We start from the raw sequence: 118,971 nt of genomic DNA on the forward strand, positions 1-118,971 counted from the left end.
GGATGGAGATGTTTTCTGCTGAAGGTGGCACAGGGAAATCCACTTTGATGGGATAAAAATGGATATCCTCCGGGCTGAAGGAGGGCAATGAAGGGGAAAGGCCTGAGGAAAACGGGACCGGGTGTCAGTTCCTGATGGCACTGGACAGGTTTCCCAAAAATGAGAGGAATGAAGGGGAAAGGCCTGAGGAAAACGGGACCAGGTGTTTCCCAAAAATGCTGTGGCTGCCCCTGGATGTCCCCGGGGCAGACTGGAGCATCCTGGGACAGCGGGAGGCGTCCCTGGAAGGCAGGGCTGGAATGGGACGATCCTGAAGGTCCTCCACGCCCCAGCCATTCCCTGATTCCATGAAAACAAGGGAGGGGGTTTCACCTGCAGAGAGCTTTGCCCGCCCTGGGCTGGGGCCTCTTGCCCTGGCCCCTCTGGCAGGTCAGGCTTGATCCCCTCTGATCCCAAATCCAGGCCCAGCGCTGGGATTGGGCCCATCCTGAAGCATCTCCTGGGCCCTGGCAGAGCTCTGGGAGAAGGGGAAGGGGCAGAGACGCTGCTCCCACGCCCCTGCCCAGCTCCTGCTCTGGGCTGGGGGCCTGCACCGCCCAAACTGGGACAAAACCAGTACAGGAAGGATGAGCCCAGCTTTAAAGTGGTTTTTCACTGGGGTGGAGCAGGGTATCAGAGGAGGTGAGGGTTCCAGCACCAGCCAGCCTGGTTTGGCCGCATTTGCTATAAAAAGCAGAAATTTAATGAATATTTGTGCCCTGCCAGCCTTTCCCAGGCCGAGCACCCTCGCAGGAGCCGCCTGCCCCTTCCATGGAGATTCCTGGGGCACTCCTGGTTTCCAGCAGGATTTGATTGACTCAGTTTTGAGGCCAGGAGAGAGAGGGAGCTGCTTGCAGCAAATCCTGCCTGACTGGACCGGGAGCAAGCCCTGGGCAAGGCTCTGGTCCCAGGCTGGGCTTTGATTTGAGCTCAGCCTGGGCAGATTTCCTTCCCTTCCATCAAAGCCTCTGGATTCAAACTTCTGCCTTTTCCATTTCGGAATATTCTCCTGAGGGGGGTGGGATCCGACAGCTCTGCAGGACAGGATCCCATCCCTGACCCCAGACCGGTTTGGGCTGGAAGGGGCTTTGAAGTTCACCCCATTCCCACGCAGCTCCCCCTGGCAGCCCTGGCACGGGGGGGGCAGCCCTGGCCATGCCCTGGCAGCCCTGGCACGGGGGGCTCTGGGCTGCAGGAGCCGATTGCAGCTCGGCTCCCACCCCAAGCAATGCTCCGGGCTGGTTTTCCCCCATGCAGGGCCGGAAGGGCTGTAGGTGAGGGTGGAGGAGGTTTCCTGGATCAGCTGTGGCTGCCCCATGCCTGGCAGTGTCCAGGGCACGGCCAGCGCTGCCCCAGCCCCGCGGGGTCCCCGGTGCCGCAGTCGCTGCCCGGGCAGGGGACACGGGCGGGGCTGCGGCTGCTCCGCTGCCAGCCCGGGCTCTCCAGCCGGGATTATGTGTCTGGACAAGCCCTCGGCAGCTGCTTTCCAGCTCTTGCCGAACAAAGAGCACTTTCATGGCTCCGGGAAAGGAGCAGAGCGGGGTTTGTGGCCGAGCCAAGAGCTGAGGGGCTCAGGAGCCCTCTGGAGGGGGGCGTGGGCACTCAGGGGGGCACACACGGGGCTCTGTGCCCCTGGCACTGCCCTCCCCGCCTGCCCCAAGCATCCCCAAGCTTTCCTGGGCACTGCACCAGCCCCGCTCGTGCTGCTAAAGCCCAGCCCAGCCAGCCTGGGCCTGGGAAATTCGGGTTTTCCTGGTGGGCTCAGCTCTTCCCCCTCTCCCCCCTGCTCGTCCCCCTTTTCCCGGCTGGAACACCGCGGGGAGCTGGTCGGGAGTGCCTGAGTCAGAGCAGCCCTAATGGATGAGGCTGCAGCTCCTGGAGAGCACTTTGGATAATTGCAAGGCTGCGCCAGGATGCGCTGCCCTGGCAGCTCCTGAGCAGCTGACACAGGCTCTGGAGCCTCCCTGGCTCCTCTCCCGCTGCCTGCAGCAAACTCGGCGGCCTTGGGGGGACCGGGCAGCCTCGCCAGGTGCTTTCAGCTTAGCTGAGGGCTCAGGGCAGCTCTGGGTGCTGGCAGAGCTGAGGGAGCTTCCCTTGGCTTCCCTTTCTCTTCCACAGCCCAGCAAAGGAGTTTTGGAGGGGGAAGGATCAGGGAATCGTGGAATGGGTTGGGTTGGAAGGGCCCCTTAGAGCTCAGCCAGCCCCACGTCCCTGCTCTGAGATTTTCCCTGGATTTTTCCCTTCCTCTCTTGCCACTTTTTGTCAGGGTTCTAAAATTTGGATTCAGCACTTTGCAGGGGATCCAAGAGGCAGATCCAGGGAAAGGAGCAGGCTGCTCTCCATCCCTCCATGGATCCTTCCACCCATCCATCCATCCATGGATTCCTCCATCCATCCATGGATTCCTCCATCCATCTGTGGATCCATCCATGGACCCATTCCTCCCTCCATCCCTCTATGGATCCATCCATCCATTCATCCATGGATCCATCTTTCCATGGATCCATCCATCCATCCATGCATCTCCCATCTATCCATGGATCCCTCCTTCCCTCCCTCCTTCCCTCCCTCCATGCTCCTCATCCTCCATCTGGCAATTCCTTGGCTCTCTCTGAGGCTGTTCCATCTTTTCCCCCCAAACCCCGCTCGCTCCCAGGCCCAGCAGGTGCAGAGCACCCTCAGCTCCCCTTTTCCTGCTCCCCCTCTCCCTGCAGGGCCTGAGCTGAGCCAGGACTGAGGCAGGGAATGATTCCCGGGGGTTGTTGGTGTTTCAGCCTCTCTGGGACAGCATCCCCGGCGTTATCCCCGTTTCAAACCAGGGAAAAGCAGGAGGAGAGCGCTCAGTGGCACAGGCAGGGCAGGACCCCGGGAGGAGCGGGCAGGAAGAGGTTAAACCCCTCTGCCCGCTCCGCGTGTGTGCTCGGAATGACGAATGCGGAGCCGAGCTCGGGGCAGGTTCAGATCCCGGCGCTGCCTCCTCTCAGCGTGGCCCCGGCAGGATGAAGGATGAAATATTCCCTGGTCATCCCCTCTGTGTGACTCACAAACTGATCCCAGAGAGGAGAAATCTTTTCAAACCTCGCACTTTCAATGTCTTTTTTATTCTTCCCCCAACCCCCCCTTCTCTCTCTCTTTCTCTTTTTTTTTTTTTTTTTATTTTTCTTTTGCCCACGCAGCAGCTGCAGGAAGGGTTTGGGACAAAATTCCACACAAAAGCCTTCATCTCCTGGAGAGCCTGGGCCAATAAATCCTGCTTGGAGGATGAAATGGGGTCGGGGGAGTGTGAAACCACGATTTGGGAGGGCTGGGTCCCTCTGTGCCCAGCCCTGGGCATTCCAGCCCTGCTGGGAGAGGCTCCAGCAGCTTCCCAAGGGTTGCCAAGGGCCCTCGGAGGGACGGGGAAAACCTTGGCTCCTTCAATCCTCCAAAAAAAAAAAAAGAGGGAGAAAGGGAAAAGCTGGATCCCTGCATGCTCTGAATCTCAATCTTTCCTCTTTCAGGTCCTTCTGCTCCCCAGCACAATCTGTGTTTTCCATCGGGGAAAGCCCTGGGAGCTTTGGGAGCCTCTGTGGGATGGGGCAGTGCCAGCCCTGGGCAGCCAGGGGCCCCCTGGGATCCCCCAGAGCACGGGGAATGTCACTGGAGGGAGCTGGGACTGCCCTGCCTGTGGGATTCCCCAGATTCCTGTGGGTTAACATTCGTGGCAGAAGGAAATAAGTGGGATTTGCCAGGAGGAGCTGTGGATTCGCCCCCAGAATTGTCCAAGGAGCAACCTGGGATGGTGGAAGGTGTCCCTGGAATGCAGGGGGAGGGATGGGATCAACTCTGAGGTCCCTTCCCACCCAAACCATCCCAGGATTCCCCATTTCCCTCGGACAGGGCCGGGGTCTCAGCTCCTTGTGATAAATTTGAGCCGAATTTGATGTTCCAGAGATGGTGACATCCCCCAAATGTCCTTGGCATGGCGTGGCCAGCTGGGAAATCCAAACCCAAACAGCTGGGAACACACTGGGACAAGGCAGGGGATCCTGGAATTTAAAGCAGGAAAGGTTTTTGGTGTTTGACTCCAAATATTTTCCATCTCTGCATCCTGGGAATTCTGGGGTGGGATGGCAGGAGAGACTGGGGATGTCCAGTTCCAGCTGCACAAAATTCCCAATGCCCCTTCCACAGAAAATGGACTCAGAAATTCTCTGGAATTTAAAGCAGGAAAGGTTTTTGGTGTTTGATTCCAAATATTCTTCATCTCTGTGTCCACAGCTCCCACACTGAATCCAGTGGGTGGGATAGGAGGAGTGATGTCCAAATTCCTGGACAAAATTCCCGTACACTGAATGCAGGAATCCCTCTGGAATTCAAACCAGGAAAGGATTTGTTGTGATCCATTCCAACATTCCTCAGCCCCACCGATGCATCCACCCCAAATCCTGCTCCCCACCCCGAGGCTCTCCCCCATCCCCTGGACCTGCCAGAGCTGAATTTCCCCTCGCTGGCAGTGCAGAAATGCTGTGGCTGCACTTTCCCTGCCCAGCTAATCCCATTTGTCTCCTGGCTGCTCCCAAAACGCCTTTTAAGGATTCCCAGCAATGCAGCAGAGAAATCCATTTGCAGGCACGAGGCAGCCAGGAGGGGAATTTTGATTTCCCACTTATGAGAGGATGACAAGGTGAGGGAAGCGGGGGAAGATGGATGGCCCAGAGAAGCATTTTCACTCTCCCCAATTAATCCTGGGTGGCTGTAATCAATCAGGGGAGGGAGGATCAGGTGGGAACGCTTCCCTCTGCTGCTGCCTGGCCTGGGGGATGGATGGAGACGTTTTCTCCTGGATGCAGCGCAGGGAACCCACTCAGGCTGGGATTGCTGGGAGGGGAAAAATGGATACCAGGGGCCAGGGCTCTCTTTTCCCTGCAGGGAGAGCAGATTGAGGCCATCAATCCACATTAGGGAGGCTCCGTGGCCGCACAGAATTCCAGCAGGAGGAATTCCAGCAGCCCCCAGGCGTTTTTGAGGATGGGATTTGATCCTGGGGCATCATTTGCCCTCAGGCTCGCGCTGGGTTTTCCTTCTGCTCCTCTCCCTTTTTCCCTTTTGAATTTGGTTCCTTGTGGTTCACCGGGTGCTTTGGCCCCTGAGCTGGGGTTAAGTTAAACCCTGCTGGAGGCTCAGGGCTGCTAAACCCAGCCCTAAAACACCTGGTAGGGGTGTGGGGGGCTCTGATCCCAAGGATTTGGGGCTGAAAATCCCAGAAATCCCGGCCCTTGATCCCATTCCAGGCTGAATTCCTGCCACCCTGTCATTAGAGCTCAGAACCCGCCCTGGTTTGGGGTTTTCCCCCGGAGTCCAGGGAATTTGGGCACATTCAGCACAATTCCCTGCTTTTCCTGCCTGGGGACAAAGCCTGGATCCCAGTGGCTCCAGGAGATCAGCTGGGAATTTTTAACCCTGTTTTCACCCAGTTTTTAACCCAATTCAAGGCCGCCAATTTGGGGAGGAAAGCACTGAATTCTCTTTTTATTTTTTTCTCCAGGATGTGAATTTAAACCAGAAAAGGTTTTTGGTGTTCCACTCCAGATATTCTTCATCTCTGCATCCATCCCACATCCAATCCTGGGACAACCCAGAGAACTCTGGGATGAGAGCAGTGACTGGGGATGCCCAATTCCATCTGGACAAAACTCCCAGTGCCCTTTACACTGAACGCAGGAGTTCCTCTGGAATTTGGTGAGGAAAAAGCCAAATTCTCCTTTTTTTTTTTTTTTTTCCCTCCAGGATGTGACAGCTCCCTGTGAGTTCCTTGATTTTTTGGGGGAAAAGCCCAAATTTTCCTGTGAGTTCCTTGATTTTTTTGGGGGAAAAGCCCAAATTTTCCTGCGAGTTCCTTGATTTTTTTGGGGGGAAAAGCCCAAATTTTCCTGTGAGTTCCTTGATTTTTTTGGGGAAAGGCCCAAGTTTTCCTGTCCCCCAGCAGAGCAGAGGGACAGAGGGACCCCCTTGGGGACGAAGCTGCTGTGGGGTGAAACCCCCGAGCGTGGGGCTGCTCCCAGCCCTCAGCCCCGCTCTAATTAACAGATTTACTAATTTGGGACTCATTATCCCGGAGCATCCCAGGGGCTGCTTGTTCCAGCTGCTCCTGAGTGACATCCAGAGGGTTTCTAACAGCACACAAAAGGAATTTGACAGCGGCAGGAAAGCACCGGGAGGGATTAAACTTGAAAGAGAAATAAGGGGAAAAATCACATTAAATCATTTTAGAGCTTACAGCAGTGGGAGCAGGGATGGAAGCAAGGATGGGGACGCTGGAAATCAGGGATGGGGACGCTGCTGTCACCTCTGGGGCTGGGTTTTCCTCACCAGGGCCTTTATTTGCTTTGCAGGCAAATATTTGGCCCCGAACCCTGAGGGGTTCCTGCCCTGACATGTGGGCAGTGCCAGGCCCTCCCTTCCCTTCTTTTCCCTCCTCCCTTTAGCCCCCACTCCCTCCAAAAAAAAAACCTTGGAATTCCCACCCAAAATCACGCAGCGGTGTGAGGAAGCAAACCCTGCCCCATTCCTCGCAGTTTTTCCGAGATATTTTGATTTTCCGGGGCCGACTGAGCCACCTCCAAAGGCATTTCCAGAAGTTTTCCCGAGCCCCAGGTTCACAAGGAAGAGCTGGGACAAACCCCGGTGTTTTGAGTGCTTTTGGGAGCTGCTGTTTATTTGTTTTGGGCGCTGATTTGCCGAGGAATTCGCCTCGGTTTTCCCACAGAAACATCCCAGGTTTTTTTCTCCTGTTTCTCCTTTTATCAGCTTGAGGCTCAGCAATTCCCAGCGGGATCGTGCTGCTCCCTGCACACTGGCCCTAAAAAAGGTGATTTGATTCTTTTCCTGCCTTTGGGGAAATCCTTGTCCTTCTGAATCCCACGAAACCCCCACAAGCAGCTCGAGCTCCTCACACCTCACCTCCACCAAAAAACCCCTCAAGGCCAACTAATTCCATTCAAACCACACCAGATTGGGGCAAAAAACATCAAAAAAAAAACCTGTGAAATCCATTTTTCTCCTCACATCCCAGCTCTGGAAGCAGATGGAGGGGTGGGGCTAAAAGGAGACATCTCAAACCCAGAAAATTGTCAAAATTCAGCAGAAATAATTCCTCCCCTCTCCTCCCCTGCCAGGCTCTGGAGCAGGGAGTCCCAGCTGGTTCCTTCCACCTCGAGCTGAGCTTCTTTCTGGGATTTCCACTCCAGCAGTGCTCGAGGAATACAATAAAAATTAATTATTAAAACAGCAGGATAAAAAAAAAAAATATCGGCTGCCAGGGCACTGAAATATTTTTAGCTGATTGCTGGAGTTTAGAACAACCACAGAAGTGGAGCAATGGAGCTCCTCTGTCAGGAGCTGTGGGGCCTGGCCTCGGCCTTGAGGGATGGGGGTTTCCCAGTGCCCCTCAGCCAAAAAACATCCAGGGTTTTAGGGGAAGTTTTGGGGTGAGAAAATTGAGTTATGAGGATTTTCTTCAGGTCACTTCGTCCTGGAACTTTCTGGGGGAAGTTTTGAGTGGAAAGAGCTCTGGGATGCGAAGTCTGTGGGGCCTGGCCTTGGCCTTGAGGGACAGAGGTCTCCCCGTACCCCTCAGCCAAAATCCAGGAGTTTTGGGGAAGTTTTTGGTGAGAAAATAAGAATTTTCTTCAGGTTACTTCATCCTACACTTTTTGGGGGGTTTTACAGCGTAGGGAAGTCTGGTGGATTTGGAAATTATTTACTAAGAGGTTTCCTGCAGGCCTGAGCAGGCTCTGGGCCACTTTTTTGGTGAAAATGATCTCCCTGAAGCCCTTTTTGATAAGGATTTTATCCCTGAGGTGATAAAACCTGGCCTGCTTTGGATCAGGCAGCCTTCCCTTAGTGCTGACCTGGGAAATTCAGATTTTCAGAGGAGAAATGGAAGTTTTGAGTGGAAAGAGAACTGGGAGGAGCTGCGGGGTTACACTGTGGGAATGGGTTAGGACATAAAATGTCCAAGGTGCTTTCCCTGCAAATCCCACAGGATTTGGGACATTTCCAGGCAGATTTATGGGATCTCTGCTGCTCCATCCTCTTCAGGGACAAACTTTGGAACACTCAGCAAGATTCATTTATTTCTACATCTTAAACAAATGAGAGAAGGGGAGGAAAAGGAGCGTGGCACCCTGAGGGGCAAACAGCACAGAGCGCTCGGGATTTGGGGAATAAATTATTTGAGAATTTCGGGAAGGAGAGGAGCACACAGGGGAGGATGCTCTGTGGCTTGGAATTTGTTCATCACAGGAGGACAGGGGACGCCTCAAGTGTCACAGCCTCGTGGTTAAACTTCACCCTGGGACCAGGAGCTCGGCTGGGTCACACCAGGAGAATTTTTTAGGGCCATCAAGTGGAACAAGGAGAATTTTTAGGGCCATCAAGTGAAACGGTCTCGTAAAACGCCTCTGGGGGCCGGCTGATTTATGGAGGGCACAAACAACATCCCTCCCCCGGTGCCACTTAACTTTTTAACTTTTCATTTTCTATCTGCCCTAATTGCTGGGACATGTGGGGAAATCACCCTGCAGCCCCCGGGGAGCGGGGCCACGGGGCTTGGGACGGCCTGGGGTGGAGAAAGGGGTGCGATGAGTTGATTTTAAAGTTATTTTCCAGCCACTCCATGGTCCCACGGGTGGCTCTGTCACAGCTCATGTCCCCAGTGCGGGTCACCCCTGTGCCCAGGGATGGATCTGTGGGGTCCCAGCAAAGCAGGACCAGCCCTGCCTCAGTTTCCCTGTGGGGAAAACACGGGAGCATCTTTGGGGTGGAACTGGGGGTGACAGGGAGGGAAATGCCGGGGTGTCACCGCTCTTTGGCATCTCGGGGGTGCGGGATGGAGTGAGGGACACCCCGGAACAGGGCTGGAGGTGCCAGGGAGGGAAATGCCACCCCTTTTTGAGCACCGCAGGGTGCAGGATGGAGAGAGGACAGCCAAGAAAAGGGCTGGGGACAGCTGCCACTCACAGTGGGGGCGACAGGGAGGGACAAACCCCCACCTGGGGCATCTCGGGGGTGCGGGACGGAGCCAGGGACACCCCGGGCCAGGGCTGGGGACAGCTGCCCCTCACGGCGAGGGGGTGGCGGGGCCGGCTGCGGTCCCTACACCTTTAAAAGTCTCCTCACGTTGCGGCGCTGATTATCCATTAACCGCGGCTCCCTTTCCTGGGGGCGGCGTTCGCACCGAGCGCTGCCAGCAGGGCGGGCGGCCGCGCTGCCTTCCTCCCTTCCTTTCTCCCTTCCTCCCTCCTCTCTCCCCCCTAACCCCCGCTCCCTCCTTATCAGCAATTCAGATTGCATGCAAATCTGCGCGCTTTCTTCCCGGGCCACGGCAGCGAGCGCCGAGCGCCTTCCAGATCTCCTCCTCCTCCTCCTCCTCCTCCTGGGATTTTCCTCCTTCTCCCCTCCCCTCGCTGCCTCCCTTTCCCTCCCTCCCCTCTCTTTCTTTCCTCCTTTTCACCTCCCTGGAACAAAAGTGGCCCTTTCGGCTGCTGCGCCAGCGCTGCCTGCGAGCGGGGCCGCTTTGTCTGCCGGGCCCGGCGGCACCGCCACCGCCATGGGGCCGCGGCTGGCACCGACGCTGCTGGCGCTGCTGGCGCTGCTGGCACCGCTGGCACGGCCGGCCCGGGCCGGCTGCCCCGAGCGGGAGCTGGAGCGCCGCGAGGAGGAGGCCAACGTGGTGCTGACGGGCACGGTGGAGGAGATCATGAACGTGGACCCGGTGCACCACACCTACTCGTGCAAGGTAGAACTTTCGCCCCGCGTGCGGTTTGGGCTGGAATCGGGGCTTTTTTCTTTTTTAAGCTGTGAGAGGTTCCAGCTACCGTGTGGCCGGGGGGGTGGGGGGGATCTCCAGAGGTTGCTTTTTATGGGCATTTCCCTCTTTGGCTCTGGCGCGATGCGGAGCTGCCTCCCAACTTTCCGCGAGGTGCTGGGAGCCTCTCCTGTTGACTTTAGCAGCATCTCGAGTTTTCCTGCAGCCCGAGCTATTGTTTAACCACCAACCTGGCCTCGGGCTCTGGGGGTTTTTATCTCCCCCCGAAGCGGAGAGACGCTGGAGTCCCGAGCAACCTGAAATCCCATCCGCCCGCTTGACAGAAAACGTGCCGGATGCCTTAACCCTTGCCAGGGCAGGAATCTCGCTTGCAAGGACACGCTCCTCCCTTGCCTTTCCCTTTTCTCCTCACTCCCCTTTTCCTCCTGAAAACCCCGATTTTACGGGGCCGGGGGCGATGCTTTGGTGGAGGAGAAGAATTTGAACTTTCCCTTCGCAGAACTCTCCCTGCGGAGCTCTGGAGCATCCCCCGAGCATCCCCCAGCCCCTGCCCGCTGCCAGCGCCCCCCGACCCATCTGCAGCTCGCAGCCCCCCCGGCACCGTCTGTTTGCAGCGTGTCTGGCACATCCTGGGTGCTGCGCCGAGCATTAATGAGCTGTGCCCGCGCTGGGGCTCAGATGGATGTGGCCACCTGAGGCCGGAGCGAGGTGGCCACGGGAGGTGGCCCAGGGGCGCTGGTGGCGAGGCAGAAGTGCCAGGGTGAGAAATGAACCCATTTTTCTCCCCGCTGCAGACTCGCAGTGAGTCTGCCTGGCAGGAAAATCATCCTGCAGCAGCAGGGCAGGAGGCTGGGATGGGGAAAGCTGGGATAAGGAAAAGCTGGAATGGGAGAAGCTGGGATAAGGAAAAGCTGGGATGGGGGAAAAGCTGGGATGGGGGAGAAGGTGGGATGGGGGAGAAGCTGGGATAAGGAAAAGATGGGATAAGGAAAAGCTGGGATGGGGGAGAAGCTGGCATAAGGAAAAGGTGAGATGGGGAAAGCTGGGATAAGGAAAAGCTGGGATAAGGAAAAGCTGGGATGGGGGAGAAGCTGGGATAAGGAAAAGCTGGGATAAGGAAAAGCTGGGATGGGAGAAGCAGCTCTGCCTTTGCAAGGTGCAATCCAGCCCCAGCTGGAGCAGCCAGCAGTGGGATGGGCTGCCTGTGGTGCCGTTCTGGGAAGCACAATCTGAGTTCCTCACACTGGGAAGGGAATCTCTTCCCTGCCTCTCCCTGAGCAGGGTGAGGTTTGTGCTGCTTGCTCTGGAGTTTGGGATTTTGCTCCTGCCCGTTCCTGCTCTCCAAAGAGCACAGAAGGGCCAGGACAGGTTCCTGAGAGATCATTCCAGCCTTGGAGTCGTGTGAAAGTGAAAGCAGGAAAGCTTTCACCCCATCCCATCCCATCCCATCCCATCCCATCCCATCCCATCCCATCCCGTTGTGGCAGTGCTGTGACATTCGGGAATTTTCACAGGACAGCAACTCCCTGTCCCTTTCCCTGCCCATCAGCCCTTCCTGTGCCATTTTTAGTGGCATTCCGTGGTGTCTTTGCAGGGAAAAGCAGCTTTGGAATGGGATTTGGGGTGTCCCGAGGAGCTGGGAGCAGATGAATCTCCTGTCACTGCAGTGACTCGGGATGTGCAGCTTTGCAGCAGCTCTTGGCTCATTGCCCTCCTCGCATCTTCCCAAGTCTTGGAATGGGAACTGTGTGCATTTGCCATGCCTGCAGTTTGTTTTGGTTTGTTTTTGTTTTGTTTTTAACCTAAATTCCAGCAGCAGCAGCTCGGGATTAAACCTGACCCCTGGCTCCTGCTGTCCTTGCACTGCCCTCGGGGCAGCTGGGAGAAATCCAGGATCTTGTGCTGAGGAAATTCCTGCCCCAATTCCTCCTGTCCTGCCCTCGGAGCCCCCTCCGTTATCTCCTGTCAGCCTCTTCCTTATCTGCAGAGGAAAGGCAGAGTGTGGGGAGCTCCCACACCCAAAAATCCCAGTTTGGCTGGAGCTGGGTGGTCCTGAGGCAGCAGCGCGTGGGGATCCGTGAATTCCGTGCTTGGGGCATTGTTCTTCCCAAACCCTCCCAGCTGAGCGCTTCGATAGAGGCAGATAAGCACCAGATAAGCAGCGGGAGGAGAAATGTGAAGTTGATGTTAGACAAACACCCCGGAATAGCTGCCAGCCGTGCCTGGGCTGCCAGGGGAGCTGGGGGCAGGAGGAACGGGCTGACAGAATTCCCAAGAAGTGGCTGCCGTGCCCTTTTCCCGAGGGATTTGGCACTCCTGAGTGCTGTTTCTGAGTCCTGCCCAAAGCTGCTGCTGCTGCTGGCATTGTCCCTTCCTGCCCCCTGAAGCGCCTTTTTCTGGGCTGTCCCCATGGTTAGCGAGGCAGCTGCTATTTATAGGGTAAATCCAGGTTCTGTGGGGGCCCTAGGAAGTGTGGAAGAGGATGTGGATCCTGTTCGGGACAATGGAGCACAGATTTTGGGGGGGTTTTGTGGGAATTGCTGGGTCCTGGGGAAGGGGCAGGGAAAAGGCACAGGGAGGGACAAAAAAGGGGAGGGGGAAGGATTGGAAGCAGAGCTGAGAGTGACTTTTATCTCCCAAAATTCCCAAAGATTCGTGGAAGCAGAGCTGATCCTGGCTTTTATCTCCCAAAATTCCCAAAATTTCGTGGAAGCAAAGCTGATCCTGGCTTTTCTCTCCCAAACTCCCCAAAATTTCGTGGAAGCAGAGCTGATCCTGGCTCTAATCTCCCAAGAATTCGTGGAAGCAGAGCTGGTTCTGGCTTTTATCTCCCAAAATTCCCACAGTTTCCTGCTGACCCGTTTTGGTGCTTCCCCTCCCGGGTGACAGCTCCTCCAGAGGGGACTTTGCTCCAACTTCCCACCTGGCTTTACACAACCAGTCCCGGCATTTCCCGGCCTTTTCCTTCAGGAATGTTCTGTACAGGTGGTCCCCTTCCTTCCTATGGCCTGCACCCCCCTGGCATGCTGGAAACCCCTTTTATCTTTGGGGTTTTAACTTTTCCCCCTGCCTTTAAAACACACCCGTGCCTGGATAAAGTTGTGCCTCCGCGGAGCTTTAAAACCCCCTTGAAACTCGGCGTTTTCTGCTCTCTCCGGAGGAACAGAGCTCTCCAGGGCAGTGTCCTCCTCCCAGCAGGTCCCGGCCCCATTTTTTCTCCCTCCCTTCCTTTTCTCGGCGGTGCTCGCTGCCGCCGGTGAGTCAGCGGTGACAAAGTCTTGATTGCGGCGCCTGATGAAGGGGATGCCCCGCAGGTGACGGCCGGGCTGCGGAGCCGCGCTCGCCCATTCATTAGGGCGGGGAGGAGGCCGCCGGACTCTGATGTTTCTGTGCCCTGCCTCGGAGCGCCCCAGCCACGCCAATTACCGCCAGTCCCCATCTGCTGCGGAGCTGCAGGAGAATTCGGCTTTTTCCCCACCCAAAAAAAAACCCAACAAAACCCCAAACCCCGAGCTGTGAAAATGCCCCGCACGCCGGAGCCGGCCCCGGGCTGTGTTTTCTGCTGCTGGAGGAGGGGTGGTTTTGTTGGTTTTTTTTCTTTCCCTATTTTTCCTGCTTTGTCTGGCTGTGTCTTTGCCCTGGTTTGCCGCTCACCTGCCCCGGGGCTGCAGGAGGTGCGGCTGGGGAAGGTGTCTGGGCTTGACTGCGGGCAGGGAGGCAGAGGAGCGGCTGGGGAGGCAGCGGGGCTGGCTGGGAGCGGGGCTGTGCCCTGAGCACCTTCCCCAGGCTCACCTGGGCTGGCTGGGAGCGGGGCTGTGCCCTGAGCACCTTCCCCAAGCGGGGCTGTGCCCTGAACACCTTCCCCAGGGCTGGCTGGGAGCGGGGCTGTGCCCTGCACACCCTCCCCAGGCTCACCTGGGCTGGCTGGGAGCGGGGCTGTGCCCTGCACACCTTCCCCAGGGCTGGCTGGGAGCGGGGCTGTGCCCTCCTGCCCTGCACACCCTCCCCAGGCTCACCTGGGCTGGCCCCTGGGGCTGGGAGTGCTGGGGGTGCCGCGGTTTCTGTGGGGTCAGGGCAGGGAGGCTCCTCGGGCTCTTATCGGGCTCTTATCGGGCTCGTATCGCTGCGAAAATCCCACCTGGGCATCCCTGGGGGCAACTGGGGAAATTCCAGTGTCCCAGCAGCCTCTGGGGGAAGGAAATGTCCTGGTCTCCATCCCAAACCTCTCCATCCTGAACCCAAACCTCTCCATCCTGAACCCAAACCTCTCCATCCTGAACCTCTCTCAATCCTAAACCTCTCCACCCTGAACCCAAACCTCTCCATCCGAAATCTAAACCTCTCCATCCGAAATCTAAACCTCTCCATCCTGAACATAAACCTCTCCATCCTGGACCCAAACCTCTCCAACCTAGATATCTTCATCCTGAACCCCTCCATCCCAAACCCCTCCTGGCCCGTTCCTTCAGGTGTTCCCTCAGGTGCTGTCCCTGCTCCCAGCCAGCAGAAACCAGAGCTGTCCCTTTCAGGCCCCGCTCAGTCCCAAATGTCCATGGAAATGCAGGCCCTGCTCCTTCCTCGCTCCAGGGGAGGATGAGGAGGAGGATGAGTGCGAGTGGGGTTTGCTTGAGTTAAACCTCAGCAAATTTCAGGGAGATTTCTGCCCTCTCCGGTGGGATTTGGGGTTTAAGCACTCCGTTCACCCTGCTGGGAGCCGGGCTTGTGCTGGAGGACCACAGAGGAGAGAAAATCCCATGGAGACCTCGGGGCAGCAAAACTTTGCCCCGTCCCTGTTCCTCCCCATCAGCTTGGATCTGGGATGTGCAGGGAGGGACACATCCCACCTAGGAATTTTTCCATTATCATTTATTTTTTATGAAAAGGCATTTTTGTAAAAATACATTTTTATAATAATTCTAGTTTTTATAATAATTCTAGTTTTTATGATAATTCTAGTTTTTATAATAATTCTAGTTTTTATGATAATTCTATTTTTATAATTCTGTTTTTATAATTCTATTTTTATCATTCTATATTTATCATTCTATTTTTAAATTATATTTTTATACTTCTATTTTAAAATTCTATATTTAAAATTTTAAAATATATTTAAATATATTTAATTAAAATATACTTAAAATATATTTTAAAATAGATGGAAAATTCTATATTTATAATTCTAGTTTTAAATCCTATTTTTAAATTATATTTTTAAATCCTATTTTTAAATTATACTTTTATAATCCTATTTTTAAATTATACTTTTATAATTCTATTTTTAAATTATACTTTTATAATCCTATTTTTAAATTCTACTTTTATAATCCTATTTTTAAATTCTACTTTTATAACCCTATTTTTACCATTCTGTATTTTCTCTGTAAATGCTGTAGCTTTGGGGTGGCTCAGCCCCGGGTGCCCCAGCTCTGCTGCTGGAGCATGGGGCAGAGTGGAGCCGTGGCTGAGCTCTCCACGCCCGGGAGCAGCCGGGGCATGTGCGGCCCCAGAGGAGCTGTCCCAGCCCTGCCTGCACCTGGGCTGCTCCCGCGGCTCAGGTATGCAGCAGGGCAGGGAGGGTGCAGTTGTTGGGATGATAATTGGGGTAATTTATTGCTTTTCTTGGGCGGCTGCGCTGCCTCAGAGCTCAGACCCCCCAAGCCTGAGGTCCTGCTCCCAATGTTTCACCAGCAGGAGAAAGTGTGAGGAGAGCAGGGGGAGATGAACTCCTCAGCTCCGTTCTTCGCCTTGGTTTGTGCCTGCAGGGCACAGGCAGCGCTGAATCTGTGCTGAATTTATTCCCTTTTCCTGCTTGGCAGGTGGGGCTGAGCAGGCGGCTCCGTGGCCACAGGGAATGTGGGAATGACCCCGTTCCCGTCCTTCCAGCCTGCCAGGGACACGCTGGGGGAGCTTGGCTCAGGCTCAGTGTGAGCTTTGAAGCCTTTTCCATCAGGGCTGAAATTCTGGAGCTCAGGCTAAAAAAACCAACCAAACAAACAAAAAAACCCACCCAAACAAACAAACAAAAAAACCAAACCAAAACTCCCCCCCCCCCAAAAAAAAGAACCCAAAAAAACCCAACCATAAACCCCCCCCAAAAAAAACCCCAAAACAAAACAAAAAAAAATTAAATTTGCGAGGTTGATCAGGGATCACAGGATTTGTGTTTCAGCCCCTGGTTTGAACTCTGTGAGCTCAGCGAGGAATTTGGCACTGGGGAGAAATCTCTGGGTCTGAACAGCCCCTCGGGTCTGGGGGGGACACCTGGAGCACAGGCAGAAAACTGGGAACGGTTCCTTGCCACCAGGAGCCCGGGAGGGGAAAGGGGAGCCCAGAGAGGGGAAAGAACGGCTCAGGAAGGGAAAAGAGGAGTCCAGGAAGGGCAAGAAGAGACCAGGGAGGGGAAAGAGGAGTCCAGGGAGAGGAAATGGGAGCCCAGAAGAGGAAAGAGGAGTCCAGGGAGGAAAACAGGAACCCAAGAAGGGGAAAGAGGATCCCAGGGAGGGGAAAGAACAGCTCAGGAAGGGAAAATGAGAGTCCAGAGAGGGAAAAGAGGAGCCCAGGGAGGAAAAGAGGAACCCAGGAAGAGGAAAGAGGAGCCCAGGGAGGGGAAAGAGGAGCCCAGAGAGGGGAAATAGGATCCCAGGTTGGGGAAATAATGGCTCAGGAAGGGAAAATGAGAGTCCAGAGAGGGAAAAGAGGAGCCCAGGGAGGAAAAGAGGAACCCAGGAAGAGGAAGGAGGAGCCCAGAGAGCACAACAGGCTGCCCCAACCCACAGCAACGCGGTGACCTCTCCCCTCTCCCATCCCCGTGGCAGGTGCGGGTCTGGCGCTACCTGAAGGGCAAGGACATCGTCACCCACGAGATCCTGCTGGACGGGGGCAACAAGGTGGTGATCGGGGGCTTCGGGGACCCCCTGATCTGCGACAACCAGGTGGCCACGGGGGACACGCGCATCTTCTTCGTCAACCCCGCGCCGCAGGCGCTGTGGCCGGCGCACCGCAACGAGCTCATGCTCAACTCCAGCCTGATGCGCATCACCCTGCGCAACCTGGAGGAGGTGGAGCACTGCGTGGAAGGTGAGGGCCTAGTGGGGTTTTGTGAGGTTTTTTTGGGTGTTTTTTTGGGGTTTTTTTGTGGAGTTTTTGTGGGAGGTTTGTGGGGTTCCCAGCCCCTGAACGGGCAGTTCAGCTCCAGCCTGATGCGCATCACCCTGCGCAACCTGGAGGAGGTGGAGCACTGTGTGGAAGGTGAGGCTGTTCTGGGGGGGTTTTTTGGGTTTTTTTAGGGGTTTTTGTGGGGTTCCCAGCCCCTGGATGGGCAGGGGTGGTGGTTGAGGGGCGTTGTCCTGGTTTTGGGTGGTGGCACTGATTTTGGGGTCGGTGGATGATGGGCAGGTGATTATTTAGGATCCCTGCCCTGCCCTATCCCTGTCCCCCCCAAGCCCCACGGTCCCTTCCCTCCCTCCCTGTGGCAGAAATGTGAAACGTCCCCGGGCTGGTGGCAGGAGCTGAGAGGCTCCATTTGTTGAGCAAATTCCTGTGGAATTTTAATCTGGAGTGGGAGGCTGGGACATCCTGCAGCACTTCCTGCAGGCTCAGCTCCCGAGGCTGCCAGGCCATTCCCCCTGCCCAGGAGCCCTGCACTGCCCAGTTTCTCTCTGTCCAGCATCCCTGGACTGGTCACTCTCTGCCCAGTAGCCCTGACCAGTTTCTCTCTGCCCAGTTCTGGACTGGTCACTCTCTGCCCAGTAGCCCTGACCAGTCTCTGCCCAGTTTCTCTCTGCCCAGTAGCCCTGGCCTGACCAGTTTCTTTCTGTCCAGCATCCCTGGACTGGTCACTCTCTGCCCAGTAGCCCTGACCAGTTTTTGCCCAGTAGCTCTGGCCTGACCAGTTTCTCTCTGCCCAGTAGCCCTGGACTGCCCAGTCCGTGCCCAGTTCCCCCTGCCCAGTCCGTGCCCAGTCCCTGCCCAGTCTGTGCCCAGTTCCCCCTGCCCGAGCCGTGTTCCCATGCCCTGTCCTGGCACGGATGCTGCCCTGCCCGCCTGGAATTCCAGCAATGCATCCCTGGGATCCAGGGCAGCCTCCCCTTGGGGCCCTGCCAACAGCTCCGGGCACTTCCCAGGAATCTGGGCAGTGCCAGGCTTGGGAGAAACTCCAGGGAATTTGGGCAATTTCCAGGGGTGTAAGTGGAATTTGGGCTTTCCGGGGGAGCCCCACTGGTGCCTCCGTTCCAGGGACTTCGGGGAATTTCAAGGGATGCAGGAGGAATTTTGGGGAGGTGCCACTGCTGCCTGCTCCAGGGAATTTGGGCACTTTCCAGGGGTGTGAGAGGATCATTATCATTGGTGCCTCAGTCCTGGGGAATTTGGGGGGTTTCCAGGGGAATACTGGGGACCCCCACTGGTGCCTTTTGCAGGGAATTTGGGCAATTTCCAGAATTGTGAGGGGGATATTGAGGAGCCCCATTGGTGCCTCTTCCATGGAATTTAGGGAACGTCCAGGGATGTGAGTGGGATACTGGGGAGGCACCACTGGTGCCTCAATTCCAGGGAATTTGGGCATTTTCAGGGGATGCATGAGGAATTTTGGGGAGGTGCCACTACTGCCTGCTCCAGGGAATTTGGGCAATTTCCAGGGGTGTGAGAGGATTAATAGGATTATCACTGGTTCCTCGATTCCAGGGAATTTGGGCAATGCCAGAGCTCGCCGAGGGGTGTGAAGGGAAATCAGGGAGGCACTGCTGGTGCCTCTTCCAGGAAATTTGGGCAATTTCCAGAATTGTGAGGGGGATATTGAGGAGCCCCATTGGTGCTTCTTCCATGGAATTTGGGGAACTTCCAGGGGTGTAAGTGGGATACTGGGGGGCACCACTGGTGCCTCAATTCCAGGGAATTTGGGCAATTTCCAGGGAAGTTAGGGGAATATCAGGAAGGCACCATGGGTACCTCATTTCCAGGGAATTTGGGCAATTTCAAGGGATGCAAAAGGAATTTTTGGGAGGTGCCACTGCTGCCTGCTCCAGGGAATTTGGGCACTTTCCAGGGATGTTGGGGCAATATCAGGAAGGCACCATGGGTACCTCAATTCCAGGGAATTTGGGCACTTTCCAGGGATGTTGGGGCAATATCAGGAAGGCACCGTGGTGCCTCAATTCCAGGGAATTTGGGCAATGCCAGAGCTCACCAAGGGATGCACAGGGAACGCTGGGGAGGCACCTGCCTTGCCCAGAGCAGCTTTTTCAGGATGGTTTTTCCCACCATCCTGGGTTTGGGGCTCTCCTGCTTTGCTGGGAGAGGAAAGCAGCTGTGCTGTGGTTTTTCCACGCTGCTGGGGCAGCCGTGCCCTCCATGGCCAGGGAATTCTTTCCCACCCCATCTCCCGGATGTGTCCCGTGGCGAGGTTTGTTTGGTGTTTTTATCTCCCGTGGCCCAGCTTTGTTCTGGAGCCGCTCAGTGGAACATCAAAGGCTGGATTTTCCCACCCACTCACTCAGGAAAACACTGGGGGCTGGGCTGGGTTTGGGGCCAGGGCTGGTTTTTGGGGTCCAGGGCTGGATTTTGTGGGTCCAGGGCTGGTTTTTGGGGTCCAGATACACTTTTTTGGTGCAGGGCTATTTTTTAGTCCAGAGCTGCTTTAATCCCAATCCTGCTGCCTTCTTTTTCCTGCCTTGGGCAGACAGGCCCAGGTTCCTGCTCTGCTTGCCCAGGATTTGCTCAGGGGAGGGAGAAGGAGCTGGAATTTCCCTGCTGCTGCAGTGGCATGGATCTCTTTTGGGGATGCAGCACCAGGAACCTGTCAGGATTCCATGTCCAAATCCCTTTGGACACAAGAGGATTCTCCCACTTGGGAGTGATGGATAAAAACTGCTGGGAGGTTTGGGAGGGGTTTGCTCCGCTCCACACTGAGCATCCCTGCCAAATTCCCTTTAAACCCTGCATCCCAAAGCCTCTCCTGCCTGCAGCTGGCCCTTCCATGCTGCTGTGGCTCGTGGAAGCCCCAGTTCCCAGGCACTGAAATCCCAGCTGGAACTGGTTTTCCATTGCTCCCAGCCCTGCTCAGACCCTGCACTTTTCCAGCCTTTTCCAGCCTTTTCTGGGAGTGCTTGGCTCCCTGGGGCTGCCAGGCTGCCCCAGCCACGTCCCTGCTCCGGGTTTGGGGTTTCAGGCTCTGGCATGGGGAGGCTGTGGATGGTGGGGACATTCCCAGCCCAGATCCTCCTTTTCCATGGACGTTTGGTCCTTCAGGCTGGCATTTTCCACCCTGGGGAAAAGAGGAGTGGAGGAAACCTTTAGGAGGGTGAGTGACATTCCTGCTGCTGCATTATCCCTCCTCATCCTCCTCCTCCTCCTCCTCCTCAGGAGCATCCCATGGGGAGCGCTGGGCCCTGGTGTTTCCACGGCCTGTGCTGAGTGCTGACAGCCTTGCTCCATCCCCAGGGGAGGATTTTGGCCATTCCAGCCCCTGCAGGCGTGGGAACCCTTCGGAGGAGCTCTGGAATCCATCCCAGAGCAGGCCGAGGGTGGAAGGAAGGAGCAGAGGGGGCTGGAGCTGCTGCTCTGGGCACCCTGGGGACCCTCTGGCCACCACATCTGTCCTGTTGATAAGAGAAGGGCCCAGCTCCAAATCCAGAGTCCTGCGTTCCCCACGCACACAGCCCGGGCCTTGTGCTCCTTTTTCCAGAAGGGAATTTTTTAACATGAGAGCTCAGAAGCCTGACCCCATGGTCTGCAGGACGGACACGTCCCAGCTGTCTGTCTGTCTGTCTGTCTGTCCAGAGGGCTCCCAGCGGGTGGCCCTGTCAGGAAAAGGCTGGAATGTGGCCCAGGGAGCTGTGACCCGGGAATGGCCTGGGGGAGCTCAGGGTGCTGCAATCCAGGCTGAGGGTGGTGTGGCCAGAGAGGGGGGGAAACCACATCTCAGCCCTGGAATGGGTGGAGAATGGACAAAAAATGGATGAAAAATGGATGAAAAATGGAAAATTGGCTCTGCTGGGTGGCTCCAGCTGCGCCATAACAAGGTCAGGCCTCAGTTCCTCAGGGAACTCCTCATTCCCCTCCAGTGGGGAAATTCAGGCTGGATGTTGGGGAAAAGTGTTTTACAGAAAGGTGATGAAGTGTTTTACAGAAAGGGGATAAAGTTCTGGAATGGCTGCCCAGGGAGGTGCTGGAGTCCCCATCCCTGGGGGTGTTTAACAAAGCCTGGATGTGGCTCTGGGTGCCAGGGTTCAGTTGAGACTTGGACTCCATGGTCTTGAAGGGCTCTTCCAGCCTGGAAATCTGTGGATTCTGTGAATTCATTCTGAGAATTCTGTGATTCTGTGAGTTCTGTGAATTCTGGGATTCTGTGGATTCTGTAGATTCTGTGAATTTGTGAATTCTGTGATTCTGTGGATTCTGTGATTCTGTGAGTTCTGTGGATTTTGTGGATTCTGTGAGTTCTGTGATTCTGTGAGTTCTGTGGATTCTGTGAGTTCTATGGATTCTGTGATTCTGTGATTCTGTGGATTCTGTGAATTCCCGGATTCTGTGATTCTGTGGACTCTGTGAGTTCTGTGGATTCTGTGATTCTGTGGATTCTGTGAGTTCTATGGATTCTGTGAATTTGTGGACTCTGTGAATTCTGTGACTCTGTGAGTTCTGTGAGTTCTGTGGATTCTGTGAATTCTCTGATTCTGTGAATTTGTGGATTCTGTGAATTCTGTGGACTCTGTGGCTCCGTGAGTCCCCGCTGGCCCTGCTGCGTGTCCCCGCGCTGGGGATGTGCCCCGGGATGCTCAGGTGGCTCTGCTGGCTCTGGGCTCCCCGTCCCTCCCTCCCTGGCACGGGGACATTCCTGGGCCCTGACTTCAAAGGCTGTTGGTGGATAACAGAGCCCGGCAGCCCCGGCAACCCTGGCAGGGGCCCTGGCAGCAGCTGCTCCGCTGGGCCTGGCCCTGCTGCCCCCGGGCAGGGACAGGAGCCCTTCCCTGCCCCTCGGGGCTGCAGCTGCTGGGGCGATCCCTGCTCTGGGGGCTCAGCCTTGGGGGAAATGTGGGAATTCTGGGGGGAATTGCAGGGGTTTTTTGGGTGAATCTCTGTGAGGAATTGCAGCTTTTTGGGGTGAATCTCTGGGGGGAAATGTGGGAATTTTGGGGTGAATCTCTGGGGGAAAATGTGGGAATTTTGGGGTGAATCTCTGGGGGGAAATGCAGGTTTTTTGGGGCGAATCTCTCAGGAAAATTGCAGGATTTTTGGCATGAATCTCTGGGGTTAAAATGCAGGATTTTTGGGGTGAATTTTTAGGGGAAAATGCAGGGGTTTTTTGGGTGAATCTTTACCCTGGGGGGCTGCAGATGTATTGGGTGAGCCCTTGATCTACGACACTGCAGATTTTTGGGGTGAATCTCTGGGGGTGCAGCTTTTTGGGGGGGGAATTTCTGCAGGGCGGGCTGGAGCTTTTTGGGGGAAATCTCTTCCCTGAGGTTCTGCACCTTTTTAGGGGGGGATCTCTGCTCTAGAGGGAGGAGGGGCTGCAGCATTTTTGGGGTGAGGGTCCAGCTCCTGTCCATGCCCGGGCAGGAGCAGGGCTGGGCCCTTTTCCTGAGCAGGATTTTCCCCTGGATCTGATCAAACTGTTTTTCCCTGTGTTTTCTTTTTTTCCATGTGCTGCCCCGTCCCTGGTGGATTGTGGATTATTCATTAGGTAAGAACATCATTCCTCTTCTCTTTGGGATGGAAAGTGGGGCAGGAAAAGCCACACAGGGGTGGTTTGTGTGGCTGCTGAGGTTCTGTGGTGGGAGGATTCCTTGGATTTGCCTTTTCCCTGGATCTCCCTCGGGCAGGAGGCACGGAGGGGACAGGATAAAACCCCTCTCTCCTCATTACAGGAGTGTGGGTATGAAAATCTCGGGGATGCCGAGGGTGGAGTGCCCTGGTGCTGGAAAGGGAGGTGTGAACTCCCTGTAATTCCCTCCAGGAAAACAAACCCCACGTGGCCCTGGGATTTATGGAGCCTGCTCCAAATCCTCGGGGTCACTTGGTCAAGTGGGGTAAATTGGGAGGGCTCTGCCCGAGGGTGTGACCGTTAATTAACTCCAGCTTCCCTGCGAAACCCGAGCCCGGCCAGCAGCCCCCGGAGGGCTGGAAGGGGCTGGGAAGCAGCTGGGAAGCAGAGGGTGCTCCCAGAAAAGGGTTTGATGGCCTTGGTGGCATTTTAAGAGCACTGAAAGCAGCTCTGGCCTTTATTTTTTACTGGGTTTTTTTTAATGTATGATGGTTTCCTCAGGTCATTCCTCAGGTCATTCCTCAGTTATTCCTCAGATTATTCTTTAGGTTATTCCTCAATTTATTCCTTAGATTATTTCTCAGTTGTTCCTGAGATTATTCCTCAGGTTATTCCTCAGGTTATTCTTTAGGGTATTCCTCAGGTCATTCCTTAGGTTATTCCTCAGGGTGATCCTCAGTTATTCCTTAGATTATTCCTTAAATTATTCTTCAGTTATTCCTGAGTTTATTCCTTTGATTATTCCTGAGGTTATTCCTGAGGTTATTCCTCAGTTATTCCTCAGGGTCAGGGAAGATGGGATGCAGAACAGGAATAGCTGGGAATGAGGGATTTTGGGAATCCCAGCCCACAATTCCTGTGAGGAAGAGAGTGAGGGGCTGCAGTCCTGGATCACAGCAGGATCCCACCATGCTGGGAATGCAGGGAAATGCTGGATCCATCCTCCTGGGAATGCAGGATCCCATCATCCTGGGAATTCTGGAAAATGCAGGATCCATCATCCTGGGAATGCAGGCTCCGCAGTGGGCAGGGGGAGGCAGAGCTGCAGGATTGCTGCTGGCATCAGGAGGGGCTGGGGTGGGCAGGCTGAGGCGGGGGATGCAGGATGCTGTTTTGGGGTCTCCATGAACCAATTCCAAGGGAATTTGCTCCGGAGGTGAATCCTGGGAAGGGAGGCAGCTGCCCTACACGGGACTCTGGCAGTGGCGATTCTCCAAAGGGGAAGGGAATGAATTTTAATGGAATCTTGAAAGAGTTTAAATTTTCATGTTCCCGTCAATTATTCAGCGCGGCGGAAAAGCGACTTTAAAGCAGCAAAGGAACAGGAGAGGCCAGTGGGACTCCTGGGGGGAGCTGGCATTTGGGGACACTGCAGGGAAATGGGGACACTCAAAGGCTCTGCTGCTGGGGAGGAGGGAGGTTGGGATGCATTGCCTGGGGCAGGGGTAAGGGGCTGGGGCTGTGCTGGGAATGTGGGCGCAGAATTCCCGCCGGGAGCTGCTCCTGCCCGGTTTTGGCATCACCAGATCTGTGCCAGCAGCAGGAGGGACTGGGGGTGTCCGTGCTGGAATGGTGGGGACAGGGATGAATCCTGGCCTGGGACATCATTCCCAGTTCCTGACCTGGGAAGGGTTTTTAGGGATCCTGGAGCCCAAGGGCTGGGAATGTGGGCTGGGAACGTGGGCCCACAGAATTCCCTGGGAATTCTGAATTCCCTGACCCAGGAGGGATCTGGGGGTGTCCGTGCTGGAATGGTGGAGCAGGGATCCATCCTGGATCCATTCCCAGTTCCTGACCTGCGAAGGGAAGGGTTTTTAGGGATCCTGGAGCCCTCCCGTGCCCGTGGCACAGCCTTTCCTCAGGCTGGCTCGTGTCCCCATCCTGTCCCTGTGTCCCCATCCTGTCCCTGTGTCCCCATCTGTGTTCAGGGCTGTCCCTGTGTCCCCATCCTGTCCCCATGTCCCCATCTGTGTGCAGGGCTGTGCCTGTGTCCCCATCCTGTCCCCATGTCCCCATCCTGTCCCTGTGTCCCCATCTGTGTGCAGGGCTGTCCCTGTGTCCCCATCGTGTCCCCATCTGTGTGCAGGGCTGTCCCTGTGTCCCCATCGTGTCCCTGTGTCCCCATCTGTGTGCAGGGCTGTCCCTGTGTCCCCATCGTGTCCCCATCTGTGTGCAGGGCTGTCCCCAGCAGGCTGCTGTGGCCTTGCCTCCCTGCGTGGGTGCCCCAGCCCTGCTCGGGGGGCTCGGCAGCACAAGCAGGGCTTTGATTGCTCTGCTGGGAGCTGCCAGCCCTGGCTGCCTGCCCAGAAACCAGCGCCAGGCTCCAACACAGGCGCCCTTTGTGCTGCCAGCGCCGGGGGCTGCGCTGGGGACAGGGACAGGGACACCCCCGGAGGAGCCCCACAGCCCTGCTGGCCCCCCTTGTGCTGCTTCCACCAAAACCAGGGGGCTGCAGCTCCTCCTTTGAGCCACCATTGCTCTGTCCCCACCCGGGGCTGGTGGCAGGCATGGTGTCCCCAGCAAAGGGGACAACAGGTGAGGACATGGGGACACAGGGACAGCCACAGCCCCACACACAGGTGGGGACACAGGGACACAGGGACAGGCACAGCCCCACACACAGATGGGGACAGGATGGGGACACAGACACAGGCACAGCCCCACACACAGATGGGGACACTTCTGGTGGGATTTGGGATGCAGGGAGCTGCTTCCTGGGATTTTCTGTCTGTGCTCAGACCCCTCAGCAGGGCTGGGCATGGACCCAGAGCTGGGGACTGCAGGGTGGCTCTGCTCCCTGAGGGAGGAGGGATCAAATCCAGCACTGGTGGGGCGAGGTGTGGAGAGATCCGTGCTGTAAATTGGGGATTCTGTGGTGGTTTCATGGGGAGCAGTGGGAATTCAGCCCGAGAACAAGGAGGTGATTTAGGGAGCAGGTGGAGAATCACACCTGGCCTGGGAACCTCGTGCAGCACAGGGCAGGATTGGCCCTGGGTGCCACGGGGCCTTGGGAAGAGCTTGGATCCCATCCAGGCCCCAGGAAACTCCGAATCCTGTCTTGCTTTGGGTCCCCCTGCTCTGAGCCCGGTCCCTGCCAGGACCTGCCTGCTCTGAGTGCTTGGATGCAGCCCTGTGACCCCAGGAGAAACCCTGGAACCCAGGCATGGGCCAGGGATGCCTGGAGCTGCTGCCACGTCCCTGGAGTGCCCTGGGCTGTGGGGAAGGAGCTCCTGAGGAAAGAGCTCATGGGAAGGAGCTCCTGGAGTGTCCCAGACTTTGGGAAGGAGCTCCTGCCGTGTCCCGTGCCTGTTTTCCCCCTCTGGAAGCCAGGAGGGTGCCAGGGCCTGAGCTCTGAGCCCATTTCACGGCTCATTTGGCCCTGCTGAGGCAGGAAAGTGGGATTTAGGCGGAGTTTTTCCAGCCTAATCTGCCGGGGTGGTTTCAGATCCCTCAGCCTGCTGCCAGCCCCGGCTGAATAAACTTCCCCTGCCTTCCACCCCAAACGTTTGTGCAGCACAGGCTCTGCCTTGAGGGGTTGTTTTTTCCCCTTGTCCCGCTCCTTCCGAGTGTTTTTGGTGGTGATGGCAGAGAGGGGAAACCTCAAATCCTCCCGAAGCAATTACTGCTAATGAGACACTTCCTACACATCTGGTTTCAATCCTGGCAGCCTTTCGGGGACTTGCAGAGCTGGGGAAGGGAGGAAGGTGGGGCAGTGCCGGCCTCTTCCTCTCCCCCTGTCCTGATGTGGCTCTGGGGATGTTCCTGAGCTCCCATTCTGGTTCTGGGGATGTTCCTGAGCTCCCATCCTGGTTCTGGGGATGTTCCTGAGCTCCCATCCTGGTTCTGGGGATGTTCCTGAGCTCCCATCCCGGCTCTGGGGCTGCTCCTGAGCTCCCATCCTGGTTCTGGGGCTGCTCCTGAGCTCCCATCCCATCGCCCAGTCCCAAAATCTCCTCTCCCAATCCCAAAATCCCAGCTCTGCAGAGAGGCAGGGTCGGTGTTTGGTGCTGATGTGCTGTAACGTGCCTAATTAGTGCCTAATTAACAAAAGCGTGCCCTCAGACTTCAGAAAATTCCTCAATCCCTTGCCAGGCTCGAGGGAAAGGGAGGAACCCTCAGAGGGATTGCGAGATGAAGCTGCTGGAGCTGTTTGTGCCTGTCCTGGTTTTTTGGCAGCCCCTTGTGCTGGCTCCGGGCACTGCCAGGTGCCCAATGCCATTCCCTGGAGGCAGCAGCTGCTTCCCCTCCTGGGCATCATTCGGAGTAGGGAGATTTCCAAGTCCAGGAGGAGGAGGAGGAGGATGGCTACCAGGAAGAAGCAGATTGAGAGGAGGAGTCGAGCAGATCCCAGGGGTTGGATCTGCACTCGTATGGGGATGGTTTTTCTGAGTCAGGGGTTATTTGGGCGAGTCAAGACTTTAGTGAAGTCAGGAGGATGCTTAGGGTTAGCCATAGGATTAGTATGAATAAGATTGCATTTATTACTCTTCTCTGGAGTTAAAGCAGATTCTAAGGATTGGAAGTCGATTGTAATGAATGTACGGGAAGAGTTAGAGCCTCATCAGTAGATGGAAATGTAGAGGAATAATCATCAACACCTATGAAGTGTCAGTATCAGGCGGCTGCTCCAAATCCAGAGCGGTGGCTGGAGGTGTCCTGACCTTCCCAGCCCCTTGTGCTGGCTCTGGGCACTGCCAGCTGCCCAATCCCATGAGAGTCACCGTGAGAGTCACCATGAGAGTCACCATGAGAGTCACCGTGACAGTAACCATGAGAGTCACCATGAGAGTCACCGTGACAGTCACCGTGAGAGTCACCATGACAGTCACCATGACAGTCACCATGAGAGTCACCATGACAGTCACCGTGCCCTGCCCGAGGCTGGGCTGAGGCCGCTTCCAGAGCCTCCTCTCCAGGCTGGCATCTCCGTGCAGGCTTTCCCAGAGCAGCTTTGCCCGGCTGAGCTTTGCCCCCGGCAGTGACTCAGGAGCAGCCCCAGGCTGGCTCGGCCAGGCCACACGTGGCTTCCCAGCAGTGCCACTGAGTCAAAGGCACGTCCTGGGTGCCTCGGGAGGGAAGGGACGGGCGGGGAAGGGCTTTGTGCCCCATCCATGGCCCAGCACGCTCGTGCCCCGCTCCCCAGGGCTGCTCCCTGTGCCCAGGGAAGCTGTGACGGTGCTCACAGGGGTTCTTGGGGTGGGGAACAGACGAGGATCTGACTCCATGGTTCACAAGGCTGATTTATTATTTTATGATATATATTACATTAAAACTATACCAAAAGAATAGAAGAAAGGGTTTCACCAGAAGGCTGGCTAAGAATAGAATAGCAAAGAATGATAACAAAGTTTTATGGCTCAGCTCTCTGTCCGAGCCAGCTGGGCTGTGATTGGCCATTAATGAGAAACATCCACATGAGCCCAATCCCAGCTGCACCTGTTGCATCCCACAGCAGCAGATAACCATTGTTTGCATTTTGTTCCTGAGGCCTCTCAGCTTCTCAGGAGGGAAAATCCTAAGGAAAGGATTTTCCATAAAAGATGTCTGCGACAGGAAACTTCCCCCTGGCCTTGGCACAGGGCCTCCCGCCCTCCTTTCAGGTTTGGATTTATTTAACCTGGGCCAAAACAAACTTCTCTGCCTCTCTCCTCGGTGTTCACAGCTGCCCCACGGAGCTGCAGCTCCAGCAGGGGGAAAATCGAAACTCCAGGGGAATTTTGCAGGGGTTGAAAGGAGAGGCAGGCTGGGCTCAATGGCACTCTTGTTCTGGAAATCAGAGGGGGATGTGGGAGCCCTGCTGGGCTGGGGGGGCTCTGGATGGGAGTTGTGTGGGAAGGGGCTGGGATGTCTGTCTGGAGCTCTGGGTGGATGTGGCCGAGCACAGGAATTGTCTGGAGTCATCTTGGGGTCAAGTGTCCAGTCTGGCTTGTGGTCAAGTGTCCAGTGTGGCTGTGGGGTCTCCCAGGGGACAGGGGCCGTGGGGAGGGCAGGAATTGTGTGGGAAGGGGCTGGGATGTCTGTCTGGAGCTGTGGGTGGCTGTGGCTGAGCCCAGGAATGGTCTGGTGGCCCCAGGAGTGACCCTTGGCTCGTGGTCAAGTGTCCAGCATGGCCGAGGGGCACCCAAGGCCCTTTTAACCCTTGTGGGGCCGCGTTCCCTGCCCTGAGGCAGCCCCAGCAGCTCTCCTGACCCTTTTCCCCATTTCCCCCTCTCTCCGGGTGCTCTCCCACCCTGAGGGCAGGTTTGGGGTTTGTCCCTCCCGTCCCCTCCCGGTGCTCAGAGCTGCAGTTCCCATTCCCTGGGGAAGCTCTGGGGGCTCCTGGCCAGGCAGCTCCGTCTCCCCCCTGCCCTGACTCCCCTGGATCCCGGGGAGGACATTCCCAGCTGCTCACACCGGGAGGTGGCACTGACGCTTTGTCACCAGCACCGAGCCCTGGGGCCACCGCAGCCCAGGGGGACGGGGCTGGGGGAGTTTGGGAATGCCCAGGAGTGGGGCTGTGTGGCCCTGGCACTGCTCCTCCCTGCTGGCCTTGGGCCCGTGTCCCGTGTCACCTGTCCCGTGTCATTGTCCCGTGTCACCTGTCCCGTGTCATTGTCCCGTGTCACCTGTCCCGTGTCACCTGTCCCCTGTCACCTGTCCCGGGCACATCCGGGCTGCCCTCAGGGGTGTGGTGGCGTGCCAGGGGACACCAGGGAGTGCCAGGGGTGGTGGCAGCAGCTCCTGTGCCAGGCACAGCTCCTGGCGCGTGGCCCTGATGTGGCACCGGGCACTGTGCCACTGTCCCCGAGGTGACAGAGCTGACACCCCCCAGCAAACAGGAATGTCCCCAAAACCCCCAGCAGCCAGCCCTGCTGTCCTCTCCCTGTCCCCCTGGTGTCCCCTGGGGACAGTTCCTCCTTGTCAGGGTTAATGTCCCCAAAACCCCCAGCAGCCAGCCCTGCTGTCCCCTCCCTGTCCCCCTGGTGTCCCCTGAGATGCCACCACAGCTCCCATGAGCTGTGGGACATTTCCCTGCTGTCCCCTCCTTGTCCCCCTGGGGACAGTTCCTCCCTAGCAGGTGGCAGAGGGGGCTTGGGGAGGAGGAAAGCTTGGGGGCTGCTCCTGTTTTTCCTGCTTCTAACCTGATTTCTTCTCTCCTTTTTCTCCTCCTCTGCTTTCTAAAGAACATAGGAAGCTTCTGGCCGGTAAGTGGTGGGGCTGTCACACCAAAAAAACCCAAAAAACCCCAAAATTGCCATTTTCTCCATCCACCATCAGCCTGGCTGGCTTAGTCCCTGTCATCCTCATCCCTTGGGATGTGCTGGAGCAATGGGAGCTCCTCACCTCGTCTCCATCTTCCTCTCCATCCTCGTGCTCGCCTCATCTTCCTCTCCATCCTCAGCCTCTCACCTCCACCAGCGGCCTGGGAGGGCGGGCAGGGCTCTCTGGGCTGGCACTGGGGCAAACTGGGAGCACTGGGCTGCTCAGGGTGGGGGGGTTGGGGCATTGCTCAGATTCAGGGAATTCCTGGCTGAGCTGGGGAGCTCCAGGTGTGCAGGAATTCCTTGGGAAATTTTAGGGAAAAGGAAAGAGAAGCAGGGATGTGTTTAAGCTGGAGGAGGGGGGGTTTAGATTCGATAGAATGAATAGAATAAATTTAACAGTGAGGGTGGTAAACGCTGGCACTGGTGCCCAGAGGAGCTGGCACAACCCTGGAAGTGCCCAGGGCCAGGCTGGACAAGGTTTGGCTGCCAAAGGAGCTGAGAAGGTTTTGAAACAGGGGTGCCCCAGGTTTGGGGCTGGAACTGCTCCTCTTCCTACTTCTGTGCTCACCCCAGAACTTTGGGATCATTTTCTGGAGTGGGGTGGGACAAAGCTGTGCCAGCTCTGCCCTCGGGTGCCAAAGGAGCTGAGGAGAAGGGATTGAACCAGGACTGCCCCAAATTTGGGGCTAGAGCTGCTCCTCTTCCCTTCTCTGCTCACCCCAGGACTTTCGGGATCACTGCCAGCCCAAAGCAGATTTTGGGGTGGTGTGGGTGGGACGAGGCTGTGCCAGCTCAGCTGCCCCTCGTTGCCAGGGGAGCTGAGGGGATGGAAGCAGCCCCAGCTGCGGGGGGAGCTGGATAAAGCCGCGTTTCCTCCCTGATCCCGGCGGGAGCGATCCCGAGGGCTGGGAACGAGCCCCGCTGCCCGGGGGGGACACGGGGACACCGAGCCCGGGGCGGCTGCGGGAGGAGCCCAGGGACGGTTCCCGAGCCCACAGCATCCTCTGCTGGCTGCTGCTCCCCGCGGATCCCGGGTGCTTCCCGAGGCGTTCCTGTGCCAGGGCTGCGGCTGGGGCCGGGGCTGGCTGCTCCTGCCTCTCCCCGAGCCGCTGGAAAAGGGGCTGGGGTGCTGGCAGTGCCCTGGCTGTGCTCCGTGCAGCCCTCGAACCCCTCCGGGTGCGACGGGCAACTGAGGGAAGGGTCCCGTGCGTCCCCTGTGCGTCCCCTGTGTGTCCCCTCCTCTGCGCGGGTCTCTGGAGCTGCTCCGGGCTATGCCCCGCTCCTTCTGGAGCTCCTGGAGGCGGGACGGGCTCGGGCAGGGCAGGAGAGGCTGGGTAGGGGCAGGAGAGGCTCGGTCAGGGCAGGAGAGGCTGGGTAAGGGCAGGAGAGGCTCGGTAAGGTCAGGACAGGCTCGCTAAGGGCAGCAGGACAGGCTCGGTAAAGCCAGGACAGGCTCGGTAAAGTCAGGACAGGCTCGGTAAAGTCAGGACAGGCTCGGTAAAGTCAGGACAGGCTCGCTAAGGGCAGCAGGAGAGGCTCGGTAAGGTCAGGACAGGCTCGGTAAAGTCAGGACAGGCTCGGTAAAGTCAGGACAGGCTCGCTAAGGGCAGCAGGAGAGGCTCGGTAAGGTCAGGACAGGCTCGGTAAAGTCAGGACAGTCTCGCTAAGGGCAGCAGGTGGCGGTGCGGGCCCGCTCAGGAGCGCAGTTTCCCCTCCGGGCGGTGCCGGGCTCCGCTCTCCGAGCATCGCGGCGGGACAGGGGACAGGGGACGGCAGCATCGGGAGGTGTCCCCGGCACCGCCCTGCTCTGTCCTGGCTGCTGTTGGGCACAGGGGACACGCTCGGGGCATTGTCCCCATCCCTGCCCTGCCCCTCCCCTGGCCGCTGTCCCCAGCGCCTCTCCCGCTGTCCCTGCCGAGGCTGTGACATCCCAGATTTGCTGCCTTGCTCAGGAAAAGCCTCTGGAGCTGCGGTTCCAGCCGGGAACGGGGTCCCGGCTCTGTGTGAGCTCGGCTTGGGGAGGGCTGGGGTGAGGGGATGCTCCGAGCCCCTGGAACAGCAGGAATTGCAGGAATTGTGTGCCTTTGGCTCGAGGTGCTTCCCCAGGTTCCCTCTGGGATGGCGTTTTGTCCTTCCAGGCCCTCCGAGCTCTGTGTGTGAACTCCGTGCGATTTCTCTGGGTTTAGGGGCGAGGCAGCCCCGATGCTGGGGGGGTTCGTGGGGTCCCACTGGGGACGGGGCTGTGACAGCACAGGGAGAGCAGGGAGGGCTCTGCTGGGCTGGGAGAGGAGCACCTGGATCCGTTCGGGAGCTTCTTCCTCCCTTTTCCAGGGATTTTCCATCCCTGAGCCCACCCGTGTGGCGCAGTCTTGGATTTGCTTGGACAAAGTTCTTCAGTGGGGGAAAAAAATTCCCTTTTTCAGAAGGGGCAGCGTTTATCCAGCACTCCAGGAGGGGCAGCGTTTATTTGGAATGTTCCATGGGGAAAATCCCGTTTTTCAGACGAGGCAGCGTTTATTGGGAATGTGTTTTGGGAATGTTTCATGGGGAAAATTCCCTTTTTCTGGAGTGGCAGCGCTTACCCAGCGCTCTGGGAGCGGTGGCGTTTATTGGGAGCGCGTTTTGGGAATGTTTCCTGGGAATGGTGTGAATTACCGGCCCCACCCCTCCCCGCACACGCCAGCCCCGTCTCCCGCCCCCGCTCGCTCCTCTCCCGCCGAGAGCCTCTAAAAGCTCTTTATTCCTCTAAAAGCTCTTTATTCCTCTAAAAGCTCTTTATTCCTTTAAAAGCTCTTTATTCCTTTAAAAGCTCTTTATTTCCAGGCGCTGCTCAGCGGGGAGTCAAGCTGGGTCCTGCCAAGTGTTAAATGAAATAATTAAAATCCCCGCTTTCCCCCCTCCTCGCCCAGCTCCTCTCTCCGGTAATTAGCCGGGGGAAAATGCGGGAGGCGATGGGGAAAGGGAGAAGGAGCGAGCGCCTTTCGCAGGCTCCCTCCTCCTCCTCCTCCTCCTCCTCCTCCTCCTCCTCCTGCTGGCCTCGGGGAGGAAGCGCTGAGCGCTCGGCAGGCTCTGGGTGCTGTCAGATAAATCCCAATTAGCTCCCTGCCAAACAGGATTAGCGGGAAGGCAGCCAGGTGGGGAATCAGCCTGGCAACAGCAGGAGCTGCGCCTCGGAGGGCGTGACTGACAGCTGTCAATCATCTCCCCGAGCAGCAGATCGGGTTTTTTGGGAGCTGGGAGAAACGGGAAGGAATTTAAGCTCAAGCTCAGGCTGCTGCTCCCATAGAGCAGCATATATATTCTATATATATATTCTATATATATTCTCTATATAATAGAATATATATATTCTATTTTATATAGAACATATATATAATATATAATAGTATATTATATATTATATAGATATATACTATATATTAGAGATAATATATATATTGTAGATATATATTAGAGATAATATATATATTGTAGATATATAATAATATTATATATCTATAATGTTCTATATATTATATGATATAGAAAAGATAATATTCTTTATATTTTATTATATATATTCTATATATAATAGAATATATAGAATATATACTCCTGGCAGGTCAGGAGCCAAAGGTGACTTTTAGATCCTTTTTCTTTTTTGCTTTTATGGCCTTTTTTTTTTTTTTTTTTTGCTTCTATGCCTATTTTGGCTTTTATGGCCATTTTGGCCTTTTTTTGTTGTTGTTTGTTTGGGGTTTTTTGTTTTTGTTTTTTTTTTTGTTTCGTTTTGTTTTTGTTTTGCCTTTTTGCTCCTTTTATTTTTTGCTTTTCTGGCCTTTTTTGCTTGGCCATCTCTTGCTGGGTTCTCCTTCCTGGCCCCTCATTCCCAAAGTGTCCCTGGCTGGCCAAGGGAGCAGGTGGCACCTGGGGTGTCCCTGCTGTCACTGTCACCAGAGGGGTGGCAGCTCGGGGACAAGGACACCGATGGACCCCACTGGGGTCACAGCAGGGCAGAGGGACCCTGGGAGTGTCAGATCCCATCCCAGATTCCTGGTGTTGGGGTTTCCCGGCAGGATCAGGAGCCAGCGTGGCCGTGCTGGGGCTGGGGACACAAAAGCTGCCCCTGAAAGCGGCCCCGCGGTGGCTGCAGGGGACAGGGAGGGCCGGGGCTGATTTGCATGTGAAAACAGCACGGGGAGGAGGCAGAGCTCGATCCCCTCCGGGAATTGTTCACAGCCAAGCCTGGGCCCTACCCTGGATTGCTGGGCTGGCTCTGGAACCTGCCCTGGGGAGGGGACAGGGATGGGCACAGAGTGGGCAGGAATTGGGCACCTGTGGCACAGGAAGGGTGGAGGGGCTGGGATGGGAAGGATGGAAGGGGAAAACATGGGAAGGATGCAGGAACAGGAGAAGGATGCAGGAGCTGGGATGGGAAGGGCTGGGGAGCGGGGACAGGAATGATGGAGGAACTGGGATGGGAAGGATGCAGGAACAGGAGAAGGATGCAGGAGAAGGCACTGAAGGATGCAGGAGCAGCAGAAGGATGCAGGGAGCACGGCAGGTTTCAAGAGGAGCGATCTCCTGGATGTGACTTCGGGTTTTTCCCCCTTTTTTCTGTGATTTTTTTTTCTTGGATTTGCACCTCGGGACGCTCGCAGCCCTCGGAGAGGAGCAGGGGGGGTTTGTGGGGTGGCTGGGGGGCAATTTGTGCCCATCCCACCGGGAGCTGCTGTGGGATGGGCACAGCCCTGCCCTGCTCGGGGACCACCCAGTGTCCCCCAGGTGTCCCCGTGGGAGGATTCTCTCATCTCTGTGTCCCTGGGGCTGCAGGTGCATTGCCAAGGTGAGGGAGGGATTCTTGCAAGGGCTGGGAGCAGAACCTGCCCCTGGCAAAGGTTTTTGTCCCGAGCTGTTGCTTTTCGAGGAATGGGGAGCAGGAATGCAGTGGGAGCAGAGCCCTGTTTTTGGGGGATAACCCAGCCCCTGGTGTGGCACAGCCCAGGTTCTCTCTCGCCTTCCTCTTTTCCTCTCGAGGGGCTCTCCTGCAGCCCCCAGAGCTGCCCAGCTCCTCCCTGGTGGCTGGGCAATGACCCAGCGTGTCCTGGTGCCCTCAAAGTGCCATTCCAGCCCGGGGAATTTGTGTTTTGCCGGGAATGCCCCCCTGGCAGGGCAGGGCGAGCTCCCGGGTTTGTGTTTGGGGCGGCAGCGATCCCTGCCCGGGGCTGTGGCAGCGCTCCCAGCCCATTGTTGGACCTTCACCTTCCTCTGGCGTCCACCCAGCCCTGCTGGTGGCACCTTCCCATCCCTGCGGGAAGCAGGAACAGCCGGGAATAGCAGTTCCATCCCTGCTCCTTTTTCCCGGCTGGTTTGGGGGAGTCGGTGCCGATAACGTCCCAAAAATCAATAACCGGGTTTTCCCTGCTGTTCCTTCGGGCTGGTTTCGGGGAGTCGGTGCCGGTAACACCCTAAAGCCAATGGCCGGGTTTTCCCTGCCGTCCCCGGGGCTCTCTCGGGGGCGATGCCGGCAGAGGTGCGAGCAGCCGGAGGGGCCGGGCCCCCTCCCACCCCTCCGTGCTCATCCGGGGGGTCCTGGGGAGGGTCCCCCGCCCTTCCCTGCGCTGCCCACGCCGTGCCCGGGTGGGGAGCGGCTCCTGCGCGACCCCCGCCGCCCCCGCTCTTTGTCTGCGCCGCGCCCCTGCGCCCCCGCTCCCCTTTGTTGGCTCGCCGGGCCCCCCCTCGCCGGGGTCGGGCCGAGGGGAGGGCGGAGGGAGGGAAGGGAAGGGAGGGGAGGGGAGGGATGCGGGGCGGGGGGAGCTCCGGGCTCGCTCCGCGCTGCCGCTCCCTTGTCTGATCCTGCGCGGCCCCATCCCCGCGCGGGGGGCGCACGGAGACCACCGGGATTAGGGATCCACCTCCCTCCCATCCATCCTCCCTCCCATCCCTCCCTCCCTCGCAGCCGCTCCATGCCGCCGAGCCGCGCTCCGGCCGGGAGGCACCGGCATGTCCGAGCGGCGTCAGGCGGGCACTGAGCCGGGCAGCCGGGCCGAGCCGAGCCGAGCCGGGCCCCCGCGCGCCGGGCCGAGCCGCGGGCGGCTCCCGGAGAGCCGGGCTGGCCTGGGCAGGGAGCGGGGATGGAGCCGAGAGGAGCGCCTGCCTTGGGCTGAGCCGCAGCCCTGAATGCTCGGGCTGCTCCCGGAATCCTCGGGCTGATCCCGGAATCCTTGGGCTGATCCCGAATCTTGGCTGCTCCTGGAATCCTCGGGCTGATCCCGGAGTCCTTGGGCTGCTCCCGGAGTCCTTGGGCTGCTCCTGGAATTTTGAGTCTCTCCTGGAACCCTTGGGCTGATCCCGAATCTTGGCTGCTCCCAGAATCCTTGGACTGATCCTGGAATTCTGAGGTTCTCCCGGAATCCTTGGGCTGCTCCTGGAGTCCTTGGGCTGCTCTCAGAATCTTGGCCGATCCTGGAAATTTGGCTGCTCCCGGAATTTTGGGTTTCTCCCAGAATTTTGGGTTTCTCCCGGAATCTTGGCCGCTCCTGGCTGTGAGGACCTGCAGAGGGTCAGAGGCCGCCGGACGTGTCCTGGAGGAGCCGCTGGACAGCGAGGGAGCCCCGTGAGCCTGGGGTGAGACTGGCGTGGATCTGAGAGGATCCCAGAGATTGCCCTGGAGGATCTGAGAGGTGATCCTGGAGGAGCTGAGAGGTTATCGTGGAGGATCTCAGCAGTTATCCTTGAGGATCCTAGAAGATATCCCAGAGGATCTCAGGGTTTATCCCAGAAGATACCCCAGAGGATCTCAGGGTTTATCCTGGAGGATCTGAAAGATCATCCCGGAGGATCTCAGGGGTTATCCTGGAGGATCTCAGCCATTATCCCAGGGAACAGCAATATTGCCAAGCCTGGGAGCGTTCCTGTGCTGGCACTGTCCCTGTCCCAGCTCTGCTCCTGCTGTGACATTCCCACCATTCCCACCCCGGCGTGTCATTGTCCTGGTGGGCTCAGCCACGGATTTGAAGCCCTCTGCACCAGGATTTTGGTTTGCTTTCTGGGCATTTTGTTTTGCTTTCCGGTCGTTTTGGTTTGCTCTCTGCGAGCACCCGTGGATTGACACCTCGGGGGCTGCCTGAGTGTCCCTGTGCCTCCGGAGCTGTCCCCAAGCTGTCCCCAGGGCCGCGCCTCTGCCATGGCACCGCCGGGCACGGAGTCCTGAGGGTGCCCCCATCCTGCTGCCAGCCGAGATGGGAACCTCTGGGAAAACCTAAACTGCCAAACCCAGCCGGGGACAGAGGACAGGGATCCCTGAGAGCCTGGTGGTGCCTCCTGGGGTGTGAGAGCCCAGCATGACAGCGTGCCAGCACCCCATGGCGCCGGGAGCCCTGGAGCGGGACCGGCTGTACCAGCACAAGGTGTCCCTGGTGGTGAGGTATTTCATGATCCCCTGCAACATCTGCCTCATCCTGCTGGCCACCTCCACGCTGGGATTCGCCGTGCTGCTCTTCCTCAACAACTGTAGGTGTCCCTGAGGGGGCAGGATGGATCCCAGGGCCACCAGATGGGCTCCTCCCGGATGCCTTGGGGACAATCCCGGGATTGGGGCTGCCCTGGGGACCATTCTAGGATTGGGGCTGCCCTGGGGACAGTCACGGGATTGGGGCTCCCTGTCCCACTTTTGCCTGGCAGGGAAGAGGGAGCAGAGCTGTGAGGGCGGCTCTGCGTGGGCCAGGACAGCTCCCACCTGCTGCTGCTGCTGCTGCTGCTCCTGGCAGGCTCCATCCCAAATCCGGGTGGGGATCTGGGCATGGGGGATCTGGGAAGGGCTGGTGATGATCCAGGGGATGTGGGAATTTGGGAAGGGCTGGTGCAGGTGAGGATCAGGGGGATCTGAGGATTGAGAAAGGTTGATGCAGGTGACTGGGGGGATGTGAGGCTTTGGGAAGGGCTGCTGGGGGTGATGATTGGGGGAATGTGAGGATTTGGGAAGGGCAGATGATGATCAGGAGGATGTGAGGATTTGGGAAGGCAGATGATGACTGGGGGGATGTGAGGATTTGGGAAGGGCAGGTGCAGGTGAGGATCAGGGGGACCTGAGGATTTGGGAAGGGCTGGAGATGATTGGGAGACGTGAGGATCTGGAAGGGCTGGTGCAAATGATGGTATGGGGGATGTGAGGATTTGGGAGAGGCAGGTGATGACTGGGGGGATGTGAGGATTTGGGAGGTGCTGGTGATGATCTGAGGGATGTGGGAATTTGGGAAGGGCAGGAGATGATCTGGGGGATGTCAGGAATTTGTAAAGGCTGCTGATGATTGGGGGATGTGAGATTTCCCCTGAGCTCTGGCTGTGAATGTGATCCCTGGTGCAGCTGAGTCCATCCCACCCTGGCTGTGGATCCAGGTGTCTGTGCCAGGCTCCTGCTCCCCCTCCTGAGGCCTGGCAGAGCCCCCAGCCCCATTTTGGGGTGTGCAGCTCCTCCGGTGCTCAGGGATGAACCCAGGGGTGTCCCCCAGGAGCCTGGAGCTTGCTGTGCTGGGGTCATCTCTGCCACGGCCCAGCCCCAGCCCCAACCCTGGGTTCTGGGTGTTCCAGAGGGGTTCTGGAGCTGAGGGAGCTCAGCTCAGCTCCCCCATGCTCCATCAGGGTCCCCAAACAGGGGCTGGCAGGGGACCCTTGCTTGGGGACCTTGCAGTTCTGCTGCCCCTTCCTCCCACTTTTTGGGGGCTGATTGGGGGAATCTGAGGATTTGGGAAGGGCTGGTGCAGGTGATGATTTGGGGGATGTGAGGATCTGGAAGGGCTGGAGATGACTGGGAGATGTGAGGATCTGGGAAGGGCTGGAGATGACTGGGAGATGTGAGGATCTGGAAGGGCTGGAGATGACTGGGAGATGTGAGGATCTGGAAGGGCTGGTGCAAGTGATGACTGTGGGATGTGAGGATTTGGAAGGAGCAAGAGATGGTGCAGGGGGCTGCAGCATTCCTGCTCTGGGCTGGGTGTGAGGCCAGCTGTGTGTGGGGTGATCCACAGCAGGATTGGCCCCAGGAGATGGGGCAGGACAGGCTGGGGCAGGTCCAGCCCTGCCAGGCACCGGGGGCTGCTCCCAGAGGCGCTTGCCCAGTACCTGGGGCTGGCCCAAAGTGGCTTTGGGTGATCCTGGGACCTCCTGGGAGCCACACCTGCTCCAGGAGGGATGAAACACCATCCCAAGGAACCCATGACAGCTCCATCAGCACCTGGGACTATCCCAAACTCAGTTTGGGTAATCCTGGCTCCCCTTCCTGCCAGCTTCCAGGAGCTCCTGGGGGCCAGATCTCCTCACGGAGGGATGAACAGCATCCCAAAAAGGGCTGGGGCAGGATTGTGACAGCTCCTGGTTTTTGTTTCCTTGCAGACAAACCCAACAGTTACTTCACGCAGACGCCGCCGCCACCGCGGGATGGTGAGTGCAGAGTGTGCCCAAATCCCTGGGGCTGGGTGCAGAGTGTGCCCAAATCCCTGGGGCTGGGTGCAGAGTGTGCCCAAATCCCTGGGGCTGGGTGCAGAGTGTGCCCAAATCCCTGGGGCTGGGTGCAGAGTGTCCCTAAATCCCTGGGGCTGGGTGCAGAGTGTGCCCAAATCCCTGGGGCTGGGTGCAGAGTGTGCCCAAATCCCTGGGGCTGGGTGCAGAGTGTGCCCAAATCCCTGGGGCTGGGTGCAGAGTGTGCCCAAAGCCCTGGGGCTGGGTGCAGAGTGTGCCCAAATCCCTGGGGCTGGGTGCAGAGTGTGCCCAAACCCTTGGGGCTGGGTGCAGAGTGTGCCCAAAGCCCTGGGGCTGGGTGCAGAGTGTGCCCAAATCCCTGGGGCAGTGCTGGGGGTGCAGGATTTGGGTGAGGAGGGAGGAAAAGGGCTCCCTTTTCCAGGGATTTTCTGGGGATTCAGGATTTGGGTGAGGAGGGAAAGCAGGAGCCCCTCAGTGCTCCTATTTTCCAGGGATTTTTTTGGGATGCAGGATTTGGGTGAGGAAGGAAGGCAGTGCCCCTCAGTGCTCCCCTTTCCAGGGATTTTCATGGGATTGTGCTCCCCTTTTCCTGGGGATGCAGGATTTGGGTGAGGAAGGAGGGCAGTGCCCCTCAGGGCTCCCTTTTCCAGGGATTTTCATGGGATTGTGCTCCCATTTTCCTGGGGATCCATGATTTGGGTGAGGAAGGAGGGCAGTGCCCCTCAGGGCTCCCTTTTCCCAGATATTTTCCTGGCTGGAAGCAGGGAAGGGCTGCAAAAGGTGAATTTCTGCAGCCTTGCATTTTCTCCCACCTTTCCTCTGGTTTCGCAGAGAACTTTGGGTTTGGTTTTTTGTTATTTTTTTTTTCTTTGTGAGGTTCTTATCAGCTTCAGGAGCTGCTGGATGCAGGGCAGGCAAGCCCAGGCTGAGATAAAACCATCACAGGAGCTTTGTTCCCTTTTTAAAGCCAGGCTTAAACCCTCTGCCTTTGCTGGCAGCTCTTCCACCACCTCCACGTGCACAGATAAGAGCCCAGCAAACAGAAAACAGCAGCCAATTAATAACCTGCTTGTTGCCTTTTTTTTTTATTTAATTTATTTTTTTATTTTTTTCCCTCATTTTTGCCTCCCCTGCTGGGGGTGGGGGAGACAAGGATGTGAGATAAAATGTGATTAATCTATAATTGGCCCGGGGAAAGGCATCTCGAGCGAAAAATAAACCCCCACGTGGGTGGAACTCCTTGCTCAGGGCTCCAAAACATGAACAGCCCAGCCCAGGCAGATGCCAGACTTCCCAAAGATCCCCCAGGAGATGGGCAAGGGCCTGTTCTGGGGGCTGCCAGGGTGCAGGAGGGGTTTGGGGGACACGGGGAGGGGATGGGTTTGTGCTGCTTGTGTTCCTGGGCTGGCTCTGGGACAGGGTTTGGGCTGGGAAAATGCTGGGATTTGGATGAGGTTTGCTCAGGAGCTGGGGGAGGAAGGGCTGGATCAACCTGGAGGGTTGGGGAGGTCCCTTCCCCTCCCAAAGCTGGGCAGGGTCACTGTCCGGCCTAACAAAGCCGGGGCTCAGGTTTGGGGTGCAGAAAGGGCTGGGCAGGGTCACTGTCCGGCCTAACAAAGCCGGGGATCAGGTTTGGGGTGCAGAAAGGGCTGGGCAGGGTCACTGTCCGGCCTAACAAAGCTGGGGCTCAGGTCTGGGGTGCAGAAAGGGCTGGGCAGGGTCACTGTCCGGCCTAACAAAGCCAGGGATCAGGTCTGGGGTGCAGAAAGGGCTGGGCAGGGTCACTGTCCGGCCTAACAAAGCCGGGGATCAGGTTTGGGGTGAAGAAAGGGGCTCCTCTTCACTCCCCACCCCGGGTGATGCAATAAATATTTGAATACTGATGAGGGGGGCTGAATATTTGAATATTGGTAGGGCGGGGCTGAATATTTGAATATTGGTAGGGCGGGGCTGAATATTTGAATGTTGATGAGCGGGGCTGGGCTGGGGGACAGGAGCACCGGCCCAGCCACTCTCCATGGCGACGGGCACCTCGCTCAGCCCGAATTAATTAATGCCCACCCCAAATTAATTAATGCCCAGCCCGAGTTAATTAATTAATGCCCACCCCAAATTAATTAATGCTCAGCCCTGCCGTTCCCACTGCCCCTTTTGGGCACAATTTTTTTTTTATCCAATATAAGCTTTTTTTGAGCACAGTAAATGTAACAGATGAAACAGGTTAAAACAACATATTTCACCTATGTGAGCAAACTGCAAACTAAATAATTTAAACCACTCATTCAAATCATTGGGAATAATGCCATTCTCCATTTAAATAGGAAATTGATTTTTGCTTTAAGTTCAGAATTAACTGTGTGTCTCAGGCCATGGCCATGGCCAAGCCAGCCCCAGCTCCATTCCCTCTCCCCATCCCCTTCCCTCAGGATGAATCCCACAATTCCCATCCCCTGGAATTTTTACACCTCATCTGCATTTTTTAAAAAAACCCCAAAGAGAGGGTTTTTTTTAAGAGCTCTGGGAAGTGCAGGAGAGACTCAGACTCTTCAGAAAAATGATGAATCCCTTTAGATACCGCTGGGAGAGGAGGAGAATTCTTTTCCTTTTGATTTCCCGGGATTTATGGGATTTATCTTGTGCTGGGGCAGGAGAGGGGGAGAGTCCTTTTCCTTTTGATTTCCTGGGATTTATCTCTGGGTTTGCAGCTCCAGAATCTCCAGGCAGTCAAAGGCAGACGCCTGGGAATTGAAGTGTAAATGAGGAGTTTGATTTTCCTTTTAGGATTCCTCTTTTCCCTTTTATGTAGGTCAGGCTCTGGTTCTGACGTGTGGGGGGCACTGGGAGGGGGCACTGGGGCAGGGAACACCTCAGGGAACAGATGGGGCTGTCCCAGGGAAGGGGAGAATCGGATTTTAGGGAAAGGTTTGGGGGCTGCCTGTGTGTGTGTGTGTCCCTGTGCCCCCTGGCATGTCCCTGTGCCCCTCATGTGTCCCCGTGCCCATTGGGATGTCTCCGTGCCCATTGGGGTGTCTCCGTGCCCATTGGGGTGTCCCCATGCCCATTGGGGTGTCTCCATGCCCATTTGGTGTCTCCATGCCCGTAGGGTGCCGGGGGATGCTGTGTGGGTTTGGTGACCCCCACGTGTGTGTCCCTGTGCCCGCAGGGTGCCAGGGGATGCTCTGTGGGTTTGGTGGGTTTGGTGACCCCCATGGGATGTCCCTGTGCCCGCAGGGTGCCGGGGGATGCTGTGTGGGTTTGGTGGGTTTGGTGACCCCCATGGGATGTCCCTGTGCCCGCAGGGTGCCGGGGGATGCTCTGTGGGTTTGGTGACCCCCGTGTGTGTGTCCCTGTGCCCGCAGGGTGCCGGGGGATGCTGTGTGGCTTCGGGGCCGTGTGCGAGCGCAGCCCCTCGGAGCCGGGCCAGGCCTCGTGCGTGTGCAAGAAGGGTCCCTGTGCCCCCGTGGTGGCCCCGGTGTGCGGCTCCGACCACTCCACCTACAGCAACGAGTGCGAGCTGGACAGGGCCCAGTGCAACCAGCAGAGGAGGATCAAAGTGGTCAGCAAGGGACCCTGCGGTGAGTGAGGGACCCTGGCTGGCCCCAGGGTGGGCAGGGACACCTTGGGCTGTGGCTGGAGGGGTGGGGACAGGGCTGGCGACACTGGGGGATCATCAGAGCTGCCTTGGGGCTCAGGAGAGTGTGGTAAGGAGGAGAAATGGTGGAGAAGTGATGGAGAAATGGTGGGAAAGTGATGGAGAAATGGTGGGAAAATTACGAAGAAATGATGGCCACAGGCTCGGCCAGGGACACCAAAGGCTGGGAAGGGAAGCTGAGGAATCACCAGCTCTGCTTTGGAGGTCAGCAAACTGTGAGGAGGGAAATTATGGAAAATTGTCTCCATTGCTGCTGAATCGGGGCATTTAGAGGGACAATTTGGGGGATCTTGGGATACATTTGGGTTATTCCACGAGAGAAGCGGGACATCCCGTGCCGCGCTCTCACCTGCTCCGTGCCCTCACCCCCGTCCCCTGCCGTGTCCCCAGGCTCCAAGGACCCCTGTGCCGAGGTCACCTGCAGCTTTGGCAGCACGTGTGTCCCCTCCCCTGACGGCCAGGGCGCCCGGTGCGTGTGTCCCTCGTCGTGCAGCGGCGTCGCCGAGAGCCCCGTGTGCGGCAGCGACGGCCGCGACTACCGCAGCCAGTGCCACCTCAACAAGCACGCCTGTGACAAGCAGGAGAACGTCTTCAAGAAGTTCGATGGCCCCTGTGGTGAGGAGGGCTTCAAACGTCCCGGGGAGGAGTGGTTTAAAAAATGTGCCCAGCTGGAGTGGGGGTGCGGGGGGAAGGAGAGGCGGGAGAGTGGAGGAGGAAAGGGTTGGTGGGTCAGGGGGTGGGAAAGGGTGGTTTGGGCAGGGAAAGGGCAGAAAAAGGGTGGTTTGGGTAGAAAAGAGGGTGGTTTGGGCAGGAGAAGGGGTGGTTTGGGCAGGGAAAGGGCAGAAAAGGGGTCTTTTGGGTAAGAATTGGGTGGTTTGGGTAGGAAAAAGGTCACTGTGGGCAGTGAAAGGTCACTCTGGGCAGTAGACGGTCACTCTGGGCAGTAGACGGTCACTCTGGACAGTGAAAGGTCACTCTGGACAGTTGAAGGTCACTTTGGTGACAGCTGCTGAGCCAAGAACCAGGCAGTGCCTCCTTCCCCCGGGTGTTTGTGCTCCAACCCTGCTGAGCCAGAGAGCGACTCCAGCACCGGGGTCAGCTCCTCCTGCTGCTGCCCTGGCCCTGCTTGGGGCAGGGAAATGCTGCTGCTGCTGCTGCCCGGCTTCCCAAAGAGATCCTGGAGCCAAAACATCCTGGAATTGGAGAATCCCAAACAGCTCCTGGAATTAAAGCATCCCAAAAGCAGCTCAGGATGGGGAAAAAGGCAGAGTTTATCCCAGTGCTGTTCCCTTTGGAAATGGGCTCCGTAAGGACTGAGTTCTTAGGAGCACAAAGGAAGATCTGGGGGCTCTTGGGGAAGGAGCAGAGCCTGGGACGCCCCAGTTTGGGCAGGGAGTGACAGTGCCAGAGGGCAGGGAGTGACTCCATGGAGCACAAAGGAAGATTTGGGGACTCTTGGGGAAGGAACAGAGCCTGGGAAGCCATGGTTTGGGCAGGGAGTGATTCCCTGGAGCACAAAGGAAGATCTGGGGGCTCTTGGGGCAGTGCAGGGATGGAGCAGAGCCTGGGAAGCCCCGATCTGGGCAGGGTTTGGGCAGGGAGTGACTCCTTGGGGCAGAAAGGAAGATTGGGGGCCCCAAAGGGATGGAGCAGAGCCTGGGAAGCCCCGGTTCGGGCGGGGAGTGACGATGGCAGAGGGCAGGGAGCGAGCCGTGCCTCCCACCCGTGCCAGACCCGTGCCAGGCCGTGCCGAGCGAGCCGGGCCGCGTGTGCCGGGTGAATCCGCGGACGCGGCGGGCGGAGCTGCTGCCCCGGCCCGAGGGCTGTCCCCCGGGCAGGGACCCCGTGTGCGGCGACGACGGCGTCACCTACGAGAGCGAGTGCGCCATGGCCCGCTCGGGGGCCATCCGCGGCATGGACATCCAGAAGGTGCGCTCGGGGCAGTGCCAGCCTCAGGGTGAGTGCCCGCCCTCCATCCTCATCCTCATCCTCCTCTCTCGCAGCATCCCCTGGCTGCCCAAAGAGGCTGCCTCAAACAGAGCCTAGAGGCTCTATTCTGTTTAAAATAGTAGTAGTTCTTTGTTTAATGTATTAATATGTTCTTTTAATAAAGTATCTAATATATAAATAGATAAACATAATTAATATAGCATAATACATTATATATTTTATTAATATATTAATGCTCTATATAATGCATTATATATTTTATTAATATATATATTAAATGTATTACTTTTACAATATATTTTATATAATATGTAATATATTTTATATAATATATAGTACATAATATAAATCAAATATATAAAGTAATAATACTATATATAAATAGATAAAGTAATTATATAAAATAACTATATTATAATATATAAAATATAGAAATATAAAAATATATATTAAATACAATATAATATATTAATCATATTATATAGCACATTATATAGGTTCACATAATAAATACATATACAATACATTATATAATAATATATAATAAGTATAATTTATTATAATACTCTATATATTAACATAAAACTTGAGGCATCAGTCCAGTACCTGAAAAACATAAAACTTAAAGCCTGAGGCATCAGTACAGAACCTGAAAAATATTTGAAAAAATACTAAAAAAAATACTAAAAAAAAATACTAAAGCATCAGTACAGAACCTGAAAAAAAAAGTTTTTTAAAAGTATAGAACCTGAAAAATAATAAAAAAGAATGCTAAAGCATCAATACAGAACCTGAAAAATATTAAGAAAAATACTAAAGCATCAGTAGACAACCTGAAAAATATATCTAAAAAAAATCAGTAGAGAACCTGGAGAATATTAAGAAACCCGCACTAACCCTGCCTGGCGTGTCCCACAGACCAGTGCCCGGAGCCGTGCCGGCTGGGCGCCGTGTGCCTGAACCGGCGCGGGGCCGCGCGCTGCTCCTGCGAGCGCATCGCCTGCGACGGCGCCTTCCGGCCCCTGTGCGCCCGCGACGGCCGCACCTACGGCAGCGACTGCCAGCGCCGGCGCGCCGAGTGCCTGCAGCAGCAGCACATCCCCACCCGCCACGGCGGGCCCTGCGGTGAGCGCCGCCGCGGGGCCTGCGACCAGGCCTGCACCACGGGGCCACGGGAGGCTGGGGGGCCCAGGCTGTTCTGTAGGGATGGTGGGCCCCAAGGTGCCCGACGGGGATGGTGGGCCCCAGGCTGTCCCACGGGGGTGGTGTCCTCTAGGGATGGTGGGCCCCAAATTGTCCTGTAGGGGTGGTGGGCCCCAGGTTGGCCTGTAGGGATGGTGGGCCCCAAGTTGTCCCACGGGGGTGGTGTCCTGTAGGGATGGTGGGCCCTAAATTGTCCAGTAGGGGTTGTGTCATGTAGGGATGGTGGGCCCCAAGTTTTCCCGTGGGGATGCTGTCCTGTGGAGTTGGTGGTCCCCAAGCTGTCCCACAGGGATGGTGTCATGTGGGGGTGGTGGGCCCCGAGTTGTCCTGTAGGGATGGTGGTACCCAACTTGTCCGGTAGGGTTGGTGTCATGTAGGGGTGGTGGTCCCCAAGTTGTCCTGTAGGGGTGATGGTCCCCAAGATGTCCTGTAAGGATGGTGGTCCCCAAGTTGTCCCACAGGGAAGGGATGGTGGTCACCAAATTGTCCTGGATGGGGATGCTGTCCTATGGAGATGCTGGTCCCTGCCATCCCACAGGGATGCTGGTCCCGCCCTGTCCCACAGGAATTCTGGTCCCCAAATTGTCCCATGGGGATGCTGTTCCCTCCTGTCTCATAGGGATGTTGGTCCCCAGATTGTCCTGCAGCGATGCTGTCCCATGGGGATGCTGCTCCCCCTGTCCTGTGGGAATGCTGATCCCCCACCTCCCCGGGCCCTCTCCAGGCAGGATGGCTGAGGGCTGCATGGGTGCCCCCTGAGCAAGCCCTGGGCCCAGCCTGGCACGTCCCTGTCCCGTGTTTCTGTCCTTGCAGCAGCCCCGCTGTGTGCACGTCTCCTGTCTCTGTCTGCTGTGTGGCACAGGGGACACCCATCTGTGTTTGAGCCACGTCTCTGTGACCTCCTGCTGGTTTCTGTCCCTCCCCACCACGTCCCCCTCGACCCATGCCATCCATTGCTCCTCCCAGGGTAGTGCCAGTCTCCAAATCCATCCATGCTCTCCCTTCCATGCCTGCCTGCTTCTCTCCACCGGGAACTCTTCCCTCTGTGCCCTCTCTGCCGCTCTCACCGTGTCTTTGTCTCGTCTCTAGGAGAAGCTCCCCCATGGACCTTTCTCAGGAGGATGGGATGGGATGGGGCTTTGGATCCTTAGGAGTGTCCAGGTGTGAGGTTCTCCCCCTGGGAAGTGCAGGAGGTTAAAGCAGCCCCTGCACTCATTTGGATGAGTTACAAGTTGCTCATTTTGGCTCAGTTTGGGTTTTTCCCACCTCTGGAACTGCGTCCTGTTCTTTTAAGCTGATGTTTGATCAGGTATCAGCTGGGCTGAGCCTCCTGAAGTGCCTGGCAATCAGGATCCCACGCTGGGGATGTGTTTTGTTGGCTCTGTGCTCCTGCTGGAGGATTTCGAGGCTGCCAGACCCAGCTGCTGGAAAAGAATTTGTCAGGTTCCCAAAATCCCACTCAGAATAATCACAGCTGTTATTTTTAAGCCTCCATTTCCCCGTGTTCCTGGTGGGGGAATGAATGGCTGGGAGTCAATCCCCCAGGTTTTCCCTGTGGGAAGGGCTGTGATCCCATCAGGGGGGATTTTTTGCAGCCCTGGCTCTCCTCAAACCCTCCCCTGTGCCTCCTTGAGAGGCTGAAAATTCCCAAATTTCTGGGATGAGCAGGGAATTCACGCTGCTCTGAGCATCAGCCACGCATCATTTCCACCGTGTTCTGTGGAAAAAGGCCAGGAGCAGCAGGGTGAGGTCCTGGTGCACCTGCCATCCCTCCCTCCACCTCCCTCTCCTTGATTTCAGCTCCCCTCCCTCCTGCCCAGCGCACATCTGCTTCCAGGAGCTGCATCCTGGTGGGACACGAGCAAAAACTGGGGGAATGAATCAAAACCAGGGCTGTGTCTGCCAAAAGTGGGGTTGCAGAGTGCCTGTGACAGCTCCAGGCAGCCCTGGAGCCCATCCCCAGGAGGTGTGAGCAGATTTTTTTTAGCCCTGTCAGCTCTGGAAAGGAAAAGGAAAAGCTCTGAGCTCAGAGCTGGGGAGCTCATCTGTGCCTGGGAGCTGTGGGAATGCAGAGCTGGGCAAGGGATTGGCAGTATTTTAACCCCTCACAAACCCTGAGCTCTGCCGCCTTTTCCAGCAGCCAGGCCAGGGAGGCAAAGCCAAACAAAACCATCCAAGCCGTTAAAAGGGAAGAAAGTGATCGGAAGAACAATTGGAAAATACATCACACAGGAATTTCTATTTTGTAGTAGCTGTTACAAGCTTGCTTGTTTGCTTGCTTTCAGCTCAGGTCTTCATTCAAAAACAAGTTTTGCAATTTTAATTGGTAAAATAATAATTCTTGATAAGCATTCATCGTCAAATTTCTTGGTTTGAGTCATTCTGGATGCTGCAGCTCAGAAAGAAGGGATGGGATGAGGCTGACATGGCCAGGAGTGCAGGAAAGAAGGAAGGAAGGTGTCTGTAGTTGCATCTGTCTTTTCCTCTCTCTGCTGTCCTCTCTTTCTCTCTCTCTCTCTTTCCTCTTTTGTCTGTGTCTTGTGTTTTACAGTGTTGCCTGTGTGGAGGAAGGAATTCTGTCCTGGCACCACCCTCCTGCTCCCTGCCCGGACACCTCTGCTGGGAGCTCGCCCCTGCTCCGTGGCCCCCTCTCACTGCTCCCACCTGGCTCTAGCTGGGCCTGAGAGCCCCCAGGATGGAGAGCTTGCCCTGAGAGCCCCAGGATGGAGAGCTTGCCCTGGCCTTTGTCCCATCCCTGGCCCCAAACCCTGCTGGAGTGGAAATTGCTCTTGCCCGGTGCCCGCTGTGCCCTCCAGGCAAAGGAGAGAGGGAGCAGAGGTGGGTGCTGGGAGCCCCCCACTCCTCAGCCAGCCCCTCCCCAGGGCTGCTGCATCACCCTGGACTGCTCCTGGTTGATTTTCCCTCTCCTTCTGCTCCCAAATGACCCCCATGGCTTCCCCAGATCCTCCTGCCTGGAGTTCTGCCTGCCCCGTGCTGCCCCAGCCGTGCTGCCCCAGCCGTGCTGCCCCAGCCGTGCTGCCCCAGCCGTGCTCTGTGTCCTGCTTGTCCCCTGTCCCAGGGCTCCCAGCTCCCTCTGCCAGGCTCGCAGGAGCTGGTTCTGCTCACAGTTGGCTTCTCCTGGGAATGTTCCCCTGTGGAATTGGTGTCTCTGTGTGCAGGGGACATGGTATGGGGGCAAAAAAGAAACAAACGTGGGGACAGCAGCCCAGGGAGCAATTCCTGGTGCCTGGGGAGAGCTCAGAGCTGCAGGGAAGTTGGGGACGGAGGTGGAGTCGTGTCCTTGTGCCTGAATTTGGGGACAGAGCTGTGTCCTTGTGCCTGAATTTGGGGACAGAGCTGTGTCCTCGTGCCTGAATTTGGGGACAGAGCTGTGTCCTTGTTCCTTGTGCCTGAATTTGGGGACAGAGCTGTGTCCTTGTTCCTTGTGCCTGAATTTGGGGACAGAGCTGTGTCCTTGTGCCTGAATTTGGGGACAGAGCTGTGTCCTTGTGCCTGAGCTGTCCCCTGTCCCTGTTCCTTTGCAGACCCTGGCACTAGGTAGGCAGATCCTGCTCCAGGCCCTTCCTGGCTGCCTGGCACAGGTGCCACAGAGGTGCCACCACGGTGCTGCTGGCAGGGGAGATGCCCAGGGCCCCTGCAGAGGGACCTTGCCCAGCTCTGCCTCGCTGCCAGGGCTGTGCTGTGTCTGCTGTCGCTCCATCTCCTCCAGGCTGCATTGTCTGTCCCCACCTGTGTCCTTGTCCTGTGTCCTTGTCACTGTCCAGCCCAGGTGAAACCCGTGGTGTCCTTTCCTTGTCCCAGAGGGTCACTGGGCAGTGCTGGCTCTGTCCCCAGCAGCACAGCCCCTCCTTCCTCGCTCCTGGGTGTTGTCCCTGCCAGCAGGGAGTGGGACACGGCCTCTGCTCTCACTTTGTCACTCCTGGGCATCCCCAGGGGAGGTGGCACTGCTGGGCTGGGGCTGTGCATCCAGGGGGAATCTGGGCTGAGGGAGGGACACGGGATGTGCCCATCCTGCCCCACAGCAGCTCCCTGGCAAGAGGAGGGAAGAGGATGGGGTGGGCAATGAGCAGGAACCAGGTGTGTCCTCCCCAGGCAGCTCCTCCTGGGGAGCCCCGGGAGCTTTGCAGGGAGCAGTGGATCCCAGGGAAGGGAGAAGTGTGGATCCCAGGGAAGGGAGCTGATTTTCAGGCAGCAGTGGATCCCAGCAGTGAGCCCTCCCCGTGGGAGCTCTCTGGAAGGTTCTGCCAGTGCTTTCTGGCCAGGGGACGAGGTGGCCACCCTGTCCCTGTCCCCGTGCCCATCCCTCACCTCTGCCAGGCCCGGGCACTGTGCTGAGCCGGGCATGGCAGGGTGGCAGGAGGGCACAGAGCCCAGCAGCTCTGAACCCACCATGGCTCGGGGCGGGCGGGTGCCCCCCATGGGACACTGTCACATCCTGCCCCGTGCCAGCCGTGCCATCCCTGTCCCCTGCAGACCTGGGTGCTCCCAGCCCCTGCCTGAGCGTGGAGTGCTCCTTCGGGGCCACGTGCGTGGTGAAGAACCAGGAGGCCGTGTGCGAGTGCCAGCAGCAGTGCCAGGGCCGCTACGACCCCGTGTGCGGCACCGACCAGCGCAGCTACGGCAGCCCCTGCGAGCTGCAGGCCATGGCCTGCCTGCTGCAGAGGGACATCGGCGTCAAGCACAAGGGGCCCTGCGGTGAGACACGGCTGGGGCTGGGCTGGGCTGGGTGTGTCACCAAAGGGACACCAGGGACATTGGGCCTGTGGTGAGACACGGCTGGGGCTGGGCTTGGGGGTGGGTGTGTCACCAAAGGGACACCAGGGACATTGGGCCTGTGGTGAGACACGGCTGGGGCTGGGCTGGGCTGGGTGTGTCACCAAAGGGACACCAGGGACACAGGGCCTGTGGTGAGACACGGCTGGGGCTGGGTATCAGGGCTGGGTGTGTCACCAAAGGGACACCAGGGACATTGGGCCTGTGGTGAGACACGGCTGGGGCTGGGCTTGGGGGTGGCTGTGTCCCCAAAAGGAACATCAGCATCCGTCACAGGGGACCCTGTGGTGAGATTTGGGCTGGGATTGTGGTGACGGTGGTGGTGGTGGTGGTGGCTGTGTCCTCTGAAGGGACATTGAAGTGAAGGACAAGGGGCCGTGATGTGAGATTTGAGCTGGGATTGTGGTGGTGGTGGTGGCTGTGTCCTCAAAGGGACATCAGCACCAAGGACAAGGAGCCCTGTGGTGAGATTTGGGCTGGGATTGTTGTTTTGTTGTTGTTGTTGTTGTTGTTGGCCTGTGTCGTCAAAAGGAACACCAGGGTGAAGGACAAAGGATGTGATGAGACTTGGGCAGGGGGATTATTTTGTGGTTGTTAAAAGAAAAATCTCCAGACCGGGATAAAACCCTCCAGGCCGGGATGAAAACGTCCAGGCTGAGACGAAAACCTTCTGGTGGGGATAAAAACCTCCAGGCCAGAATAAAAACCTCCAGGCCGGGATGAAAACCTCCTGGTCGGGATAAAAACCTCCAGGCCAGGATAAAAAACACCAGTCCAGGATAAAAACCAGAATAAAAGCCACCAGGCCAGAATAAAACCCACCAAGCCAGGAAAAAAACCAGAATAAAAACCTCCAGAGCAGAATAAAAGCCTCCAGGCCAACAGCAGGAACTGAGCAGGGGGTTGGTGCCTCCTCCTCCCCCATGCCAAGGCAGCAGCTGCTGTGTGCAGGAGAAAAGCAGGAAAAGCACCTTGGAGCCAAATTCCTGGTGAAATGACTGGCAGGGAGGGAGGGAGGTGTTGGGAGGGGAGGATGAATCAGTGAATACCCAGGAGTCAGGGGATGTGCTTGCTGCTGTCTCCTGCAAGCAGGGAGAGCTGCTTGGAGAGGGTTTTTTTTTTTTTTTAATATACAAAATCAAGGTTTTTCTGTGCCCCCAGAAAAAATCTAATGTGAACCTTAATATGAAGCTCAGAAATACACACATGAAAGCAGCACGGAATCTGAAAATTAGAAAAGCTGAAACCTGAGGCATCAGTGCAGAATCTGAAAAATAGAAAAGCCAAAAGCTGAGGCTTTCATTTCCCTGCTTTAGAAGCTCGACAAGGCCTTTACCTTGTCAAGTCTCTATTCTAAAAATTTCCTAATAATAGGAAAAAAATAGTTACATTATATAAATATTAATATAAAATATAAATATATAAAATATCATATTTCCTAATAGTACCTAATAATAGGCATTTAGTAAAAGATTGTGGGGAGGTTGCCAGAGAATCTGTGCCTGCCTCATCCCTGGGAGCATCTGGGTTGGAGAGCAGAAGGTGTCCCTCAAAAATGAGCTTTAACTCCAACCCAGACAATTTATATATAGATATATAAAAATATAATAATATTGCCTAATTAATATTATACAAATATATATAATACTACCTAATTATAGGTATTTTATAACAGATAGTGGGGAGGTTGCCAGAGAATCCGTGCCTGCCTCATCCCTGGGAGCATCCGGGTTGAAGAGCAGAAGCCGTCCCTCAAAAATGGGCTTTAACTCCAACCCAGACAATTTATACACAAATATATAAAAATATAAGTATTTCCTAATACTACCTAATAATAGGTATTTAGTAAAAGATTTTGGGGAGGTTGCCAGAGAATCCGTGCCTGCCTCATCCCTGGGAGCATCCAAGTTGCATCGCGCTCAAAATGAGCTTTACCTGCAGCCCAGAGCACCCCTCAGCGGTGCAGCCCAGCCTCCAGAGCTGCTCTAACTCTGATTTTTGCCCTGCCGTGCCCAGAGCCCTGCGGGAAGTGCCAGTTTGGTGCCATCTGTGAGGCAGAGACGGGGCGCTGCGTGTGCCCCACCGAGTGCGTGCCCTCGGCGCAGCCCGTCTGCGGCACCGACGGCAACACCTACGGCAGCGAGTGCGAGCTGCACGTCAGGGCCTGCACCCAGCAGAAGGACATCCTGGTGGCTGCCCAGGGCCACTGCAGTGAGTGTCACCGTGTCCCCCTCTTTGTCCCCCTCTTTGTCCCCCTCTTTGTCCCCCTCTTTGTCCCCTGTGTCGCCAGCGCTCAGCCCCGCTGCTCCATCGCGTGGATTTGGTCGCTCTCACGCCCTGCCTGGGTGATTTTCCCTTTTACCTGGAGGATAATTTGATATTTCCAGGCTCCCCAGCAGCTTTGGTTTGGTTTCCCCCCTCCTCGCTGGAAGTGCCCCCTGTGTTATTTGTCTGAGCCAAGCAGAGAAATTGGATTAATGTCCATGGGGCCAGGGTAGGAATTAGGATAAAAATGTGTTAACAGCCAGCAGCAGAAGTGAGAGCAGGGCTGTGTCTGATCCCCTCCCTCCCCTCCATCCCCTGGGGTCAATTCCTCTTTGTTCCTCCTTTCCTCCCCACTCCCCAGCCCGTGGAGCTGTCTGGGCTAATTTCTTAATGAATTAAAAGCCCTGCTCAGCTCCTTCATTATTACAAAAGCTGTGGTGATGATTTCAGCCTCATACAAACCTGTCCAGCTGGGCTGAGATTCCCCAACAGTTTGGGGGAGGATGGCTGAGGGTGGCAGCTGCCTCCCAGAATAGATGATGAAATGGGATTTATTTCCCTCCAGAAAGAGCTGCTGGGTATCCAGAATACTCAGAGTGGGCATCCAGTTTGCACAGATTAAATAAGGAGTAACAAATTAAATGAATAACGAATTAATAGCGATAAGGGTCCCAGCTCAGTGACAGCACCCTGGCGGCTGCGGGCGCCGCTCGGGGGGCTGAGCGTGTCCCTCCCTGTGTCCCAGAGTCGTGTGGCAGCTCCGTGTGCTCCTTTGGCAGCCGCTGCGTGGCCGGGCAGTGCCTGTGCCCGCGCTGCCAGCGCCAGCCCCCGGCCCCCGTCTGCGGCACCGACGGCGTCACCTACGGCAGCCCCTGCCAGCTGCAGGAGGCCTCGTGCCAGCTGCAGAAGAGCATCGAGGTGGCCAGGATGGGACCTTGTGAGGACGGTAGGCTGGCCCTGGTTCTGCAGGGGCTGGGGGAAAGGGAAGGAGGAGGGAGGGAGCTTCATTTGCTGTGCACTGTGAGACCCTAAACCCCCTCGGAGCAGCAGGTCCTGTGCCAGCCGTGCTTCCTTTGTGCCCTGTGAGACCCCAGACACCCCAAAACGGCAGGTCCTGTGCCAGCCATGCTTCCCTCTGTGCCCCACAGGACCCCACTGTGCTCTGGGAGACCCCAGGCACCCAAATCAGCAGATCCTGTGCCAGCCATGCTTCCCTCACTGTCCCTCTGTGCCCTGTGAGACCCCAAAAACCACCCAAACAGCAGATCCTGTGCCAGCTGTGCTTCCTCTGTGCCCTGTGAGACCCCAAAACCCCCCCAAAATAGCAGATCCTGTGCCAGCCATGTTTCCCTCACTGCCCAAAGGACCCCCAGCACCCCCAGTCCTGCGCCAGCCCCCTTCCAGTTCCAGCCCCCATTCTGCTATCCCAGTTTTTTATTCTAGCCAAATTCTAGCCAAAGTACAGGGAGGATTTTTTTCCCCATATCCCACCTAAATTTCCTGGTTTTCCATTGGAACCTATTCCCCCTTGTCCTGTCTCTGCATCCAATGTAAATTTTCCCTCTCCAGTGCCATCCCTGGCCCCTGGCAGGGCTTTGGTCCTGGATGATTTTTAAGCTCCCTTCCAACCCCTCCCATCCCATGGCTCTGTTGCCTCAGCAGAGCTCCAGGGAAGGTTTTGGGGTTGGCTTGGTGAGCCTAAAAATAAAGAACCTGCAGAGTTTTCCCACTCAGGGGAAGCTGTGGGCTCCTGCTGGCACAGGGAGGGAGCTGAGGTTGCCTGGCACACGTGGGGGAGGACGTCAGAGCAGGGCAGAGCTGAGGCAGAAGGCAGAGCAGGGTGTTTGATCACAGCCCTGCTCGGGGGATTTCAGGTTGCTGTCCCTCCTCAGGCAGAGCCTGAATAATTCTGTGTGTAATGCCAAAGCCCAGCCTTTGATCACACCAGAGAAAGGGCCAGGTTCCCCTTCCCCCATCCCTTCTCCCCTTCCAGCAGCCTTTGAAATCAGCCACAGCTCTGCTGCTGCTGCTGCAGCTCATCCTGCAGAGCCCCAGGGGCTTCAGTCCTCTAAATCCCAGCCCCAAATCCCAGCCCCAAATCCCAGCCCTTCCCCAGCTCCACGTCACCCTAACCCTAACCCCCTTCCCTCTCTCTGTGTGCCCAGAGTGCGGCTCAGGGGGCTTGGGGGATGGCAGTGAGTGTGAGCAGGAGCCAAGCTCAGGGGTTGAACCCTTCCCTCTCTGTGTGCCCAGAGTGTGGCTCAGGAGGCTCAGGCTCAGGGGATGGCAGCGAGTGTGAGCAGGAGCCAAGCTCAGGGACTGAACCCTTTCCTCTCTCTGTGTGCCCAGAGTGTAGCTCAGGAGGCTCAGGCTCGGGGGATGGCAGTGAGTGTGAGCAGGAGCCAAGCTCAGGGGTTGAACCCTTTCCTCTCTCTGTGTGCCCAGAGTGTGGCTCAGGAGGCTCGGGCTCGGGGGATGGCAGTGAGTGTGAGCAGGAGCCAAGCTCAGGGATTGAACCCTTTCCTTTCCTCTCTCTGTGTGCCCAGAGTGTGGCTCAGGGGATGGCAGTGAGTGTGAGCAGGAGCCAAGCTCAGGGGTTGAACCCTTTCCTTTCCTCTCTCTGTGTGCCCAGAGTGTGGCTCAGGAGGCTCAGGCTCGGGGGATGGCAGTGAGTGTGAGCAGGAGCGCTGCCGCCACTTCGGGGGCTGGTGGGATGAGGATGCCGAGGACGAGCCCTGTGTCTGTGACTTCACCTGCGTGGCCGTGCCCCGCAGCCCGGTGAGCCCTGCCCTCCTTCTGTCCTCTCCTGGCTGGCACAGCCCTGCCAGGGGCTGCCCTGAGCCGTGCCCTGGCCCTGCTGCTGGCAGGTGTGCGGCTCTGACGGCGTCACCTACGGCAACGAGTGCGAGCTGAAGAAGACGCGGTGTGAGAAGCGCCAGGAGCTCTTGGTCACCAGCCAGGGAGCCTGCCGGGGTGAGTGCCCTGGGGAGGCCATCCCCCCTCTGGGTGTGTCCCTGGGTGTGTCCCCTAAATGAAGCCACGCCCTCCCTGCTGGGTGTGTCCCTCATTGTGTCACTGGGTGTGTCCCCAGCTATGTCCCCTAAAGGAAGCCACGCCCTCCCTGCTGGGTGTGTCCCTCATTGTGTCACTGGGTGTGTCCCCTAAATGAAGCCACGCCCTCCCTGCTGGGTGTGTCACTGGGTGTGTCCCCGGGTGTGTCCCCTGCAGGCAGCCACCCCTCCCTGCTGGCTCTGTCCCCAGCTGTGCCCCTGCTGTCCTTTCCCTGCCCATAAGCAGGAATTCCACCCCCTGTCCCCGTGCTCTGCTGTCCCCTGGGCCTCCCCTCCAGTTCCCAGCATCTCCAGGAGGAATTATGGGAATGCTGCGGGATCCCGGGTGCCGAGGTGACCCCTGTGTCCCTGTGTCCCCTGCAGCCCTGGCCACCACCCCGCCACCCCTGCTGGTCGTGCACTGCAGCCAGAGCGTCTACGGCTGCTGCCCCGACAACGTCACCCTGGCGCTGGGCGTGGGAGCTGCTGGATGTCCCAGTGAGTGCCACCCCCGGGGACCCTCACAGGGGCTGGGCAGGATCTGGGGTGCTGGCCCCAGGAGATGAAGCTGGACACCCCCCAGATGCAGGATGGTGGGATATTCAAGGTGGAAAAGCTCTCCTGAGCTGCAGCACCACCGTGGTCACAAAATCCCGTCCCCAAGTGTCACACGCCGCCCCTGAGCCTCATGCTCAGGGTTTTGAGCATTTCCAGGGTTGGTGATTCCATTGCTTCCCTGGGCAGCCCATTCCAAACCCTAACCACTCTTCCAGTGAACAAATCTTCCCAAGTATCCACCCTGAGCCTCCCCTTTTCCTCTGGTCCTGTCCCTTGTCCCTGGGAGAAGGGACTTGACCCCTCCTGCCCCACAGCCTTCCACTGATGATCCTCCAGAATCCCTGAGCCACCTCCCAGGCCTCAATCCCTTGGGAATGCTGGAGGGGACACTTTGGGTGTCCCCAGAGGTGCCTCCAGGGCCTTGGTGCCTTCAACCCATTACTGGGCTCAGGCATTTCCACCTGCCAGAGTGACAGAAATATTCCACGGAGGGAAAGGTGTCACCTGAGACCTTGCAGAGGCCCAGTGACAGCTGGGTGACCCCCTGTGCAGGAAGCTGAGCTGGCCAGGGGCTCATTAATATTTATTCACTAATTATCCAAGCCAGCAGGAGCATTTTGAAAGGCTCTCAACAGCTGAGGCTGTGGCTGCCTGATGGGGGAAACATCAGCCCGTGGAGACACAACTCCAGGGTGGGGTAATGCTGAGCAGGGAGAGCTGGATAATGGGGGAAAAAACAGCTGGATAATGGGAAAAAATCAGCTGGATAATGGGGGAAAAAATCAGCTGAAAAATGGGGAAAAAGCAGCTTGGATAATGGGGGGAAAAACAGCTGGATAATGGAGGGAAAAAACAGCTGGATAATGGAGGGAAAAGCAGCTGGATAATGGGGGGAAAGCAGCTGGATAATGGGGGAAAAAGCAGCTGGATAATGGAGGGAAAAAGCAGCTGGATAATGGAGGGAAAAACAGCTGAAAAATGGGGAAAAGCAGCTGGATAATGGGAGCGGCTGCAGGAGCTGTGGGGGTGTTGTCCAGGGGGATGCTCCAGGGGACAGGAGCATTTCCATTGCTCTGGCAGTGATGATCTTTGGGTTTTCTGGTGGAAATCCTGTTCCCCCATCCATGAAATCCATGGACACAGCTCCCCCGGACTGATGATTCCAATGGAAATCCAATGTCACCAGTCTGTGTCCCACCCGTGTCCCACCCATGTCCCACCGTGTCCCACCCGTGTCCCTCACCACTCAAGGAGCAGTTTGAGCCCCCTGGGCCGGGTTTATCCATGGACTTTCCCTTTCCCTGCTCCTGGGGTGTCCTCGCCCCCTCCCCACTGCTCCCCAGGTGTCCCTTTGTGCCCCTCTCTGTCCCTTTCTGTCACCTCCCCGCTGGGACAAGGACAGCGCCTGCCTGTCTATCTTTGGCTGCCTCCCCTCCATCAAGCTGCTCGTTAATGAATTAATAATCACCCTCTAATAGCTTCCTTCCCCTTTGATGTTAATGAGAGATGAGCTCTTGATGGCATCGAGCTCTTGATGGCATCGAGCTCCTGGTGACAGCCCGGGGGCCGATGGAGGAGAGCAGGGGTGGCACAGGGTGGTGACACGGGTGTCCCCTGTGTCCCTGCCCTCAGGCACGTGCCAGTGCAACCCCTACGGCTCCTACGGTGGCTCCTGTGACCCGGGCACGGGGCAGTGCTCCTGCAAGCCCGGCGTGGGCGGCCTCAAGTGCGACCGCTGCGAGCCCGGCTTCTGGAACTTCCGCGGCATCGTCACCGACGGCCGCAGCGGCTGCACCCGTGAGTGACGGGGACAGGGACAATGAGGGACACTGCTGAGGGACGGGGGTGTCACCCGTGAGTGACGGGGACAGGGACAGTGAGGGACACTGCTGAGGGACAGGGGTGTCACCCGTGAGTGACGGGGACAGGGACACTGCTGAGGGACGGGGGTGTCACCTGTGAGTGACGGGGACAGGGACACTGCTGAGGGACAGGGGTGTCACCCGTGAGTGACGGGGACGGGGACAGTGAGGGGACACTGCCCAAGGGTGGGACAGGGGTGGGACACTTCCCTGAGGGACAGGGATGGCACATCACCACCCCCCTTCCCACATGGCTGTCAGGCCCCCCTTCCCCCTTTCCCACCCTATAACTGCATTTTCCCCTTTCCCACCCCATAACTGTGTTCATTCCCCTTTCCCACCCCATAACTGTGTTCTTTCCCCCATTCCCCACCCCATAACTGCTGTCCCCCGTCCCCACGCCGTGCCCTGTCCCCGTTGCAGCGTGCCACTGTGACCCCGTGGGCTCGGTGCGGGATGACTGCGAGCAGATGTCGGGGCTGTGCTCCTGCAGGACGGGCATCACGGGCATGAAGTGCACCCAGTGCCCCGACGGCAGCAGCCTGGGCACCACGGGCTGCCACAAGGGTGAGGGGCCCTGGCTCCTGATGGTTTGGGGTTTGGGTCCTGCTTATTTGGGGTTTGGGTCCTGCAGTACTGGGGGTTTTGGGTCCTGCTTATTTGGGGTTTGGAGTCTTGTTTATTTGGGGTCCTGTTTATTTGGGGGTTTGGGTGCTCTGTATTTGGCATTTGGGGTCCTGGTTGTTTGGGGTCCTGTTTATGTGGGGTTTGGGTCCTGTCTATTTGGGGTTTGGCTCCTATCTATTTGAGATTTTGGCACCTGTCTATTTGGGGTTTTGGCACCTGTCTGTTTGGGGTTTTGGCTCCTGCCTAACTGGGATGTTTTCCCGGATCCCTCTCTCCCTGCCCAGACCCCTCAGCCCCCAGGTCGTGCAAGGAGCTGAGCTGTGACTTCGGGGCCTCGTGCGTGGAGCTGAACGGCTTCGCCCACTGCGAGTGCCCGTCCCCGCTGTGCCCCGAGGCCAACACCACCAAGGTTTGGGGACACCCCTCTGGGGGGCTTTGGGGTGGGACACAAAATCCTGCAGGAGCTGTTCCCTGCTGGGCAAGGGGGACACACGGGTCACAGATGTCCCCTGGCACTCCTGAGCCGCCCTGGGTCACTCTGTGCCCCAAAGGAGCCCCCCAAAAACGCTGCCATCATTCCCAGTGACCCATTAGTGTCACTGGGAGATGCAGTGCACCCAGAGGTGCAGCTCCGGTGTCCCCTGTGTCCCCAGGTGTGTGGCTCTGATGGTGTCACCTACGGGGACCAGTGCCAGCTGCGGACCATCGCCTGCAGGCAGGGCCAGCACATCACGGTCAAGCATGTGGGGCAGTGCCATGGTGAGTGTCCCCAGGGCAGTGTCAGCCCCATGTCCTCAGGCTGGCCCTGCCACCCCACAGGACATCCCCTGGCACAGCATCTGCCCTTCCCTTTGTCCCCCCCTCCCAGTGCCACCCCCTCACCTCCGTGTCTGTGTCCCTGCAGAGTCCATCACCCACACGAGCCCCCCGGTGCCCCCCACGCCGCTGCCCACGGTGCCCCCGGAGCTGCCCGCGCCCCCTGGGGCCACCCCGCGGTCCCCCCTGCCCACCGGGGCGGCCACCAGCCCGTCCCTGCCGCCAGCCAGGCCCACGGAGCGGGGCCACCCCACCACCAGGCGTGTGACAACGGCCAGGCCGGCCACCACCACGGCCTGGGTCACCCACGGCGCGCACAAGGCCACCATCCGCCCGCTGGCCACTGTCCCCGTGGTGGCGGCCACCAGCCAGCCCGGCTACAGCGAGTCCGGCAGCGCCGAGGGCAGCGGGGACCAGGACATGGGCGCCAGCGGGGACCAGGAGGCCAGCGGGGCAGGATCTGCTGGTGAGTGCCACCCCCGGGGCTCTGGGGGGGCTCTGAGTGTCCCCAGGGCAGTGCCATGCTCAGTGTCCCTTGGGCAGTGCCCCTGAGTGTCCCCTGGGCAGTGCCATGCTCAGTGTCCCCAGGGCAGTGCCATGCTCAGTGTCCCTTGGGCAGTGCCCCTGGGTGTCCCCAGGGCAGTGCCACTGAGTGTCCCCTGGGCAATGCCACTGAGTGTCCCCAGGCCACTGGGGGCTGTCCCCTGGTGTCCTCAGCCCCGCCCTGGGTGTCACCACGAGCAGGGCGGGTGCCATGCAGAGGTGTCACTGCTGGGTGTCCCCCGTCTGTCCCCCAGGCGAGGAGGAGCCTGACGAGGGCCAGGTGCCACCCACGCCTGCCATCGAGAGGGCCACGTGCTACAACAGCGCCCTGGGCTGCTGCTCCGACGGCAAAACCGCAGCCGCCGACAGCGAGGGCACCAACTGCCCCGGTGAGACTGGAATGGGGGACTGGGGTCCCTTGGGGTCCCTTGGGGTCAGGAGTTTGGGATCCCTCAGGGTGGGAGGACACAGAACTGCCCAGCTGGATTTGGGACTTGGAGGAAGGGTTGGAATCACTTTGGGGTCAGGAGTTTGGGATCTCTCAAGGAGGATGACACACAGAGCTCTCTAGGTGGATTTGGGGCTGGTTTGGGATCCCTTTGGGGTCAGGAATTGGGATCTCTCAAGGGGAGTGACACACGGAACTGCCCAGGTGGATTTGGGGCTGGTTTGGGATCCCTTTGGGGTCAGGAATTGGGATCTCTCAAGGAGAGTGACACACGGAACTGCCCAGGTGGATTTGGGGCTGGAGGAAGAATTGGGATCACTTCCTGGGGGTGTTTGCTGTCCCCTGATCCCGCTGGGATTTCTCCTCCTCCCCGCAATCTGAGGAAGCACAGCCCCACCTCTGCTCTGTCAGAATATCTTCGTTATCCTGAAAATTATTCCTCAGGGGCCATGTCCCAGATTTTTCCTCACTCAAGTCCTTCCTTGTTCCTTGGGGTTTCTAGTGGGACATCCCCTTTGCCTCTAGGAAAAAAAACCAGCACTTTCCCTTTTAACCCGTAAAGGACAGCCCAGTGTGAAGGGAAAGGGAAGGGAAAAGGAGAGGGGAAAGGGAAAAGCAGAAGGGAAAAGAGAAAGGGAGAGGGAAAGGGGAAGAAAAAGGGAAAAGGAAGAGGGAGAGGGAAAATGGAAAGGGAGAGAGAAGGGGAAAAGGGAAAGGGAAAAAAAAAGGGAAAATGGAAAGGAAGAGGAACCTCCTGTGTGGTTCCCACAGCGGGATCTCTCCATCCTCTGCAGCCCCAGGGCAGGATCCAGCCCTGGCGCTCCTGCTGCAGCTCCAGGCTGGTTTGGCAGGGCTGTGGTTGCCCTGTGTCCCCCTGGCCCCCAGCCCCGGGCAGTGCCCTGTGGGTGCCCATGGGTGCCCCTGGGCCCTGGCGTGTCCCCTGTCCTCTAACGTGTCTCTCTTGTCACCCAGCGGTGCAGGGGGGCTGCTCTCCGCGCCGGAGCTCGCAGGAACCCGTCTGGTAAAAGCTGCCATCTCCAGCCTGGTCCTTGCCATCTGCTCCAGCACTAATCCTCCATGGCTGTGCCCGTCCCATCCCCACTAACCCAGCACTGGCACTACCCCCACACTGCCATCCCCCCTGCCAGGGACCGCGGCGCTCCCTCGCCGCCCCTGCCCAGCTCAAGGGCTTTGTCTTGTGTTCCCTCCTCCCGCAGCCACCAAAGTGTTCCAAGGAGTGCTGATCCTGGAGGAGGTGGAGGGCCAGGAGCTGTTCTACACCCCAGAGATGGCCGACCCCAAATCCGAGCTCTTCGGGGAGACGGCGCGGAGCATCGAGAGCGCGGTGAGCTCCGTGCCCCTGGTGGGGGCACAGCTGGCACCGAGGGGACCCTGCAGGTGCCCTGAGGGGCTGCCCCAGAACAGAGTTACACAGTGGAGCAGGGGTTTGTTAAAAGGATCTCCTCAATGGATACACCTTGGGCCTACGCTCAAGATGAACCCAGAATGGTCACAAAATGGACGATGGTTCCCTGTCCCAATGGATTTCTGGATCCCATTCTTCCCTTGGCCCTAAAGGGCAGCTGGAACTGTCACAGAACATCCCTGTCCCACTTTATTTATGGATCCTGTTCTTGCCTTGGCCCTAGAGAACAGCTGGAATTGTTTATGGATCCCATTTTTTCTTGGCCCTAAAGCACAGCTGGAACTGTCACAGAACATCCCTGTCCCATTTTATTTGTGGATCCTGTTCTTGCCTTGGTCCTAAAGAGCAGCTGGAATTGTCACAGCCCATCCCTGTCCCACTTTATTTGTGGATCCTGTTCTTGCCTTGGTCCTAAAGCACAGCTGGAACTGTCACAGAACATCCCTGTCCCATTTTATTTGTGGATCCTGTTCTTCCCCTGGCCCTGAAGAGCAGCTGGAATTGTCCCCTGTCCCCTCCCTGTCACCGGGCTGCCTTGCAAAGGCTGGGAAGCGAATCCAATCCTGGATCTTTCCCTGGCAGGATCCCCGTGCCAGGATCTTCCCGTTAACCCTTTCCTTCCCCAGCTGGACGAGCTGTTCCGGGGTTCTGATGTCAGGAAGGATTTCAGGAGCATCCGAGTGCGGGACCTGGGCCAGAGCAGCGCCGTCAGGGTCATCGTGGAGGCTCACTTTGACCCAGGTGGGGCCATTCCCAGAGGGAATTATGGCTGGGGAGGAGAAGGGAAGAACCATCCTAAAATTCACTGGGGTTGGGTCTTTTATCCTGCAAAATTTCTGTGTGAGCGGAGATGGGAGGAGCTGCACACTAAGGAAGCTGGAAGGGTTTTCCTTGGGAAGGAGGAATTATTTTCTGTGGGAATTGAGGGATTATTTTCCTTGGAAAAGGAAGATTATTTCCATGGGAAAGGAGGGTTATTTTCCTTGGGAATGGAGGGATTATTTTCCTTGGAAAGGAAGATTATTTTTCTTGGAAAGGTAGATTATTTTCTTTGGAAAGGAAGAATATTTTCGTTAAGAAAGGAGAGTCATTTTCCTTGGTAAAGGTGGTTTATTTTTCTTGAGAATAGAGGCTTATTTTCCTTGGAAAGGAGGATTATTTTCCTTGGGAATGGAGGTTTCTTTTCCTTGGGAAAGGAGGGTTATTTTCTTTGGGACAGCGTATTATTTTCCTTGGGAAAGGAGAGTTAGTTTCTTTGGGAAAGGATTCTTTTCCTTGGGAAGGAGAATTATTTTCCTTGGAAAGAAGGATTATTTCCTGGGAAAGGAGGATTATTTCCTTGGGAAAGGAGGGGTTTGGGGAGGTCGTGGGAAGGAAATTCCTGTTGGAATGCTCACTGTTGCTCCCCTCCTTTGCCCTCCTGGCTGGGCTCAGCCACGTCCTACACGGCCACTGATGTCCAGGGGGCCCTGCTGAAGCAGCTCCGAGCTGCCAAGAGAAAAACCATCCTGGTGAAGAGGCCCCAGCAGGAGCACATCAAATTCATGGACTTTGGTGAGTCCCCCTCGCTGGCTTTGGGGTTTCAGAATGCCAGGGGGGCTCTGCTGGTCTTGCCAACCCCTCAAAAGCTTCCCTGGGTGGGTCCCAGAATGTTTGGGGTTGGGAGGGACCTTAGAGGGGTCTGGACATGGGCAGGGATCTTCCAGAGGGTGCTTGGACACTTCCAGACCCACACCTGACCCTAAAACTAACCCATACCTGGCCCTAAAACTAACCCACACCTGAACCCACACCTGACCCTAAACCTAACCCATACCTGACACTAACCCTAATGCTAACTTTAACCCAAATCCATACCTGACCCTAACCCACATTGACCCTAAAACTAACCCATACCTGACCCTAAACCTGACCCACACTTGTCCCTAAAACTAACCCATACCTGACCCCAACCTTATCCCACATCTGACCCTAAAACCAACCCCCCCATCTGCCCCCAATGCCCCCAGCTGACCCCAATGGCCCCAGCTGACCCCATCCCTGCTGTGTTCCAGACTGGATCCCCCGGCTCTTCACCACCACCGTCACCACCACCACGGCCACCACCATGGCCCCTGGCACCACGCGCAGGGCGCCCGCGGCCACCGCGGCCCTGGGGCAGCACGGCGAGCCCGGGGGCAGCACCCACAGCCCTGGCAGCACCCACAGCCCCGGGGGCAGCACCCACAGCCCTGGCACCACCCGCAGCCCTGGCAGCAGCAGGAGGATGAAGCCCACCCAGCTGCCCCCTGGCACGGCCCTGGCACGGCCCTGCGAGTCCCAGCCCTGCCTGCACGGTGGCACCTGCCAGGACGACGGGCACCACTTCACCTGCAGCTGCCCCGCGGGCACAGGAGGGGCTCTCTGTGAGAAATGTAGGTGCTGATGTGAGAAATCACAAATCTGGGGGCTTAAAAGTCGCTTCCCGTCCTTTGATGTGGGTAGGATGCCACCCACCCTGTGCCAGGTTGTGCCAGGCTGGATTGGGGCATTTCCAGAGATGGGGAAACAGCTAAAAACCCACTCACCTGGAGCTCTGCAAGCTGTGGGTGTCCAGCTCTGCTGGTTTAATGGGATTTGACCTCCCAAATCCCATGGAAGACATCAGTGGCTGTCCAGCCCTGTTGGTTTTATGGGATTTGATCTCACAAATCCCTTGGAAAATGACAGTGGGTGTCCAGCCCTGCTGGTTTAATGGGATTTGGAGTCCCAGATCTCCTCAAGGGAGGCACAAACAAGTTGCTCTTTTCATAAACCCAAGCTCAATAAAAGTTGCCTTTTCACCCCCTTTCCCCCCCCCCCTTTCTTTCTTCTTCCTTCCTTTCTTCTTCCTTTCTTTCCCCACTCTCTTCTCCCCTCTTCCCCCCCTCTGCCTCATTTCTCCCCCTTTCTTCCCCCTTTCCCCTCGTGTTCTCCCCCCATTCTTTCCCCCTATTCTTTGCCCCCTTTTTTCCCCCCTTTTCCTCCCCCCCATTTTTCCCCCTTTTTCCTCCATTCCCCCCCCATTCCCCCTCCTTTTTCCCACTCATTTCCCCCCCCCCTTCCCCCTGTTCTCCCCCCCTTTTTCCCCCTCTCTTCCCCCTGTTCTCTCCCCGTTCTCTCCACCTTTCTTCCCCTGTTCTCCCCCCCTTTTTCCCCCTCTCTTCCCCCTGTTCTCTCCCCGTTCTCTCCCCCTTTCTTCCCCTGTTCTCCTCCCCTTTCCCCCTCATTTCTGCCCCCGTTTCTGCCCCCATTTCCCGCTGTTTCCCCCAGCCCCGGGCGGGTCCGTGCCCAGTTTCGGGGGCTCCTCGGTGCTGGCGTTCCGGACCATGCGCGCCTACCACACGGTCAGGATCTCCCTGGAGTTCCGCGCGCTGGAGCCCCAGGGGCTGCTCCTCTACAACGCCCAGCGCCACGGCAAGGACTTCATCTCGCTGGCGCTGCTCGGGGGCTTCGTGGAGCTCAGGTCAGGCTGCGAGGGGGTTGTGTCCCCAAGGGGCAATGGTGTCCCAGCAGGGAGAGCTGGCATCCCAGCGGGGGAGATTTCTGTCCTGAAAGGCCGCAAAAGTGGACAAAAATCGGGATTTTTTGGGGGGAGAGGGATGTGGCTGGAATCAGGTGTGGCTGAGCTCAGGTGAGCTCTAGGACAGGGAGTTTTCATCCTAAAAGTGGACAAAAATTGGGATTTCTTTATTTTTTGGGGGGATGTGGTTGGAATACTGAGGGAGCACGAGCTCAGGTGAGTCTCTGGACCCAGGAGGGGCAATTTGTATCCCAAGAAGGGGAATTTGCATCCTAAAAGGCCTCAAAAGTGGACAAAAATCAGATTTTTTTGGGGGGAGGGATGTGGCTGGAATCAGGTGTGGCTGAGCTCAGGTGAGCCCTAGGACAGGGAATTTGCATCCTAAAAGGCCTCAAAGTGGACAAAAATCAGGATTTTTTGGGGTGTGTGTGGCTGGAATACTGAGGGAGCTCATTCCTTCTTTTCAGTGAAGTGAACTAACTTTGAGTGAGTTCAAAAAGCTCTGAAGTGTGGGAGGTTGGGTTTTTTGGCAGGTTGGTTTTTTGGCAGGTTTGGGGTTTTTTTGGCAGGTTTGGGGGTTTTTTGAGACATCTTTTTTTGGTAGGGTTTTTTTTAACTGGGATGAGAAATGTGGAGGGGGGGGGGAAAAGGGAAGGGAGGAAAGAGCCAGAGTGGCTTTTCTTGTATTCCAGAATCCAACGGATACGGGTTTGGAGTGAGGGAGGGGGAGGGCAGGGAGGGAGGGAGGGGAAGGAGGGATGGAAAGATGGGGAGAGAAGGGGGCAAAGATGAAGGAAGGGGAGAGAGAGGGAGGGGGAGAGGAGAGAGGGGGAGAAGGAGACAAGAAGAGAAGGAGGGAGGGAAGAAGAGAAAGAGGGAGAGGAAGGAGGCAAGGAGGAGAGAAGGGAAGAGGGAGGGAGAGAAGGAGGGAGGGAAGAAGGGGGTCCCCAAGTGCTCCCAGTGCCAGTCACGCCTGGCACAGCCCAGCTGGCACCTTGGAGAACACCAAGGCCGTGTTTTGTCAGGTTTGACACGGGCTCTGGCACGGGCACGGTCACCAGCCGCGTGCCGGTGGAGCCGGGGCGCTGGCACCGGCTGCTGGTGACGCGGAACCGGCGCATGGGGACGCTGGCCGTGGACGGGGAGCCCCCGGTGAGCGGGCACAGCCCCCCGGGCACCGACGGGCTCAACCTGGACACCGAGCTCTTCATCGGCGGAGTGCCCCACGAGCACATGGCGCTGTGAGTGGGGCACGGGGACAGGGAGGTGACACTGGGATGATGGGTGGCACTAGGAATGGGGCACGGGGACAGGGAGGTGGCACTGGGATGGTGGGTGGCACTGGGAGTGGGGCACGGGGACAGGGAGGTGGCACTGGGATGATGGGTGGCACTGGGAATGGGGCACGGGGACAGGGAGGTGGCACTGGGCTGGTGGGTGGCACTGGGAATGGGGCACGGGGACCGGGAGCTGGCACAGGGCCTGCAAGGGTGGCACGTCTACTATGAGGGTGACACTGGGCCTAGGAGTGTGACACTGCCCCATGAGGGGGGCACTGGCCCTGTGAGGGTGGCACTCTTGTGTGGCACTGCCCCTGGGAGGGTGGCACTGCCCCTTGAGTGTGGTACTGTGAGGGTGGCGCTGCCCTCATGATTGGGGCCCTGCCACTCCCTTGGTGACAAACCCTGTGCCCCTGTCCCCTTAGGGTGGCTGAGCACAGGGGGGCCCTGCCACTCCCTTGGTGACAAACCCTGTGCCCCTGTCCCCTCAGGGTGGCGGAGCGCACGGGGGCCCTGCCACTCCCTTGGTGACAAACCCTGGCACTGTGTCCCCTCAGGGTGGCTGAGCACAGGGGGGCCCTGCCACTCCCTTGGTGACAAACCCTGTGCCCCTGTCCCCTCAGGGTGGCAGAGCGCACGGGGGCCCTGCCACTCCCTTGGTGACAAACCCTGGCACTGTGTCCCCTCAGGGTGGCGGAGCGCACGGGTGCCACGAGCGGCCTGCGGGGCTGCGTGCGGGCCCTGGCCATCAACAACCGCGGGCACGAGCTGCACCAGGGCTCCAACGACGTCCTGTACGCCACGGCCGTGGGCCAGTGTGGCACCGACCCCTGCCAGCCCAGCCCCTGCCACCACGGCGGCACCTGCCACGCCAGGGAGGCCGACATGTTCCACTGCCAGTGCCCCGAGGCCTACACGGGTACGGCGCGGGCACCCAGCGGGTTTTTGGGGTATGGGGTGGGAACTGTGGGGTCTGAGGGGCTTTTTGGGGTATGGGACGGGCACCGAGGGGGTTTGAGAGGGTTTTTGGGGTGTGGGGTGTGCACTGAGGTGTCTGAGGGGGTTTTGTGGTATGGGGTGGGCACCAAGGGGGTCTGAGGGGGTTTTTGGGGTATGGGGTGTGCATTGTGGGGTGCTGAGGGGGGTTTTGGGGTATAGGGATGGGCATTGTGAGGTTTTCGTCCCTCTGGGGGGTTCTGAGGGGGTTTTTGGGGTATGGGATGGGCATTGCAGGGTTCTGAGGGGGTTTTTGAGGTACGGAGATGAGGATTGTGGGGTTTTCACCATTTCTGGGGGGTTCTGTGGGAGTTTTTGGGGTCATTGTGCCAGTGCCTCGATGCCTACACGCCCATGGGGGACGTTGAGTACATGGGGGACCCTGGGGCCATGTGTCAGGAGGTTGGTGACAATGTCCCGTCCCGCAGGCCCCACGTGTGCCTTCGAGAGGAACCCGTGCGAGCCCTCTCCGTGCCACGCCTCTGCCACCTGCCTGGTGCTGCCCGCCGGGGGGGCCCTGTGCGCCTGCCCCGTGGGCCGTGAGGGGGACCTGTGCGAGCGAGGTGGGGCAGCAGGGGTGTCCCCAGCCCGCCGTGACCTTGGGACGCCTGCCACGCCCCGTGTCCCTCACGCTGCCCGCTTTGTGCCCAGTGACAGAGCAGGACCAGTCCGTGCCCTTCCTGCCCGAGTTCAACGGCTTCTCCTACCTGGAGCTCAACGGGCTGCAGAGCTTTGTGCCCGACCTGCAGTGAGTGCAGGGACACGGAGGGACAAACCCCACCCACAGCACCCTGGGCACCCCACAGCTGGCAGGGCTGCCATGGCTGCCACACCCATGGCCTCGGGGTTATCCTGAGCAGCTGGATGGGAGGGAATCCATAATCCACAATCTGTATCCCACAGTCCATAACCCACAATCCATAACCCATAATCAATAATCCATAAAAATCCACAACCCACAATCCATAACCCACAATCCAAAATCCATAATCAATTATCCATAATCCATAACCCACAGTCCACAACCCATAATCCATAACCAACAACCCATAATCCATAACCAATAACCCCTAATCCCTAACCCACAATCCCTAACCCACAATCAATAATCAATAACCCCACCCCTGCTCTCCCAGGGACAAGATGTCCATGGAGGTGGTGTTCCTGGCCAAGAAGCCCAGCGGGATGATCTTCTACAATGGCCAGAAGACCGATGGCAAAGGGGACTTTGTGTCCCTGGCACTGCACGAGGGCCACCTGGAGTACAGATACGACCTGGGCAAAGGGCCAGCCCTGCTCAGGTGAGGGCACTGGGGGCACTGCCCAGGTGAGGGTGCTGGGGGCACTGCCCAGGTGAGGGTGCTGAGGGCATTGGGGGCACTCTGCCCTGCTCAACCTGAGACATCAGCACAGAATCTTAAAAATAGAAAAGCCAAAACTTAAAGCATCACCTGCTCAGGGCACCTTTCCAGGCTGATTTTGTAGGTTCTGAGGGCAGAGTTTATAACATTACCAGCAAATAATGACAATTTTCAAAGTTTCAGCAGCAAAAGCCTCACTTTGATGTTACAACCTGTTTTTATCCAGTTTTCCAAGTTACTGTGTTTAATTTCTAATTTCAGTTATTGTGTTTTTTCTAATTTCAACTTGCTTGCTGCTCAGTTCATTGCTTAGGAGGTGCTTGTGTGTGTACATGCTGAGACTCTTTACACAGAGAGATATATTTTTGATATTATCTTTACATTTTTTTATTTTTATACTTTTAATATGATTTTTATATGTTTTTAATATTTTCTTCACAGATTCTCACAGACTTTTTATTTGCCACAGCTGCAAGCCTGCTTTTCTTTACCAGAACAGATTGTTCTGCAAACTGATTTTCATTCCTGTGATTCTTTCTCATGGGAACTTCACATGTTCATTCAGCTGAGCAAGGCCTGATTTTAGAAGGTTTCTTAAGCTTTTTTTCCCCTTTTTTTCCCCCTCAGGAGCAAGGAGCCCGTGCCCCTGAACACGTGGGTCAGTGTCCTGCTGGAGAGGAGCGGCCGCAAGGGCGTCCTGAGGGTCAACAACGGCCACAGGGTGACAGGGGAGTCCCCGGTGAGTGGGGGGGACCCAGCCCTGCCCTGCTCTCCTGGGGAGGAGCTCCTGAGGCTCCCGGCCTTTAAACTGTGGGTTTGAGTGGAGTTTCTCAGGTTCCTGGGCTTTAAATTGTGGGTTTGAGTGGAATTTCTCAGGCTCCTGGGCTTTAAATCGTTGATTTGAGTGGAGCTTCTCAGGCTCCTGGGCTTTAGATTGTGACTCAGGTTCCTGGGCTTTAAATTGTGAATTTGAGGATGGAGAAGGGAAATTTCTCAGGTTCCTGGGCTTTAAATCATGAATTTGAAGGTGGAAGAGTGGAATTCTCAGGCTCCTGGGCTTTAAATAGTGGCTCAGGTTCCTGAGCTTTAAATTGTGGGTTTGAAGGTGGAGAAGTGGAATTTCTCAGGTTCTTGGGTCTTAAATTCTGGATTTGAGGGTGAAAGAGTGGAATTCTCAGGCTCCTGGGCTTTAAATCATGAATTTGAAGGTGAAAGAGTGGAATGAAGGTGGAAAAGTGGAATTTCTCAGGTTTCTGGGGTTTAAATTGTGGCTTTGAGGGTGGAGAAGCAGGCAGGGAAGGATCCCTGCATCCCCTGCAGCCCCTGTCCCCCCTGTCCCTGCCCAGGGTCTCAGCCAGGTTTCAGGGATACCTTGGATGAGCCCCCCACCTCTCCTGGACCCCTCTCCCTTATTCCAGGTCCTCACCTGTCCCCTGTTGGAACAGCCACATGAGGCACCCCTGGGTCAGTAATTAATGGTTAATTAAGAGCCCCCAGCAGTGAGAGGAGCTCAGGGAGCAGGAAAACCCCAGGCCCTGCTGCTGCATCCCTTGGTGCTTGCTCTGCTCTCCTCTCAGCTGGGAATTCTGCAGTTCCAGCCTCTCCCTGTCCCTCCCTGTGCTGTCCCTGCATTCCTGGGCTCCCTTCCCTGCATTCCTGGGGTCCCTTCCCTGCATTCCTGGGCTCCCTTCCCTGCATTTCCTGGGGGTCTCTCCCTTCCCTGCATTCCTGGGCTCCCTTCCCTCCCTCTCCAGGAGGAGGCAGGAAAAGCCCTGCTGGCTGCTGAGCTCACCCCCAAACCCCCAGAACCCGACCTGGCATTTTCCTGCCCTCACTCTCCTCTGTCCCAGCTCCTCTCTGAGCAGAGCAGAGCCCTGGGTGGCAGTGACCCTCCTGCCACCCCCAGAGCCACCCAGCCCTGGTGGCAGCGGGGCTGTGGCAGCCCTGCCCGTTGCAATGGCACCCACTGATGGCCCTTTTCTCTCTTTTTTTGTTTTTTTTTTTTCTTCTCTCTCCCTTTGATTTTCCTTTGTATTTCCCCTCCCCTGCTGTCTGGATCCCAGAAATCCCGTAAGGTACAGATAAGTATGACCCCCCCACGCCTCCATCTCATCTGCCATTGGCACCTCCCTCCTTCCTTTCCTTCCTATTTTTGTGTTTTTCATCTTCCCCATCTGGTTTAGGATCCCTGTAGTTTAGTCCTTCATTCCCAGCCAGTTGTCACCTTCTGGTTTTGGGACCATTTCAATTAATCAATCTGGTCATTTATTTTGTGTTAATCCCACAAAGCATTAGTTAGTGCTCCATGTCACCCCGTCCTTGCTGTGGCCCTGCCTCCATCCCAGAGATTTCCCAGGAATCCTGAGGCTGGTGACAGCAAGGAGGGAATTTCCTCCTCCAGAACCACCACGTGGGGTGCAGGAGAACCTCCTCAAGCCATGGGGTGCAGGAGAAAACCTGGACCTGCTCCTCAAACCTTGGGGCAGCCAGGCTGGATCCCTCTGGAACGGGCTGGGATTGAGCCTCAGCCTGCAGGGGCTCTCAGCAAGGCCTGGGGACCCCAATTTTGGGGGGCACACGAGAGCAGAGCCCCCCTCCAGGCCTGAGGGTGCGGGAAGAGCCTCTCCCCAAAAATTCAATCCAGGGGAAACCTTTCCCAGGTGCCTGCTGGGGGAGGGACCTGGCAGTCCTTGGCATGAGGAGGTTCCCTGGAGGCTCCATCCGTGGAATCATAAATAAAATATCATCAAATAAATTACCATAATATAAATTATCATCAGTCTCCCAAACGGAGAGAGCCACGAGGACCATCGAGGCCAGCTCCTGGCCCTGCGTGGGGCAGCAGGGACGAGCTGACACCTTGTCCTTGCTGCCCCTGTTCCCCCAGGTGCCTCACATGGTGCTGAACCTGAAGGAGCCCTTCTACGTGGGGGGAGCCCCCGACTTCTCCAGGCTGGCCCGAGCAGCTGCCATCTCCAGCGGCTTCGAGGGAGCTGTGCAGAGGGTGAGGTCCTGCTGGTCATTCCAGTGTCCAGCTGGGACAGCCCAGTGTCCTGCTGGTCATTCCAGAGTCCCACCTGTCCTGGGATGGACCTGGGAGCTTCCTGGTGATGGGAACGTGGCACCAGTGGGGAAGAGAAGGGGAGGTTGGGAACACTTGGATGGATTTCCATCATCTTAGGGATGGATTTCCATCATCTTAGGGATGGACTCCCACTTTATGGATAGATTCCCATCATCTTAGGGGTGGTTTCTCACCTCAGGGATGGGTTTGCATCTCCTCTTGTCCCCACTGCCTGGTGTCCCCTGGTGTCCCTGGCTCACCAGAGGTGGGTGGCCATGGACCCTCAGAAGATCCCAGCCTGGTTTGGGTTGGAGGAACCTTCAGGCTCCCCGTGTGCCATGGGCAGGGACGCCTTCCACCATCCCAGCCCATCCAGCCCTGCCTGGGACGCTGCCAGGGACGGGAATTCCCAGTTTTTGGATTTTTTGGCCCTGAGCAGCTCCTGGCTGACCCTTCCTGCCCCTCAGATCTCCGTGGGTGGCGTGCCCGTGCTGAAGGAGCAGAACATCCGCAGTGCCAGGGAGGTGTCCCCATTCCGGGGGCACCCCTGCACCCAGAAACCCAACCCGTGCCAGCATGGGGGCAGCTGCAGCCCCAGCCTGGGCAGCTACCAGTGCTCCTGCCACAGGGGCTTCTCGGGGGCACACTGCGAGAAGGGTGAGTGCCACCAGGGCTGGGGTGCCACCAGGGCTGGGGTGCCACAGGGACAGGAGGGTGCCACAGGCAAGGTGGAGGTGGCCATGGCAAAGTGGAGGTGGCACAGGAGGCTGGAGGGGGCCACAGGGGGCTGGGGATGGCCCACAAGGTTGGAGGTGGCCATGGGGAGCTGGAGATGCCACAGGAAATGTGGAGGTGGCACAGGGGGTTGGAGGTGGCCATGGGGAGCCTTTCCTGGCTGTTCCTTTCCCATCTCCCAGGAATTCCCTGGGTTTCCTGGCTGTTCCTTTCCCATCTCCCAGGAATTCCCTGGGTTTCCTGGCTGTTCCTTTCCCACCTCCCTGTCTCTCCACAGTGATCATCGAGAAGGCAGCCGGGGACACCGAGGCCGTGGCCTTCGATGGCCGCACGTACCTGGAGTACCACAACAGCATCACCAAGAGGTACCTGCCCCACCAGGGCTGATCTGGGGAGGAAAAGCTGGGATCCAGGAGCTCCAAACGGGGCTGGATGTTCCTGGCTCTCCCCTCTTGATTTCCCCCAGATTCCCAGCTCCAGGCCTGGCTGGGAATGGGCTGGGGGTGGATCCTGAGTGTCCCTCAGGGATGGGACACGTGGGACTGTCCCAACCCCGGGCTGGGGAGGACCCTGGGCTGGCCATGGATGTGCTGCTCCTTGGGAACTCCCTCTGGGAATGAGCAGAGCTGCCCCAGGCTGGGAATTCCTCCTTGTCCTTGGGAATTCCCTCTGGGAATGAGCAGAGCTCCCCCTGAGCTCCTCCAGGCTGGAATTTCCTCCTTCAGGAGACTCCTGGGTCCTTCTGCCTGTCCCATTCCCGGTGTCCCAGCCCTGCTGGGGGGGTGTCCGTGTGGAGCTGCTGTCTGTCCCTCCCTGGGTGTCTGTCTCTGTCTGTCTGTCTGTCCCTTCTCAATGTCACTGTTTCTCTGTTTCCAAGCCACCTGAGCAATGAGATCCCAGCGTAAGTACGGCCCTGCCACCCTCACCCCACGTCCCCATTGTCACCCCAAACCCCGGGGCAGCTCAGGGTAGGGCTGGGGGAGGAATTTTTAAGCATGGTTTTAATAAGGATGAGCACAGGGAAGGAGAATCCCTGTGGTTTCCTGCTGCAGCAGCAGCCTGAGGTGTTGGAGATGGACAACTGGGGGTGCTGATCCTTGATTTTTTCAGTGTGGATGTGGAACCCCTCAAAACATCTCCAGTGTGGATGAGGGGTCAGAAAAAGGGTCAGGGAAGGAGGATGGGGAGAAATCCCAATCCCTGCACAGCTGAGATTTGCTGTGGGTCTGTCCTGCGTGGAAGGGAAGCCCTAAAAGGAATCCTAAAATTCCCTGCTCCATGCAGAGCATTCCCTGCTGTGGGAAGGGGGGAATTTGGGGGATTTGGGGGGATCCCCGCCTATCCCATCCCATCCCATCCCATCCCACCTCATTGTGTGCCCTCAGGGCTCTGGGGGCTGAGCTGTGCCTGTGCATGGGGGCTGCAGAGCCACCACCTGCATGTCCAAACCATTGGGAAGGGCTGCAAAGGGATTTTTAGGAATTTCAGGATTATCCTGAGCATCCTCCTAAGCTGGGCAGTGCCCTCCAGCAATGTGAGCTCAGAACTGTCCCTGTGTCCCCTCCCGGAGCCACATCCCTGCTGCCTTGTGTCCCTGCAGAGGGAAAGTGGATTTTTCCTCCTCCAGGGAAGCTCTAAGGGAAGGGAAAGGAAGGGAAAGGAAAGGAAAGGAAAAAGGGAAAAGGGAAAAGGAAGGCAGGAAGGGTCTCCTCGCTGCCCCTCGCTTATGGCTCGCTCCCCTTTTCTCCCATCCGAGTCCCGAGGCGCTGGATTTCCCCTCGGAGCCCAGGTGAGTGCCCAGGTGTGCCTGTCCCCTGCTCTGCCTGTGCCTCAGCGTGTCCCTGTGTCCCTGTGTGTGTCCTCTGTGTCCCTGTCCTGCCTTTTATCCGTGAGGGATGAGCTCTGCACAGGGGGGGTGGCAAAGAGCCACCAGCCCCAGCCTGAGGGACCCTGCAGGGACAGCAAAGAGCCACCAAGGCTGAGGGACCCTGCAGGGACAGCAGGGCTGTGTCCCACCCCCTGCATGCAGCATCCCTCAGCAATAAAAAGCTCTCTGTGGTGTCTCTGTGTGTCCCACTCCAGCTGTGGCCAGGAGCCTCGTGCCTGTTCCAGAGGCAAGAATCAGGATTCCAACCTGGGGAAAATCCCATCTTTCCTTCCCTCCTCCTCCCTTGGGAAAAGGTTTTGTTGCCTCCATGCCCTTCCTGTGACCATCCCCACGGTGCCATGGCTGCTGTGCCACAGCTGGCAGGGATTGATCCTTGTGCTCCATGAGGATAAAAGCAAGGAATCTCCAAAGAATCTCCTTCCTGTGTATCCCAACCCCAGGAGTAGGATGGAGATTATCCCAAAATCTGGCTCCTCTAGGGCAGCAGATGGGGACAGACCCTTCTTGTGTATCCCAGGGTCGGGATGGAGGTTATCCCAGAATCTGCCACTTTTAGGGCAGCAGGTGGGCTCAGCCCCTTCCTGTGTATCCCAGGAATGGGATGGAGATTATCCCAAGATCTGGCACCTTTAGGGCAGCAGGTGGGGACAGGCAGGGGGTTCATCTCCCGGGGAGGAGGAGGAGGAGGAGGAGGAGCTGCCCATGGCCTTTCCCTGCAGTGAGAAGGCCCTGCAGTCCAACCACTTTGAGCTGAGCATCAAGACGGAGGCGACGCAGGGGCTGCTGCTGTGGAGCGGGAAGGGGCTGGAGCGCTCGGATTACATTGCCCTGGCCATCGTGGACGGCCGCGTGCAGCTCAGCTACGACCTGGGCTCCAAGGCCGTCACCCTGCGCTCCAGCGTGCCCGTCAACACCAACCAGTGGGTGCACATCAGGGCCTCCAGGTCAGCATGGCCACAGCATGAGCGGGGCCGGGACTGCGGGCAGGGTCTGCACTGGGATCGGGATCGGGATCGGGATCAGGATTGGGATTGGGATTGGGATCGGGATTGGGATTGGGATCAGGGTGGAAAAGCTGGGAATGAGGCAGGTGAGCCCCATGATCCCCAAGGAGCTCTCTTTGGATAAGAACTCTCAGAACTTTGGGTCTGGAAGCCAAAGATTAGAATTAAACTCAGGATTTGATCTGAGACCGTGGAAAAGGCTTCCAGACTTAGGTGCCAGAAGCGAGAATGTGGATTTAGAGTTTAAGGCAGAGACACGTTAAGTAAAGGAAAGTTTAGAGTTTTAGAGTTTAAGATACAGAAAAAATAAAGTAACTACAGCCCTACTGGTGGGGATATCCCAGGAATGGGGTGGAGATTATCCCAAAATCTGCCCCCCGGTGGTTCCCAGGGTCAGGATTTGCAGGGAGCAGCTCTGGGCTGGCTCTGGGGGCCATTGCTGAATCCCTGCTGTTGCTGAATCCCTGCTGTTGCCCCTCGGGAGCAGGGTGCAGAGGGAAGGCTCCCTGCAGGTTGGGAACGAGGCCCCCATCGCCGGCTCCTCGCCCCTCGGGGCCACCCAGCTGGACACGGACGGGGCGCTGTGGCTGGGTGAGTCTGGGGAGGGACAGGCCCGTGTCCCCTGGGGGCTGCAGCGGGGTGGGGACATTGGGGACATCCCTCCCTCCCTCCCTTCAGCCCTCTCAGGTGGCTGAAAAATGCCCTGTCCCCTATCCCCTGCCATTGCAGGGGGGCTGTCCCTGTCCCCTGCACTGTCCCCTGCCCCCTGTGCCATCCCCTGCTCTGTCCCCTGTCCCCAGCTCTGTCCCCCGTCCCCAGCTCTGTCCCCAGCTCTGTCCCCATCCCCAGCTCTGTCCCCAGCTCTGTCCCCAGCTCTGTCCCCAGCTCTGTCCCCAGCTCTGTCCCCCGTCCCCAGCTCTGTCCCCAGCTCTGTCCCCAGCTCTGTCCCCAGCTCTGTCCCCTGTCCCCAGCTCTGTCCCCAGCTCTGTCCCCGCCCCAGCTGAGCCCTGCTCTGTTCCAGGGGGCCTGGACAAGCTGAGCGTGCCCCAGCGCCTGCCCAAGGCGTTCAGCACGGGTTTCGTGGGCTGCATGCGGGACGTGCTCGTGGACCGGCGGGAGCTGCACCTGCTGGAGGATGCCCTGAACCAGCCCCGGATATTGCACTGCTCGGCCAAATGAGCCCAGGGACCTCCCTCCCGCCTCCCTCCTCCCTCCCTCCTGCCTATTGCTGTAATTATTTTCTATTTTTGTAAACTTATTGCTTTTTATATTTTTGGGGGGGACAGGGAGGGCAGGAAACCCTTTTTGCTTTCGGGCTCTCGGCCCGAGCAGCGGAACAAAGCTCGAGAAGTGACACCAGAACTCTCCCACTGCAGCGTCGATCTTCTTCATACTTGAAGCTTCTTTTGTTTTGGGGTCGTTTTCCCCCTTTTTTCCTGGTGTTTTTGGGGGGTTTGTTCCCAAAACAACCCTGTTTTCCTGTGGGGGAAACGCTGCTGGTGCTGGCGAGGCCTTCACGGATTTGCGGGGTGGGAATTCCCACCCTGCTCCGGGCTCTGGCTCTTCCAAACCTTCTCCTGGCCCCGTGTTCACCTGATTCCTGCTGCCCCCCGTTCCTCTCACTGTAATTTATGTGTGTAAGGATCTCAAGTGCTTTTCTCCTCCGAGCTCTGCTCAAATCAGGGATGCCACGCACTGGAAGGGAGAGAGCCAGGCCCAAGCTTCGCTCTGCGCTCGCCTCGGGACTCTTTGCTGGACTCAGAGGTGCTGGGGAGGCAAAAATGTGGATTTTTCCAGCGGTTCTCCTCCTCCTCTTCCTCTTGGACACGTGCAGGAGCAGCTGTGAAACCTCATTCCCACATTTTGTGTTCATCCAGACGCGTCCTGACCCCTCCCCGGCCACCGAGCCTTGGCCTCCCTCATGCTGGGGATCACTCGGAGCTCCAGTCCCAGAGCTGGGAATTCTCTCCCTCTCCCAAGAGGACCAGGAGATTCCCTGTCCCCTCCTCAGAGGTCTCCTGGATGTGTCCTCCACGCCCCACAGCCTTCTCCAGCCTCTGGCTCCCAGCCTGGGAATGCAGAGCTGCCACTGGAGCCTCTCCCACCAAGAAAATTGGGAATTTTTCACCTTGGACTTGGGAGTTTTTGGGTCTTCCACATCCTCTGGATGCTGCCAGCCCAGCAGGAACGGCTCCAACAGGAGCAGGAGCGGGGCTGGGGAGGATTTGGGGGGAATTTGAAGCATTTTCTTCCAGGACAGGAAAATTTTGGGGCCAGTTGTGAAGTTTCTGGGGTGTGGCTGCACCTCTGGCTGCAGCTCGGGGTCTCCTGGATGTGGAGAAGAACAGATGGATCCCAGCCCTGGAAGAAATCCCATCTTCCATGGGATTCCTTCTCCATGGAAGGATTTCCTGCCGCTTTGTGGCCTCTGTGTCCCTTCCCCACCCTCAGCTGGGATTTCTCTGTGGAAAAACAACTTTGGGGATTCATCTGCAGGACCCCACCAGGTGCTGGGTGGGAGTTCCTGCCCAAGGTGCCGGAATTTGGCTTTTTTTTCCCTAAATTTCTACCCCGCCTTGCAGGGCACCCTTTGAAATGGGAGTTTTGGCACCAACTTTTGAGCCAGGAAAGGTCAAATTTCTTCTCTCAGGGTGAGCTCTGAACAAAGGTGGAACCAAGAGGGAAAACCAATGGAAAAACCACTTGGATCTGCTTTGATTTAGTTTATTTGATTTTTAAAAAAATAAATATTCCCAACCTGTGACATTCCTGTGGAAAATGCAGGGTTAAACATTCCATGGGGGGCTGTGCCCTGCGTGGGATGGGGGCTCTGCTGTGCCTGGGGGGTTCCCTGAGTGCCAAAATTCCCATTTTTGGGGCTGCTGGGTCCAAACTGGGATTCCTGGTGGGAAATGCTGGGCTGGGCTGGGCTGGGAGCCCCCCAGTCCCTATTTTGGGAGTTTGGAGTGGCATTCCCAGCTGGGCTGGTGTTCCAGCTCCACAGGGATGGGGAAGCTGCTGATTTCCAGGATAAAGTCAAGAAAGAGCAAAAAAAACAAACCCCAAGAATTGAACAAAAATAAATATAAAAACTCATTTTGCTTTTGCTGGGGCTTGGAAATGCCTTAAACCGGGATTTTGTGTCCTCATGGGGGAGCATTTGGAATTTCCAGCAGCGCATTCACCTGGGCTTTATTTTTATCAACATTTCTACCACAGAACATGCAAAAAAATAACCAAAAAAAAAAAAAGAGAAAAAGAGAACATAAGGTTGGGGTTTTTTTTCTGGATTTGATTTTTTTTGGCTTTTTTTTTTTTTTAATTGAAACCCCTGAGGTGTCTGTGGAGAGGGTGAATCCCTGCCTTGGGGAGCTGCTGGCTGAGCTGTGGCGGGCGATGCGCAGTAGAGGAGCAGCATGATGTAACCATTACTAACTCGTGTCTTTCGTCAAATCACCCAGAAATAAAGGTTGGAAACGATTAAAGAGGTTTTTAAGGGGCCTTCTGCTTCTTTCCTTTTTTCCCTAGGTAAAGGAGAATCCTGCTTTTCTTGGTGCTGTTTGCTGGGCAGAGGAGGGGGAAGCTCCTGCATCTCCTAAATTCAGTTTTTCCAGGAATTCCAACCCCAGTCCCAGGGTTTTGCAGGATTTTTGTGTCTTTCCTTCCCCTCCTCTGTGGTTTCAGCTGGTGGGAGTCTCCACATTTCCTTCTTTGTCTCTTTTATCCCCCTCAGCACCAGGGAGCCTTCCCAGCCTCTGGAATTCGGGTTTCACCTTCCCAACCTCTGGAATTTGGGTTTCACCTTCCCAACCTCTGGAATTCAGGACTCACCCTCCCAGCCTCTGGAATTCTGCTGTTTCCCATCTGTCCATCCAGCCCTCCCATCCCAGCTCCTCACAGGAATAATCACGGAGCTGCTCCAGGAAAAAAAAAAATCCCTTTATTCCCTCAGGAGCAGGAGGAAGGGGGAGCCTGGGGAGCTCTGGGTGCATTCCCAGCCCTGGATTCCGTGGAGAGCAGCGGGATGGAGGCACGGGGACATTCCAGAGGCACGGGAAGGACATTCCAGTGGCACAAGGACATTCCAGAGGCGGGGAAGGACATTCCAGAGGCACGGGAGCTCGGTGAGCGGGATGCGGGATCTGCCAGCAATCCCAGGAATGCAGCAGGTCCTGCTTGGCACCGGATGGAGCCGAGATCCAGGAAAGGCTTTGTCCTGTCCCCTGTCCCCATGGAGCCGAGCAGATCCAGAGGGGTTTTGTCCCAAATCCTGAAAGGACTGCAGGTCCTGTCCCTTGTCCCCATGGAGCTGAGCAGATCTAGGGACTCTGGCTCTACTGGAATGGGGATTTTGCCCCAGATTCTGTGAGGACAACAGGTCCTGTCCCTGTCCCATCCCTGAGCAGATCCAGGGGCTCTGGCACTATGGAAGGGCATCCATGTGACAGCTTCTGGCAGGACAAAAGGTTCCATCCCTGAGCAGCCCCAGGGCCCTGTCCCTACTGGAACGGCGGCCGTGTCACAGCAGGTGCCATCCCTGAGTAGCCCCAGTAGCCCCTATTGGAACGGCGGCCGTGTCACTGAAGTGGTCAGGACAGAAGGTCCCGTCCTTGTCCCCGTCCCTGAGCAGCCTCAGGGCCCTGTCCCTATTGGAACGGTGGCCGTGTCACTGCAGCTGCCAGGGCTCAGCAGGTGCCATCCCTGAGCAGCCCCAGTGGTCCCTATTGGAACGGCGGCTGTGTGACAGATCCTGTCAGGACAGCAGAACCTGTCCCTGTCCCCATCCCCGAGCAGCCCCAGTGGTCCCTATTGGAACAGCGGCCGTGTCACGGCCATGGGGCCCGCCGTGGCTTTGGGGGGCAGCAGCTCGGGCCGGCTGACGGCCGCAGTCCGCGTGAAGCAGCGCAGGTTGCCCGTCTTGAGTGCGCACTGCACGGGCCACAGGATGATGCAGAAGAGGATGATGAGGAGCGCCGAGAGCAGCACGATGCGCTTCCAGTCGTCGCAGAGCTCGCAGCGCGACAGCCGCCCCGCCAGCCCCGCCGGGGCCGCCTCGGCGCTCTCGGCCTTGCTCAGGGCCACGTCGATGGACACGCAGGACTCGGGGTTCTCGGCGTCGCCGTCGGAGGCGCGGCGGCAGCAGAGCTTGGTGCCGTCCATCCAGAGCTCGCGTTCGCGCTGCAGCTCGGGCGGCAGCGTGGCCAGCAGCTCCTTGCTGGTGCGCAGGCCGGGCGCGCCCTGGCTGGGCAGGCTGGTGGGCTGGCGGCAGAAGGGGCACGGCAGCAGCTCCTGGCCGGCGCCCAGCGCCGCGCTCAGCCGCGCCACGCACTCCAGGCAGAACACGTGCGAGCACTGCAGCAGCTTGGGCGTCTTGAAGGTGTTGTCGTAGGTGTTGAAGCAGATGGAGCACTCGACGGGCGAGGCCGGCTTGGGCGAGCCGGGGCTGGCGCAGCTCGGGGAGCCCGCGGGGGACCGGCCCTTCCTGCGGGCATCGCCCGGCGACGGCAGCACGAGGGGGCTCAGCGGCACCGGCACCGAGCCCGGCGGGGCCGGAGCGGGGCTGGACGGCGACTCCGGGGTGCTGGAGTGCCAGAGCTGAGGGAAGCAGGACATGATGGAGCCCCCCGAGGGGAACGGAGCCCGGGCAGGCTCTGCAAGAGAACAACAGAATGGCATTCGTGTCATTGCATTTTTTAAAATTTTGTCTCATTATTTTATTTTATTTTATTTTATTTTATTTTATTTTATTTTATTCTATTCTATTCTATTCTATTCTATTCTAATTTATTTAATTTATTTTTATTTATTTTATTATTTTATTTTACATTATTTTATTATTTATTTTATTCTTCTAGTCTATTTATTTCTTTATTTATTTCTTCTTTATTTATATTATATTTGTTTATTCTTTATTTATATATTTATTTATATTTGTATATTTATTTATTTAGATTTATCTATTTATTAATTCTTTATTTATATCATTTATTTAGAATCACCCACTTTTTATTTCCTTTTATTTATTTTATTTTTTAAATTAATTTTATTTATTTATTCAGAATCACCCACTTTTTATTTTATTTATCTATTTATTTACTCAGAATAACCCACTTTTTATTTCCTTTTATTTATTTTATTCTATTCTATTTATCTATTCAGAATCATCCACTTTTTATTTTATTTATTTTATTTTATTTTATTTTATTTTATTTCCTTATTTATTCAGCATCACCCACTTTCTATTTTATTTATTCTATGTTATTTTATTTTATTTTATTTTATTTTATTATCTTATTTATTCAGAATCACCCACTTTTAATTTAATTTAATGTACTTATTTTTTTCCTTTGATTCTCCTAATTTTATCTGGCCTCACTCTTAGGCAGCCCCAAAAATCCCATCAAGAAAAGCCAAGAAGCCTCAGAGATCCCCCCAGACCCTTCCCAACAGGAAATCCGCTGGGATTGCAGGGACAGGAGCGAAATTCCCACCCAGTTCCTCCTTTTGGGGCAGAAAAACCAGAACTGGACCTACCCCGGGTGCTGGGAGCTGGGAGGAGAGCAGAGGATTCCATGGGGAATCTCTTAATTCTGGGCTTATGGAGCTGAGCCCGGCCTAAGAGACAGACAACGTTTTCAGTGGGGAGAGAATGGGGGGAAAAAAGCTTTTTTGGGGGAGATTTGTGATCCTGGCTCTGGGGAGCTGGAATTCCAGGAAAAACCACCCAGGGAAGGAAGGAAATTCAGGTTTTTCTCGTTAAAAGTGTGGAATTCTCAGCCCGGAGCTGCAGCTCTGGGCTGTGACTGTGAGGAGGAAAAGGCTCCTGTCCCTTCACCCCCCTCAGAATCCTCCAGAATTTGGGGTATTTTAGGCAACATCGGCATCCAGAGCCAAATTTCAGCTCCTGCTCCTTCATCCCTCTTGGAATCACCCAAAATTCAGATTATTTCAGCAACATCTGCACCCAGACCCAGAATTTCAGCTCCTGTCCCTTCATCTTTGCTGGAATGTCCCAAAATTTGGGGTATTTTAGGGACCACCTGCACCCAGACCCAAATTTTGAGTTTCACCCTTTTTGAGATGCCCCTGAATTCAGATCATTTCGGGACCCCTGCAGCTCCTGTCCCCGAGAGCTGCAGGAAATTCCTGGTGACGGCTCCGGGCTGGATTTCCCTGGGCTGCGTCACCGAGGTTTGCAATGCTCAGCTGGTTCCTGTAATTACAGCCTGCCCCAGCAATTAAACCTGAATTTAAATTGGGAAACACCAAATATTCCTGACATTCCACAAGGAAAAAATGGAAAAAAAAATAAACCTCCATTATTTATAGTGCATTATTTATAATTATTGCAATTTATATTTTTAAATTTATAATAATTATATTATTTTCCCATTATTTCTATTATTATCTCGATATCTATTTATTAATCTAAATTGTTTATATATTTATATAGTGTGTATATTTATTTACACATTTATATAAAAGACATTTCTATTTATTTATGCTTATATATTTATGTATAGTGCATATATTTAAATATATTCAAATATATTCAAATACCTATTTATATATTTATAGATTTCTAATTATATATTTATATATTTATTTATTATATAATTCCCCTTTTTTGTGCTTCCCTTCATTTAAAAATGGATTTTTAAAATTTTTTTTTAGGGTGCAGCTTCTCCTGAGGTTAAATTTTCTGCATTTCCAGCTAATTTTAATGGGTTTTAATCTATTTTAAAATTTTTTTTCCTGCTTACAGATAAATCTCAAATCCAAGCCCAAACTGGCCCAAAGATGAGGAAAACCTGAGGGAGTTTTTTCCTTTTTATCTTTATTTTTTTTGCTAAATATTCCCTTTTTTCTCCATGCCCTAAATGCATTTTTTTTGCAGTTCCTGGGAGTTTTTCAGGGATTTTCAGGAATTCTGAGCAGCTGAGAAAGGGAGAAGCCTTGGCTTGCCCGAGCTCTTATTGCACAATTATGAATTATGAAATTATTAATGATGAATTATGAAATTTCAGCTGCTCTCAGGAGCTTTTTATTGGTCTGGCCTACGTCAGCTCCAGCCCAGCAGAATCCTGAATTAAACCTTAAATTTACCCCAAAATTTGCTTTTAAATAAAAATTCAAACTTTGCTATTTGCTAAATGCAATTGGGCCGTTACAGAAGTTTCTTGGTTTGATTAAACTGAGATTTTGCTCATTTTTATCCTTTTATTCTGCTTATTTTTTGTTTGATATTTTGATTTTTGGGGCTTGTGGACCAGTTGGAATGCAGGGATTTGGATCAAGCTGAGGATGGGACATTTTAAATTCCATAACTTCCCCCTCCTGCACCTTTTTAACAGAATTATTTGAATTTTAGGGGCTTTTTGTTTGATTTTCTGATCTTTTTTCAATTCAGAGCCTCCCCTTTTCCCAGGTATTTACTGGGAATTTCCAGGAGCTTTGGGAAATAACGAAACCACCCAGGAGAGGGATACAGAGGGAGGAATTCCATGATTTTTGTAAATTCCAGGGATCTTTTTGCACCACAAGAGCAGAGAGAGGGGCCACGGTTTGGATGGGGTTTAGGACTCAGGATTTAGGATTTGCCCTGTCCCAGTGACCCCAGTCCCAGATTCCCATTCCAACAATCCCAGCTCAGTTCCAACGATCCCTGTCCCAGTGATCCCAGTCCCACCAATCCCAGTTCCAACAATCCCAGTTCCACTGATCCTACTCCTACAATCCCAGTTCCAAAAATCCCCGTCCCAGTGATCCCAGTCCCACCAGTCCCAGTTCCACTGATCCCAGTTCCAAAAATCCCTGTCCCAGTGATCCCAGTTAAGCCCCAGCAATCCCAATTCCAGTTCCCCAGTTCCACAGATCCCAGTCCCAGTGATCCCAGTTCCAACAATCCAAATTCCACTGATCCCAGTCCCAGTTCCCCAGTCCCAGCAATCCCAGTCCCAACAGTCCCAATCCCAGTTCCCCAGTCCCAGTGATCCCAGTTCCAACAATCCCTGTCCTACAATCCCAGTTCCAACAATCCCTGTCCTACAATCCCGGTCCCAGCAATCCCAGTCCCACAGATCCCAGTCCCAGCAATCCCAGTCCCAGCGATGGCTCAGTGGGATTTCCCCCCCAGCCCCATCAGTACCTGTCCAGGTGCTGTCAGAGGAACCGAACCATCTCCTGCTCTGCCAGCGCCCCGGGATCCTCAGGAATCCTCAGGAATCCTCAGGAATCCCCGGAATCCCCCGGAATCCCCCAAAATCCCCGGAATCCCGCGGGGCTGTGTCCCAGGCCGGGCCGGGCTGCGCTGAGGCTCTCCCGGGCAGGAAACCCCAGCGCTGCCCGCCCGGCTGATTTTATCCGTCCCTTCCTGCCCAGGTGACTTTTCCTGCTCCGCCTGCCCGGCCCCGGGGCTGAATCACGGCCGGGATCGCGGCCGGAGCCGCCCGGGAGCGCTGGGGGCACCGGGACCCGGCTCGGGGGCTCCGGAACATTCCCTCTCCTTCCCCGTCCATTTCCCTCTGGGTCCCTCTGTCCCAGCCCGGGAAATTCGATTTTTGAGGGTTTTTTTAAATTTTCCCTGATTTATTCCCTCTTTTTCAGGCTGGGAAATCCCAGTTTGGGGGGTCTGGAACATTCCCTCTCCTTTTCCATCCATTTCCCTCTGGGCCCCTCTTTTCCAGCCCGGGATATTCGATTTTTGAGGGTTTTTTAAAATTTTCCCTGATTTATTCCCTCTTTTTCAGGCTGGGAAATCCCAGTTTGGGGGGTTTGAAACATTCCCTCTCCTTTTCCATCCATTTCCCTCTGGGGTGCCTCTGTCCCAGCCCGGGAAATTCGATTTCTGAGGGTTTTTTAAAATTTTCCCTGATTTATTCCCTCTTTTCCAGCCTAGGAAATTCGATTTTTGAAGGGTTTTTTAAAATTTTCCCTGATTTATTCCCTCTTTTCCAGCCTAGGAAATTCGCGTTTTGAGGGGTTTTATAGATTTTTCTCTCATTTTTCATCAATTTCCATCACTGAGCCCTCTTTTCCAGGCAGGGATATTCGATTTTTGAAGGGTTTTTTTAAATTTTCCCTGATTTATTCCCTCTTTTTCAGGAAATCCCAGTTTGGGGGGTTTGAAACATTTCCTCTGGGGTCCCTCTTTCCCAGCCTGGAAAATTCGATTTTTGAGGGTTTAAAAAAATTTTCTCTCATTTTTTTATCAATTTCCATCACTGAGCCCTCTTTTCCAGCCTGGGAAATTCAGATTTTAAAAAATTTTCCATCATGATCCCTCCTTTCCAGGTGGGGATATTTGATTTTTGAGGGGATTTTTGGGTTTGTTTTTGTTTTTAATTATTATTGTTATTTTCCATAATTTATCCCTCTTTTCCAGGTTGGAAATTCTGGTTTCCAGGGGTTTTCCAAACTTTCTGTCAATGTCCATCATTGGTCCCTCTTTTCCAGGTTGGGAAATTCAATTTTTAAGGATTTTTTTTTAATTTCCATAATTTATCCTTTTCTTCCAGAGTCCCTGGAAGTCAAAGGCTGGGAAATTCTGCTTTTGAGAGGTTTTCAAAATTTTCTGTTGTTTTCCATCAATTTCCATTGATGGAAAATTCAGTTTCATTGATCCCTCTTGAGATTGTCTGGCAGGAACAGAGCAGGGGAAAATAAATTAAAATATACAATATAATATACAATACAATAAAGCTTAAAAAATATATATAATATAAAATCTAAAGTAAAGTAAAATAAAAAATAAAAATAATATAAAATATATGTTAGAAATAAAAGAAAAAATAAAAGAAAAAATAAAATACAATAAAATAAAATATTAAAATAGAATAAAATAATAAAATAATAAAATATAACATTAAAATAAAATAAATAAAATAAAATAAAATAAAATAAAATAAAATAAAATAAAATAAAATAAAATAAATAAAATCCATGCCAGGGCCAGCTCCAGGCTGATCTGGTGACTCACCAGCTCCTTCCTGCCAGGAGCCAGCACAGCCTCTGGAATTCCCATTGGAATTTGGCATCCTGGGACCTGCAGAGCCAACCCCAGCCAGGAGGGGAAAGCCTGGGAACCGTTCCCTGCTGGAGCACCGGGAATTCCGGGAATGCTGCGGGGACAGAGCTGGGAATTGTTTATCTGGGGCCGGGAGCAGAACAAGGCCGGGAGCCGTTCCCGGATGGAGCTGAGCACCCGGAATTCCCGGGAATGCTGCAAGGACGGACCTGAGCTCAGGGAATTTTTCTCTGGAGGCAGGAGCAGAACAAGGCCGGGAGCCGTTCCCGGATGGAGCTGAGCACCCGGAATTCCCGGGAATGCTGCGAGGACGGACCTGAGCTCAGGGGATTTTCCTCTGGAGGCAGGCGCAGAACAAGGCCGGGAGCCGTTCCCTGTGTCCAGCCCGGAGCGGGAATTCCCAGGAATGACGCGGGGGTGAGGAGCTGAGCTCAGGGAATTGTTTCTCTGGGAATTCCCTGCAGACGGAATTCCCGGGAATGCTGCAGGGACAGAGGTGGGAATGGTGCCTCGGGAGAAGCTGCCAAGGGGGAGGAGGAGAGCTCAGAGTTTTCCCTGGAAATTTCCTGTGTGGTCTCCCTGGATTCCAGGAGCTGGGGAGCGTGGATGCAGCTGGGAAATCAGAAATAAATCAGAAATATTAAATATAGAATCGGGACAAAATATTTATGATGTTGTTGTTTATTAATAGGATATACCGATGACATTTCAACTCCTCCTAAATCCTGGATCTCTGAGGTGCTGGGAGCTCTCTCATTGTCCCGTGCCTGTCCCGTGCCTGTCCCGGTGCCATCCTGCGGCTCTGAGTCACTTCCCTCTGCCCGGGCATGGCTCGGGAATGACTCCGGGCCCGGGAATGGCCCGGGAATGGCTCGGGAATGACTCCGGGCCCGGGAATGCGCCGGCAGAGCCCGCGATGCCTCCGGGGCCCTCCCGCCGCTCCTCTCCCGCTTTTCCTGCCCCAGCCAAACCCTCCGGCCCTCTGCTGGCAGAATTCCTGCTCTTCCAGCCTGGATCCATGGGATTCTCCTGGCAAAAGGATTCCCCATTCCTGCTCTTCCAGCCTGGATCCATGGGATCCTCACAGCCAAGGATTCCCCATTCCTGCTTTTCCAGCCTGGATCCATGGGATCCTCACAGCCCAAGGATTCCCCATTCCCGCTTTTCCAGCCTGGATCCATGGGATCCTCACAGCCCAAGGATTCCCCATTCCCGCTTTTCCAGCCTGGATCCACGGGATCCTCACAGCCAAGGATTCCCCATTCCTGCTCTTCCAGCCTGGATCCATGGGATCCTCACAGCCCAAGGATTCCCCATTCCTGCTTTTCCAGCCTGGATCCACGGGATCCTCACAGCCAAGGATTCCCAGGATGGTTTGCACTGCCCAGAGCACACCCAGGTAGGAAGGAGGAGCTGGGATTCCAAGGGATCAGGAATTCCGTGAATTCAGGAATTCTCCATTCCCTTTCCCATATTCCCATCCCCATCAATTCCCAATCCCATTCCCACATTCCCAATTTCCCATATTCCCATTCCCTTTCCCATTTCCCATTCCCATATTCCCGTTCCTACAACTGGACACAAATGTTGGGACAATCCCAATCCCTGCTCAACCCAGCCCTTTCCAGCCCCAAGGGATGGATTTTTCCTGAAAAAAAAAATAAAAATTAAAAGTTCCAGCACATGAAGCAACACAGAAATCCATCCAGGAATTCCTGGTCGACCCCAAACCCCTGGAATTTCGAGCCTCTCCCACTTCCAGGGATTTTTCCCCCTTTATTCAGGGAAATAAGTTGGGAAATCCTTCATGGATTTTTTTATTTTTATATTTATAATTTTTTTAGATTTCATTTTGGAGCTTCAGGAGGGATTCCCCATCTCCTTTTCTCCCTCCTTCCCTTTTATTTTAAAAAATAATATTTACAAAGCTATGGAAATGAAGCAAGATTACCTTGTTAGCTGTAATTGGGATAATTATCATATTTCATGAATATTCATGGCATTTTTTACCTCCTACCTTTACAAATATTTGCATTTCGAGGCAGTCTTGATTTGAAATAAAGAAAAATCTGACAAAGCCAATCCATATTTTGTGTATAATTTGCAACTTCCAATACTAAAAAAGTTTAAGGAAGACATCCAAAACCTCCAGGAATGTTTTCCATGATAATTTAAGCAGAAAAAACAGATTTCCCTCAAAATAAAGGTGAGGAGCAGCTCCAAATTTGTCTAAATGAGGCCTTTGAGGTTTATTTACGCTTTCGTCAGAAAAAAAAACCCTGAGGGAATTCAGGAGCTGGCTTGGAAATGCCAAATTTAAATGGATTTGTGCTCCAAGGAATGAGGAAAATTCTGGGATTGCGGAAGGAGCTGCTCCTCATCCGAATGCAAAATAACAAGGGGTTAAAAGGGGAAATAAACCACATGAAAGGAGATCTTTAGGGGAAATAAACCACATTAAAAGGAGATTTTTAGGGGAAATATCACATGAAAGGAGATTTGTAGGGGGAAATAAACCATAGAAGAAGGAGGTTTTTAGGGGAAATAAACCCCACGGTTTCCTTTATGGAATTATGGAATGGTTTGGGTGGGATCTTAAATCCCATCCAGTCCCACCCCTTTCCCTGGGCAGGGACACCTCCCCCTGTCCCAGGTTGCTCCAGGCTGGGCTCGGGCCCTGCCAGGGATGGGGCAGCCACATCCGGCACAGCTGTTTTTCCCCATTTTCCCGATTTTCCCGAATTCCCGGGATTTTGGGGCGCACAGGCCTCGACCCCGCCGCGTCAGCGTTGCCAGGCAACGCCTAAAATGGCGGCGCGCGCGCGGGGCACGCCGGGAGTTGTAGTGCGAACGCCCCACCGCCCCCGCGCGCCGCCGGCAGCGCGGGACTGGCTTTCCCAGCAGGCATCGCGGCGCCGCGCGAAAAGGCTGAGAGAGCGCCTTTACCTGCGGGGAGCGGAGCACAGGTGGGGCGCGCCGCGGGTGCTATTGGGATTTGTGGTTTTTAGCGGAGCGGCCGCTAAGCCAAGCGGCGAGGCGGGCGTGGCCGCGGGACTACAACTCCCAGGGTGGCGCGGGGTGCAGCGGGCTGGGCGCCGGTGGAGGGCGGGGGGTACGAACGGGAACCTCGGCGGTGGCGGGGGGATGCTCGGGGGAGCTCTCAGGTGAGGAGGAGGACGACGAGGAAGCGGGAGGGGGAACGGGCGGCGAGCCCCGGGGCGAGCGGCGAGCCCCGGGTGGGGCCCCATTGTTCGCGGTGGGCAGCGGTTCCTCATGGAGTCACCGAGTTCTGCAGGGAGATCGGCACCAGCGGGGTCGGAGGGGTTTGGCTTTGGGATTAAAAAGCTTTAGGATTAAAAGGCTTTGGGATTAAAAGTCGCCCCTTGTTCCTGCTCCTTCCCCAGCGCTTTTGGGGCCAGCTGCGTTTGGAAAGGAATTCTCTACTTGTCCCCCCCCGCCGAAACTTTTATTTCCTAATAATTTAACTCGGTTGAAGAGGATTTTTTGCCGATCTGAGCTTGTTGGGGTGGTGGGGATTTGGTGATATTATTTTGGTGTGTTTTTCGTGGCTGAGCTTCCCCCAAATGCACATCCCAATAATACGGGTTTTGGTGCACCGTTTAGGGGTGAAAAACCCCAAATTTATCATAGAAACATCGAGATTGTTGAGCCTGGAGAGGGGAAGCTTTGGGGCGACCTCACTGTGACCTTCCCGAGCTGCAGGAAGGGGAATTTCCACGGGATGGAGGGACACGACAAGGAGGGATTAATTCCAAGCCACAAGGAGTGGGTTTAGGTTGGATTTTGGGGAGAATTCCGTCCCTGTGAGGTTGCTGGGATCCTGGCACTGCTTATCCCAAGGATTTCCCATCCCTGGAATGCCCCAGGCCAGGCTGGACAGGGCTTGGAGCCGCCTGGGGCACAGCAAGGTGACACCGAGAACCCTTTAAATCCCTCCCAACACATTCCTTTATCCCATTCCTAAAACACTTTTCCCTCTGGAATTTTCACTTCTCCTTCCCAATACCACTTTTCCCTGTATAATATGAATTTCTCCTTCCCAAACCACTTTTCCCTGTGGAATATGAATTTCTCCTTTCCCAAAATCACTTTTCCTTGTATAATATGAATTCCTCCTTTCCCAAACCACTTTTCCCTGTGGAATATTCATTTCTTCTTCCCCAAACCACTTTTCCCTGCGGAATATTTGCTTTTCCCTGCGGAATATTCATCTCTCCTCCTGATTTTCCATGCTGCAGCAAGCGCTGTAAGAGCAGAAGGTGTCCCAGCAGTGAATATGAATGAATGTTTGCTCAAGGCAGGTGTGGAGCAGCTTTTACAGCAAAGCCTGGCTCAAGGTGGCTCTGATTAAACCCAGCTTGTAATTGCTGAGCGCTGTTACAAAACCCCAGCCGTGGAAAGGGCAGGACTGGGCTCCAAGCTGGAAAAACGAGTCCTGCTCCAGCTGGGACTGATAAAAGATTGTTTGGTTGAACCTGTGCAGGTTCCTGGTGAAATGAGCAGCAAAGCCGGAGCCTCAGGTGTTTGCTGGCAGCTGGGCAAGGTGCACGGGGCTCCCAGCAGCCTGCAGGTGAGTGACACTCGCAGCTCCCAAAACCTTCCATTCCTCTCTGGTTTGCCATTTAAATGTTTAAAACCTTCCAATCCTCTCCGGTTTGTCATTTAAATGTTCATAACCCTTCCATTCCTCTCTGTTTTATCGTTTAAATGTTCTTAACCCTTCCATTCCTCTCTGGTTTGCCATTTAAATGTTCATAACCCTTCCATTCTTCTTTGGGTTATCATTTAAATGTTCATAACCCTTCCATTCTTCTCTGGTTTATCGTTTAAATGTTCATAACCCTTCCATTCTTCTTTGGTTTATCATTTAAATGTTTATAACCCTTCCATTCTTCTCTCAGTTTTATCATTTCAGGATTTAAAACCTCTCTGGTTCCGCTTTTCCAACCCTTTAGTTCTTCTCTCAGCTTCATCATTTCAACTTTCAAAACCTCTCTGGTTCTGTTTTCAGTTTTGTCATTTTAGCTTTTAAAACCCTTTCATTCTTCTCAGTTTTATAATTTCAGCTTTTAAAATCTTTCCATGCTTCTCTCAGTTTTAGAATTCCAACTTTTCTCCCCAATTTTATCATTTCAGCCTTTAAAACCTCTCTGGTTCTGCTCTCAGTTTTATAATTGCAGCTTTTCCAACTCTTTAATTCTTCACTCAGTTTTATCATTCCAACTTTTTAAACCTCTCTGATTCTGCTCTATTTTATCATTTCAGCCTTTCCAACCCTCGATTCTTCTCTCAGCTTTATAATTTCAATATTTAAAACCCTTTAATTCTTCTCTCAGCTTTATAATTTCAATATGTAAAACCCTTTAATTCTTCTCTCAGTTTTATCATTCCAGCTTTTCTCCTCAGTTTTTTTCCTTTCAGCTTTTCCAGCCCTCTCTGGTCCTGCTCCCAGCTTTCTTATCTCTCCAGAATTAAGCAGCTTTTGGGTGTGATGTGGTTTCAAACGCAGGGAATTGTGAAACCACCTGAATTTCAGGCACGGTTTCTCTCCACTTCCAGCCTTTCCCAGCTACTGAAGGAATTCCCAAGCTCCCACAAGAAAAATGCTGCCAATGCAGCAGAAACAACTGGAAACTGTGGAGATAATGAGAACATTTTGCCTGCAGGAGTGGGAGGAAAGCCCTGGGTGTTCCTGAGCTGTTTGTGTTGCTTCTGAGACACAACAAGAGGCAGAATTCCCTCGTGGGATTCACTCCCATGGGGTCTGGGCTGGCAGAGATCTGGGATTTGTTCCAAAGCTGACTCCCAGGCTGGGAAATCCTTGCTGGAATTCTGAAATCTGCCTGCCCCAAGCTGAGCTGTCAGGAAAATCCTGAGGGAAAAATATCTTCTAATTCAGGCAGAGGCTTTTTATATATATAAAAATAAAGGTATATTAAAAATATATATATAATATAGTCTTATATAATCAATTCTATATAATATATTTAATATAATTAATAATATAATGTAATATTATTGTATGTTATTGTATATATAATATAATATATTAATTTTTTTTTTCCCCCAAAACCCACAGGGAAAACACTGCCAAACATGGAAGAGATTTTTATTTTGCTGTGGGTGTTTGATCCTGAGGACACTTGTGGGAAATTTGTGTAGCACAGAATTTTGGGATGGGATGGAGAGAATTTAAAACTCATCCTTTCCAATATCCCAGGTTTTTCCGCCCTGGCCTGGGACAATTCCAGCGTTGGGGGAGCCACAAATTCCCTGAATTCCATCCCAGGCCCTCACAATCCCTTCCCAGTTTTCCCTTACGCTTCGCTTCTCCTCAGGGTTGCTGGATCCTCCATCTCCTGGATCCTCAGTTTCCTGAAGGTTTTAGGGTTTGTTTTTTTCTCTCTAAATTTCAATTTATGAGGTGAAACCTCCTCCATGGAGGCAGCAAAATGTTGTGTCTGGCCAGAAAATGTTGTTCCTTACCAGGCTGTGAAATCTTTGTTGGAATTCCAACATTTTCCTGCCCTGGCGGGAAAATCCTGAGGGAAAAATACCTTCTAATTCAGGCAGAGGCTATATACATATACATATATATATATATATATAAAATTATTTTTTTCCAAATCCACATAAAAAATGCTGCCAAACATGGAACAGATTTTTGGGCAAATTTATTTTGCTGTGGGTGTTTGATCCTGAGCAAATTTGTGGGAAATTTGTCAATTTTGGGATGGCTTGGAAGGAATTAAGTAGGAATGAAGTAATTTTAAAAGTTAAGTGAAAATGAAGTAAAAAAAAACCCGAATATTTTAAATGTTTAGAAGCTTTAGAGCAGGTTTTGAGCTCAGCTTTGCTCTCAAACTGGTTCAATAAAAAAGCCCAACAGCTCCAGATCCATCAAATGTTTCCAAATTCTCTCTGGCTGATGGAAATCAAAATTATTGGTGGATGGAAATCAAAATTATTGGCGGATGGAAATCCAAATTTATTGGTGGCTGGAAATCCAATGATTGCCCAGGGCCTGGGCTCAGGCATCCTCTGTGTCCGGATCCGTTCCAGGGATGGGAACCCGAGCAGGACTGAGCTGAGGGAGCTGAGCCCTCACCAGGAGCATCCAGCACTTCCAGTGGCTTTTCCCACCCAAGTTTTCCCTTTTATTATGACCTGTTCCTCGAGGGGATTCTTCTAGGTAAGAACAATCGATTGTTTAAATAAGAATTTAATTTTAGTATGTTGTTTAAATCAATAATCCTTCCTCATCTGTACTTTCTTACTCTTTGAATAAGCAGGTATTAAGAAAAATCTAAATGCTGATTTAATTTTATTATGGTTTTATAATCAATAATCCTTTTTCGTCTGTGTTTTCTTATTCTTTGAATATTCAGATATTGACAAAAATCTAAATAATTTAATTTTATTATATTTTATAATCAATAATCCTTTTCTTCATCTGTGTTTCCTTACTCTTCCCACCCCTTTTTTTCCTCCCCTTTTTTCCCTAAACTTCTTTAAAGGGAAGCAGACTTCTGGTGTCATGAATAAATAATTTGAATTTATTCCCAAATTTTCTCCAGATCTGTGTTTCCCTGGGAATGGAGGTGCCCTTCGTGCTTCTCCTGACCAGGCTCGTGGCAGAAGTTGCAGGAAAATCCACGGAAAACTCAGTGGGTGCTCCAGGAATTTAATTTAATTTTCATTATTATTAAATTTTTTTTAATTTTATTTTTATTTTATTTTTTATCCCACATTTTCTGTATTTTTATTTAGAAACTAAAAATCAGATGGATTTAGAAAAGAAAAATAAAATTGATTTCTAACAGCAAAATAAAATAGATTTTTTAAAATAAAATTTATATCTAAAATAAAAATAAAATGGATTTAGAAAAATAAAATTGATTTATAAAATAAAAATAAAATTAAAAATAAACCAAGTTTTCTTCTTCTTGCTGGAAAAAAAAATTCCAGTGGGTTTTAAGTGTATCATCCCTTAATTTCTGTGGAGATTTTAAATTTATTTGTTGTATTTATTATCATTTCCTCGATGGAAAAGTGGGAATTCCCTGGGGATTTCTCTCCTCAGGTGCCAGACCCAGAATGTTGTGTGGAAATGTTGGATTCCAACAGCTCCTGCCCAGTCACCCACCAGTGCAGCCCAGGTAGGGAATTATTTGGGATAAATCCATGGAAAAGCCCTTCAGGGTCATTTATTCCATGGGCACAGACCCAGCTGGCCTTGGCAATTCCAGGGAACAAAAATTCCCAGATTTTCTGGACTTCAATACCGAAATCCAGCAGCTGGGGAGTGCTAATTAATCCATTAATTATCATTCCCTTCTAATTGCTCCTCCTTCTGTCCCTTTGGAAATTTTGTTTTTCTGGGATAAGCACTGGGAGAATTCCAGGGATCAAAGTTCCCCAGACTTTTGTTATTCCCTTTTCATTTTTGCTCCTTTTTTCCCCTTGGAAATTTTATTTTTCTGGGATAATCATTGGAGCCTTGGAGAATTCCAGGGATAAAAAATTCCCAGATTTTCTGGACTTTAATACCAAAGTCCAACAGCTGGGGAGTGCTAATTAATCCATTAATTAAATAATATTATTTCCTCATAATTCCTTCTCCTTTTTCCCTTTGGGAAATGTTTGTTTTTCCTGGGATAAAAATTGGGAATAAAATTTGAGACTAAAACCTCTTCACTGTGGGAAAAGGGGAATCAGGTGCTGTTTGTCACCCCAAAAAAGGGAATTTCTGCTTTTCTTCCCCCTCTAAAACCTGGGAATTGCCAGGAAATGGGAATTTTCCTGGTCTCATCCATTTTCCGTGGTTTTTGGGCAGGATGCTACAGGAGGTGGAACGAGGACGGGAGCAGCAGCTGCATCAGGTGCAGGAATGAGACCCTGCCCAGCCCCTCCGGGCACAACCTCAGCGAGTGCAGGAACCGTGAGTTTTCCACCCGTTTTCATCCAATCCATTCAATTCAATTCATTGGAATTCATTGGAATTCATTGGAATTCATTGGAATTCATTGGAATATTTCTTCCTAATCAATTGGTACCAGTGACTGCAGAAACTCCCCCAAAAGGCAGCAAAAGATGGAGATTTTTACTCCACGTCCTGGAATTCATTTGAATTTAATTAATTTTAATTTTTGGTGTGTGTTTTCTGCTTTTTTCCCCAGCTGGGAGCAGAGGGATGAATTCCCACGTGAACATGAGCTCTCCTTTCATCCAGAACTTTGGTGAGAACCTGGGATTTTGGGAGGATCTCGGGTCTGAAAGAAGGGATTTGATGAGTTAAATATGTTAAAATTAGTTTAAAAAGGAATTTAACGAGTCTAAAAGGGAATTTAATGAGTCTAAAAGCAATTGAATTTCTTAAAATGATTTTAAAAAGTGACTTATTGAGTTTAAAAAGGGATTTAATGAATTAAAAAGGATTAAATGTGTTAAAATGAGTTTATAAAGGGATTTTATGAGTTAAAAGTGTTTGAATTTGTTAAAATGAGTTTTAATGGTGATTTAATGGCTTCAAAAAGAGTTTAACCAATGAAAGTGTTTTCATGTGTTAAAATGAGTTTTTACAAAGGGATTTAATGAGTTTAAAAAGTGATTTAATTTGTCAAAACTGATTTAATTGATTAAAATTTTTTCAAACTGATTGAGTCCCTGGCAGCTGCCATTGAAACTGAAGCTCAATTTCAGGCACTGGGGATGATCCAACAGCTCCCAAAAATCAGGAATTTGCTCTTTATTTGGGTTTAATCCTTTAATAAAAAGAGAATTTTGCTCAAAACCAGGTTTTCTCTCTTTTTTGGTCATTTTTCATTTCCAGGGGGCCCTGAAGTCGCCGCTTCTCTGATTCTGGGCACGTTTTTCCTCAGTTTGTTCCTGATCCTTTCCGTGGCTTCTTTCTTCTACCTCAAACGAGCCAACAAACTCCCAAAGATTTTCTACAGAAGGAACAAAGGTAAAAAACCCTTTAATTGTCCATTAATTAATGAATTTTGCTCTGTTCATTGACTGACATGGGGGTTTTTTCCTTGAAAATTCCCCATTCTGTGGAGAAAATCCCTATTTTGTGCCAATAAATTCCCATTCTGTGGAGAAAATCCCAGTTCTGAGCTCATAAATTCACATTTTGTGGAGAAAATTGCCAATTTTGTGCCAATAAATTCCCATTTTCTGTGGAGAAAATTCCCATTTTCTGTGGAAAAATCCCCATTTTGTGCCAATAAATTCTCCAGTCTTGAGAGTCCTATACCAAATAAATTCTCCAAATGGGATTTTTGAGTATTTTGGTTGGATTGAGACAAAATTCCTTTTTTAACAAGAAAATATTCCCTTCGTGGCTGTATTTTTGGAAAATGAACAATTCCAGCCTTCAATTAATTAAAATGATGTTAATTAATCTTTTTTTTTCCTTCTTTTTTAGCATCCGTCCTCCAGCCCAGTGAAACAGTGAGTGAATTCTGCTTTTATAGGAACATTAAATAAACAAGAATTTCCATTTTAATTAACTAAATTGGGACTTTATTAAGCAACTCCTTAATTGGTGAATGAGGCTGAAATAAAATTAAAGATATTTTGGGGTTCTTTGGATCCAAACCGGGACAAAAATGGAAAAAAAAAGAGATTTTTCCAAGAAAAAACTCTGTACACAGTGAAAATTATAGGAATCCTAAAAAATTCCTGGATTTTTTAAAGAAAAACTGTTAAAATTTGGGGTTTTTTGACATTATCCTTCTATTCCACAGGCATCCATGATCTCTCCTCCAGCTTCTTCAGGTGAGGAAATTTCCCCTGGAATGTGCTAAAAATAAACGGGAAATCCCAAAAATTCCCGGGATAAGGAACAGAAATCAGTGGGATTGGATTTTTCTAATGGGATTTGTTGCTTTAATTCATGCAGGGCAAAATATTGATGGGATTTCTGGTGGGAAATCCATTCTTGGGGTTCTGCTTGAGTTTTTTTGGGGTTGGGACTGGGTTTTGTGGGCTTAGTTTGGGGTTTGTGGTTGGGTTTTGTGGGTTTAATTTTGGGTTTTGTGGGTTTAATTTTGGGTTTTTGGTTGAGTTTTGTGGGTTTTAGTTTGAGTTTGGAGTTGAGTTTGGTGGGTTTAGTTTGGGGCGTTGGGGTTTGGGGATTTACACTTGGTTTTGTGGGTTTTAGGTTTGGGTTTTGTGGGGTTAAAAACCACAAAACACAACCCCAACCCCTCCCACAGCTCAATCCCCACATCCCACCCCCTCCTCCCTTTGGGATTTCCCTCCCCAATCCCATTCCCAGGGATTTTTTTTGGGATATTTTGTCTCTGGCAGCGTGGAACCCACGCTCAAACCCGAAACCCAACCGCAATCCCAAATCCCAACCCTAAACACCCAAGCCCCAGCCCCAAACCCCGCTGCGCCTCAATCCCCAGATCCCACCTCCCTGTCCCTTTGGGAATTCCCTGTGGGACCCCATTCCCAGGGATGTTTTTGGGATATTTTGTCCCGGCAGTGCGGAAGCCGCGCTCAAACCCCAACTGAACCCCAACCCTAAACTGCCAAAACCCAAACTGAACCCCAAACCCCAACCCCAAACCCCGCTGCGCCTCAATCCCCACATCCCACCTCCCTGTCCCTCTGGGAATTCCCTGTGGGACCCCATTCCCAGGGATGTTTTTGGGATGTTTTGTCCCGGCAGTGCGGAAGCCGCGCTACGTCCGCCGCGAGCGCGCCCCGGTCCCGCCCGGCCCCGCCGACAGCCGGGTCAGCAACGTGTGAGCGCGAGCCCGGAGCGTGCCGGGAAACCCTGGGAGCCTCTGATCCCACAGGAACCCAAAGGGTCTGTGCCTGATCCCAAAGGGTCTGTGCCTGATCCCCTGGGAGCCTCTGATCCCACAGGAACCCCAAAGGGTCTGTGCCTGATCCCAAAGGGTCTGTGCTGATCCCCTGGGAGCCTCTGATCCCACAGGAACCCCAAAGGGTCTGTGCCTGATCCCAAAGGGTCTGTGCCTGAACCCCTGGGAGCCTCTGATCCCACAGGAACCCCAAAAGGTCTGTGCTGAACCCCTGGGAGCCTCTGATCCCACAGGAACCCCAAAAGGTCTGTGCTGAACCCCTGGGAGCTGCTGATCCCACAGGAACCCCAAAGGGTCTGTGCCTGATCCCAAAGGGTCTGTGCCGAACCCCAAAGGGTCTGTGCCTGATCCCAAAGGGTCTGTGCCTGATCCCAGAGGGTCTGTGCCTGATCCCAAAGGGTCTGTGCCTGATCCCAAAGGGTCTGTGCCGAACCCCAAAGGGTCTGTGCCTGATCCCAGAGGGTCTGTGCCTGATCCCAAAGGGTCTGTGCCGAACCCCAAGGGTCTGTGCCGAACCCCAAGGGTCTGTGCCTGATCCCACAGGAACCCCAAAGGGTCTGTGCCTGATCCCAAAGGGTCTGTGCCTGATCCCAAAGGGTTTGTGCTGAACCCCAAGGGTCTGTGCCTGATCCCAAAGGGTCTGTGCTGAACCCCAAAGGGTTTGTGCTGAACCCCAAAGGGTTTGTGCTGAACCCCAAGGGTCTGTGCCTGGTCCCAAAGGGTCTGTGCCGAACCCCAAGGGTCTGTGCCTGATCCCAAAGGGTCTGTGCCCAACCCCAAGGGTCTGTGCCTGATCCCAAAGGGTTTGTGCTGAACCCCAAGGGTCTGTGCCGAACCCCAAGGGTCTGTGCCTGGTCCCAAAGGGTCTGTGCTGAACCCCAAGGGTCTGTGCCTGGTCCCAAAGGGTCTGTGCCGAACCCCAAGGGTCTGTGCCTGGTCCCAAAGGGTCTGTGCCCAACCCCAAGGGTCTGTGCCTGATCCCAAAGGGTTTGTGCTGAACCCCAAAGGGTCTGTGCCGAACCCCAAGGGTCTGTGCCCAACCCCAAGGGTCTGTGCCCAACCCCAAGGGTCTGTGCCTGGTCTCACCCCCAGCTCACGGCGGCGCCGCCCTGGGGACGTCCGGGGCCTTTGGAGGGTCCTGGTGCTGCTCCGGGGGTTCCTGCCCAAGGATGGGGGAATTCCTGAAGGATTTGGGGGATTTTTGGTGTTTGGAGAGAATTCCTGAGGGATTTGGGGACTTGTGGAGAGAATCCTTCAGGAATTTGGGGACTTTCCTTGGGATGTGAGCCCAAAACTGGAGCTGGGATTTGGGATGTGGATCCATCCTGGGCTGGACACTTGGCCAAGGGATCCTCTCGAGTGCCACTGCTTTAACCTGGGACAGCAATTAATTATGCTAATTAACCATGCTAATTAACTATGACAGAATCCTTTGGAAGCAAATCCCAGATCCCACTGGGAGCTCTCCTGCTGCTCAATCCAGGCCTGATCCCAAATCTTGGGATTTTTTGGGAATTTTTCCAGCTCAATCCTTGGATTCAACGTTCTCCAAGGGGGAATCCATTCCTGGAATTGGGAATTCCTGCTCTGGGGGCACTTGGGGATTTTTGGGATGAGCCACAGGGGTTGGGACAACTCCTGCCAGTGGAAAATGGGATTTTTGGGGTGGGAAATGCCTGGAATTGGAGTTCCAGAGACATTCCCCAATTCCAGGCATGGATCTCATTCCTGCCTGAGGGATTTTGGGAAGTTCAAAGAGCTGGAAAAGGATTTTTTTTCCTGGCTGGGTCTCTCTGCTGCAGCTTTTCCATCCAAGCCTGAGGGTCCTAAATCCATGGAGAAGTCCTAAATCCATCCTAAATCCATGGAGAAGTCACTGTCACCCCCTGGAATTCCAATTCTTTTACCCCTGGCTGGGCTGGTTTGGGATCCATCCCAAATCCATCCCAAATCCATCCCAAATCCATCCCAAATCCCTGGGATTCCTGTGTCACCCCTGAACTCCAGCTCTGAGCATTCCCAGGGAAATCCTTTGGCTCCTCAGCATTCCCTGCCAGGGATGGGATTGGGAACTTTGGTTCTCCCCTTTTCCCCCAATTTTTGAATGGGAAAATGGGAACAGAACTCTTGGCTCTGCCTCCCTGGAGAATCCACATTGCCCTGGGCTTCAAACCTCCCAGAAGGAGAGTTTGGGATGGGAACAAATCCGTTTATCCCATGGAATATTCCCATTTCTTCTGGGAATTTTGGGGCAGCTGGATTTGCTTTTATCTCCTTAAAAAAACAGTGAGATTTTGGTGGAATTTTTAGGGATAAAACCCAAATCATGGGGAGGCTCCTGTGCCAAAAACTTCCAAATTTTTCCTCTTTATTATGAGAAATAAAATTCTTTTCCTCCTGGCCAAGGAATTCCAGTTGAAATTCCCATTTTTTTTTAGGATTTGGGAAATTCCAACTTGGAATTTTGATCATTTCCATTTTTTTTTGTGCTGCTGAGACTTTTTTCCCTTCCCAAGCAGGAAGGTTTTATCCTGGAATTCAGAATTCCTGAGGATTTTCCAAATTCCGGAGGATTTTCTGAATTCCAAAGGGGCAAAAAAAAAAAAGGAGGAACTATGCAAATAATTCCAAGGAATTACACCTCTGGAGCTGGGAATTCCTGTGTGTTAATTCCTGTCCTGCTTAATTGCTGAAATTTTAATTTATTGAAGGATCAGCTCCTTTTTCTGTCTCTTCTTGTGTGGGATTTGCTTTAATTGTTGTCTAATAATGGGATTTTTGTCATTAAAAATGGGATTTGTGACATTAAAAGTGGGATTTGTGTAAACATCTAAAAATCTAATTCTGTGTGTGATTAAAATCGAGTTTTTCTCAGTGATTTATACCCAGAAAATGTTAAAATCCCCAAATTTTTACTCATTTTTGGGGTGTGCTTCAGCTTTGTCATTGCTGTGAACTCCTGGTTGTTTATGGGGTTTGGGTTTTGGGTTTTGTGGGTTTAGGTTTGGTTTTATGGGTTTGGTTTGGGTTTAAGTCTGGGTTTTGTGGGTTTAATTTTGGGTTTTGGCGTTTGATTTTTTGAGTTTAGGTTTGGTTGGGGTTGAGTTTTGTGGGGTTTGGAGTTTGGGTTTTGTAGGTTTGGGTTTTGGGGTTGGGTTTGTGCTTGAGGTTGGTGGGTTTGGATTTGGGGTGAAGGTTTGGGTTTAATTTGGGGCTTTGTGGCTGAATTTCGTGGGTTTAGTTTGGTTTTATGGGTTTAGTTTGGGTTTGGGGTTGAGCTTTGTGGGGTTGGTTTGGGTTTGGGTTTCAGTTTTGGTTCTGTGGGTTTAATTTGAGTTTTCTGGGTTTCTCCTTCCTTTCCACCATCAAGTTCCTCTTCCAAAGTGCTGCTTTGGGTTGAAAACAATAAAATTGTGTTTAAAACTCAGTTTTAACCCCCCGATATTTCCTGCATTTGTATCTTTGTAAACAGTGCCAAAATAAAGAGATTTAAACTTTTCTTGTTTGGCTTTTCAGCTTTTTTGGGGTTTGATTAGAAAATCAAACAGGGAAAAAATGTTGGGAAAAATCCAATTCCAAGCCTGTGCTGCCCCTCAGGGAGAGCTGAGCAGGGAAATTCCCTGGTGGAAAATCCCAGAATTCCAGGAGCTGCAATTCCAGAGGCTCTGGAAATGGGAGAGCTTTAATTAGGAGCGAGCAATTAGCATGGGCTTAATTAAGATGTTTACATCAAGCAGGTAAAGCTGGGCTTTAATTCCCTTTTTCCCTCCCAATTCCCCACTGGGGTTGGATTTGGGGTTTTGGGGTTGGGATTGGGGAAATTCCCACTGCAATTCCCAGTCCCCAGTGATGTCATTTCCACTGTCGATTTTTGGCTGATTTCTTTTGAATTTCATGGATTTCCTTTTAATTCCATGGATTTCTTTTGGATTTCCTTTGAATTTCATGGATTTCTTCGGAATTTCTTTTCAATTTCATGGATTTCTTTTGCATGTCCTTTAATTCCACGGATTTCCCTTTAATTTCATGTATTTCTTTTTAATTTCACCGGTTTCTTTTGGATTTCTTTTTCACTCTACAGATTTCCTTTTAATTTCATGGATTTCCTTTTAATTTCATGGATTTCCTTTTAATTTCATGGATTTCCTTTTAATTTCGTGGATTTCCTTTTAATTTCGTGGATTTCCTTTTAATTTCATGGATTTCCTTTTTGTCTCTTTTCAATTCCACTGATTTCCTTTCATTCCACGCATTTTTTTAAATTTTGTTTCATGGATTTCTTGTTAATTTAATTTCATTTCATCTCTGGAAATCGCTGGAGCTGTGGCCACTGGGGGGAGTAAAGGCCAAAGAGAGTCCAGGGAAGTTGAACTGGGAGCTCAATTTCCCAACGATTCCCAAGAACAGGTGAACCTTTCTGGAGCTGCTCATCCTGTGGGATTCCTGGAAAAAAACCAATTTGTCCATTGCTTTTGGATCAGAAAACCCCAAGATTTTGGCCCAGGTAAATTGAGCTGGAACCAGGATTTTCCAATAATTTTTGGGAAAGCCTTGTGGAGCTGCTCATCCCAGAGAATCCCTGGGAAAAACCAATTTGTTTATTGGCTTTGGCTCAGCAAATCCCAGGATTTTGCCTCTGGCTCAGCAATCCCAGGATTTTGGCCCAGGGCTTGGAGCTTTTCCCGCGCTTTCCCCGGGAATGCTCTGGAGCTGCTCATCCCTGGAAAAAACCAGTTCGTTAATTGCTGCTGCCAGGCCGGGCTTTAATGAGCCGAGCCCAAGCTCCGCTATCTTATCTGGGCCTGATAAGCACCAAACGTTCCCGGGCGTTGCCAGAAACCCAATAAAAAATCTTCAATTTTATGGGTCCTGATGAAAAGCTGCGCTCTGCTGGGGCTGTTTGCTTGGCCGGGACAAATCCAGCTCCAAAAAAATTCCTGGCGTAAGAAAAAAGTTTGCCCAAGGCTTAGAAAAACCTTTAAAAATATCTTTAATTAATCACAAAACTCTGAGTAAATGTTAAGAGCGGTGATAATTTGTATTTTGAGGGGATAGTTCCCTTTTTCTCTGGAATATCCTGATTATTATTATTAAATTTTATTTATTATTCCACTATTATTATTATTACATTTTATTTATTATTATTCCTTATTTATTAGTAGTATTCTTCCCTTTTTCTCTGGAATATCCTGATGATGATTATTATTATTGAATTTTACTTATTATTATTCCTTATTTATCATTATTATTCTCCCCTTTTTCTCTGGAATATCCTTATTTATTCTCTATTTCCAGTTCATTATTGAGGACGGACACTTCCGATTTGGTGAATTCCATGTTCACCAAGGCAAGTATATAAAATAAAAATAACAAAACAGTAAAACTGACAAGAAAACATGGAATTTTTGCTGCTTCCTCACAATGTCCAAGGCTTTTTTCCAGCTGTTTTTCCTGCTCCAACGACCCAGAGGCAATTAAAAAGTCGGTTTTAATGAAGCTTTAATTGTGCAGGTGCTTGGCAGCTCCCAGGGTGGAAAAGGGCAGGTGCTGAGAGGAAAAAAAAAAGGGCTAAATTTGACTTTAACAAGGACAAACACCATAAAAACATCGGGATATTTGTGGTGGGGCTCAGCTGGCAGTGCCAGCAAAAAAAAAAAGGAGTTTTTCTATTGGGATTTGGGGTGGGAATAAACAAAATAAATCAATTTCTCATCCAGGAAGGAGCGTGAGGGTAAAAAACGGGGATGGGGCAGAAATTCTTCAAGCTTTGGATGGGGTATTTTGATTTTTGGGGGGATTTGCTGAGGGCTCCTCACCCTGGGAAGAAAACACCCCTTAGAAATCCAATTTTTTCATGGAATTCATCAGAGAACCCTGGAAAATCCCCACAAAAATCAACCCGCTCCATTTTCCTGCTGTGCTTTGTTCCAGCTCCTTCCTCAATTTCCTGTTCCCAGGTGGGAAAATTACACAGTTATTTCCACCTCAGTTGGTTTAAAAGTTGTTTTTTGAGGTGTCTGGGTGCAGTTTGAGGTCTAATCCCAATTTTCCCACTTTTTTTTGACTTCCTCAGGGAGCTGAGGGGATTTGGGCCTCTTTTTTTTGGCTGGGATTTTTAAAAATTTCCTTTGTGTTTGAAGGTGAATTCTCCCCGTTTGTGAGGGGAATGTGCCTGAATTTCAAACCTCAGAGAGGTAAAAATAATAAAGTTAACAGTAAATTGGCGTTTTTTTACAATTTCAATGGTCACATTTGTTAATTAGTTTTGTTTCAGCCCTTCTGAGGGGATTTGGGCCTTTTCCTTGGCCGGGAGTTTTTTAAATTTCCTTTGTGTTTTAAGGTTTTATTCTCCCCATTTGTGAGGGGAATGTGCCTGAATTTCAACCCTCAAAGAGGTAAAAAGAATGTAAATAACAGTAAATTGGCGTTTTTACCAATTTCAGTGATCACAATTGTGAATTAGTTTCATTTCAGCACCTCTGAGGGGATTTGGGCCCTTTTTCTTGGCCTGGAGTTTTTAGAACTTTCTTTTTGTTTTAAGGTGAATTCTCCCCGTTTGTGAGGGGAATGTGTCTAAATTTCAACCCTCAAAGATGTAAAAATAGCAGTAAATTGTTGTTTTTACCAATTTCAGTGATCAGAATTGTTAATCAGTTTCATTTCAGCCCTTCTGAGGGGATTTGGGCCTTTTCCTTGGCCTGGAGTTTTTAAAATTCTCTTTGTGTTTTAAGGTCATTTCTCCCAGTTTGTGAGGGGAACGTGTCTGAATTTCAACCCTCAAAGAGGTAAAAAGAATAAGAATAACAATAAATTGGCGTTTTTACCAATTTCAGTATCACAATTGTGAATTACTTTTGTTTCAGCACCTCTGAGGGGACTGCGCTGCTTCAGCCACAGGCCAGGAAAATTATTTCTGTTTTAAAACAAAGCAGAAAACAAATGGAGCTCAGAGGATTAAAGTTCCTGAAGATCCTCTCTCCCAGCTCTGTTATCTCCTCATTTTTCCAGGAAAATTGTTCCAATCCTTTTCCCTTATCCCTTCCACCCCTGGAAGCTGGGAAACGATGGGAAAAAAAGGAGAATTTCCCGCATTTCCCCCCTCAATAAAAAATCCTCTCCCATGAAATAAATAACAAACCCAACCAAGCAGAGCCTTGGAGCATTTTCCTCGCCGGGAGCCGAAGTTAAAAATTATTCAAAGTAAAAATTCCTGGCCTGTGAAGCAGAGGCTCCGACTGTACCAGGCAAAGATTTCCACCAGCGTTCCCTGGAGATAACAGAGTAGGAGGAAATCCCAAATTCCATCGGCAGCTCCTATTCCCACCTCGTTTTCCCTCCTTTTTCTCCTTTTGGGATCAGGATTTGACCTCTTCTCCTGGGTTTTGTTGGAGTTTCAAGGACAAAGAGATCTGGGCGCCACAAGTAAGTGTTGGACTTTATCCCCTCCTAAGGAAGGATATTTTTTTTTTTTTCTGAGGGATTCTTGGATTGGGATTTTTTATAGGGCGTTTAGGAGCAAAATGGGTGAAAAATCCTGGATTTTGAGGTGCTTGGGGTGAATTGTAACAGGGAAACTTCTTGGGGGCAAAATGGTTAAAAGAGGTATTTCCCAGTTTTCTGGTGATTCCTGGAAATTCCCAGCCATGGATGCAGCTGTTTGAGAGGGAATTCCCATTGGAAAATATTAGGATAAATCACTTATTTCCCAATTGTTTGGAATCCTGGGGATATGTTGTAGTTGGTGTTGTCTGGGATCACATCTTGGGTGGTTTGTAGGGAACTTGGAGTGTTGGAATATTCCTGGATTTTAGCATTCTGAGGGGTCCCGGAGCTGGTGGAAAATCAGGGATTTCCACTTTGGTGGGAACCTGGAACAATCCCAAATCCCTGCTCTTCCTGCAGAGCCAAAAAAAAAAAAAAGTGGGAATCTTTCTTAAAATGTGCCTGGAGAAGAGGGAATTTTATTGAAATCTTGGATTTTTTGGGATTTGCTGAAAGGGCTGAAAGCCTAGGGATGAAAAACAATAACAATAATTATTGTGACGTTTGGCACGATTGAATTTCCCTAAATTCATCCAAAAGTTCCTAAAATGATCCAGACGTTCCCTAAAATCCTCCAAAGGTTCCTAAAACAATCCAGGGGTCCCTAAAATCATCCGAAAGTCCCTAAAATCCTCTAAAATTCTGTAAAATAATTTTTAAATCCTTAAAATCATCAAAAAAACCCTAAAATCCTCCAAAAATCACTAAAATCCTCCAAAGATCCCTAAAATAATTTTTAAAAATCCCTGAAATCATCCAGATGTTCCCTAAAATCATCCAAAAAATCCCTCAAATCCTCCTCAAATCACCCAGAGGCTCCCTTAAATCCTGCAAAAATCCTTAAAATCCTAAAAAAATCCCTCAAAAAACTCCAGAGGTTCCCTAAAATCCTTCCAAAAGTCCCTCCAATCCCCGCCCAGACCCCTGCATTCACAGCCGGGGTGCAGCCCCAAGGCGGCCCCGGTTATTCCCCAGCAGGCCGGGTTTCTTTGGGCTCTGCGGGATAAATGAGGACAAAACCCTGCAGGGTTCAAGGCTCTTTGGGCTTCTTTGGGCTCTGCGGGATAAATGAGGACAAAACCCTGCAGGGTTCAAGGCTCTCTGGGCTCTTTCCCCTCAGCCCAAGCCCAAAGCGCCGCCGGAGCCGCTCCCGGAGCTCCTGAGGGAGCCGGAAAAGGCCGCGGGCTCCGGATCCGGGAGCGGCGCCGGGCGCGGTTTCCATGGGATCCCTGAGGGGAAGGGGAAACCCGCGCTTTTATCGCTTTTCTGCTCTGTTTCGGCAGGAAAAGGCCGGAAAAATCCCATTTTTCTCTGGTTTTCTGATCTCTTTCAGAGGACAAAAAAAAAAAAAATCCGGATTTTTCTCTATTTTTCTGCTCTGTTTCAGCGGGGAAAATACGGATTTTTCTCGGTCTCCCGCTCTGTTTTAGGCGGGAAAGGGCGAAAAAAATCGGCATTTTTCTCTGGTTTTCTGATCTCTTTCAGAGGAAAAAAGGGGAGAAATCTGGATTTTTCTCTATTTTTCTGCTCTCTCTCTTAGGGGAAAAATCCAGATTTTTCTCTGGTTTTCCACTCTGTTTCAGGGAAAAAAAATCCGGATTTTTCTCTGATTTTCTGCTCTGTTTCATGGGGAGAAGAGCAAAAAAATCCGTATTTTTCTCTGTTTTTCTGCTCTCTTTCAGAGGAAAAAAAAAATCCATATTTTTCTCTATTTTTCTCTCTGTTTCCACCCCACATTCCTGACGTTCCTTTGGGAGCGTGATCCTATAAAAACCCCGCTCCCACCTCCAGCACTTCCATGGAGCTGCTGAAAATCCAGAATTTTGCCATCATTTATTAATTCCAGCACCTGAAAATTGGAGTTATTTAATGCTCTGAACACATCCTGGGGGGTTTTTTTGGGATAAAACAAAGATGTGCCCTCATTATTCCCAAAATTCTCCTTTCCCAGGGATATCTGGGATATGAAACACAAAGGGTTGGGGTTTTTTGTTGGTTTTTTTTTCCCTTTTGTTTGAACTCCGTGACTCAAACTTGGGGCAAATCCAAGGCAAATAAAAGGTGCAGGCACAGAGTTAACTCCTGAATTTCTGGAATTTCAGGATGGGGAAGGAGCCAAAAATCCCTCCCAGTTTTTGGGATCTGGCCTTTTCCTGTTTTTTGGGGTTGGATCCCTGTCCAGGCGGATGGGAGCTGAAAATTCCCAATTTTTCCTTTTAAATCCTGCTGGGGTTAGGCAGCACCTGCTTCCCGAGCTTTTCTGGGAATGCTTTTTTTGGGATGGAGCCGGAGGGTTGGGGGTTTTGGGATCCATCCCAGAGCCTCGTGCCAGGTCAGGAGCTGTGGGATGGAAATTCCTGGAAATTCCTGAGAATTCCTGGAAATTCCTGGTAATTTCTGCAGTGGAATAGAGATTTAAAGAATGGAAAAGAAGATTTGGGAATGGGTTTTGGGGCCTGGGGTGAGAATTCCTGATCATTCCTGATAATTCCTGGAAATTAGTGACTTTTCCTGATCATTCCTGGAAATTCCTGATTATTCCTCATAATTCCTGGAAATTCCTGGTAATTCCTGCTGTGGGATGGAGTTGGAAGGGATGGAAGAGGAAATTTGGGAATGGTTTTGGGCCCTGGGAAGGGGCAGCTCAACCCAGATCCAGGCTGGATCTTTGGGAAAATCTTTGGGAATATTTGGGAGGGGGGAGATGCCGATTTCAAGGCTGAGATCTCAAAATTCGGGAATTTTTCCAATCCCCCAGCTCCATTTTCACTGAATTTCGCTTCCTCTGCTCTGTTTTCTGCTTATCCCAAAGATGAATTCCCAAAATCCCAAATCCCAACAGGAAAAATTCCCAAACCCCACCCTAATTCCATGATTTGGAATTTAATAATGAATTTTATCTGCCTTAAAACTCCCAGGGCAGAGAAATTCCATTTTCTTTTCACTTTTTCTTCCTTTTCCTGGGATTTTTGAACTCACCTTTGGGAAGCAGCAGAAGCAATCATCGGCTCCCCTAATTAACATCGGATTTTGCATAATTAAATATTAATTAGGGCAGCACGTGGCAAAAAGAAAGGGTGGCAGGTGCCAGGGATGAGCATTTGGGCAGGGAAGAATGTGGATTTGAATAATTTTGCCTGGAATTCCATCTTCCTGCTGGGATTTAAAGCTTCCCTGATTTCCTTTGCAAGTGAAACGAGCGCAGGGAAATTTATTTGGGATATTGAAACAATCCCAGGAAATTAATGGAATAAATCCGTGAGGGGTTTTAGGGATAAAAGAGTGAAGAAATTGGGAGATCCCTCTGGAATTCTGGGCAGTTTCACCCTCCTGTTCTGTGTTCTTCCTTCAGAATTCCTTTAAATTCCCAGATTTTTATTTGGGATATTCAGACAATCCAGGGAAAATAACGGGATAAATCCTCGAGGTGTTTGAGGATAAAAGAATGAAGAAATTGGGAGATCCCTCTGGAATTCTGGGCAGTTTTTCTCTCCCTTTCCCTGTGGTTTTTCAGATCCTTCAAATTCTCTGATTTTTATTTGGGATATTGAAATAATCGCAGGAAATTAATGGGATGAATCCTTGAGGGATTTTAAGGATAAAAGAATGAAGAAATGGGGAAATCCCTCTGAAATTCCCTCCCTTTCCCTGTGGTTTTCCTTTTTCCAGATCCTTCAGATTCCAAAATATTTATATGGGATATTCAAACAATAAGGGAAAATAACAGGATAAATCCTTGAGGTGTTTGAGGATAAAAGAATGAAGAAATTGGAAAATCCCTCTGGAATTCTGGGCAGTTTTCCCTCCTGTTCCCTGTGGTTTTCCAGATCCTTCAAATTCCCAGATTTTTATTTGGGATATTGAAATAATCGCAGGAAATTAATGGGATGAATCCTTGAGGGGTTTAAGGAAAAAGAGATTTTTGAAAGAGAGGGGAATGAGAAACGCTCTGGAATTCTGGTGGGTGTCACAGCAGTGCCCCAGTGACATCACAACGATGTCATAGTGACGTCACAATGACGTCATAGCAGTGCGACGATGACGTCATATCGGTGTCACAGCCTGGGGGCCCTGGGGACCTGCTGGCCAATGTCACCCTGGTGTCCCATCGGTGTCCCATCCGTGTCCCATCCGTGTCCCATCCGTGTCCCATCGGTGTCAGTGTCCCATCCGTGTCCCATCACTGTCCCCCCCCGTGTCCCCCCCGTGTCCCCCCCGTGTCCCCGCGCTGTCCCCGCGCTGTCCCCGCGCTGTCCCCTCCCGATCTCCCGGGTTCAAGGAGCTCCAGTGCCACCGGGAGGGGACACCGCGGCCGGGGGGGGCCAGCGCGGCCCGCAGGCCCCTTCATTCCCCGGTCACTGCGGGGCCGTGCTGCCCGCCGCCCCCAAACCCCAAAAAGTGATTCTGGGGACGCTTTCCGGGGCCGTGACCTCCCTTCTGTTGGTTTTGGGCGGGTTTTTTTAGCAGCTGAGTCACCAAAATGTCACCAGATTGTCACCTGATCCTTCCTCCTGCAACGGGCCCGCCTGGAACTGGGGCTGGGCCGCCCCAAAACCAGGAGGTTTCGGGGAAAATTGGGGTTCCAGCCTCTCCCAGCCCAAATCGGAAAGGATTCAGGGATAAATTTGGGGTTTGAGCCTTTCCCACCCCAAATCTGAAAGGATTCAGTGAAAAATTGGGGTTTGAGCCTTTCCCACCCCAAATCTGAGAGAATTCATGGATAAATTTGGGGTCTGAGCTTTTCCACCCCAGTTCTGAGATAATTCAGGGAAAAATTGGGGTTTCAGCCTTTCCCACCCCAAATTCAGGAGAATTCATGGATAAATTTGGGGTCTGAGCTTTTCCATTCCTAGTCTGAAATAATTCAGTGATAAATTGGGGTTTGAGCCTTTCCCACCCAAATCCAGGAGGATTCAGGAATAAATCAGGATCAAAATCCCAAAAAAACCCCATCCCAGAGCTCGGAGCTGCAGCTGGAATTGGCTGCCCTGAGGAAATCTGGGAATTTGCATCAGTTCTGATTTTAATGGGGTGAGACGTGGCCCAGGCCCCTCTTTTCCCTGCAATCCCAAATCCCATCCCGTAGGATTTGCATGGATCATTCCCGTATTTGTTTCCAGGCAGGTGGCTCTGAGCCCCTTTAATCCCATATTTAAATAGGGATGGAAATTCAGGGGAAGGACCTTAATCCCACAGGAAAATTCCCTGCTCCAGCAGATTTATGGGATCTGTGGAACTGGGGAGGGATTGATAAGGAAGGAGAATTCATCCCAGATTTTTGGGGTTGTTAAAGGGAAACTCAGATCAAACTCCCTGGAAAAACTTTTGGGAGTTTTTTGCTCCTGCCCCAAAAATATCCCTGAGAATTCCCAGTTTAAACCCTCCTGAATTGGGATTAAAAGGGTGATTTTAGGATTAAAAGGATGATTTTAGGATTAACACCATCCCATAGCTTTAGGATTAAAATGATGGATTTGGGATTAAAATGATGGATTTATGATTAAAATGATGATTTTATATTTATAATTTTAGGGTTAAAAACAATGATTTTATGACTAAAATCGCACTTGTGTGACTGAACCCATAGCTGGCCCTGAGCCCTAATCCAATTTTCCCTTTTTTGGGGTTTCTCCCGTTCTGCACCTGCCCTGCACCTGCTGTAACCCAGCCAGGGCAGCCCCACCCCATTCACTGCTGGGGCTTTGGGGCCGTTCCTGAGGAGTTCCCGACCCCAGGCCAGGCCTGACCCCGCACGGGCTCCCGGCCCCTTTGTCTCCCTTTATTGGCTCCGCTGCCATCGCTGGGGAAAGTCGAGCTTTTAACCATTTCCAGCCTCTTTTGGGGTTTTCCACAGGGTTTGGGGTCGGGTTTTTGGGAGTTTTGCTGTGGGGCTGTTGGTGTTTTACCCCTGGCAGAGGAAGGGAAGGTGCTCAGTGTGTATTCTATGCACCTTTTATTGATTTAATCCAGAACTGCCCACACTGAGCTGCAGAATCTGAGTTTTTAACCATTTCCTCCCTCTTTTGGGGCTTTCCACAGGATTTGGGTTGGGTTTGGGATGATTTCACTGTGAGGTCGTGGATTTTTTACCCTTGGGAGAGGAAGGGAAGGTGCTCAGTGTGAATTTTATGTTCCTTTTATTGTCTTAATCCAGAACCGCCCACATTGGGCAGCAAGAAATTGAATTTTTAACCATTTCCTCTCCGATTCAGGGTTTTCCAGAGGCTTTGGGGTTGGACATTTGGGAATTTGGCTGTGGGGTCATGGATTTTTCACCCTTTGCAGGAGGAAAGGAAGGTGCTCGTTCCTTTTATTGTCTTAATTCAGAACCACCCACACTGGGCTGCAAGAAATTGAATTTTTAACTATTTCCTCCCCAGTTTGGGGTTTCCCAGGGGATATTTGGGATTTTGGCTGTGGGGCCATGGATTTTTAGCCATGCTGGGTGTGGGAGTGCGTGGTGTGGATTTTGTGTTCCTTTTATTGATTTAATCCAGAACCTGTCCAATTGGGCTGCACAAAAATTGAGTTTTTAACCATTTCCTCCCTCATTTGGGGTTTTCCAGAGGACATTTGGGATTTTGGCGGTGGGGTTGTGGATTTCTTACCCTTTGGGGGAGGAAAGTGCTCAGTATGAATTTTATGTTCCTTTTATTGATTTAATCCAGAACCTCTCACACTGATCTGCAGGAAGTTGAATTTTTGACAATTTCCTCCCCAAGTTGGGGTTTCCCAGGGGACGTTTGGGATTTTGGCTGTCGAGCCGTGGATTTTTTACCTTTGAAGAAGGAGGGGAAGGTGCTTGGTGTGAATTTTATGTTCCTTTCATTGATTTGATCCAGAACCTGTCCAGTCGGGCTGCAGGAAATTGAATTTTTAACCATTTCCTGCCCGCTCCGGGTTTCCCGGGGGACATTCGGGGTTTTGGCTGTGGGGTTTCGGCCGTGCTGGGGTGGGGTGGGGCAGGAGGGGCCGGAGCTGTCGGGGCACGCCGGGGGCAGGGCAGGTGCCGGGAGCCCTCCCTGTGCAGGTGACTCAGAGCGGGCACACCTGGCACACCTGAGCGAGCGCCCGCTGCGCTTCCTGCCCCGCACCGCGCCCGGGCCTGGACCGGCACGCGGGGCTGGGGGACGGGGATGGAGCCTGGCGGGGAGGGGTTCCCAGAGGAACCGGGGCTGGGGTCAGAAATTTGGGATAAATCCTGCCCTGGGAGGGGTTCCCAGAGGAACCGGGGCTGGGGTCAGACGTGCAGGAGAAATCCTGCCCTGGGATGGGATTCACAGAGGAACCGGGGCTGGGGTCAGAAATTTGGGATAAATCCTGCCCTGGGAGGGGATTCCTGGAGGAACTGGGGCTGGGGTCAGACATGCAGGAGAAATCCTGCCCTGGGAGGGGTTCCCAGTGAAACCATGGCTGTCCCATCCCTGGATATCTGGGGTCAGAAATTCAGGATAAATCCTTCCTTGGGATGGGATTCCTGGAGGAACCGTGGCTGCCCCTGCCCTTGAGCCTGTCTGGGATCAGAAATCCGGGAGAAATATTTCCTTGGGATGGGATTCCCAGAGAAGCCATGGCTGCCCCTTCCCTGGATATCTGGGATCAGAAATTTGGGAGAAATTTTTCCCTGGGATCAGAAATTCGGGACAAATCCTTCCCTGGGATGGGATTCCCAAAGAAGCAGTGGCTGCCCCAGCCCTGGATGCCCAGGATCAAAAATTTGGGACAAATCTTTCCTTGGGATGAGATTCCCAGAGAATCCACGGCTGCCCTGTCCCTGGATGCCCGGGATCAGAAGTTCGGGAGAAATCTTTCCTTGGGACACTGAGAAATCCCTGGGATGGATTTCTCACAGATACCATGAGAGGCCCTGAGATTTAATTTGGATTTTGGCTCCACTCAGCTGCTCCAGGAGGAAACAAAGGCAGGGAAAGGATGGCCTGGAAAATGCAGGATGGTCTGAAAACAAATCTGGGATTGAATTGAGTTTTTTGCTCCACTTAACTGCTCCAGGAGGAAACAAAGGCGGGGAAAGGATGGGCTGAAAACCAATCTGGGATTAAATTTGGATTTTTGCTCCCCTCAGCTGCTCCAGGACAAACAAAAGCAGGGAAAGGATGGCCCAAACCCCCCGGGATGGGCTGAAAACCAATCTGGAAAACCAATCCCTAAGCTCAGCCTGGCTCCTGGCAGCCCCAAGCTTTAGATGGGAAATCTTCGTGCTCTGCAGATGAAAGCCTTTGTTCCTTTTATTTTTTTATTTTTTTTCATTCTTTTTTCCTCTTTCTTTTCAGTCCCCTTTGTCCTGCGGGATCAGCGATCAGGCAGGGAGGAGTGGCAGGAGGAAAGGGCAGGAACGGCTGGAATTCCTGGGAAGGAGGGGATGTGGAGCTTTCAGCCATGCTCTGCTCGGCCCGGGCTGCCAAGGACAGTTTTAAACCCATTTATCAAAATTCTGTGCTGAATCCAAGGGTTTAAACCGGATTCTCAAAATTCTGTGTTGTTATTCCAAGGGTTTTTAAACTGGGCTCTCAAAATTTTGTGCTGAGCCCAAGGGTTTAACTTGAATTCTCAAAATTCTGAGCCCAAGGTCCCAAGGAAGAGTTTTTAAACTGGATTCTCAAAATTCTGAGTCTGAGGTCTCAAGGAATGGTTTTTAAACTCAGTCTGAGGTCTTATGGGCAGTTTTGAAGCTGGGTTCTCCAAGTCCTGTGCTGAGCCCAAGGTGATCAAAAAGCTCAGTGAAAGGCCCTAAACAATCATCATTTGACTGATCTGGGCTTCATTCAGGACCGGGAATTAAGCTCAGCTTAAGGGCTCTGATTTCCCAGTGTTTGCTTTGGTTGGAACAGGGAACGAATCCCCCGGGGCTGATTAATGGGATCCTGATCCCTCCTGGGAACCCTCGATGCTTCCCGAGGTTTGGGATCCATCTCCCCTTTCACTTGTGCTCTGTGCAGACACAGCTGAGCGCCTGCAGAGAGACCAGGGCCGAAACTGAAAAATATGAGGAATATTTAGGGTTGTTTCAAAGATTTGGAGTTTTTTCCCCAAGCTTTTGAGGGGTTTTTTTCCCAACGATTTTAAGGTTTTTCCAAAGGTTTTGAGGTTTCTTTAAAAGATTTTAAGGTTTGTTTTTTAAATGATGTTAAGGTTCTTTCAACGCTTTCGTGTTTTTTTCCCAGTGTCCTCCAGGGTTGATGGGGTAGGGAATATTTAGGATTATCTTCTAATGGGAATGTTTTCTGAGATTGATGGGGTAGAGAATATTTAGGGTTTTCCTCCAATGGAAATGTTCTGTGGGAATGTTCTGTGGGAACGTTCTGTGGGGTTGATGGGGTAGAGAATATTTGGGATTATTCTCCAATGGGAACGTTCTGTGGGAATGTTCTTCAGGATTGATGGGGTAGGGAATATTTAGGATTGTCACCCAATGGAAATGCCCTCTGGGAACATTCTGTGGCGATGTCCTGCCCACGGCAGGCCCCAGCCCAAACCCGGCCCCACAGATTCCAGCCCCCATTCCCAGTCCCACACACCCAGCCCGTTCCAGGCTGGCCTCGGGAAGCGGAGCTGGGGAAGGAGCAGCTCGGGAGCTCAGCTGGGGCTGCTCAAACCCCTCGGACCCACCCCGAGCTTCCCAAGGGAGCCGGGGGGCAGAGCTTGGCTCCCGTGGGGATTTGGGGCCAATTAGGGCATAATTGGAGTCAGGAGTGCAGCTTCCCTGGGAAATCCGAGCCTGCTGCCTTCATAACAAGGAGAAAACATTTGGTGTTTTTGTTTGATTTTCAGGGCACCGAGGGGAATTCTCTGACGCCGTCCTTGAAAGGGGATGATTCCCCATTTTTAAAGGATATTTAGAAGGCCACACTTCTAATTTTTAACAATTCTTCTCTTTTAAATGCTTTTGTTTAAAATGCTTTTCTTTTAAATGCTCCTATTTTTAATGTTTTTATTTTAAATGTGGAGAGGTCAGAGCTCTTCAGGGCCTAAAGGAGCTCCAGGAGAGGGATTTGGGATAAGGGGTGGAGGGACAGGACACGGGCAATGGGTTTGGGTTGGGTAAGACCAGGTTTAGGTGGGAAATTGGGAGGAAATTGTTCCTTGTGAGGGTGGATTTGGCAAAGTTTAAGGGGTGCAGGAGGAGGGGGAGAGCTCAGAGCCCTTCCAGGGCCTAAAGGGGCTCCAGGAGAGGGATTTGGGACAAGGAATAAGAGAGTGGGAATGGTTTGGTGTGGAATGAGGGCAGGTTTAGGTGGGAAATTGGGAGGAAATTGGGGGCAGTGAGGCCTCAGCCTGAGGCACCACGGCTGCCCTGTCCCTGAAAGCGTCCAAGGCCAGCTTGGAGCACTCCAGGATCGTGGAAGGTCCCTGCCCACAGCCCGGGGTGACCCTGGCTCTCCCGCGTCCCTTCTGGGGAACGGCTTGTGCAGAATGAAGGCAGAACTAGAGGGACATTGGGAGGAAGTTGTTCCTGTGAGGGCAGCGAGGCCTCGAGCCAAGGATCTGGAAGTGTCCGAGTCCAGTTTGTGGGGTGGTGGAAGGTCCCTGCCCGCAGCCCGGGGTGACCCTGGATCTCCAACGTCCCTTGCAGCACAACCCCCCCGAGCCCCAGGAATAACCCAGCCTTTGTTAGGCCGGGCCCAGCCCCAGCGGCTCCGAGGCGGCTCCAGGGCCGCTCCCCAAGGCCAGGACACACCTGTTGGCCACGGGGCCGCGGGATTGGCTGGGCCGGGCGTGCACCTGCGCAGGGAGGGGTGAGGGCTCCATGTAAGACGAGCCTTGGCCTCGCTCCCCAACCATCCTCCTCAATTCCAGCTCCAACACGCAGCTCCTCCGAGCCACCGCGCTCGGCCCGGCCCTTCCCGGCCTGCTTTTTTGTCCCTTTTCAGCTGGGTTTTGTTTTTTTAAGCTCGGTTTCAGCAGCCTAACGAGGTGTAGAGGTGTTGTTTTTCCAGGTCTGGCTGTGGTTTTGCCACCGTTCGCTCCGGCACCAATTTCCCCGTGAAACCCAAGGTCGCCTTTTCCGGGACGCGGAAGAGGAAAACTCTCCTGGCTCCTCATCCTCCCAAAATTCCTTCCCCACCTGGAGGCTGACCTGGCTTTGGGAGAAGCTCCCAGCACTGAAGTTTTTCCCTGGATTTTGTGCTGGTCCTGGTAAGATCCAAAATATCCAGGTAGAGCAGGGAGGGAAAAAAATGGGATTTACTGAGTGCGAGAACGACTTCTTGGAGGGCTTTTCCTACTTTTCCATGGATCTTCCCTCTCCCCAGCTCACTTTCTCTGGGATTCCGCCCTCTTTTCTCTTCCTCCTTCTCCCCCCAGGTGGATTCGCGAGGGTTTTTGTTGGACAGATCAGGTTTTGTGTGCGCTGGGGGAGGGGAGGGCAGCGCATGAATCCAAACGTTCATTTTACAACCAGTCCAACCAGTCAGGGCAGCTCCCAGCAGAGCCAGGGCTGCCAGAAGGAGGGAGATGAGGGGGGAAGGCTGCTCGCAGCCAGGTGTCACGGAAAGGTGGGGACAAGAGGGGATCTTTGGGAAATCCCATCAAAATCCCAAAAAAAACCCAATCAAATCCATAGGAACGAGCCCGGAATTGAAGGGGGTTCTTCCAATACTCCTGGATTGTGGAATATTTGGATTTAAGGGAGGATTTCCCAGTTTGCGACTAAAAGTGAGGATTCCAAATCTGTGTTTGCTGCTGGCTCTGGGGGAAAAAAAAAAGAATATTGGGAAAATCTGATCAAAATCCCAAAAAAATCCATAGGAAACCAGCATGGAATTGGAAAAGGTTCTTCCAATATTCCTGGATTGTGGAATATTTGGATTTAAGGGAGGATTCCCCAGTTTCGGGAGTAAAAGTCAGGATTCGAGTTTGCTGCTGGCTTTGAAAAAAAGGAATATTGGGAAAATCAGATAAAATTCCATTAAAATCCCAATAAAAGCCATAGGAACGAGCATGGAATTGAAGGGGGTTCTTCCAATATTCCTGGATTGTGGAATATTTGGATTTAAGGGACAATTTCCAGTTTTCGACTAAGAGTGAGGATTCCAAATCCGGGTTTGCTGCTGGCACTGAAAAAAAAAAAAAGTATATTGGGAAAATCAGAATAAATTAAATTAAAATCCCAGTCAAATCCATAGGAAGGAGCATGGAATTGAAC

At 53.4% G+C, this 118,971-nt stretch overlaps 3 protein-coding genes across 17 annotated transcripts; 2 read left to right on the forward strand and 1 right to left on the reverse strand.

Moving 5' to 3' along the window:
* Positions 1-9,254: 9,254 nt before the first annotated feature.
* AGRN (agrin) lies at positions 9,255-79,872 on the forward strand. Of its 9 annotated transcripts, none has more exons than XM_071449352.1 (40): positions 9,255-9,820; positions 16,666-16,927; positions 29,777-29,797; positions 39,227-39,274; positions 42,673-42,888; positions 43,356-43,580; positions 44,698-44,922; positions 45,834-46,040; positions 50,613-50,834; positions 52,929-53,123; positions 53,923-54,123; positions 55,810-55,955; positions 56,045-56,150; positions 56,612-56,725; positions 58,418-58,582; positions 59,071-59,214; positions 59,559-59,683; positions 59,928-60,033; positions 60,179-60,556; positions 60,888-61,022; positions 62,299-62,426; positions 63,134-63,248; positions 63,942-64,061; positions 64,562-64,921; positions 65,799-65,991; positions 67,074-67,289; positions 68,018-68,247; positions 68,753-68,887; positions 68,976-69,072; positions 69,461-69,625; positions 70,313-70,424; positions 71,749-71,760; positions 72,573-72,689; positions 73,217-73,406; positions 73,762-73,849; positions 74,362-74,385; positions 75,241-75,273; positions 76,092-76,316; positions 76,864-76,967; positions 77,398-79,872. In XM_071449352.1, the coding sequence occupies exons 1-40, from the start codon at positions 9,374-9,376 to the stop codon at positions 77,553-77,555; spliced, it is 6,510 nt and encodes a 2,169-aa protein (XP_071305453.1). In that variant the 5' UTR covers positions 9,255-9,373; the 3' UTR covers positions 77,556-79,872. The 9 variants fall into 9 exon arrangements, with proteins under 9 accessions (XP_071305453.1, XP_071305454.1, XP_071305455.1 ...); XM_071449353.1 differs by having other exon boundaries at positions 68,982-69,072; XM_071449354.1 differs by lacking the exon at positions 71,749-71,760.
* A 1,310-nt stretch (positions 79,873-81,182) lies between these two features.
* On the reverse strand, positions 81,183-82,950 carry RNF223 (ring finger protein 223). The gene is made up of 2 exons (XM_071448988.1): positions 82,911-82,950; positions 81,183-82,027 (listed from the first exon to the last, which is right to left on the reverse strand). The coding sequence occupies exons 1-2, from the start codon at positions 82,948-82,950 to the stop codon at positions 81,183-81,185; spliced, it is 885 nt and encodes a 294-aa protein (XP_071305089.1).
* Positions 82,951-90,290: 7,340 nt separating this feature from the next.
* Positions 90,291-102,765, forward strand: CUNH1orf159 (chromosome unknown C1orf159 homolog). Of its 7 annotated transcripts, none has more exons than XM_071449016.1 (13): positions 90,485-90,566; positions 91,907-91,993; positions 94,486-94,615; positions 95,001-95,090; positions 95,507-95,582; positions 96,260-96,364; positions 96,603-96,662; positions 97,256-97,390; positions 97,856-97,881; positions 98,178-98,208; positions 99,110-99,391; positions 99,463-100,150; positions 100,314-102,765. In XM_071449016.1, the coding sequence occupies exons 4-11, from the start codon at positions 95,019-95,021 to the stop codon at positions 99,187-99,189; spliced, it is 585 nt and encodes a 194-aa protein (XP_071305117.1). In that variant the 5' UTR covers positions 90,485-90,566; positions 91,907-91,993; positions 94,486-94,615; positions 95,001-95,018; the 3' UTR covers positions 99,190-99,391; positions 99,463-100,150; positions 100,314-102,765. The 7 variants fall into 7 exon arrangements, with proteins under 7 accessions (XP_071305119.1, XP_071305117.1, XP_071305118.1 ...); XM_071449017.1 differs by having other exon boundaries at positions 99,110-99,250; positions 99,342-100,150; XM_071449019.1 differs by having other exon boundaries at positions 99,110-99,250.
* The last annotated feature ends 16,206 nt before the right edge of the window (positions 102,766-118,971 follow it).

This window comes from Agelaius tricolor, unplaced genomic scaffold (genome assembly GCF_023055355.1).
Source record: "Agelaius tricolor isolate 1412-34295 unplaced genomic scaffold, bAgeTri1.0.p SCAF_28, whole genome shotgun sequence".
In the NCBI taxonomy this organism is placed as follows: domain Eukaryota; kingdom Metazoa; phylum Chordata; class Aves; order Passeriformes; family Icteridae; genus Agelaius; species Agelaius tricolor.

Coding starts and splice junctions, on each gene's coding strand:
- AGRN (XM_071449352.1), top strand. CDS start 9,374: ATGCAAATCTGCGCGCTTTCTTCCCGGGCCACGGCAGCGAGCGCCGAG. Junction 73,407..73,761: donor GGGGGCACACTGCGAGAAGG/GTGAGTGCCACC, acceptor GTCTCTCCACAG/TGATCATCGAGAAGGCAGCC. Junction 73,850..74,361: donor CACAACAGCATCACCAAGAG/GTACCTGCCCCA, acceptor TCTGTTTCCAAG/CCACCTGAGCAATGAGATCC.
- RNF223 (XM_071448988.1), bottom strand. CDS start 82,950: ATGGAATCCTCTGCTCTCCTCCCAGCTCCCAGCACCCGGG. Junction 82,028..82,910: donor CCCAGCTCCCAGCACCCGGG/GTAGGTCCAGTT, acceptor GTTCTCTTGCAG/AGCCTGCCCGGGCTCCGTTC.
- CUNH1orf159 (XM_071449018.1), top strand. CDS start 95,019: ATGGAGGTGCCCTTCGTGCTTCTCCTGACCAGGCTCGTGGCAGAAGTT. Junction 95,091..95,506: donor GAAAATCCACGGAAAACTCA/GTGGGTGCTCCA, acceptor TTCTCTCCTCAG/GTGCCAGACCCAGAATGTTG. Junction 97,882..98,177: donor TCCTCCAGCCCAGTGAAACA/GTGAGTGAATTC, acceptor TCTATTCCACAG/GCATCCATGATCTCTCCTCC.